The 109,333-nt window shown below is 58.8% G+C and overlaps 2 protein-coding genes across 8 annotated transcripts; one reads left to right on the top strand and one right to left on the bottom strand.

The window, feature by feature from the left end:
- Window positions 1–25,054: 25,054 nt before the first annotated feature.
- Window positions 25,055–87,618, top strand: SNX17 (sorting nexin 17). Of its 3 annotated transcripts, none has more exons than XM_075916276.2 (15): window positions 25,055–25,213; window positions 53,194–53,268; window positions 53,822–53,939; window positions 54,948–55,012; window positions 55,475–55,585; window positions 55,871–55,961; window positions 57,649–57,736; window positions 62,744–62,813; window positions 62,925–63,017; window positions 63,235–63,438; window positions 63,756–63,878; window positions 86,503–86,580; window positions 86,807–86,881; window positions 86,946–86,987; window positions 87,096–87,618. In XM_075916276.2, the coding sequence occupies exons 1-15, from the start codon at window positions 25,154–25,156 to the stop codon at window positions 87,213–87,215; spliced, it is 1,413 nt and encodes a 470-aa protein (XP_075772391.2). In that variant the 5' UTR covers window positions 25,055–25,153; the 3' UTR covers window positions 87,216–87,618. The 3 variants fall into 3 exon arrangements, with proteins under 3 accessions (XP_075772391.2, XP_075772393.2, XP_075772394.2); XM_075916278.2 differs by having other exon boundaries at window positions 63,235–63,360; XM_075916279.2 differs by lacking the exon at window positions 55,475–55,585.
- A 295-nt stretch (window positions 87,619–87,913) lies between these two features.
- Window positions 87,914–108,826, bottom strand: ZNF513 (zinc finger protein 513). Of its 5 annotated transcripts, none has more exons than XM_075916269.2 (5): window positions 108,616–108,826; window positions 104,238–104,315; window positions 104,018–104,149; window positions 89,277–89,825; window positions 87,914–88,995 (listed from the first exon to the last, which is right to left on the bottom strand). In XM_075916269.2, exons 1-5 carry the CDS (start codon window positions 108,653–108,655, stop codon window positions 88,271–88,273), a joined length of 1,524 nt encoding a protein of 507 aa, XP_075772384.2. In that variant the 5' UTR covers window positions 108,656–108,826; the 3' UTR covers window positions 87,914–88,270. The 5 variants fall into 5 exon arrangements, with proteins under 5 accessions (XP_075772384.2, XP_075772385.2, XP_075772388.2 ...); XM_075916270.2 differs by having other exon boundaries at window positions 104,238–104,319; window positions 108,616–108,825; XM_075916273.2 differs by lacking the exon at window positions 104,238–104,315 and having other exon boundaries at window positions 108,616–108,823.
- Window positions 108,827–109,333: the final 507 nt, after the last annotated feature.

Below are 109,333 nucleotides of genomic sequence, written 5' to 3' on the forward strand. Positions count from 1 at the left end.
TTCATACATTAGAACGTCAGTGTTCTTGCGCAAGAACTCGTGGCCAGTGTAGACAGGCAGCAAGTTTTTGTGCAAAAGCGGCTGCTTTTGTGCAAGATCGCACCAATGTAGACACAGCCCTAGTCATTTTTGTTGCCCTTTTCTGAATCTTTTCCACTGCCAATATATCTTTTTTGAGATGAGGCAACCACATCTGTACGCAGTATTCAAAGTGTGGGCATGCCATGGTTTTATATAGAAGTAATAAGCTATTCTCTGTCCTATTCTCTATCCCCTTTTTAATGACTCCAAACATTCTATTTGCTTTTTTCACTGCCGCTGCCCTGAGTGGATGTTTTCAGAGAACTATCCACAATGACTCCAAGATCTCTCTCTTGGAGCTAAATTGGACCCTATCATTTTGTATATTTAGTTGGGATTATTTTTCCCAATGTGCATTACTTTACATTTAGCAACATTAACTTTCATTTGCAATTTATTGACTAGTCACTTAGTTTTGTGTGATCTTTTTGAAGCTCTTCACAGACTGCTTTGGTTTTACTATCTTGAGCAGTTTAGTATCATCTGCAAATTTTGCCACCTCCCTGCTTACCCCCTTTTCTAGATCTTTTATAAATAGGTTGATTAGGATTGGTCCCAGTATGGACACTTGAATAACACCACTAGTTATCTCTCTCCATTCTGAAAAGTGACCATTTATTCCTACCCTTTGTTTCCTGTCTTTTAACAAGTTATCAGTTCATGAAAGGACCTTCCCTCTTATCCCATGACAACTTACTTTACTTAAGAGCCTTTGGTGAGGGACCTTGTCAAAGGCTTTCTGGAAATCTAAGTACACTATAGCCACTGGATCCCCCTTGTCCACATGTTTGTTGACCCCCTTATAGAACTCTAGTAGATTAGTAAGGCATGATTTCCCTTTACAGAAACCATGTTGACTTTCCCCCAACAAATTATGTTTATCTATGTGTTTGACAATTTTATTCTTTACTATAGTTGCAACTAATTTGCACTGTACTGATTTGAGACTTACCGGTCTGTAATTGCCTGGGTCACCTCTCGAGCTCTTTTTTAAATATTGATGTTTTAAAATATTTTTTAACATTAGCTATCTTCCAGTCATTAGGTACAGAGGCTGATTTGAATGATAGGTTACAAATCACAGTTAATATTTCTGCAATTTCCCATTTGAGTTCTTTCAGAACTCTTGGGTGGATGCCATCTGATCTCATTGACTTGTTACTGTTAAGTTTATCAATCTGTTCCAAAACCTCGTCTAATGACACCTCAATCCAGGATAATTCCTCAGATTTGTCTCCTAAAAAGAATGACTCAGGTTTGGGAATCTCCCCAATATTCTCAGCTGTGAAGACTGAAGCAAAGAATTCATTTAGTTTCTCCACAACGGCTTTATCCTCTTTGAGTGCTCCTTTAGTATCTCCATCATTCACTGGTCCCACTGGTTGTTTAGCCAGCTTCCTGCTTCTGATGTACTTAAAAACATTTTCCTGTTACTTTTTGAGTTTTTGGCTAGCTGTTCTTCAAACTCCTTTTGGGCTTTTCTTATTATATTTTCTTATTATATTTTTACACTTTCTGACAGAATTTATGCTCCTTTTTATTTTCCACACTAGGATTTAATTCCACTTTTTAAATGATGCCTTTTTACCTGTGTGACAGTGTAAACATGCACAAACAGGTACCCCTCTGGTTGTCTGCCCCAGTCCATGTCTCCGTGTTCCCCCACCACACCCGACATCCTCTTGCATCCAAGTTCCATCTAGCTTTGGGCCTTTGGGCCCCCGCTTGCCCTGGCGTTGCCTGCTCCGCCTGGCATTCGCCTCTCCTGCACCGCAGGGATAGGGGGGGTCTCATAGACTCCAGCCCAGGGCCCTAAGAATGTGGGCTCCTTTGCAGTCCGGTCCAGCTGGCGGGGCATCCTCCCATAACGCACTAGCCCACGGGCTCCTTCTGCCTGCCCTGGGCTACTTCCTCTCTCCGCGACCAGCATCACCACCAACACCTTTCCTCACCTCCTTGCCTTGGGACCCCTCCACCGTGGGTCCCACTCGGGGAGTCTCTGCCTCCGTTGCTCCTCCACATTGCCGCAGGTTTAAATCCCCCGGCCGGCTTCCTGCTCTGGGGCTCCGCTCCCTTCTTCCGGTCTCCCTTCCGGGTTGATGGCATCTCCTGCAACCTGATGTCACCCCGCCCCCACGGTGCTGCGGCCCCCTGGGTGTGCACAGGGACGTGCCGGTGTGGCGGCAAGTGAGCAGCTGCCGCACCACCGGTATTCTGCTCCCAGCGCAGCCAGAAAAGCGGCATTCGGCGGGGCTAGAGTGTGGGGCATTTCTGCCCCGTCACATACCTCCTCCTTTAAGTTCCCTTTTACCCCTTGTTCCGGGTCCTCCTCTTGGGTGTCCACTCTTGAGAAGAAGTCCGCGTTCCCGTGAGATGCTCCAGCCCAATGAACTACTTTGAAAGAGCAGGGCTGTAAAGAGAGATACCATCTCATGATACGTGTGTTTGAGTCTTTCATGTTCAGTAGCCACCACAACAGGGCATGGTCTGTCACGACCGTAAATCAATTACCCCACAGGTAATACTGGAGCATCTCTATAGCCCATTTTACTGTCAAAGCTTCTTCGAGTACCAGAGTTCCTGCAGGAACAGCTTCCGACATATATATCACTGGGTGCTTCGCGCCCCCTTGCTCCTGTGAGAGGACGACCCTTCGCCCATCTTCTGATGCATCCATTTGTACGATGAACGGTCTCTCGAAATCCGGCTGGGCTAATACCGGAGCACCGGTTAATTGGCTTTTGAGCATTTGGCAGGCGTGCTCGCACGCCTTCGACCATATCGCCTTGTGAGGTCGTGCTTTTTGCGTCAAATCCATCGGGGGGCTGCAAGGGATGCAAAGAGGAGGACGAATTGGCGATAATAGCTGGCCAACCCCAAGAACTGCTGGAGTGTGGTGGGGGTAATCTCACAGGACTCCTACCTTATCAATTAGCGGTCTCACATGCCCTCTCCCAAGGGTGTTCCCCAGATATGTAACTTCATGTTCCCCGAAGCGGCAGTTGTTGGGGTTTGCCGTAAGTCCCGCCTCCTGTAGCGCCTTCAGGACGGCCCTGACTCTTTGCAAATGTTCTCTCCATGACCTGCTGTAGATGATTATGTCGTCAATATACACAGCTGCAACTATCCAGACATATGTTGGGAAACTAACACAGCGGGGCACAGGCTATCCGATAAGTTTCTGGACTGCATTGGAGACAACTTTCTGTTTCAGAAGGTTGAAAAAGCTACCAGAGGAGAAGCTGTTCTGGATTTGGTTTTAACAAATAGGGAGGAACTAGTTGAGAACTTGAAAGTGGAAGACAGTATAGGGGACAGTATCATGAAATAACAGAGTTCATGATCTTAAGGAAAGGTAGAAGGGAGACCAGCACAATTGAGGTAATGGATTTCAGAAAGGCAGATTTTGATAAGCTCAGAGAACTTGTAGGTAAGGTCCCATGGGAAGCAAGACTGAAGGGAAAAACAACTGAGGAGAGTTGGAAGTATTTCAAAGGGACGTTGTTAAGGGCCCAAAAGCAAACAATTCCGCTGTGTAGGAAAGACAGAAAATATGGCAAAAGACCAGCTTGGCTTAACAAGGAGATCTTGTATGATCTCAAAATAAAAAAGGAGTCATATAAAAAATGGAAACTAGGACAAATAACAAAGGATGAATATAGGCAAGCAACACGGGAATGCAGGGGCAAGATTAGAAAGGCAAAGGCACAAAATGAGATCAAACTAACTACAGGCATAAAGGGAAACAAGAAGACCTTTTATAAATACATTAAAAGCAAGAGGAAGACCAAGGACCACTGCTTAGTGAGGAGGGAGAAGCAGTAACAGGAAACTTGGAAATGGCGGAGATGCTCAATGACTTCTTTGTTTCGGGCTTCACCGAGAAGTCTGGAGGTGTGCCTAACGTAGTGAATACAAGCAGAGAGAGGGTAAGTTTAGAAGATAGGATACACAAAGAACAAGTTAAAAATCACTTAGGAAAGTTAGATGTCAGCAAGTCACCAGGTCCTGATGAAATGCATCCCAGGATACTCAAGGAGCTGATAGAGGAGGTATCTGAGCCTTTAGCTATGATCTTTGAAAAATCATGGCAGACAGGGGAGATTCCAGAAGACTGGAAAAGGGCAAATATTGTGCCCATCTATAAAAAGGGGAATAAGAACAACCCAGGAAACTACAGACCGGTCAGTTTAATGTCTGTCCCAGGGAAGATAATGGAGCAGGTAATTAAGGAAATCCTATGCAAACACTTGGAAGGTAATAAAGTGATAGGGAATAGCCAGCATGGGTTTGTGAAGAACAAGTCATGCCAAACTAATCTGATAGCTTTCTTTGATAGGATAACGAGCCTTGTGGATAAGGGAGAAGCGGTGGATGTCATATACCTAGACTTTAGTAAGGCATTTGATACGGTCTCGCATGATATTCTTATTGATAAACTAGGCAAATATAACCTAGATAGGGCCATGATAAGGTGGGTGCATAATTGGCTGGATAACTGTAGTCAGAGAGTTGTTGTTAACGGTTCTAAATCCTGCTGGAAAGGACTTATATGACTCCTTTTTTATTTTGAGATCATGCAAGATCTCCTTGTTAAGCCAAGCTGGTCTTTTGCCATATTTTCTATCTTTCCTACACAGCGGAATTGTTTGCTTTTGGGCCCTTAACAACGTCCCTTTGAAATACTTCCAACTCTCCTCAGTTGTTTTTCCCTTCAGTCTTGCTTCCCATGGGACCTTACCTACAAGTTCTCTGAGCTTATCAAAATCTGCCTTCCTGAAATCCATTACCTCAATTGTGCTGGTCTCCCTTCTACCTTTCCTTAAGATCATGAACTCTATTATTTCGTGATCACTGTCCCCTATACTGTCTTCCACTTTCAAGTTCTCAACTAGTTCCTCCCTATTTGTTAAAACCAAATCCAGAACAGCTTCTCCTCTGGTAGCTTTTTCAACCTTCTGAAACAGAAAGTTGTCTCCAATGCAGTCCAGAAACTTATTGGATAGCCTGTGCCTCGCTGTGTTAGTTTCCCAACGTATGTCTGGATAGTTGAAGTCCCCCATCACTACCAAATCTTGGGCTTTGGATAGTTTTGTTAATTGTTTAGTTTGGAAAAAAGAAGATTAAGGGGGAACATGATAGCGGTTTTCAAATATCTAAAAGGGTGTCACAAGGAGGAAGGAGAAAATTTGTTCCTCTTGGTTTCTGAGGACAGGACAAGGAGTAATGGGCTTAAAGTGCAGCAGGGGAGGTTTAGATTGGACATTAGGAAAAAATTCCTAACTGTCAGGGTGGTCAAATATTGGAATAAATTGCCAAGGGAGGTGGTGGAATCTCCCTCTCTGGAGATATTTAAGAACAGGTTAGATAGACATCTGTCAGGGATGGTGTAGATGGAGCTTGGTCCTGCCTTGAGGGCAGGGGGCTGGACTCGATGACCTCTTGAGGTCCCTTCCAGTCCTATTATTCTATGATTCTATGATACTGTTGGTGTTCTTGTAATATTCTATCCATCAGCCGTTGGAACGTAGCAGCGGCACCGTGTAAGCCGAAAGGCATGCGCACGAATTGGTACAACCCAAAAGGGGTAGAGAAGGCTGTGTTCTCCCTCAGCATCGTGGTGAGTGGAATCTGCCAATACCCCTTACTCAGATCAGTTGTAGACAGGTACTGTGCTCGTCCGAGTCGGTCTAGCAGCTCATCTACTCGGGGCATGGGGTATGCGTCAAAACGGGATATACTAGTCACCTTCTTGAAGTCAATACAAAATCTAGTTGAGCTGTCGTGTTTTGGGACCAAAACAATGGGGCTTCTCCAGTCGCTATGCGACTCCTCAATGACCCCGCACCGAAGCATCTTTTGTACCTCCTCGCTCACCGTATCCCACATTTTCCTGGGCAGGGAGCGGAACAACAAACGCTGAGGGAGGAGGGGTTTAGGGAGACCTGGGCCCTTCCTCTCCACCGGGTCCCAAACCGGGGCCCTAAGGGTGGGGTTTGTTCGCCACTACCTGGCTGATGGGGATCCAGCCCAAAGCTCGCCAGCCCACAGGCGCCAAAAGCGCTCTGTCCTGGACTGCCTCCTAACCCCCTCTGTCTGCCCCCGTACACAGGGAAGTTCCCCGTGTCTTACCACTGCTCTGTCTTCTGGCTCCGGCCTGGCAGGGTCGCTGCCTCCCGGGCTCCCTGGAAGCCCCGTCGGTTGGGTCGTAGGGGAGTCTCCTTGCCTGCCCCGGCGAGGGTTCAGCTCTGCACTCTCCCACCGGCTCTCTCCTGTGCCCAGTTTAAATGGCCTGCCGCTGGACGTCACGGGGTGTTGCTTCTTTCCGCGATGCCTATTGTATCAATATCCTCCTTTAAAAGTAGGCATGCCAGTTCACCCATCACCTCATTGCAGGAGGAGTAACAGTTAATCCAAACTGTTCGGATTAACTTCTCACTGCCGCGTTGTTGTCATGGGCAGTCAGTTCAAACTAAGGGGAGTTAAAAATAGCACTCGCCCAGGAACATGCAAATGAAGCCTGGGATATTTAAATCCTGGGCTTCATTTGCAAGTTTGAATGCTTACATTAGCCATTCTAGTTCGAACTAGGGGACTTGTGTAGAATACCCTACCAGAGTTTAAAGAGAAGCTAGATAATTTCCTGGAGGTTAGGTCCATAAAAGGCTATTAGCCAGGGGATAAAATGGTGTCCTTGGCCTCTGTTTGTCAGAGGCTGGAGAGGGATGGCAGGAGACAAATCGCTTGATCATTGTCTTCGGTCCACCCTCTCTGGGGCACCTGGTGCTGGCCACTGTCGGCAGACAGGATACTGGGCTAGATGGACCTTTGGTCTGACCCAGTACGGCCATTCGTATGTTCTTGTCAAAAAGTGGGGTACAGAGGGAAGGATTGTACAGGGGCAATGCAGGGCTCCAGCAGGCAGCCATAGCCTTGTGGGGGAGCAGGCAGGGTTCAGGCTAAGGATGTTACGTACTAGAAGACTAGTCGACTATCTGACAAGCAAATAGTCGACTAGTCACGTCCCCCCAGCCACCCGCTTGCTGCCTCTATCAGATAGAGCGGTGTTTCCCAATTGTATTTAGCCATGGAACCCTTTTCAGCTTTTCAGAAAAAAAAAAAAAAAAAAAGAGGGGAACCCACCAATGCATGAAAATCCCATTTCTTCTCCAAGACCCCATCCCTTTGAGGCCCCATCCTCTCTGTTCCCCGTCTCTATCACTTGCTATCCCCAGCCTGTATACACTCTCACTGGGTTAAGACAGGAGGTGCGGGCTCTGGGGTGGGAATTAGGGATTTGGGGGTGCGAAGGGGTGAGAAGTGCAAGCTCCGGGAGGGAATTTGGATGCAGGAGAAGGGGGTGCTGGCTCGGGGAGGGGGCTCCAGGCTGGGGAGTGTTGGGCTCAGGTGGAAGGTTGGGGTGCTGAGCAAGTCACAGGCGTGTGGATGTGAGGGTGCAGGAGTTTGGGTTGGCTATGTGAGGGGCTCAGGACAAGGAGGCTGTGAGTATGATGGGCTCAGGACACAGTTTTGCCATGTGTGGATGGTGCAGGAGTGTTGTGGCAGAAGCCTGAGGATGTGGGGATGCAGGAGGCTCAGGACCAGGTTTCAGTGTATGATAAGCTCAGATTTGGGGTCAGGTGGAGCAGGAGTACTATTGTTGTACTTAAAAGAAGTTCTCGGGATCTTTTTCAGGGGGATAAGGCAACATGCCACATTTATTGAACACACATAGTATAATCAATACTTACATGCATATGACACATCACATTCATGCACTCACACACACACACAAGCACACTCCATCTTGTTGTTAGCAAAAGTTGCTCCCCCTAACGGCACTGGCCAGGTGAGTTAGATGGGGGAGGGGTGGAGCCGGGCTTCTGCCGATCCGGATCGATGCTCCCATGTTGACAAGACGAAAACCCAGGGTCCCTCTGCAAGATGCCTCCTATTTATCCCTCTCATGCAGCCAATTAGTCATCACCTCGCCTTTCCTAATGCTGCTTCAGAGAGAGTTCTTCCAAGGGCAGCACTTGCTGCTGGACTCCCAAGGCATCTGTCTGTCCAGTCTTCTTAATGAGCCCAATTTACAGGTATTGTCTTGGGTCTGGCGCCCAGACCTTCTCCACCCTTGCGACTGCTGCTGGAGGTGCTCCCCTTTCATTCTCCATTCACACCTTGTTCATTTCAACAGGGCAACCAAGGAAAGGGGGGAGCTCAAAAGACATTTTTCCTTACAAGATCTATATATCTTAATACAAAGTTCTAGGAGAAATGTTCCAGAGATTCTATAAGAATCTTAACAAAGATATATCGAAAAGGACAAGATCTTAATACAAAGTCTAATATCACAGCGATTTCTCCACATTGTCCCCCTTTTGACCCTTCAAGAACAATTCTTGAGTGGGTCACACTTTATATAACTAATTAACGGCGATATACTGAGAAGCAATTTGAGCTTGTGGTTGTAATTCAACAAATAGTCTCTTTATCCAACAACACTTTTAAGAAACAATATTTTGCAATAAGATGGAAGCCCAAGTGAGTGACCAACCAGTATGTGTAATGTGGTTACATCAGATCCATTGCTGCACAGGGAGTTGAAAGAAATGCCTCCAGTATTGATCCCAGAAACTCCCTGCTAACAATAGCATAATTGTCAGAGGGGGAAATATTGGCAGTGTACTGCCCCTTACAGTCAGGGATGGGGTTACAATGACCTTCAACTTCCAATTATATGCAACATCCAGGTGCATTCAGCTGGCCTTACAGGCTGAAAGTTTATTTAAACATTCCAATGAACACTGATTTTTTTTGACCCAATGTTTTCACAAATCTATCCTTTTTATTTAGTAATTTAACCTTGTGCTTTATGTTTATTCCTTCACGGTTTTTTTTTTTGGATCAATAGATAAACCTTGTGCTCCATGCATAGTTTTTCTTTTAAATGAGCCTTTACCCCTTTTTCCAATTAGCAAGATTCGAATTCCTTGGCCTCTACTCTTTTGAGATACTGGTGTCTGTAAATACACTCAAAATGCATAATGCTTATTAAACCTTTCCTGCCTAATGCAGTATAATTTTTAACACAGTATACTAGCTAGGAAGATAGACAGACATTAGACAAACACAAAACATAAAACAATCTTTGTTGCAACAATACATCCATGGTGTTGTAGGGTGTTCAGCTGGTACCAGCTTGTCCTGATTTTCTGAAAGATAAAAAAAAAGAACATACTTCTACCCCTTTGGGGGTGGCACATTATTATTTACATACTTTCTCTTTTACAAATATGCTTTCATTCCTCTTTGCTTACAATTACTCCTATAGTTACATATTTTTGTTTTGTAGGCAAAACAGGTTTCAATGGTTTCTACCCCTTCTTTTGGGTGAATTACCGCACTGTGTAATCATCAAATTCAGGAGGTGTACTTCAGTTTTCTTCTTGAACAGCAGACTAGGTTAGTAAGTGTCTGCTGTGTTAAGTTCATGTATAGAGAATAGCCAAGAAGCATTTTACTGTAATTCTGGAGGATTTTCAGTGTGAGTTGTGTCTCCAATGACCATTTTTCTAAAAGCATTCCTTTAGATTACTTATATTTGAGATCAGTTTGTTAATAGCATCTTTAAATCTTTGCCTATACAGACCCCCTTCTGTATCTGTTTTCACATTTAGCATTGTGCAAACATAAATCCTTTTTCTTGCTTGTTTTTAGATCTTGAGATTTTTAGATTCTCAGTTTTAGGTTTGACTCCTTTTCCCATCTTTCTTTCTGGAGGGCTACAATTTGAACTTTCTGATCTCAGGTAGTTTGCAGATCAAACTTAGCTATTACCTGCAAAGCTTCTTTGTGCTGCCAGCTAGGGCATTTGCACCACAGAACACTTTCTGGCTTGCTTTTAGATTCAAAGCTGTCTGTAGCTTTGTCTTAAAAAGGGACACTAACTTTTGCCAGAGATTTACAGTTTGAGTCTTTACTTTTAAGTCCTGCTCTCTCACACAGCAACCTGAAAATGAAAGTACAACCTGTTGTGACTCCTGGAGCCTTCACAGGATTTTGATTTGTTTGCAGTTTTTACCCCTTCTACCATATACATGGCATGTCACAGGAAAATGTGCAATCTTTGTTTATAACATTACTTAGCCATATTACACTTTGTATAGGGTGTAACTCTTTCTTTTATGCTCACAGGCTACATCTACACTGGCATGATTTTCCGAAAATGCTTTTAACGGAAAAGTTTTCCGTTAAAAGCATTTTCGGAAAAGCACGTCTAGGTTGGCAGGACGCTTTTCTGCAAAAGCACTTTTTGCGGAAAAGCGTCCGTGGCCAATCTAGATGCGGTTTTCTGCAAAAAAGCCCCAATCGCCATTTTCGCAATTGGGGCTTTTTTGCGGAAAACAGTACTGTGCTGTTTACAGTGGCCCTCTTGCGCAAATGATTTGCGCAAGAGGGCTTTTGCCCGAACAGGAGCAACACAGTATTTCTGCAAGAACACTGGTACATGAGATCGTCAGTGTTCTTGCGGCAATTCAAATGGCCAGTGTAGACAGCTGGCAAGTTTTTCCGCAAAATCATCTGATTTTGCAGAAAAACTTGCCAGTCTAGACACAGCCAGAGTTTTCCTGTACTTTCATTGAACAACTTGGACTGAAATGGTCTTACTGAAAATAAACCGAAACAAATTTGTTTTAAGCCTACAAAACAATTCACTAACCTACAAAACAAGATTACTGGACCTTGAAAACCTCACTTATTTACACTATATATATATTTACACACCGCTACACATTCATTCTCTCTGAACCTTTCCTACACTATTTCTATATAGCTGTACAACAATTACATTCCCTTTTATTCATTGGGGTAGTTAAGTTCCAATAGAAACCCTCTTAAAGTTCTTTTAGCAGTATCTATAATCAAATGTATGGATTTGAGTCAAATTTGCCTGGATTATTTACAGACATTCTTTTGGAAAAGGGCCCATTTTTCCTTCAGAATGGCTGCAAAGAAACCACAATTTTTTCCTGTACCATTTTAGCATTTTCACAACTGCTCAATTCCTTCCATTCTCTGTAGAGTTAAATTCTCTGTGGGTTTTTTTTTTTCTTAAAACACTTTCTTATCTCTTACAATGAAAACTGGCCTTGTTTCAGATATTACTCTTGTAAATTTTGTTTTAAGGATTTAGATTTCCAGTACCTGTACTTACTGCTTTTTCTCAGTTCTACCACAAGGCCTTCAATCTATCTTTTACCTGCCTGCTTGTCTGGGCCTGATCCTGTTTTTTTTGCTAAATGGAAAGTGGCTCCTTTCCACAGACTCAGGCTTTGTCTCATTACCAGTTTAGCAAGGAGGGTGGCCTTGTTCACTAAGGCCGTGTCCAGACTCAGGGGTTTTTTCGGGAAAAGTAGCCTTTTCCCGAAAAAACTTCCCCTGCGTCCAGACTCAAGCCGCGTTCTTTCGAAATTATTTCGAAAGAACGCGGCTTTTCTTTCGATGGCGGTAAACCTCATTTCACGAGGAAGAATGCCTTCTTTCGAAAGCTCCTCTTTCGAAAGAAGGCGTTCTTCAATGTAAAGAGGCCGTCTTCGAAAGAGAGCATCCAGACTCGCTGGGTGCTCTCTTTCGAAAAAGCGGATTTCTCTTTCGAAAGATCCGCCTGCAGTCTAGACGCGATCTTTTGAAAGAGGCTCTTTCGAAAGATGCTTTCGAAAGAGCCTCTTTCGAAAGAAGCCTGCAGTCTAGACATAGCCTAAGCCCCACACCTCCTGGTTCTTTTCTTAAGCATCTTCCTGAAAAATCTGGGAGTTGCTTTAACTCTCAGTACCCATCCTTAAGGGAATCTAGCTGTGTCTGGATACTGAGGTGCATGCGTTTCTACCTCTCCACTCTGCAGCGGAGGCTTTTACATTTTGCAGTTTCATATTTGCATTCTTATATTCAGTCAATTTGAGAAACACCTCATTACAGGTTTTCCATAGAAGCCAAACTGCAGCTGCTTCCTTTCTCATTGGAGTTGAGGGTTTATATATCCATAAGTAGTTAGCCAATTTGTCTTCTAGGTCTGAAATTGTATGGACATCAGCTAACACTTGATCAGACCAAGGGCTATGTCCGAATTTTTGCAAGATTTGTTCAAAAGGGGTAACATCTTTACAAATGCCAATTTCTCAGTCTCCTTTCTGGGAGCCTTCTTAAAAGCCTGCATGGCTACGTCTAGACTGGCATGATTTTCCAAAAATGCTTTTAACGGAAAAGTTTTCCGTTAAAAGCATTTTGGCTACGTCTACATTGGCCCCTTTTCCGAAAGGGGCATGCTAATTTGACAGGTCGTAATAGGGAAATCCGCGGGGGGTTTAAATATCCCCCGCGGCATTTAAATAAAAATGTCCGCCGCTTTTTTCCGGCTTGTAGAAAAGCCGGAAAAGAGCGTCTACACTGGCCCCGATCCTCCGGAAAAAAGCCCTTTTCCGGAGATCTCTTATTCCTACTTTGAAGTAGGAATAAGAGATCTCCGGAAAAGGGCTTTTTTCCGGAGGATCGGGCCGGATCGGGGCCAGTGTAGACGCTCTTTTCCGGCTTTTCTACAAGCCGGAAAAAAGCGGCGGACATTTTTATTTAAATGCCGCGGGGGATATTTAAATCCCCCGCGGATTTCCCTATTACGACCTGTCAAATTAGCATGCCCCTTTCGGAAAAGGGGCCAGTGTAGACGAGCCCTTTCGGAAAAGCACGTCTAGATTGGCAGGATGCTTTTCTGCAAAAGCACTTTTTGTGGAAAAGCGTCCGTGGCCAATCTAGACGCGGTTTTCTGCAAAAAAGTCCCGATCGCCATTTTCGCGATCGGGGCTTTTTTGCGGAAAACAGTACTGTGCTGTCTACACTGGCCCTTTTGCGCAAAAGTCTTTCGGAAAAAGACTTTTGCCCAAGCAGCATAGTATTTCCGCAAAAGCACTGATGATTTTACATGAGATCGTCAGCGCTTTTCTGGAAATTCAAGCGGCCAGTGTAGACAGCTGGCAAGTTTTTCCGCAAAAGCAGATGATTTTGCGGAAAAACTTGCCAGTCTAGACACAGCCTCTCTGTTCTCTGGCTGGCGGAGTCTGTTCTTGCTGCAGGATTTGGGGGAATCCTGACTTGCCGTCACAGCACCCCTCCCACAGCGCAGCCCTGGCCAGCACCCAGGAGGAAGGGGCCGGGCAGTGCGGTGCCACAGAACAGGCGAGCGGGGCAGAGAGGGGACGTGACATCGCACTGGAGACAAGGGGCGGGTGGCAGCGAGGGAGTTGTTAGAAAATCATCCAGGCTGGATCGACACATTGTCATTGCGGGAGAACCCACAACCCCCAGTACATTGTTTCTGGGGTTAATTCCTATTCTCACCGCTACAACCCTAGGTCTCATTTCCACTCTGAATTTGTCTGGCCCCTGGCCCATTAGACCTTTTTCTGCTGGGTCACTGGGGTCAGGTCGCTGAAGGCAGGGGCACCGGAGCGGTGCAGGGGTTCAGAACTAGCGCTAAACAAAAGCAGCTTAAGCAGGGCCCAGAGGAGCTCGAAGGAGCCTCCTATTCTCTTTTTAGTATGTGTTGTAGGGAACCCCAAAATATCCATCTTATGACCCCAGTGGGATTTGGTAGGGGGCAGGGGGAGGGTTGCACTGTGTGCAATGGGGGGAACTGGGGATGGGGAACTGGGGGCAATGCAAGGGGCAGAGCTGGAGCGGGGTGCAGAGAGAGGGGATGCAGTGAGGGGAACTGGGGGCAATAGAAGGGAGGGAAGCTGGGGCGTGGGGCAGGGAGTGGGGTGCAGTGAGGGGAGCTGGAGGTGGGGGACATAGGGAGATGCAAGGTAGGGGAGCTGGAGCAGAGTGCGGGGTGCAGTGAGGGGAGCTTGGGGTAACGCAAGGGGGAGCTGGAGCAGGGTGCAGGGAGAGGGGATGCGGTGGGGGAGCTGGGAGGGGTGCAACGGGAGGGGTGCAGTGAGGAGCTGGGCGGGTGCAGAGGGAGGGGTGCGGTGGCGGAGCTGGGGCGGGTGCAACGGGAGGGGTGCGGTGAGGAGCTGGGCGGGTGCAGCGGGAGGGGTGCAGTGGGGAGCTGGGGCGGGTACAGGGGTGCGGTGGGGAACTGGGGCGGGTGCAATGGGAGGGGTGCGGTGGGGAACTAGGGCGGGAGCAATGGGAGGGGTGCGGCGGGGAGATGGGCGGGTGCAATGGGAGGGGTGCGGTGGGGAGCTGGGGCGGGTGCAATGGGAGGGGTGCGGCGGGGAACTGGGACGGGTGCAGGGCGAGGGGTGCGCTGGGGAGCTGGGCGGGTGCAATGGGAGGGGTGCGGTGGGGAGCTGGGCGGGTGCAGCGGGAGGGGTGCGGTGGGGAGCTGGGGCGGGTGCAGCGGGAGGGGTGCGGTGGGGAGCTGGGGCGGGTGCAGGGCGAGGGGTGCGCTGGGGAGCTGGGCGGGTGCAACGGGAGGGGTGCGGTGGGGAGCTGGGGCGGGTGCAACGGGAGGGGTGCGGTGGGGAGCTGGGGCGGGTGCAATGGGAGGGGTGCGGCGGGGAGCTGGGCGGGTGCAACGGGAGGGGTGCGGTGGGGAGCTGGGGCTGGTGCAGCGGGAGGGGTGCGGTGGGGAGCTGGGGCTGGTGCAGCGGGAGGGGTGCGGTGGAGAGCTGGGGTGGGTGCAGGGGAAGGGGTGCGCTGGGGAGCTGGGCGGGTACAGGGGGAGTGGTACGGTGAGGAGCTGGGCGGGTGCAATGGGAGGGGTGCTGTGAGGAGCTGGGCGGGTCCACGGGGAGGGGTGCGCTGGGGAGCTGGGGCGGGTGCAATGGGAGGGGTGCGGTGGGGAGCTGGGTGGGTGCAATGGGAGGGGTGCGCTGGGGAGCTGGGCGGGTGCAGCGGGAGGGGTGCGCTGGGGAGCTGGGCGGGTGCAATGGGAGGGGTGCGCTGGGGAGCTGGGCGGGTGCAGGGCGAGGGGTGCGCTGGGGAGCTGGGCGGGTGCAGCGGGAGGGATGCTCTGGGGAGCTGGGCGGGTGCAATGGGAGGGGTGCGCTGGGGAGCTGGGGCGGGTGCAGGGCGAAGGGTGCGCTGGGGAGCTGGGGCGGGTGCAGCGGGAGGGGTGCGCTGGGGAGCTGGGCGGGTGCAGCGGGAGGGGTGCGCTGGGGAGCTGGGCGGGTGCAGCGGGAGGGGTGCGCTGAGGAGCTGGGGCCGGTGCAATGCGAGGGGTGCGCTGGGGAGCTGGGCGGGTGCAGCGGGAGGGGTGCGCTGTGGAGCTGGGCGAGTGCAATGGGAGGGGTGCGCTGGGGAGCTGGGCGGGTGCAGGGCGAGGGGTGCGCTAGGGAGCTGGGGCGGGTGCAGGGCGAAGGGTGCGCTGGGGAGCTGGGGCGGGTGCAGCGGGAGGGGTGCGCTGGGGAGCTGGGCGGGTGCAGCGGGAGGGGCGCGCTGGGGAGCTGGGCGGGTGCAGGGCGAGGGGTGCGCTAGGGAGCTGGGGCGGGTGCAGGGCGTGGGGTGCGCTCGGGAGCTGCGGCGGGTGCAATGGGAGGGGTGCGCTGGGGAGCTGGGCGGGTGCAATGGGAGGGGTGCGCTGGGGAGCTGGGCGGGTGCAGGGCGAGGGGTGCGCTGGGGAGCTGGGGCGGGTGCAGGGCAAGGGGTGCGCTCGGGAGCTGGGGCGGGTGCAATGGGAGGGGTGCGCTCGGGAGCTGGGGCGGGTGCAGCGGGAGGGGTGCGCTGGGGAGCTGGGCGGGTGCAGCGGGAGGGGTGCGCTGGGGAGCTGGGCGGGTGCTGCGGGAGGGGTGCGCTGGGGAGCTGGGCGGGTGCAGCGGGAAGGGTGCGCTGGGGATCTCGGGCGGGTGCAGCGGGAGGGGTGCGCTGGGGAGCTGGGCGGGTGCAATGGGAGGAGTGCGCTGGGGAGCTGGGCGGGTGCAGCGGGAGGGGCGCGCTGGGGAGCTGGGCGGGTGCAGGGCGAGGGGTGCTCTGGGGAGCTGGGGCGGGTGCAATGGGAGGGGTGCGGGGAGCTGGGCGGGTGCAGCGGGAGGGGTGCGCTGGGGAGCTGGGCGGGTGCAATGGGAGGGGTGCGCTGGGGAGCTGGGCGGGTGCAGCGGGAGGGGTGCGCTGGGGAGCTGGGCAGGTGCAGGGGGAGGGGTGCGCTAGGGAGCTGGGTGGGTACAGCGGGAGGGGTGCGCTGGGCAGCTGGGCGGGTGCAAGGGGTGGGGTGCGCTGGGGAGCTGGGCAGGTGCAATGGGAGGGGTGCGCTGGGGAGCTGGGCGGGTGCAGGGCGAGGGGTGCGCTGGGGAGCTGGGCGGGTGCAATGGGAGGGGTGCGCTGGGGAGCTGGGCGGGTGCAGCGGGAGGGGTGCGCTGTGGAGCTGGGTGGGTGCAATGGGAGGGGTGCGCTGGGGAGCTGGGGCGGGTGCAGCGGGAGGGGTGCGCTGGGGAGCTGGGCGGGTGCAGCGGGACGGGTGCGCTGGGGAGCTGGGGCGGGTGCAGGGCGAAGGGTGCGCTGGGGAGCTGGGGCGGGTGCAGCGGCAGGGGTGCGCTGGGGAGCTGGGCGGGTGCAGCGGGAGGGGTGCGCTGGGGAGCTGGGCGGGTGCAGGGCGAGGGGTGCGCTGAGGAGCTGGGGCGGGTGCAGCGGGAGGGGTGCGCTGGGGAGCTGGGCGGGTGCAGGGCGAGGGGTGCGCTGGGGAGCTGGGGCGGGTGCAGCGGGAGGGTTGCGCTGAGGAGCTGGGGCCGGTGCAATGCGAGGGGTGCGCTGGGGAGCTGGGGCGGGTGCAATGCGAGGGGTGCGCTGGGGAGCTGGGGCGGGAGCAATGCGAGGGGTGCGCTGGGGAGCTGGGCGGGTGCAGCGGGAGGGGTGCGCTGGGGAGCTGGGGCGGGAGCAATGCGAGGGGTGCGCTGGGGAGCTGGGGCGGGTGCAGCGGGAGGGGTGCGCTGGGGAGCTGGGGCGGGAGCAATGCGAGGGGTGCGCTGGGGAGCTGGGCGGGTGCAGCGGTAGGGGTGCGCTGGGGAGCTGGGGCGGGTGCAGGGCGAAGGGTGTGCTGGGGAGCTGGGCGGGTGCAGCGGGAGGGGTGCGCTGGGGAGCTGGGCGGGTGCAGCGGGAGGGGTGCGCTGGGGACCTGGGCCCGGTGCAATGCGAGGGGTGCGCTGGGGAGCTGGGCGGGTGCAGAGCGAGGGGTGCGCTGGGGAGCTGGGCGGGTGCAGCAGGAGGGGTGCGCTGGGGAGCTGGGCGGGTGCAGCAGGAGGGATGCGCTGGGGAGCTGGGCGGGTGCAATGGGAGGGGTGCGCTGGGGAGCTGGGCGGGTGCAGCGGGAGGGGTGCGCTGGGGAGCTGGGCGGGTGAAGCGGGAGGGGTGCGCTGGGGAGCTGGGCGGGTGCAATGGGAGGGGTGCGCTGGGGAGCTGGGCGGGTGCAATGCGAGGGGTGCGCTGGGGCGCTGGGCGGGTGCAGCGGGAGGGGTGCGCTGGGGAGCTGGGCGGGTGCAGCGGGAGGGGTGCGCTGGGGAGATGGGCGGGTGCAATGGGAGGAGTGCGCTGGGGAGCTGGGCGGGTGCAGGGCGAGGGGTGCGCTGGGGAGCTGGGCGGGTGCAGCGGGAGGGGTGCGCTGGGGAGCTGGGCGGGTGCAGCGGGACGGGTGCGCTGGGGAGCTGGGCAGGTGCAGCGGGAGGGGTGCGCTGGGGAGCTGGGCGGGTGCAATGGGAGGGGTGCGCTGGGGAGCTGGGGCGGGTGCAATGCGAGGGGTGCGCTGGGGAGCTGGGCGGGTGCAATGGGAGGGGTGCGCTGGGGAGCTGGGCGGGTGCAGCGGGAGGGGTGCGCTGGGGAGCTGGGCGGGTGCAAGGCGAGGGGTGCGCTGGGGAGCTGGGCGGGTGCAATGGGAGGGGTGCGCTGGGGAGCTGGGCGGGTGCAGCGGGAGGGGTGCGCTGGGGAGCTGGGCGGGTGCAATGGGTGGGGTGCGCTGGGGAGCTGGGCGGGTGCTATGGGAGGGGTGCGCTGGGGAGCTGGGCGGGTGCAGCGGGAGGGGTGCGCTGGGGAGCTGGGCAGGTGCAGCGGGAGGGGTGCGCTGGGGAGCTGGGCGGGTACAGCGGGAGGGGTGCGCTGGGCAGCTGGGCGGGTGGGGTGGGGTGCGCTGGGGAGCTGGGCGGGTGCAATGGCAGGGGTGCGCTGGGGAGCTGGGCGGGTGCAGGGCGAGGGGTGCGCTGGGGAGCTGGGCGGGTGCAATGGGAGGGGTGCGTTGGGGAGCTGGGCGGGTGCAGCGGGAGGGGTGCGCTGTGGAGCTGGGTGGGTGCAATGGGAGGGGTGCGCTGGGGAGCTGGGGCGGGTGCAGCAGGAGGGGTGCGCTGGGGAGCTGGGCGGGTGCAGCGGGACGGGTGCGCTGGGGAGCTGGGGTGGGTGCAGCGGCAGGGGTGCGCTGGGGAGCTGGGGCGGGTGCAGCGGCAGGGGTGCGCTGGGGAGCTGGGGCGGGTGCAGCGGGACGGGTGCGCTGGGGAGCTGGGGCGGGTGCAGGGCGAAGGGTGCGCTGGGGAGCTGGGGCGGGTGCAGCGGCAGGGGTGCGCTGGGGAGCTGGGGCGGGTGCAGCGGGACGGGTGCGCTGGGGAGCTGGGGCGGGTGCAGCGGGACGGGTGCGCTGGGGAGCTGGGGCGGGTGCAGGGCGAAGGGTGCGCTGGGGAGCTGGGGCGGGTGCAGCGACAGGGGTGCGCTGGGGAGCTGGGCGGGTGCAGCGGGAGGGGTGCGCTGGGGAGCTGGGCGGGTGCAGCGGGAGGGTTGCGCTGAGGAGCTGGGGCCGGTGCAATGCGAGGGGTGCGCTGGGGAGCTGGGGCGGGTGCAATGCGAGGGGTGCGCTGGGGAGCTGGGGCGGGAGCAATGCGAGGGGTGCGCTGGGGAGCTGGGCGGGTGCAGCGGGAGGGGTGCGCTGGGGAGCTGGGGCGGGAGCAATGCGAGGGTTGCGCTGGGGAGCTGGGGCGGGTGCAGCGGGAGGGGTGCGCTGGGGAGCTGGGGCGGGAGCAATGCGAGGGGTGCGCTGGGGAGCTGGGCGGGTGCAGCGGTAGGGGTGCGCTGGGGAGCTGGGGCGGGTGCAGGGCGAAGGGTGTGCTGGGGAGCTGGGCGGGTGCAGCGGGAGGGGTGCGCTGGGGAGCTGGGCGGGTGCAGCGGGAGGGGTGCGCTGGGGAGCTGGGCCCGGTGCAATGCGAGGGGTGCACTGGGGAGCTGGGCGGGTGCAGAGCGAGGGGTGCGCTGGGGAGCTGGGCGGGTGCAGCGGGAGGGGTGCGCTGGGGAGCTGGGCGGGTGCAGCGGGAGGGGTGCGCTGGGGAGCTGGGGCGGGAGCAATGCGAGGGGTGCGCTGGGGAGCTGGGCGGGTGCAATGGGAGGGGTGCGCTGGGGAGCTGGGCGGGTGCAGCGGGGGGGTGCGCTGGGGAGCTGGGCGGGTGAAGCGGGAGGGGTGCGCTGGGGAGCTGGGCGGGTGCAATGGGAGGGGTGCGCTGGGGAGCTGGGCGGGTGCAATGCGAGGGGTGCGCTGGGGCGCTGGGCGGGTGCAGCGGGAGGGGTGCGCTGGGGAGCTGGGCGGGTGCAGCGGGAGGGGTGCGCTGGGGAGATGGGCGGGTGCAGCGGGAGGGGTGCGCTGGGGAGCTGGGCGGGTGCAGGGCGAGGGGTGCGCTGGGGAGCTGGGCGGGTGCAGCGGGAGGGGTGCGCTGGGGAGCTGGGCGGGTGCAGCGGGAGGGGGGGGGGAGCTGGGGCGGGTTCAATGCGAGGGGTGCGCTGGGGAGCTGGGCGGGTGCAGCGGGAGGGGTGCGCTGGGGAGCTGGGCGGGTGCAAGGCGAGGGGTGCGCTGGGGAGCTGGGCGGGTGCAATGGGAGGGATGCGCTGGGGAGCTGGGCGGGTGCAGAGCGAGGGGTGCGCTGGGGAGCTGGGCGGGTGCAATGGGTGGGGTGCGCTGGGGAGCTGAGCGGGTGCTATGGGAGGGGTGCGCTGGGGAGCTGGGCGGGTGCAGAGCGAGGGGTGCGCTGGGGAGATGGGCGGGTGCAATGGGAGGGGTGCGCTGGGGAGCTGGGCGGGTGCAGGGCGAGGGGTGCGCTGGGGAGATTGGCGGGTGCAATGGGTGGGGTGCGCTGGGGAGCTGGGCGGGTGCTATGGGAGGGGTGCGCTGGGGAGCTGGGCGGGTGCAGGGCGAGGGGTGCGCTGGGGAGCTGGGCGGGTGCAATGGGAGGGGTGCGCTGGGGAGCTGGGCGGGTGCAGAGCGAGGGGTGCGCTGGGGAGATGGGCGGGTGCAATGGGAGGGGTGCGCTGGGGAGCTGGGCGGGTGCAGGGCGAGGGGTGCGCTGGGGAGATTGGCGGGTGCAATGGGTGGGGTGCGCTGGGGAGCTGGGCGGGTGCTATGGGAGGGGTGCGCTGGGGAGCTGGGCGGGTGCAGGGCGAGGGGTGCGCTGGGGAGCTGGGCGGGTGCAATGGGAGGGGTGCGCTGGGGAGCTGGGCGGGTGCAGGGCGAGGGGTGCGCTGGGGAGATGGGCGGGTGCAATGGGTGGGGTGCGCTGGGGAGCTGGGCGGGTGCTATGGGAGGGGTGCGCTGGGGAGCTGGGCGGGTGCAGAGCGAGGGGTGCGCTGGGGAGATGGGCGGGTGCAATGGGAGGGGTGCGCTGGGGAGCTGGGCGGGTGCAGGGCGAGGGGTGCGCTGGGGAGATGGGCGGGTGCAATGGGTGGGGTGAGCTGGGGAGCTGGGCGGGTGCTATGGGAGGGGTGCGCTGGGGAGCTGGGCGGGTGCAGCGGGAGGCGTGCGCTGGGGAGCTGAGCGGGTGCAGCGGGAGGGGTGCGCCGGGGAGCTGGGCGGGTGCAGCGGGAGGGGTGCGCTGGGGAGCTGGGCGGGTGCAGAGCGAGGGGTGCGCTGGGGAGATGGGCGGGTGCAATGGGAGGGGTGCGCTGGGGAGCTGGGCGGGTGCAGGGCGAGGGGTGCGCTGGGGAGATGGGCGGGTGCAATGGGTGGGGTGCGCTGGGGAGATGGGCGGGTGCAATGGGAGGGGTGCGCTGGGGAGCTGGGCGGGTGTAATGGGAGGGGTGCGCTGGGGAGCTGGGCGGGTGCAGGGCGAGGGGTGCGCTGGGGAGCTGGGCGGGTGCTATGGGAGGGGTGCGCTAGGGAGCTGGGCGGGTGCAGCGGGAGGGGTGCGCTGGGGAGCTGGGCGGGTGCAGAGCGAGGGGTGCGCTGGGGAGCTGAGCGGGTGCAATGGGTGGGGTGCGCTGGGGAGCTGGGCGGGTGCTATGGGAGGGGTGCGCCGGGGAGCTGGGCGGGTGCAGCGGGAGGGGTGCGCTGGGGAGCTGGGCGGGTGCAGCGGGAGGGGTGCGCTGGGGAGCTGGGCGGGTGCAGAGCGAGGGGTGCTCTGGGGAGATGGGCGGGTGCAATGGGAGGGGTGTGCTGGGGAGCTGGGCGGGTGCAGCGGGAGGGGTGCGCTGGGGAGCTGGGCGGGTGCAGAGCGAGGGGTGCGCTGGGGAGCTGGGCGGGTGCAGAGCGAGGGGTGCGCTGGGGAGCTGGGCGGGTGCAAGGCGAGGGGTGCGCTGGGGAGCTGGGCGGGTGCAATGGGAGGGGTGCGCTGGGGAGCTGGGCGGGTGCAGAGCGAGGGGTGCGCTGGGGAGATGGGCGGGTGCAATGGGTGGGGTGCGCTGGGGAGCTGGGCGGGTGCAGAGCGAGGGGTGCGCTGGGGAGATGGGCGGGTGCAATGGGTGGGGTGCGCTGGGGAGCTGGGCGGGTGCAGAGCGAGGGGTGCGCTGGGGAGCTGGGCGGGTGCAGCGGGAGGGGTGCGCTGGGGAGCTGGGCGGGTGCAGAGCGAGGGGTGCGCTGGGGAGCTGGGCGGGTGCAGAGCGAGGGGTGCTCTGGGGAGATGGGCGGGTGCAATGGGTGGGGTGCGCTGGGGAGATGGGCGGGTGCAATGGGTGGGGTGCGCTGGGGAGATGGGCGGGTGCAATGGGAGGGGTGTGCTGGGGAGCTGGGCGGGTGCAGCGGGAGGGGTGCGCTGGGGAGCTGGGCGGGTGCAGAGCGAGGGGTGCGCTGGGGAGCTGGGCGGGTGCAGAGCGAGGGGTGCGCTGGGGAGCTGGGCGGGTGCAATGCGACGGGTGCGCTGGGGAGCTGGGCGGGTGCAATGCTACGGGTGCGCTGGGGAGCTGAGCGGGTGCAGCGGGAGGGGTGCGCCGGGGAGCTGGGCGGGTGCAGAGCGAGGGGTGCTCTGGGGAGATGGGCGGGTGCAATGGGTGGGGTGCGCTGGGGAGCTGGGCGGGTGCAGAGCGAGGGGTGCGCTGGGGAGCTGGGCGGGTGCAATGCGACGGGTGCGCTGGGGAGCTGGGCGGGTGCAGCGGGAGGGGTGCGCTGGGGAGCTGGGCGGGTGCAATGGGTGGGGTGCTCTGGGGAGATGGGCGGGTGCAGAGCGAGGGGTGCGCTGGGGAGCTGGGCGGGTGCAGAGCGAGGGGTGCGCTGGGGAGCTGGGCGGGTGCAGAGCGAGGGGTGCGCTGGCGAGATGGGCGGGTGCAGAGCGAGGGGTGCGCTGGGGAGATGGGCGGGTGCAATGGGTGGGGTGCGCTGGGGAGCTGGGCGGGTGCAGAGCGAGGGGTGCGCTGGGGAGCTGGGCGGGTGCAGAGCGAGGGGTGCGCTGGGGAGCTGGGCGGGTGCAGCGGGAGGGGTGCGCCGGGGAGCTGGGCGGGTGCAATGGGAGGGGTGCGCTGGGGAGCTGGGCGGGTGCAGCGGGAGGGGTGCGCTGGGGAGATGGGCGGGTGCAATGGGAGGGGTGCGCTGGGGAGCTGGGCGGGTGCAGGGCGAGGGGTGCGCTGGGGAGCTGGGCGGGTGCAGCGGGAGGGGTGCGCTGGGGAGCTGGGCGGGTGCAGAGCGAGGGGTGCGCTGGGGAGATGGGCGGGTGCAATGGGTGGGGTGCGCTGGGGAGCTGGGCGGGTGCAGAGCGAGGGGTGCGCCGGGGAGCTGGGCGGGTGCAGCGGGAGGGGTGCGCCGGGGAGCTGGGGCGGGTGCAGCGGGAGGGGTGCTCTGGGGAGCTGGGCGGGTGCAGAGCGAGGGGTGCTCTGGGGAGATGGGCGGGTGCAATGGGTGGGGTGCGCTGGGGAGCTGGGCGGGTGCAGAGCGAGGGGTGCGCTGGGGAGCTGGGGCGGGTGCAGCGGGAGGGGTGCGCCGGGGAGCTGGGGCGGGTGCAGCGGGAGGGGTGCGCCGGGGAGCTGGGGCGGGTGCAGCGGGAGGGGTGCTCTGGGGAGCTGGGCGGGTGCAGAGCGAGGGGTGCTCTGGGGAGATGGGCGGGTGCAATGGGTGGGGTGCGCTGGGGAGCTGGGCGGGTGCAGAGCGAGGGGTGCGCTGGGGAGCTGGGCGGTGCAGAGCGAGGGGTGCGCTGGGGAGCTGGGCGGGTGCAATGCGACGGGTGCGCTGGGGAGCTGGGCGGGTGCAGCGGGAGGGGTGCGCTGGGGAGCTGGGCGGGTGCAGAGCGAGGGGTGCGCCGGGGAGCTGGGGCGGGTGCAGCGGGAGGGGTGCGCTGGGGAGCTGGGCGGGTGCAGAGCGAGGGGTGCGCTGGGGAGCTGGGCGGGTGCTATGAGAGGGGTGCGCTGGGGAGCTGGGCGGGTGCAGAGCGAGGGGTGCGCTGGGGAGCTGGGCGGGTGCAATGCGACGGGTGCGCTGGGGAGCTGGGCGGGTGCAGAGCGAGGGGTGCGCTGGGGAGCTGGGCGGGTGCTATGGGAGGGGTGCGCTGGGGAGCTGGGCGGGTGCAGAGCGAGGGGTGCGCTGGGGAGCTGGGGCGGGTGCAATGCGAGGGGTGCGCTGGGGAGCTGGGCTGGTGCAGGGCGAGGGGTGCGCTGGGGAGATGGGCGGGTGCAGCGGGAGGGGTGCGCTGGGGAGCTGGGCGGGTGCAGAGCGAGGGGTGCGCTGGGGAGCTGGGCGGGTGCAGAGCGAGGGGTGCGCTGGGGAGATGGGCGGGTGCAATGGGAGGGGTGCGCTGGGGAGCTGGGCGGGTGCAATGCGACGGGTGCGCTGGGGAGCTGAGCGGGTGCAGCGGGAGGGGTGCGCCGGGGAGCTGGGGCGGGTGCAGCGGGAGGGGTGCGCTGGGGAGCTGGGCGGGTGCAGAGCGAGGGGTGCGCTGGGGAGCTGAGCGGGTGCAGCGGGAGGGGTGCGCTGGGGAGCTGGGCGGGTGCAGCGGGAGGGGTGCGCCGGGGAGCTGGGCGGGTGCAGCGGGAGGGGTGCGCTGGGGAGCTGGGGCGGGTGCAATGGGAGGGGTGCGCTGGGGAGCTGGGCGGGTGCAGCGGGAGGGGTGCGCCGGGGAGCTGGGGCGGGTGCAGCGGGAGGGGTGCGCTGGGGAGCTGGGCGGGTGCAATGGGAGGGGTGCGCTGGGGAGCTGGGCGGGTGCAGAGCGAGGGGTGCGCCGGGGAGCTGGGGCGGGTGCAGAGCGAGGGGTGCGCTGGGGAGCTGGGCGGGTGCAGCGGGAGGGGTGCGCTGGGGAGCTGGGTGGGTGCAATGCGAGGGGTGCGCTGGGGAGCTGGGCGGGTGCAGGGCGAGGGGTGCGCTGGGGAGCTGAGCGGGTGCAGCGGGAGGGGTGCGCCGGGGAGCTGGGGCGGGTGCAGCGGGAGGGGTGCGCTGGGTTTGCCTGGTGTCCGGCTCCGCACTGGACGGTCCAGGCTGTGAGCTCTCTGCTCGGGGGACCCTGGGGAGACCAGGACGGGGGGGGCTCTCCTGCCCGAGACGCTTTGCGGATTTGAGGTCCGTGCCAGCTGCCCCGGGTATTTTGTTGGACCGGGTGCGGTGGGGGGCTGGAGTGATGCTGGGCAGGGGAGCTGGGGCCAGGTGCAGAGGGTGGGGGGAGCTGAGGGCACCGCCCTGTAGATGCAGCCTTCAAGGGCCGTACCACTGCCCCGGCCGGAGAGGGGCGCAAACCCCTGTGGCTCAGGGCGAAAGCGGCTCCCCTTCCGCGGCTCGGTTGGTACGTTCCGGGGCCGAACCAGCCGGTGGAGGCGGGTAGGCCCCGCCCACGGCTCCTGGGCCGTACCATCCTGCGGCCCGAGGGCCCCGCTGGGCGGCGCGGTGGTGCGGTCCGACATGGCGGCGGTGCGGGGGCGCTAGCGGCGGGGCGCGATGCACTTCTCCATCCCCGAGACCGAGAGCCGCGGCGCGGAGGGCGGCGCCGCCTACGTGGTGAGGGGCCCGCCCCGGGGGGGCGCGGGGTCTGTCCCCCTGGGGGGCGGGGGCTATTGGGGGGGTCTGTCCCCCTGGGGGGCGGGGGGGGGTCTGTGGGGGGGCGGGGGGCCATTGGGGGGTCTGTCCCCCCGGGGGGGCGGGGGGCCATTGGGGGGTCTGTCCCCCCGGGGGGGCGCGGGGTCTGTCCCCCTGGGGGGCGGGGGCTATTGGGGGGGGTCTGTCCCCCTGGGGCGCGGGACCATGGGGGGGTCTGTCCCCCTGGGGGGCGGGGGGCCATTGGGGGGTCTGTCCCCCTGGGGGGCGGGGGCTATTGGGGGGGTCTGTCCCCCCGGGGGGGCGCGGGGTCTGTCCCCCCGGGGGGGCGGGGGCCATTGGGGGGTCTGTCCCCCTGAGAGGCGTTGGGGGGGGTCTGTCCCCCTGGGCGGTGCGGGGCCATTGGGGGGGGTCTGTCCCCCTGGGGGGCGGGGGCTATTGGGGGGGTCTGTCCCCCCGGGGGGGCGGGGGGCCATTGGGGGGTCTGTCCCCCCGGGGGGGCGCGGGGTCTGTCCCCCTGGGGGGCGGGGGCTATTGGGGGGGTCTGTCCCCCCGGGGGGGCGCGGGACCATTGGGTGGGGGTCTGTCCCCCCGGGGGGGCGCGGGACCATTGGGGGGGTCTGTCCCCCCGGGGGGGCGGGGGCCATTGGGGGGTCTGTCCCCCCGGGGGGCGCGGGGCCATTGGGGGGTCTGTCCCCCCGGGGGGGGCGCGGGACCATTGGGGGGGTCTGTCTCCCTGAGAGGCGTTGGGGGGGTCTGTCTCACTGGGGCTGTTGGGGGGGGTTGTCTCCCTGGGGGGTACGGGAGAATGGGGGGGTCTGTCCCCCAGGGGGGCGTGGGGCCATTGGGGGGGGTCTGTCCCCCTGGGAGGCGTTGGGGGGGTTTGTCCCCCTGGGCGGTGCGGGGCCATTGGGGGGGGTCTGTCCCCCTGGAGGGGGGGGGTCTGTCTCACTGGGGGTCATGGGGGGGGTCTGTCCCTCTGGGGGGCGTGGGGCCATTGGGGGCGTCTGTCTCACTGGGGGGCATTGGGGGGTCTGTCCACTTGAGAGGCGTTGGGGGGGGGGGGGTCTGTCCCCCTCGGGGGTGTTGGGGGGGGGGTCTGTCTCACTGGGGGGCGTTGGGGAGGTCTGTCCCCCTGGAGGGCGTGGGGGCATTGGGTGGATCTGTCTCCCTGGGGGTCATGGGGGGGTCTGTCCCCCTAGGGCGCACAGGGGCATTGGGGGGGGTTCTGTCTCACTGGGGGCATTGGGGGGTTTGTCTCCACGGGGGTATGGGGGGGGTCTGTCCCCCTCGGGGGTGTTGGGGGGGGGGGTCTGTCTCACTGGGGGGCGTTGGGGAGGTCTGTCCCCCTGGAGGGCGTGGGGGCATTGGGTGGGTCTGTCTCCCTGGGGGACATTGGGGGGGTCTGTCTCCCTGGGGGGCACGGGGGTATGGGAGGGTCTGTCATGCTGGGGTGCTAGGGGGCTTGTCTCCCTGGGAGGCATTGGGGGAGGTCTGTCTCTCTGGGGTGCTGGAGTATTGGGGCTCTGTCTCCCTGGGGGACACTGGGGGTTTGTCTCGCTAGGAGTGCTGGCGCACACAGGGGGTCTGTCTCACTGAAGTGCTGGGGGACATTGGGAGTCTGTCTCGCTGGGGGGTAAGGATGTAATAATGAAGTCGATATACCAATAAGCAAAAGCTTGTAGGTTAATGCCATAGACTACACGCACTTCCTCCCCCGCCCCCAGCAAATTCTTTAGCAGGCTGTCCAGCATCCTGGCTCACTGGGTCCGGGACCTACCCCCGCTGCGGCTCTACACTCAGAGTGTAGTAGGAGCCGGGTGGGCAGGCAGCCCGGATCAGTTCTGGCTCGCGCCGGGTCCGGGAACTCAGACACCCTCCCCAGACAGAGGCAGCAGCACAGGGCGACAGGCAGTCAGTCCGTGAGGGGAACTTGTTTTTAAACTGGCTCCCCTCGCAGACCAGCTCCCACCTGCAATCCTGAAGCAGAGGCAGCACCGTGGACTGGAAAGGGGCTCCTCTAGCGTGAACTAGCTGCTGGCCTCGCTCCTGGAGACTATAGAATAGTCGACTAGCTGATAAGAATTAATGTGGTTACTTGACTGATCAATTAACTGATATTTAACATCCCTACTGGGAGATACTGGAAGGGATTTGTGGTACTGGGGGTCCTATCTCACTTGGGGTGCTGGGGAGTCTGTCAGCTGGTGGCTCTGGGGGCTGTATCCTGGCCCTGGCAGTGGGGTCTGATCTCGGGCATGGGTGTGGTGCAGAATGCTATGGGGCTGAGGGGCTGCTGATATCTGTGCAGGGCCGGCCCTGTGCAGGATGGTTGTGGCTGTGCCCATTTGGCTGCCTGTTGAGTCCCAGCTAGCCAGGGTTGTGGTGGGGCTCTCAGTGTGCACCCTGCACCCCCATTACCGCCATACAGGCACACTGCTACCCCTTCCCGGAAGGGGCTGGATTGTGCTCTCCCCAAACCCCTGGAGCAGATGAGGTGCTGTGCTGGCTGCTACCCAGTGTCACTTGCACATTCTGACTTAGAAGTGGTCACCATGACCCTCAGATGTTGGGGGACCACAACATGGCCACTAAGAAATCTCTCCAGGGAGCCTGAGCCAACGAACAGCCCTGCAAGCAGGCAGATGCTTGTTCACATGGCTAAATGTACATCTAGGGGTAGCCCTTCCAGAACAAACCCTTTTTCTCTGGAGGTGGGTTACAGGGGAGAGATTGTGTGAGGATTGTGTGTTGTGATCCTTCCCTCTGGGGCACCAGGTACTGGCCAATGTCGGCAGACAGCACACTGGGCTAGGTAGACCTTTGGTCTGACCCAGTCTGGCCATTCTTATGTTCAAGGGAGTAGTGATTCTGGAAAGAATTTGGGGTGGCCGAAAGTGCTTCTGTGGATACTTAGATGCTTAAACGGGAATCTCAAGTAGGAGTCAAGTGGTTTTTACCTGTGTTTTTGGAACTATTGTGATGGCTGTTGGAGTATCCTGTGCAGTTCTGATGAACACAACTTAAGAAGGATGTTGGTGATAAATTGGAGAGGGGCTTAGCAAGGAGGCACAAGAATTAATATGGGATTAGAAGATATTCCTTGTAGTGACCAAAACTGTCTAGTCCTTAAGACAGTTTGGGATGGCCACCCCAGACCCTGCCGTGGCTGCAACTGTGCTCAGGATAGGGTTGTGTGATGTTAGTCCACAGAGCCAAGGGCAGCCTGAGGGATTAACTGGGGGGGCCTGGCACAGTCTCCCCCTTCCCCCACCGTTCTCACTGCAGTAGCAGAAAGTGGAGCAACACAGGCTCAGGGTATGAGAGCATAGAAGGCTAGGGCCAAGTTTCTCTGCTTCCAGCCACTACGGTGAGTGAAGGGGTCCATCCCCGGGTGCTGCCCCATGCCAGGCCCCCCCAGTAATCCACTGGCTTGCGTTGCTCGGTGGAAGGGGCTTCGGGAAAGGGGTGCAATGGGTGGGAGAGAGGGGGTGGAGCAGGGGCAGGAAGAGGCAGAGGTGGGACTTGGGGCAGTAAGGAGGTTGCCCTGGGCCCCACGCCCTCCTAGGACAGCCTTGATATAGGGATGTAATAGTATAGTCGATTAACCGATAAGCAAATTAATGCTATAGACTACACACATTTTCCCCCCACCTCTTGCCAGTACATTTTTTAGCAGGCTGGCCAGCAGCCCAGCTCAGCCCTGGCTTGCACTGAGTCCTGGATCTACTCCCGCTGCGGCTCTGCATTTAAAGTGTATTAAGAGTCACGCGGGCAGGCGGCCCAGCTCAGTTCTGGCTTGTGCCAGGTCCGGGAACTCAGACCCCTCTCTCCTTGCAGGGGCTGCCCAGGGACTATAGAATAGTTGACTAACCAATAAGAATTCATGAGATTAAATACATTTATAAATACATTAAAAGCAAGAGGAAGACCAAGGACAGGGTAGGCCCACTGCTTAGTGAGGAGGGAGAAGCAGTAACAGGAAACTTGGAAATGGCGGAGATGCTCAATGACTTCTTTGTTTCGGTCTTCACCGAGAAGTCTGGAGGTGTGCCTAACTTAGTGAATACAAGCAGAGAGAGGGTAGGTTTAGAAGATAGGATTCACAAAGAACAAGTTAAAAGTCACTTAGGAAAGTTAGATGTCAGCAAGTCACCAGGTCCTGATGAAATGCATCCCAGGATACTCAAGGAGCTGATAGAGGAGGTATCTGAGCCTTTAGCTATGATCTTTGAAAAATCATGGCAGACAGGGGAGATTCCAGAAGACTGGAAAAGGGCAAATATTGTGCCCATCTATAAAAAGGGGAATAAGAACAACCCAGGAAACTATAGACCGGTCAGTTTAACGTCTATCCCAGGGAAGATAATGGAGCAGGTAATTAAGGAAATCCTATGCAAACACTTGGAAGGTAATAAAGTGATAGGGAATAGCCAGCATGGGTTTGTGAAGAACAAGTCATGCCAAACTAATCTGATAGCTTTCTTTGATAAGATAACGAGCCTTGTGGATAAGGGAGAAGCGGTGGATGTCATATACCTAGACTTTAGTAAGGCATTTGATACGGTCTCGCATGATATTCTTATTGATAAACTAGGCAAATATAACTTAGATAGGGCCACGATAAGGTGGGTGCATAATTGGCTGGATAACCGTAGTCAGAGAGTTGTTGTTAACGGTTCTAAATCCTGCTGGAAAGGGATAACAAGTGGAGTTCCTCAAGGGTCTGTTTTGGGACCCGTACTGTTCAATATCTTCATCAATGATGTAGATATTGGGATAGAGAGTACGCTTATTAAGTTTGCGGATGATACCAAACTGGGTGGGGTTGCTCCTTCTTTGGAGGATAGGGACATAATTCAAAATGACCTTAGCAAGTTAGAGAAATGGTCAGAGGTAAACAGGATGAGGTTTAATAAAGAGAAATGCAAAGTGCTCCACTTAGGAAGGAACAATCAGTTCCATACATACAAGATGGGAAGCGACTGTCTAGGAAGGAGCATGGCGGAAAGGGATCTAGGGGTCATAGTGGACCACAAGTTGAATATGAGTCAACAGTGTGATGCTGTTGCCAAAAAAGCAAATATGATTCTAGGTTGTATCAACAGGTGTGTTGTAAGCAAAACTCGTGAAGTCATTCTGCCGCTCTACTCTGCACTAGTTAGGCCTCAGCTGGAGTACTGTGTCCAGTTCTGGGCGCCACATTTCAAGAAAGATGTGGAGAAATTGGAAAGGGTACAGAGAAGAGCGACAAGAATGATTAAAGGTCTAGAGAACATGACCTATGAAGCCAGGCTTCATGAACTGGGCTTGTTTAGTTTGGAAAAAAGAAGATTAAGGGGGGACATGATAGCGGTTTTCAAATATCTAAAAGGATGTCACAAGGAGGAAGGAGAAAATTTGTTCCTCTTGGTTTCTGAGGTCAGGACAAGGAGTAATGGGCTTAAAGTGCAGCAGGGGAGGTTTAGATTGGACATTAGGAAAAAATTCCTAACTGTCAGGGTGGTCAAATATTGGAATAAATTGCCAAGGGAGGTGGTGGAATCTCCCTCTCTGGAGATATTTAAGAACAGGTTAGATAGACATCTGTCAGGGATGGTGTAGGTGGAGCTTGGTCCTGCCTTGAGGGCGGGGGGCTGGACTCGATGACCTCTTGAGGTCCCTTCCAGTCCTATTATTCTATGATTCTATGATAATCAACTGTTCAGTTAACCAATATTTAACATCCCTACCTTGATAGTGACAAACTCAAGTATCAGAGGGGTAGCCGTGTTAGTATGAATCTGCAAAAGCAGCGAGGAGTCCTGTGGCACCTTAGAGACTAACTGAAGTGTAGGAGCATAAGCTTTCGTGGGCAAAGACCCACTTCGTCAGATGCATGTACCTGACAAAGTGGGTCTTTGCCCACGAAAGCTTAAACTCAAGGAGCTCATCTGTTAACTTGACTAAAAGAAGGTAACCGGTGACTTGATCCCTGTCGTAAGTACCTACAGGGAAATGCAGGTGTATAACGGCCTCTTTAGGCTAGCTGAGGAAGGGCTAATATGATTCTGTGGTTGGAAGTTGAAACCAGACAATCAGACTGGAAATAAGGTGGAAATGTTTAATGGTGAGAGGAATTAACCCCAAGGGCTATGATGGGTTCTCCCCCACTGGCTGCTTTTGGAAAAGAACTGCTCTAGGAACTAGTTCGGGGAAGTTCTCTGACTGTGTTATGCAGGAGCTCAGACTACAGTCCTGGACATGTAGGATTGGAAGGGACCTTGATAGGTCATGTGGCCTCATCCCCTGCACTTGGGGCAGGACTAAGTATTGTCTTGACCAGTGATGCTCAGTGGTCCAGGAGCCAAACTAGCAGTCAGCATTCCCCAAAAGGGCCACAGGTGAGTGAAAACACACACACATGCTTTTCCTATCATACTTGTTAACTATAAATATATAGGTGATTGTATATTTATACTAGAATAGTTACCTGCCATTGCCATGGTCCTTCCAGGCGGAGGGCAACGGGGTGGAGGGTGCAAGAGGCAGGGCAGAGCATTGGGGATGTGGAGGGATGGCAGGGCAGAAGGCTGGGGGCATGTGAGAGTGAAGGTTGGGGGTCCTATCTGACAGGGCCCATCTCTCCCCCCCCAGCTTTTCCCGTCCAGCAGAGGCCATCTCTCCCCCATCCTAGTGCTGTAGCCAAGGTCCGGGGGGGCGGGGCTTGGAGCAGAGGGGCTACTTAGCTGGTCTGGTGGCAGGTAAGAAGGTGAGCCCTAGTTTGCCACTCCCCCCCTTGGTGATGTGGCTGCCCCCAGTGATCACTCTGCAGTAAAGCTTTCCCCTGTGCTCGCTGCCCCCTCTGCAGTATTGCATCCTTTCAAACAGCAGTCCCCTCTTTTCCATGTTCTGGAAAACAGTCCCATTCCTAACATATCCCATTTTCCTGGCAAAACCAAATCCTAACTTTTAAGGTAGGGTAAGGGGAGGCTGCATTCCAAATTTGGAAGCCCTAGCTTTTACCATTTAGGAGGAGTTCTTGAACAGACAGAAGCATTCTAAAATGTGTGTGTGTGTGTGTGTGTGTGTGTGTGTGTGTGTGTGTGTGTATTAGGGATGCTAAAGGGTTTTTTTTGTAAATGTGTAACCTTTGAAATTTTCCGTGGTTACACGTTTACATGCGGGGAAGGGAAAGACAGCTCCAAGGAAGCTGGTATTTGTGGGGAGCTGGCTTTTAAGCAGGCTCTCCACGAGCACCTCCTCCTGGGGAACCACCTGCCCCCTGTGCTGCTGCCTCTGATACAGAGGCAGCACATGGGGAGTGGGGGAGCTTGCATGTAACTGTGAAGGTTAACCAATAAGCCCAGGCATCAGTTACCTGTTTAACCATGTACACTGTCATATCCCTAATTATATAGAGTGAGTTAAACAGTGTGATGGGGAAATATTTGTGTGTGTGTGTGTGTGTGTGTGTACAGTAATTTCTCATTTAACACTATAGATGCGTTTCTGAAAATGTTCGTGCTAAGAGAAAATGTGCTATGTGGGGTCAATTTTCCCATTTAAAAAAAAATAGAAAAGGTGGGGGTTGCGTCTCAGGTGGCAGTGGCGGCAAAGTCAGTTTTTTGTTGGTGCTCAGTCATCAACATCAACACAAGATATCTAGCAACACAAGTCGCCATGGTTTGTTAAAACACAAAGATAAACACGTGAGTGAGAGGAGGAGCACTGTGACTATGTGTATTCATCTGCTCGTGTGTATTACCACTGTTTTCACCAACTTATAGCGCCTCACGAAGTAGTCCGCCACTTGATTATTTTCGTGTTATTTCGGGGACAGTCGTGTTGTTGGAAAAACGTGTTCTCAAAAAAAAATTGTGCTATTGTGAAAACATGTTAAGTGGGCACATGTTAAAGAGTAATTACTGTATTATAAAAATGCACACATGCTCAGCAAAATGATCAAGTATTATTATTATATTAACTACAGTTGATTGATAACTTAGTAAAAGTATCCTGATTGGTTATTGACTTAGGTTAATAATTAAATCAGTGTTTTATTATGGTGGGCTGACCTAATTAGCAAAGCTTTTGATATTATTATTATTATTATTTAAATATTTTTATCCCGCTCCTCTATTTAAAATATTTGCGGCGGCTTCCAAATTTTTTTTAAACACAATACAAATATATATAAAAATTTAAAATATGAGACCCCAGAGGGACATAAAACCCGCTAAAAACATTTTAAGAAGGATAAGGGATCTTTCGGAAAAGGCTTTATTTTCTGAAAGATCCGCGTCTAGACTGGCGCTTTTTTCCAGCAAAGATCCGAGCCGGAAAAAAGCGGCAGCCATTTTTACGCTAATGAAGCGGGGGGGATTTAAATCCCCCCTTCATTTGCAATTGCGATATGTCTAATTTGCATCCCTTTTACGAAAAAGGGATGCAGTCTAGACACAGCCATAGAGAAGAGGAACACACACATACAGACTCAAACATTAATAAAAGCACGAGTAAAAAGGGTGGCTTTAGCCTGATGCCGAAACAATGCTAGTGTTGGCACCATGCGAATATTCTGAGGAAGAGAATTCCATAGCCTGGGAGCAAAAGCTGAGAAGGCCCTGTTCCACGGTGATGTTAATCTTATCTCTGCAAGTAGGGGAAACACGAAGTAAAGCCTCCGCAGCTGACCTCAATGCCCAGGCAGGTTCATATGGGAGAAGACGGTCCTTCAGATACCCCGGACCCAACCCGTTTAAGGCTTTAAAGGTCATAACTAAAACCTTAAATTTTGCCCGGAAACATACTGGAAGCCAGTGCAGCTGCCGAAGCACTGGCATAATGTGCTCTGTATTAACGAGTATTAGTTAAGACTCAAGCAGCCGCACTCTGAACCAGTTGAAGTTTCCGAAGGCTCTTTAGAGGCAGCCCCACATAAAGTGCATTACAGTAATCCAGTAGGGATGTAACAAGAGCATGGTTCACGGTGGCCAAGTCATGCTTGTTCAGGAAGAGTCGCAGCTGGTGGATCAGACAAAGTTGCCCAAAGGCACTCCTGGCCACTGAAGGAATCTGGTTTTCAAATGTTAAAAAAGGGTCCAGGAGGACTCCCAAGCTGCATATCTGTTCTTTCAGGGGGAGAGTAACCCCGTTGAGAACAGGTGCCAGGGCACATTCCTGAAGAGATGGCCTCCCTCAGTATTCTTGCCAGTAAATTAAGGAAGTCTGGATTGGATAAATGGACTGTAAGGTGGCTGGAAAGCTGGCTAGACTTTTGGGCCCAAAGGGTAGCGAACAACAGCTCGATGTCTAGCTGGAAGTTGGTATTAAGTGGAGTGCCCCAAGGGTCAGTTCTGGGGCTAGTTTTCTTCAACAGCTTATAATGACCTGGATGAGGGGATGGATTGCACTCTCAGCAAGTTTGCAGATGACATAAGAACGGCCGTACTGGGTCAGACCAAAGGTCCATCTAGCCCAGTATCCTGTCTGCCGACAGTGGCCAGCACCAGGTGCCCCAGAGAGGGTGGACCGAAGACAATGATCAAGCGATTTGTCTCCTGCCATCCCTCTCCAGCCTCTGACAGACAGACAGGCCAAGGACACCATTTTATCCCCTGGCTAATAGCCTTTTATGGACCTAACCTTCATGAAATTATCTAGCTTCTCTTTAAACTCTATTATAGTCCTAGCCTTCACAGCCTCCTCTGGCAAGGAGTTCCACAGGTTGACAACACGCTGTGTGAAGAAGAACTTTCTTTTATTTGTTTTAAACCTGCTCCCCATTAATTTCATTTGGTGACCTCTAGTTCTTCTATTTAGGGAACTAATAAATAACTTTTCTTTATCGGCCCTCTCCACACCACTCATGATTTTATAGACCTCTATCATATCCCCCCTCAGTCTCCTCTTTTCTAAACTGAAAAGTCCCAGTCGCTTTAACCTCTCCTCATATGGGACCCATTCCAAACCCCTAATCATTTTAGTTGCCCTTTTCTGAACCCTTTCCAAGGTCAAAATATCTTTTTTGAGGTGAGAAGACCACATCTGTACACAGTATTCAAGATGTGGGCATACCATAGTTTTATACAGGGGCAGTAAGATATTCTGTTTTATTTTCTATCCTTTTCTTAATAATTCCTAACATCCTATTTGCCTTTTTGACTGCCGCTGCACACTGTGTGGAAGTTTTCAGAAAACTATCCACGATAACGCCAAGATCCCTTTCCTGATTTGTTATAGCCAAATTAGCCCCCTTCATACTGTACGTATAGTTGGGGTTATTTTTCCCGATGTGCATTACTTTACACTTATCCACATTAAACTTCTTTTGCCATTTTGTTGCCCAATCACTCAGTTTGGTGAGATCTTTTTGAAGTTCTTCACAGTCTGCTTCTGTCTTGACTATCCTAAACAGTTTAGTATTATCCACAAACTTTACCACCTCACTACTTACCCTTTTCTCTAGATCATTTATGATTAAGTTGAACGGGATTGTTCCCAGGACTGACCCTTGGGGGACACCACTAGTTACCCCTCTCCATTCTGAAAATTTACCATTTATTCCTGCCCTTTGTTTCCTGTCTTTTAACCAGTTCTCAATCCAAGAAAGGACCTTCCCTCTTATCCCATGGCCATGTAATTTACACAAGAGCCTTTGGTGAGGGACCTTGTCAAAGGCTTTCTGAAAATCCAAGTATACTATATCTACTGGATCCCCCTTGTCTGCATGTTTGTTAACCCCTTCAAAGAACTCTAGTAGATTAGTAAGACAGGATTTCCCTTTACAGAAACCATGTTGACTTTGTCCAGCAAATTATGTTCTTCTACATGCGTCACAATTTTATTCTTTACTATTGTTTCGACTAATTTGCCCGGTACTGAAGTTAGACTTACCGGTCTGTAATTGCCAGGATCGCCTCTAGAGCCCTTTTTGAATATTGGTGTCACATTGGCTACCTTCCAGTCATTAGGTACGGAAGCCGATTTAAAGGATAGGTTACAAACCACAGGTAATAGTTCAGCAATTTCCCATTTGAGTTCTTTTAGAACCCTTGGATGAATGCCATCCGGTCCCGGAGATTTGTTAACATTAAGTTTTTCTATTTGTTCCAAAACCTGCTCTAATGACACTTCAATCCGGGACAGCTCCTCAGATTCATCACCCACAAAGGACGGTGCAGATTTGGGAATCTCCCAATTTGGGTGGGCAATAATTTTTTGCCGGAGGCCACTTCAGAAATTTTTGCAGTGGCTCTGGGCCGCTCCGGAAGGGGTGTGTCCAGGGCACTTCCGTGCTTCCCTACCCACAGACCATGATTGGTCTGGGGGTGGGAGAGCGCATGAAGTCTTTGCCCCACCCCCAGAGGTTCCCCCTTGGTGCCCATGCCCCTGGTGGGAGGAGACTTCGCGTGCTCCACCTTTTGCCCCCAGGCCAGTCAGCGCTTGGGGGCGGGGGAACGCGCAAAGTCTCCCGTCTTCCAGGAGCGTGTGGCACTTCTAAGTGCTACATACTCCTGGCAGGGCGGAGGAAACTTTGTGCGCTTCCCCCCGCCCCCAGGCTCTAATTGGCAGGGCTTCCGCAGGCTGGATCAAAGTGCTTGGTGGGCCGGATCCAGCCCGTGGAGGCCCTTTTGCCCGCTCTGCATGTGCGCTGTGAGCCGCAGTCGGTTGTTGAAATGGAAGTGTTGGCTTGGCAGCCCTGAGGCTTCTGTTGCCTCTGAAGTGTGGCAGTCCTGGCTGCAAAATGTTGCTTCCACATTGCTCCGGCCACTGTGGTAACTGGGGCAGGGGCACGAGCGATTTAAAATCCCATTTCGTTGATTAACTGATTAAAATGGGTGAGCGCTCCCCTCCCCCCCGCGGGAGAGAGCTGCTCCAGCCCCACTGGTCAACCTTCACATTCCTGATGGGCACATGTTCTGGAGAGCCGAGCTGATACCCTTGTCCTGCAAGCACCCGCAGAACTGCGTCTTGGCTGGTAGCACCATGCTGCATCTGATACTCTCTCCACTCGAAACCATTGCCCCTCCCCATGTGTGAGGATCCCAGGGGCTCCTGTGGGCACTCCCCGTACCTCCTCTGGAGAAGAGATGTCATAGATTCCTAGGCCAAGACTGGAAAACTCAGATGAGGAGCTACTGGGTCCCAGAGCAGGGTTCCTCAGTTGGGACTTGGGAGCCTGTCTGCACACCCTTGTTCCCTTGAAAATCTTGGCCAGGACCCTTCTGACATCTAGTGTGAGCTGCATGGCCCAGCCTTCCCCAGCAGTGTGTGGTCGAACAGGAACCCATGGTTCGAACACTTCCAGCTCCAGACCCCAAGTCCCAGGGACCCCTCTGTAAAAGTGGAGCCTGAATCGTTCTGTCTTTCGCTTCTAGCGACTGGAGAGCGTTCTGCCTTTGCCTGCTCTCTGCTTTCAGAGCCCTTCTCGGCACGGAGATGTTTAGGGACTGAGCCGATCACCCTTACCGCTCTCTTTTAGGGATGTTAAAATGGTTACGTGGTTCAACTTAGGACCTGGCCCCACTACAGCTGTGGGTCTTGCCACTTGTTCCCACCGTGGCCATGGGGTCCTGCTGTCTGGCCAACAGCCCTGTTGGTGGTACTCTAGCTCAGCGTGGCAAGGGCCAGTTAACCGGCAAGTGTACTGGTAAGCCTCATGCTTACTGCTTAACATCCATGTTCTCCCGACTAAGCTAGAGACAGCTCTTTCCATCTCTTGCTGTGCGGTGGGGTCCCCAGCCTTCGCCAGTCTAGTTCTCTTCAGTGTTCCAGCATCCTAGAAAAGCGCGTGAAGCCCAGAGCTGTGTACGATGGTGCAGTCTTACCAATACGTGTCAGATATGCCAGCTCCTTGAAATTCTCCCCTCTCTGCATTTCCCTGTATGGCAGGGAGGTCCCAGTGCTGTGTGATCAAAGCACAGGCAAATGTTTTCTAGCTCCTCTGACACCCCACACAGGCTGAACTGTGACCAATAGCGTCCCTCCCAGAGCGCCAGCCGCCTCTCCCTCCCTCCGCTGCACCCTTCCTACCCTCACTGGCTTGCAGAATCTATCAGGTCAGGGTGGGATCTTCCGTGGCCTGTTGTGAACAGTGCAAGCTTTTCGCTGGTCCTTTCGGGACTCTTCTCTGGGGGACAAGGATCGCTGTGCCCTGGGAAGCGGATGTGCTGTCGTCCTGGGAGAAGGTGAGGAGTCCTGCAATGGGGAATAGTTGGCTTGGTTGTTCCTGCGCCCTTTCCTTTGGGCACTGAGCGCACTAGCTTGGTGAGGGCTTGCCCTTCCCTAAGCCGAGGAAGGCAGGCTTACAGTAACAGCAGCAAGGTGGCAGGGCTAGTTGGGTAGGTGACCTGTGCATGAGCCCCTGCTACCCCAGAGTGTTGGGGCTTTCTGGTTGTAGGCACTGCCCTCGGAAAGGCAACCTGGATGGAGTCCCCATACGGGTGAGGTGGCAAGGGCCATGCTCTCACTAGGAATGGCGTCTGGCTGGCATCTGTGCGCTCTCTCCCTAAGGGCCAGTGAGTGGCAGTGGGGGGCGTACTATGGCAGTCCACCCAGCTGTCCTACTGACAGCATGCACATTGTGGGGAGAACTTGGGCAGCCCCAGCGTTGGGCAGTCCTGTCAGGAGCAAGGGAGCGGCCAGCAGGCCTTGGGTCTGGGATGTTGGGGAGCAATGGGGGGTCTCAGGAAGGGTCCTGTGTGGAGATGGCCATTAGCATGCGCCCTGCCCAGCAGCTCTGCATTGCTGCGGTGTGTTCCTGACCCGGGGGCAGCGAAGGGCTGTGCTGAGGCCTGGCCCCAGTTAGTTCTTCTTTGATTGGACTCCACTGGGTTTCTCCCCGTTCGGAAAGGGGCTGAGTCCTCCCAGAAATCCCTCCATGCCCCATCCCTCCCTGGACTGCTGTGCTGGCTCAGCCCTGGCTGTGTTCTGGGAGGGCAGTGCCCCTAAGAGGTTGGCTGGGGTGCCAGAGTTGCCCCACCCGTAGCTTCTAGCGTGGCCCAGCGAAGCAAATCTGCTGGCTTGCTGCAGGCGCTGGGCATAGGGCAGCATGAAGCCAGTCCTTGTGCTGAGCTCCCATTGGGGGCTCCGGTCCCCAGGCTCCCTGCTACTGCTCCGGCTGGCGTGCTCTGCAGGATGCTGCTTCCGCTGCTGTGAGGAGCCGTGTGGGACACTCCAGCCCCGGAGGGGCTGGTTCCCAGGTGATGTCTAGGCAGGGAACCCTGGGCCGCTGCTCCCCACAGCTCCCATTGGCCAGGAATGGCGGCCTGCGGGAGCTGTGGGTGGCCGTACCTGCAGAGGTGCCAGTGAATAAGGTGCCTGGCGGCCGGCCAGAGGCTAACCCTGGTGAGCCTTGCCGCCCACCCCTGCTCTGCCTCACCCAGTGGCTTCCTTGCTGCCTGGAGGAAGGAATTTGTGCTGCCTGGCTCGGAGGGGCTGGAGCGCACAGCCTGGCTCAGGAGCTGGCCAGCCATTCCCCAGCTTCCTGTTTTGTTCAGCTGGAGTGTGAACACCCTTCCAGCTGGGCTGCTGATTGGAGGAGCAGGCCCCGGGGGCAGACTGAGGCAAGGCTTTGGCAGCTTCCTGGGCGTCGCATGCCCGACTGAGGGTTCGCCTTCTGCTGCGGGTCGTGCCCTGCTTGCTCTAGACACAGCGTCTCTGCTGGCGGGGGAGGGAGCTCTTGGAGAGAAATTGGCAGGTGTTCTGCTGCCTCCACCTGGCCCTGGTGTTTCCTGCTGTTTAGTGGGGCCGGAGGGGTGTGGCTGCGAGCCGAGCTTTGGGCTGTGCAGTCACACAGGGGCCTGTCTCAGGAGGGGTCACTTGGGCCCCTCCCAGCAGAGCCCGGCTATCTGGCCCAGACTCCACACAGCTACTCGGGGCTGGCTTTGGGGGGGTCGCCGCCTCCTGCCTGCGGGGTCAGCACTGCAGGGCTGCATGCTCTGCTCCCGCCAGCCGGCGCTGCCGAGTGACTGTGCTGGGGTGGAGCAGTCTAGGGTGCGCCACAGACCTGCCTGTGGGGTCAGCACTGCAGGGCTGCATGCTCTGCTCCCGCCAGCCGGCGCTGCCGAGTGACTGTGCTGGGGTGGAGCAGTCTAGGGTGCGCCACAGACCTGCCTGTGGGGTCAGCACTGCAGGGCTGCATGCTCTGCTCCCGCCAGCCGGCGCTGCCGAGTGACTGTGCTGGGGTGGAGCAGTCTAGGGTGCGGCACAGACCTGCCTGTGGGGTCAGCACTGCAGGGCTGCATGCTCTGCTCCCGCCAGCCGGCGCTGCCGAGTGACTGTGCTGGGGTGGAGCAGTCTAGGGTGCGCCACAGACCTGCCTGCGGGGTCAGCACTGCAGGGCTGCATGCTCTGCTCCCGCCAGCCGGCGCTGCCGAGTGACTGTGCTGGGGTGGAGCAGTCTAGGGTGCGCCACAGACCTGCCTGTGGGGTCAGCACTGCAGGGCTGCATGCTCTGCTCCCGCCAGCCGGCGCTGCCGAGTGACTGTGCTGGGGTGGAGCAGTCTAGGGTGCGCCACAGACCTGCCTGTGGGGTCAGCACTGCAGGGCTGCATGCTCTGCTCCCGCCAGCCGGCGCTGCCGAGTGACTGTGCTGGGGTGGAGCAGTCTAGGGTGTGGCACAGACCTGCCTGTGGGGTCAGCACTGCAGGGCTGCATGCTCTGCTCCCGCCAGCCGGCGCTGCCGAGTGACTGTGCTGGGGTGGAGCAGTCTAGGGTGTGGCACAGACCTGCCTGTGGGGTCAGCACTGCAGGGCTGCATGCTCTGCTCCCGCCAGCCGGCGCTGCCGAGTGACTGTGCTGGGGTGGAGCAGTCTAGGGTGTGGCACAGACCTGCCTGTGGGGTCAGCACTGCAGGGCTGCATGCTCTGCTCCCGCCAGCCGGCGCTGCCGAGTGACTGTGCTGGGGTGGAGCAGTCTAGGGTGCGCCACAGACCTGCCTGTGGGGTCAGCACTGCAGGGCTGCATGCTCTGCTCCCGCCAGCCGGCGCTGCCGAGTGACTGTGCTGGGGTGGAGCAGTCTAGGGTGTGGCACAGACCTGCCTGTGGGGTCAGCACTGCAGGGCTGCATGCTCTGCTCCCGCCAGCCGGCGCTGCCGAGTGACTGTGCTGGGGTGGAGCAGTCTAGGGTGCGGCACAGACCTGCCTGTGGGGTCAGCACTGCAGGGCTGCATGCTCTGCTCCCGCCAGCCGGCGCTGCCGAGTGACTGTGCTGGGGTGGAGCAGTCTAGGGTGTGGCACAGACCTGCCTGTGGGGTCAGCACTGCAGGGCTGCATGCTCTGCTCCCGCCAGCCGGCGCTGCCGAGTGACTGTGCTGGGGTGGAGCAGTCTAGGGTGCGGCACAGACCTGCCTGCGGGGTCAGCACTGCAGGGCTGCATGCTCTGCTCCCGCCAGCCGGCGCTTCCGAGTGACTGTGCTGGGGTGGAGCAGTCTAGGGTGCGCCACAGACCTGCCTGTGGGGTCAGCACTGCAGGGCTGCATGCTCTGCTCTCGCCAGCCGGCGCTGCCGAGTGACTGTGCTGGGGTGGAGCAGTCTAGGGTGCGCCACAGACCTGCCTGTGGGGTCAGCACTGCAGGGCTGCATGCTCTGCTCCCGCCAGCCGGCGCTGCCGAGTGACTGTGCTGGGGTGGAGCAGTCTAGGGTGCGGCACAGACCTGCTTCTCCGTGGCTGTTGGGTCGCCCGTTCCTTTTGTACCAGTGTACCTTTTCTCCCTCCCTGGTGTTACTGCCGTGCTGCATGGGGAGAGAGCAGCCCCGTCCCCGCTGCTCCTGCCTCCGGCCAGAACACTCCTGGCGCCCTGGAATGGGGACACGGTGCCAAAGTAGGGATGTGAATTGCGCTTTTAAAAGCTAACTGGTTAAACTCTAAGGCTACGTCTACACTGGCCCCTTTTCCGGAAGGGGCATGTAAATTTCACCAGTCGTCGTCAGGAGCAAGGGAGCGGCCAGCAGGTCTTGGGTCTGGGATGTTGGGGAGCAATGGGGGGTCTCAGGAAGGGTCCTGTGTGGAGATGGCCATTAGCATGCGCCCTACTTCAAAGTAGGAATAAGACCCTCCGGAAAAGGGCACTTTTTCCGGAGGATCGGGGCCAGTGTAGACGCTCTTTTCCGGCTTTTTTAAAAGCCGGAAAAAAGCGGCGGACATTTTTATTTAAATGCCGCGGGGGATATTTAAATCCCCCGCGGATTTCCCTACGACGACTGGTGAAATTTACATGCCCCTTCCGGAAAAGGGGCCAGTGTAGACGTAGCCCTCCAGTGTGCCACAGCAGGCTGGCTAAACTGGACCAGTCCCCACACACACATCCGCAGTGTGCCACAGCCCGCTGGCTAAACTGGACCAGTCCCCTCCTTCCCCCACACCTGCAGTGTGCCACGGCAGGCTGGCTAAACTGGACCCTCCCTCTCCCCTCCCCCCCCCCGCAGTGTGCCACAGCAGGCTGGCTAAACTGGACCAGCTCCCCCTATTTTCCCCCCTCCCTCAGTGTGCCACAGCCTACTGGCTAAACTGGACCTGTCCCCCCCCCCCCCCCCCCCCCCCCCCCCCCCCCCCCCCCCCCCCCCCTTGGAAGGGGGCGCTGCCGAAAGCTCACAGCCTCTGGGAGCCCATCACCTCTGGGTCACACTAGGGATGTTAAGGACTAGTCGACTATCCGATAAGCAAATGCTTATCGCATAGTCACTTGACTAGTTGATTTTCCCCCCCCCATCCTCCCCTTGTGGCCTCTATCAGAGGCAGCAAAGGTGGAGAGGGGGAGGGAAGAAGGGGTACTTAAAAGCGGTAGCGCTGCACAGCTGAGCCCTGGATCTGCTGTGCGGCACTGGCTCGTGTGGAGCCTGGGGTCACCTGGGGACTCCCCAACTGATCCTGGGCTCCAGCGTGGCATTTTCGTGGAACCCAGGATCAGCTGGGAAATCCCTTGGTTTTGGCCCCAGGCTCTGTGTGGCACTTAAAATCGGCAGTGTGGCACGGAGCCTGGGGTCAGTGAGAGTCCCCCGCTGACCCTGGGCTCCATGCTGCGCTGTCGATTTGAAATGCACAAGAGCCACCACTGGGGACGCTTGTACATTTTAAAGCTGAGTTCCGCATTCCTCCTTTGAAATGTACAAGAGCCCCAGCCCCAGCCCCAGCACGGGCTCTTGCACATTTCAATGGAGGAATGCAGAGGAAATTCCATCGACTATTCGAGGAGTCAGTTAACCCTTACTTAGTATCCTTAGGCCCCACTGGCTCCCCAGGGACCGTATGAGGAATCTGTCCCTTTCTCTGAGCGCTCCGTGGGGTTGGCCCAAGCTCTCCATGTGAAAGCTGGCACTGTCGCTCTCAGATGAGCAGGGCTATGTCTACACTGGCAGTATCTTGTGCAAGAACATCTTGCGCACAGGGTCTTGTGCAAGAAAACGTCCACACTGCCGTGTGCGAGCTGAGCTTTTGCGCAAGAGCGCCCATGGCAGTGTGGACATTCTCTTGCGCAAGAAAGCTCTGATGGCCATTTTATCCATAGAGCTTTCTTGCGCAAGAAATCTCTGCGGAGCAACCACGCTGCTCTCTTGCGCAAGAGGGCTTACGCCTGTTAAAAGAGCATAGCTCTTGCTCAAGAAGCCCTCTCTTACCACGCCGTACATTTCCTTGACAAGAGCAGGCGGGCAGTGTGGACACTGCGGATTCTTGCGCAAGAACGGCCATACTTGCGTAAGAAGCCGCAAGTGTAGACATAGCCCAGGAGGCCAGGGTCTCCCCGCCCTGAAATGTGGGGCCTTGGCCTAGCCTGGGAGCAATCTCTGGGAGGAGCCAGGCGGGATCCTGTCTTCCTCTAGGGTGAGCCATGCGGCTTCATCACCTCCTTAGGCTGAGCTGCTGGGCCTTTGGTTCCCCTGCTGCACTCAGTGAGTCCTGCTGAGACAGCACCTGTGGGAGCGGCGTCTATGGGGCCATGGTAGGCAGACAGGCGAGTGCGTTAGTGGCCTGGCTCGTGGCACAGGAAGTCATCGATTAGCACAAAGAAAGTTACTGCAGAGTCTATTCTGGTCAACAGAAATCTTTTACCCTCTGATCCCACCTGTCCCAGAGCGTGTGCGCCCGACGCCTCCAGCAGCCAAACCTCCCCCCGCTCCAGCGCTTCCCCAGCCTGGCTTCTTGCTGAGCACGCTAGGTGCTAGGTATCAAAATCCTGGTGACTGGGTTTGCCATTCGAATGCTCCGTTAGTAGGGCCAAGCCCGTGGCACCTTGGAGCCATACATCCCTGAGTCTCTGGGCCTCTGCAGCGAGTGAACAACCTTCCCAGCCCTCGCTAATGCCACAGAACACAGGGGAAACTGAGGCACACATCCAATCCATATTGCAGAAGTTCCTACTTTGTCACAGAGGTGGAGCACTGGGCAGGGCACCTGCAGAGTTGCTGGTGTCACGTCAGCCCCCCAACTCACCCATGCTGGCCCCTTCTCCCATTCCCCTTAGCCATGGTGCCGTGGAGTGAGTGTCTGCTGTAGCCCAGGCCTGGTCTGTGGAGTGCTGCATGGCTGGGACAGGGCGGAGGCTCTCCTTGGCTGTTTGCAGTCTGGGTGCAGTGTGCCTTTGCCCCACAATGGCTGCTAGCCCTCGTGCTGGGGGCAGAAGGGTGCCCTCCCTCCTCCCTATGCTCCCCGTGTCTGCTGCTATCCTGAGAGTCCCCTGCCACTGCTGAGAGGATGGTACTTCTCCCGGGGCTGGCAGCAAGGGCTCTACACAGCCAGGCTGCGAGCCTGGCTGGGGAATCGCCCTCACCTTCAGATTGCCTGCCTTGTGGTGGGCTCGCTGTGCCTTGGGGGTGACTGGAGCTGTGACTAGGGAAAGCGGCCCTGGGGTCTCACGGCTCCACACCACTGCACCATTCCCTGTTGTCACCTTCCCCTGGGCCCCGTGCTCGTGCTGGAACTGGGTCTGGCTGGGCTGTGAGCCAAGGCAGCCTCTGGCATGCTGCCCTCCCTGCGCATCCCTCAGCTCCTCATTGGCATTCCAGGCAGGGCTGCCCCTGCCTCTGCACGGCACAGCTCCTTGCTGCCTTGAGGCACTGCCCTTGGCACTGGCAGAGCCAGTTCCTCTGGCTTCTGGAGCGTGCCAGTGTGGTAGAGGCCTGGCAGGAAGTGAGTGGTCCCTGGCCCTGCCCTCCTTGGGCAACTGCCAACCCCCAGCGCCCTGCTATCCCATCCTGGGCATGCTCCCCCAGGTCTGCCAAGGAGAGGGTCCTGGGTGCCACTCACGGCAAAGGGACTACAAGCCTGTCCTGTGAGCGTGGGAAAGGCTTTGGCACCTCAGGGCCAGCTGGAGATGGACCCGTGCGGGAGTTCCCTGCCAGGCGGGGGTGGAGCCCGGCTGGAGATGGACCCGTGCGGGAGTTCCCTGCCAGGCGGGGGTGGAGCCCGGCTGGAGATGGACCCGTGCGGGAGTTCCCTGCCAGGCGGGGGTGGAGCCCGGCTGGAGATGGACCCGTGCGGGAGTTCCCTGCCAGGCGGGGGTGGAGCCCGGCTGGAGATGGACCCGTGCGGGAGTTCCCTGCCAGGCGGGGGTGGAGCCCGGCTGGAGATGGACCCGTGCGGGAGTTCCCTGCCTGGCGGGGGTGGAGCCCGGCTGGAGATGGACCCGTGTGGGAGTTCCCTGCCAGGCGGGGGTGGAGCCCGGCTGGAGATGGACCCGTGCGGGAGTTCCCTGTCAGGCGGGGGTGGAGGCCGGCTGGAGATGGACCCGTGTGGGAGTTCCCTGCCAGGCGGGGGTGGAGCCCGGCTGGAGATGGACCTGTGCGGGAGTTCCCTGCCTGGCGGGGGTGGAGCCCGGCTGGAGATGGACCTGTGCGGGAGTTCCCTGCCTGGCGGGGGTGGAGCCCGGCTGGAGATGGACCCGTGCGGGAGTTCCCTGCCAGGCGGGGGTGGAGGCCGGCTGGAGATGGACCCGTGTGGGAGTTCCCTGCCAGGCGGGGGTGGAGCCCGGCTGGAGATGGACCTGTGCGGGAGTTCCCTGCCTGGCGGGGGTGGAGCCCGGCTGGAGATGGACCCGTGCGGGAGTTCCCTGCCAGGCGGGGGTGGAGCCCGGCTGGAGATGGACCCGTGCGGGAGTTCCCTGCCAGGCGGGGGTGGAGCCCGGCTGGAGATGGACCCGTGCGGGAGTTCCCTGCCTGGCGGGGGTGGAGCCCGGCTGGAGATGGACCCGTGTGGGAGTTCCCTGCCAGGCGGGGGTGGAGCCCGGCTGGAGATGGACCCGTGCGGGAGTTCCCTGCCAGGCGGGGGTGGAGCCCGGCTGGAGATGGACCCGTGCGGGAGTTCCCTGCCAGGCGGGGGTGGAGCCCGGCTGGAGATGGATCCGTGCGGGAGTTCCCTGCCAGGCGGGGGTGGAGCCCGGCTGGAGATGGACCCGTGCGGGAGTTCCCTGTCAGGCGGGGGTGGAGCCCGGCTGGAGATGGACCTGTGCGGGAGTTCCCTGCCAGGCGGGGGTGGAGCCCGGCTGGAGATGGACCCGTGCGGGAGTTCCCTGCCAGGCGGGGGTGGAGCCCGGCTGGAGATGGACCTGTGCGGGAGTTCCCTGCCAGGCGGGGGTGGAGCCCGGCTGGAGATGGACCCGTGCGGGAGTTCCCTGCCTGGCGGGGGTGGAGCCCGGCTGGAGATGGACCTGTGCGGGAGTTCCCTGCCAGGCGGGGGTGGAGCCCGGCTGGAGATGGACCCGTGTGGGAGTTCCCTGTCAGGCGGGGGTGGAGCCCGGCTGGAGATGGACCCGTGTGGGAGTTCCCTGCCAGGCGGGGGTGGAGCCCGGCTGGAGATGGACCCGTGCGGGAGTTCCCTGCCAGGCGGGGGTGGAGCCCGGCTGGAGATGGACCCGTGCGGGAGTTCCCTGCCAGGCGGGGGTGGAGCCCGGCTGGAGATGGACCCGTGCGGGAGTTCCCTGCCAGGCGGGGGTGGAGCCCGGCTGGAGATGGACCCGTGTGGGAGTTCCCTGCCAGGCGGGGGTGGAGCCTGGCTGGAGATGGGGGTGGAGCCCGTGTGGGAGTTCCCTGCCAGGCGGGGGTGGAGCCCATGTGGGAGTTCCCTGCCAGGCGGGGGTGGAGCCCATGTGGGAGTTCCCTGCCTGGCGGGGGTGGAGCCTGGCTGGAGATGGACCCGTGCGGGAGTTCCCTGCCAGGCGGGGGTGGAGCCCGGCTGGAGATGGACCCGTGCGGGAGTTCCCTGCCTGGCGGGGGTGGAGCCCGGCTGGAGATGGACCCGTGCGGGAGTTCCCTGTCAGGCGGGGGTGGAGCCCGGCTGGAGATGGACCCGTGTGGGAGTTCCCTGCCAGGCGGGGGTGGAGCCCGGCTGGAGATGGACCCGTGTGGGAGTTCCCTGCCAGGCGGGGGTGGAGCCCGGCTGGAGATGGACCCGTGTGGGAGTTCCCTGCCTGGCGGGGGTGGAGCCCGGCTGGAGATGGACCCGTGTGGGAGTTCCCTGCCAGGCGGGGGTGGAGCCCGGCTGGAGATGGACCCGTGCGGGAGTTCCCTGCCAGGCGGGGGTGGAGCCCGGCTGGAGATGGACCCGTGCGGGAGTTCCCTGCCAGGCGGGGGTGGAGCCTGGCTGGAGATGGACGTGGAGCCCGTGTGGGAGTTCCCTGCCAGGCGGGGGTGGAGCCCATGTGGGAGTTCCCTGCCTGGCGGGGGTGGAGCCTGGCTGGAGATGGACCCGTGTGGGAGTTCCCTGCCAGGCGGGGGTGGAGCCCGTGCGGGAGTTCCCTGCCAGGCGGGGGTGGAGCCCGTGTGGGAGTTCCCTGCCAGGCGGGGGTGGAGCCCGGCTGGAGATGGACCCGTGTGGGAGTTCCCTGCCAGGCGGGGGTGGAGCCCGTGTGGGAGTTCCCTGCCTGGCGGGGGTGGAGGCCGGCTGGAGATGGACCCGTGCGGGAGTTCCCTGCCTGGCGGGGGTGGAGCCCGGCTGGAGATGGACCCGTGTGGGAGTTCCCTGCCTGGCGGGGGTGGAGCCCGGCTGGAGATGGACCCGTGTGGGAGTTCCCTGCCAGGCGGGGGTGGAGCCCATGTGGGAGTTCCCTGCCTGGCGGGGGTGGAGCCCGGCTGGAGATGGACCCGTGCGGGAGTTCCCTGCCTGGCGGGGGTGGAGCCCGGCTGGAGATGGACCCATGTGGGAGTTCCCTGCCTGGCGGGGGTGGAGCCCGGCTGGAGATGGACCCATGTGGGAGTTCCCTGCCAGGCGGGGGTGGAGCCCGGCTGGAGATGGACCCGTGTGGGAGTTCCCTGCCAGGCGGGGGTGGAGCCCGGCTGGAGATGGACCCGTGTGGGAGTTCCCTGCCTGGTGGGGGTGGAGCCCGGCTGGAGATGGACCCGTGCTAGACCGATCAGCCCTGGCAAGGTCCTTGGACTCGAGTCAGATCACCTGTCAGGCTTCCTGTCTGCAGCCCAGAGTGGGCGGGACTTCCTGCCGGCCCCAGGCTGCACCAGAGTGCCACATTCGTCCTTTGCAATGTACAAGAGCCCCCAGTGGGCTCACGCTGGTGCTCTGGTACATTTCAGAGGAATGCGGAAGTGCCTATCGACTAGTTGAGCAGTGGATGGAAATTCCATCGACTTCTCAACTGGTCAGTTAACTGCAATTTAACATTCTTCGTCTTGGAGGATTCTGCATACCTGGCCATTTTAAAATCCAGATTGGCTGCTTTTTTATTGGCTCTGCCCTGGCACCCTTCCTTAAAGCCCCTTCGGAGGCACCTCCTGGCAGACTTCCCTTCTGTTTGCCCTGCTGAAATCTAGGCACTCATACTAGCACTCTTCCGGGCTGTCTTTGGCATGGCACAAGTTGTCAGCAGCATTTGTGAGCTAGAGGTAGGAACATGGGACGGGAAGGGGCCTCCTGCGGGCAGGGCATAGAACATAAACAGGAGCAGTGGTCCGGCTAGCCCTGCATCCTGTGAAGAGTCAGTAGCCAATGCCAGGTGTTTCAGAGGGAGTGACCAGAAGTGGGCAGTTTCTCAGGTGATCCAGCTCTTGCTGTCTAGTCCCAGTTTCTGGCAGTCAGAGGTAGGGGACACCCAAAGCACAGCATTGTGTCCTGACTGTCTTGGCCAATGGCCATTGAACTAGCACTCTCTGGTTTCAGCTCAGCACTACACAGCATCTCCTGGAAGTGAGTTCCACAGCTCCATTGTGCTCTCTTCTGTTCGCTTCCTTGGGAGCAGCTGGACAGGACACTGGGCTGGAGGGATCTTTGGTCTGACCCGGTGTGGTCATTCTGTGGTGTGTGAAGAACTACTTCCTTACATTTCTTTCGCACCTGCCACCAGAGCCATCCCTTCGGAGTGGCCGCCCTGAACCCTGCTCTTTGGGGTCCTCGTGGTGATTGGCTGGCATGGTGTCATATCCACAGGGCTTGCTGCTTTATTGGCAGCGGGGTTAGCGCCTGGCCCAGTCACCTGCGCTTTGGTGAAGTGAGTCCCCTGCCCTGGCTGGAGCCCTAAGCCACTGTGGCACTATTGCCAAGAGTAGGCCAGATCCGTCCCGCGAGCATGGCCGCTGATACAGAGCGGGCACCCCTAACCCATGGGAGCTGACTTGTCCTGGGCCCCACATTCTCCTAGGGATGGTCCTGCCGGCTAATGTAATTGAGTGAAACTGGTTCATGTGTTAAGCGAATGGGTAAATTACATTTCCTAGTCACGAGTGTGGAGACCTCTGTCGTATCCCCAAGGTCATCTCTCCTCCTATGGCGTCACTTCCATACTCCCAATCGGTTTTGTTGCCTTTGTGGTTTTTCCATTCTAAAATATCCTTTTTTGAAAGGAGTAGACCAGAACTGCCCACTGTGTTCAAGGCATGGGTGTGCCATGGATTTATCGGGTAGCAGTATGATATGGGAGTGCATGGCTTGCGAGGAGGCTGGGTGCAAGGTCTGGGAGGCATTATGGATGCAGGAGCAGGGGTGCAGAGGTTTGGGTTACATGAGGGGTAGGGAGGGGCTGTGGTGCCAGAGGCAGGCTCTGGCCAGGAGGCCCTTGGCTGGCTCCCAGGCAGCAGCCCAGCTAGTTCCTCAGCCAGGGTCCCTGCCTTCCCTTCCCTTCCAGTGCTGGCTGCAGAGGCCATGGGTGGCTGACTCTGAACTGAGCGAGCTTGGGCAGGGGAGGGGTACTTTGCGTGTTGCCTGGCCTGCAAACAGGCAGCTCCCATTGGTCAATAGAAGTGGCAAGAATTTGCTGGGGATGGGGTGCAGTATGTAAAATCTCTCCCCTCCCTCCTCTGGGGCTTGCAGCGTCAAGAGAGCTCTTCTGAGTGCAAAGGAGGGGCGAGGAAGGGCAGGCAGAGAGCCTGGCAGAGGCTCCGGTGGCTTGGTGGGCTGGATTTGTCCTGCAGGCCATATTTTTCCCACGTGGTCTCTGAGGGCCATGAATACATGCATGAGCCACTTGTCCATAAGGTGGCCTGCTGCATTCAGTGCCTGTGTTCCTTGTTTGCCTGCTGGGGAGTTTGCGCCAGCTTTTGCCCTGAGATGGGGAGCAGGGGAATTAGCCTAAGATTAGAGAATGATTCTTAGGTGTATCAGGCTCTCCTAGAGCTGGAAGAGACCTCAGGAGGTCATCAAGTCCAGCCCCCTGCCCAAGGCAGGACCAATCCCAACTAAATCAACCCAGCCAAGGCTTTGTCAAGCCGAGACTTAAACACCTCTAGGGATGGAGATTCCACCCCCTCCCTAGGTATCCCATCCCAGTGCTTCACTGCCCTCCTAGGGAAATAGTTTTTCCTAATCTCCGACCTAGACCACCCACCGCCCCCGCAACTGAGAGCTTTGCTCCTTGTTCTGCCATCTGTCACCACTAAGAACAGCCTCTCTCCATCCTCGTTGGAACCCAGCTGGCAGGGAGTTAGAGGCGGCTATCAAATCCCCCCTCACTCTTCTCTTCTGCAGACTGAGCAAACCCAAATCCCTCTTAGTCTTTCCTCATAGCTCATGTGCTCCAGCCCCCTAATCTTTTTGGTTGTCCACTTCTGGGCTTCCTGCAATGTGTCCACATCCTTTCTGTAGTGGGGGGCCCAGAACTGGACACAGTTCTCCAGATGTGGCCTCACCAAAGCCGAATAAAGGGGAATAATCACTTCTCTAGATCTGCTGGCAGTGCTCCTCCTAATGCACCCCATTTGCCTTCAAGGGCACACTGGTGACTCATCTCCAGCTTCTCATCTACTGCAGTCCCCAGGTCCTTTTCTGCAGAACTGCTACTTGGCCACCAGCCTGTACCAATGCTTGGGATTCTTCCATCCCAAGGGCAGGACTCTGCACTTGTCCTTGTTGAACCTCCGCAGATTCCTTTTGGCCCAATCCTCTCAGTCTACTCTGTCCAGGTCACTCTGGACCCTATCCCTGCCCTCTAGCGTATCTACCTCTCCCCTTAGCTTAGTGTCATCTGCAAACTTGCTGAAGGTGCAACCCATCCCCTAATTCAGGTCATTAATAAAGACGTTGAACAAAACTGGTCCTCGAACCGATCCTTGGGAGTGCAATCCTTGTGGCACTCCGCTAGAAACCGACCGCCAACCTGACACTGAGCCATTAATCGCTACCTGTTGGGCCCGACAGCCTAGCCATCTTACCGCCCATGGATCCAGACTTCCTTAACTTGCTGGCAAGAGCATTGTGGGAGACCGTATCATGCTTCCTCCCTAAACTGCCAGGTTTCCTGGTGCTGCTCCTTCCCTGATGGGGCGCCTCAGGGCTCTCTGTGGAAGTGATCCAGGCCTGTGGGTTTGTCAGTTGCATGCTGGGGGCGCTGAATGAAGTCAGCCTGGGCTCTAGTGCAGTGTCTCTCCCCTCAGCAAGGGTGCAATAAAGTTCTCTCCCTCACTGGCCTCTGCCTCTACTCCTGCTGCTCCCAAGATCATAGAATCATAGACTCATAGGACTGGAAGGGACCTCGAGAGGTCATCGAGTCCAGCCCCCCGCCCTCAAGGCAGGACAAAGCTCCGTCTACACCATCCCTGACAGATGTCTATCTAACCTGTTCTTAAATATCTCCAGAGAGGGAGATTCCACCACCTCCCTTGGCAATTTATTCCAATATTTGACCACCCTGACAGTTAGGAATTTTTTCCTAATGTCCAATCTAAACCTCCCCTGCTGCACTTTAAGCCCATTACTCCTTGTCCTGTCCTCAGAAACCAAGAGGAACAAATTTTCTCCTTCCTCCTTGTGATACCCTTTTAGATATTTGAAAACCGCTATCATGTCCCCCCTTAATCTTCTTTTTTCCAAACTAAACAAGCCCAGTTCATGAAGCCTGGCTTCATAGGTCATGTTCTCTAGACCTTTAATCATTCTTGTCGCTCTTCTCTGTACCCTTTCCAGTTTCTCCACATCTTTCTTGAAATGTGGCGCCCAGAACTGGACACAGTACTCCGGCTGAGGCCTATCTAGTGTAGAGTAGAGCGGCAGAATGACTTCACGAGTTTTGTTTACAACACACCTGTTGATACAACCTAGAATCATATTTGCTTTTTTTGCAACAGCATCACACTGTTGACTCATTCAACTAGTGGTCCACTATGACCCCTAGATCCCTTTCTGCCATGCTCCTTCCTAGACAGTCGCTTCCCATCTTGTATGTATGGAACTGATTGTTCCTTCCTAAGTGCAGCACTTTGCACATCCCAGGCTCTCGCCCGGCCTGGTTGCAGCAGAGCCAGCCCTGGCTCCTGGAGGCTGCTGGTGGGCTTCCTAAAGCCACTGCCCCTGCAGCAGCAGCCAGGCTGAGCAGGAGCTCCTGCCACATGGCAAAACCCAGGTGGGCCGGAACTTGGAATAGGCCTTCTGAGCTCACTTCTTGCCCTGGGGCCTGAGCTGTGGCAGGGGCTAAGCAAGGCAGGGTGAGGGCAGTGCCCAGGCCAGGGCGTGGGTGAGTGCTTACCTGCCCCTGCTTAGCAAGCTCTGGGCCCTCTTCTCTGCCCCTCTGACTCTGGGCCTTTCCCTGCAGGCCTATAACATCCACGTGAACGGCGTGCTGCACTGCCGTGTGCGCTACAGCCAGCTGCTGGGCCTGCACGAACAGGTGGGTCGCTCCCTCCCCGGCCAGGAACAGACCCTCCCACTGCAGCACTTGGGGCTTCTCCCCAGTCATGGTGCCCAGCGTCTCCGGCCCTGCTTCCCATGTGAGCGAGAGGGGCAGAGTCTGGCCCATGGGGGAAAGCTGAGCTGAGTTGGTGCTCAGGTGCTGTGCAGGGTCCCGTGCCAGCCCCCCAGCTGGAGCCTGGAGATAGGGCTGTTGGAGTCCATGGGGCTGCTCTGGGCAGGACGAGCTGAGAGCATGTTGTGTCCGTGCGAAGCCAGCCCAGCGCCCGGGATGGAGCTCATACTGCTCCCCAGAGGGATACTATATGGAGAGAGACTGGCAGGGACCTCACGCGGCCATTGAGTCCAGCCCCCTGCCCTCGCACCATTGCACGGCACTTCCTTGGCTGAGGCAGTGTGGTCAGGCGCCGCCTCACCCTCGCAGGAGGGACACTGTACCCTGCAGAGGGCGTGGAAGGTTGGGCCTGGGGGGACCCATGGGCGGGTCTGTTTGGGCTTTCTCCCGTGTCTCAAGCTCTGCGCTCTCCTGCCAGCTACGGAAAGAATATGGGGCCAATGTGGTGCCGGCGTTTCCGCCCAAGAAGCTCTTCACCCTCACCCCGGCAGAGGTGGAGCAGCGGCGGGAGCAGCTGGAGAAGTACATGCAGGCAGGTAAGTGGGGGTGCGGAGAGCCCTTGGGCAGCTGGCAGCAGCTGGCGTGGCCCATGCCCTGGGGCTGCTCCCTCGCCCCCCACAGGCCCCGGGGTGCATGGCTGGTAGCCCCGCTGCTCAGTGGCGGCTGCAGTCCCTGCCTGCGAACACCAGGCCCAGAGATGGGCAGGCCTGACCCCTTCAGCTCTGGCTTGAGCCCTGCTGGGTTTGGGGCATTTCTCCAAGTGTGGGCTTGAGAGGGGCCTGTCCCAGAAACCCAGGGGGCAGACGGAGGAGGCTGGGGCTTTCCCAGGTACCCGGCTTGGGACAGCTCACAACAGCTGGGGCTGGGCAGCCTGCCCCAGGCTCTCCCTAGGGGCAGCTCCTGCTGCACCCACCCCCAGGTCAGCAGAGGCGGCTGAGCAGTGCAGCAGGTGCCTCCACCTCCTGTGCACATCCATGTGTGCCAGCATCCACAGGCCAGGGTCAGTCCCTGGGGAGAGACCATCACTGGGCTAGACACCCACCCAGGGTGAGCCACACAGCTCCTGGGGGCTGGGAAGTGGGGTACCATGGGAGAATGGGGGGGTCCCTGAGGTCTTGGGAGTACTGTCTAGGTGTGTGGGGTACCATGGGAGAGTTAGGGGGTTCCCTGAGGGGTTGAGGGTGCTGTCTCGGGGGTGGGGTACCATGGGAGAATGGGGGATTCCCTGAGAGCATGGGAGTACTGTCTGGGTGTGTGGGATACCAGGGGGTAAATGGTGGGGGTTCCCTGGGGGGTGTGGGAGTACTGTCTGGAGGGGCGGGGTACCATGGGGCAATGGGGGGTTTCCTGAAGGTTAGAGGATGGCAGGTGACACCTGAGGGCTGGATGTATGGGGTACCATGTGGGAATGGGGGGTTCCCTAGGGGTGTGGGAGTACTGTCTGAGTGTGTGGGGTACCATGGGGAAATGGGGAGGGGGGTGGCCTGGGGCTTCCAGGGGGTTCCAGTGATGCTGCCTGACTCCGTGCTTGGTCCCACCTCTAGTGCGGCAGGACCCAGTGCTGGGGGGCAGTGAAACCTTCAACAGCTTCTTGCGGAAAGCCCAGCAGGTGAGCTGGGAGTGGGCAGGGTGGGGCTGGGGGACAGGGCTACGTCCTGGCTTGAGAACTGCTCGGGGTGCCCCTTAGAGACTGGCCAGACCCCAAGCTCTCACTCTTCTTCTGCCTCAGCACCCCCAGCCTCTGGGCCACCCGGGGCCACCAGGGTCCCTGCCCGGCGCACGGCACAGATGTCCATAGGGGAGCGCAGAGACATGGGGGCTTGAGGAGCTCCCCAGTCCATCCTGGGGAGCCCAGCACCCCGTGTTCGGCCTTCCTCAGTCAGTTCCCAGCTGAGAGTCCTGGGGCTCGCCCACCTCCCGTTTAGCCTCAAGCCCTGTCGCTGGGGCTCTGGGCCTCTCCCGCGGTAGGCTCCATGCTGCCTCTGGCCATCCCCAGCCCACCCCGGTGCAAACAGAGCCCCCCTTCTCGGGGCGGGGCACAGAGGCCCCTCACCTTCTCCCCGTGTCCCAGGAGACGCAGCAAGTCCCCACCGAGGAGGTGCCACTGGAGGTGCTGCTCTCCAACGGCCAGAAGGTCGTGGTCACCATCCTGACCTCAGACCAGACGGAGGATGTCCTGGAGGTAGGTGTGGCCGGCCTGCCATGGGGGGCCTGAGGCAGGGGCACAGAGGGGGGAAGGGCGTGAGCCAGGCCCTAACAGCAGTCATGCTCTGGCGGTGCCCCCCGGCCTCCAGGGTCACTTGCCTTTGTCGTCTGGCCTCTGCCTTCCAGCTGCAGGGGGCTGTGCCCTGCCCCAGGCTGCGCCAGCTCCAGAGGGCTTTGCGTGCGGCTGGGGAAGGCAATCCAGGGTGCCCAGGCTTGCTCTCTGCAGGGGAGGGGGAAAGGTGACTTTCTGCTTGCTTTCCAGGCTGTCGCCTCCAAGCTGGATCTGCCCGAGGACTTAGTTGGCTACTTCAGCCTCTTCCTGGCAAGAGAAGCCAAGGACGGAGCCTTTTCCTGTGAGTAACCTCCCAGCATCCGCCGCCCTCCCGTACTGGGGGCCATCCATGGGGCAGGGAGGGGAGAATCGTGTGAGGGGACAGCCTGTGCAAGGGAAGGGGGGGACCATGTGTGGTGTAAGAAGGGGACAGTTCGTGCAAGGGGTGGGGAGGGGACAGCCTGTGTGAAAGGTGGGGGGGGCATGCGAGAGGCGGGGAGGGGACAGCCCGTGCGAGAGGGGGAGGGGACAGCCCGTGCGAGGGGGGCATGCGAGAGGCGGGGAGGGGACAGCCCGTGCGAGAGAGGGGGAGGAGACAGCTCGTACCAAAGGGGGGGGCATGCGAGAGGCGGGGAGGGGACAGCCCGTGCGAGAGGGGGGAGGGGACAGCCTGTGTGAGGGGGGGGCCAGACAAGAGGCAGGGAGGGGACAGCCAGTGCGAGAGGCAGGGAGGGAACAGCCCGTGCAAGGGGTGGGGAGGGGACAGCCTGTGTGAAAGGTGGGGGGGGCATGCGAGAGGCGGGGAGGGGACAGCCCGTGCGAGAGGGGGAGGGGACAGCCCGTGCGAGGGGGGGGGGCATGCGAGGGGGGGGGGAGGGGACAGCCCATGCGAGAGGGGGGGAGGGGACAGCCCGTGCGGGGGGGGCATGCGAGAGGCGGGGAGGGGACAGCCCGTGCGAGAGGGGGAGGGGACAGCCCGTGCGAGGGGAGGGCATGCGAGGGGGGGGAGGGGACAGCCCGTGCGGGGGGGGGAGGGGACAGCCCGTGCGGGGGGGGCATGCGAGAGGCGGGGAGGGGACAGCCCGTGCGAGAGGGGGAGGGGACAGCCCGTGCGAGGGGGGGCATGCGAGAGGCGGGGAGGGGACAGCCCGTGCGGGGGGGGCATGCGAGAGGCGGGGAGGGGACAGTCCGTGCGAGAGGGGGGGACAGCCCATGCGAGGGGGGGGAGGGGACAGCCCGTGCGGGGGGGGCATGCGAGAGGCGGGGAGGGGACAGCCCATGCGAGGGGGAGGAGGGGACAGCCCGTGCGGGGGGGGGAGGGGACAGCCCGTGCGGGGGGGGGGGGACAGCCCGTGCGGGGGGGGCATGCGGGGGAGGGGAGGGGACAGCCCGTGCGAGGGGGGAGCATGCGGGGGCGGGGAGGGGACAGCCCGTGCGGGGGGGGCATGCGAGAGGCGGGGAGGGGACAGCCCGTGCGGGGGGGGGGAGGGGACAGCCCGTGCGGGGGGGGCAGAGAGGCGGGGAGGGGACAGCCCATGCGAGGGGGAGGAGGGGACAGCCCATGCGAGAGGGGGGGAGGGGACAGCCCGTGCGGGGGGGGGAGGGGACAGCCCGTGCGGGGGGGGCATGCGAGAGGCGGGGAGGGGACAGCCCATGCGAGGGGGAGGAGGGGGCGGAGGGGGAGGGGACAGCCCGTGCGGGGGGGGGGGGCATGCGAGAGGCGGGGAGGGGACAGTCCGTGCGAGAGGGGGGGACAGCCCATGCGAGGGGGGGGAGGGGACAGCCCGTGCGGGGGGGGCATGCGAGAGGCGGGGAGGGGACAGCCCGTGCGGGGGGGGGCATGCGAGAGGCGGGGAGGGGACAGCCCGTGCGGGGGGGGCATGCGAGAGGTGGGGAGGGGACAGCCCGTGCGAGAGGGGGGGACAGCCTGTGGGAGGGGAGGAGCACAGCTGAGGCTGCAGGCTCTGAATACTGGGTTTCCTTGGCAGTCATGAGGAAGCTGCAGGAGTTTGAGTTGCCATACGTGTCTGTCACCAGCCTCCGCAACCCCGAGTACAAGATCATCCTGCGCAAGAGGTGAGTGGCTCAGCCGGCCAGTGTCAGCCGATTGTCCCTGGGGAGTGAGGGCCTCTCAGCTCCAGAGACCTGGCACTCTTCCTGCCCTCTTCTGGGCAGTGCCTGGCCATGTGCTCTCCAGGTGGAGTCACTGACTTGGCCTCAGACTCCTGCAGAGTCCTCTTCTCAGGAGTGTATCGGCAGGATGCCCTTGCTTAGCCTGGCCAGCCTAGCGCGTTAGGCCATGCCAGTGGGAGCTTTTCTCTCCCTCGGACACCTGGGTTCTCTTGCTGGGACTGCACTGTGCTCACTTCCTGTTGCTCCCAGAGCTGCTAACGGCCACCTCCGAAGCAGTCTGGGCTCTCTGCCCCCCTTGTCTTCCCGTCTCCACTTGTGCTGATTGCAGCCAGTGCTCATTAAACAGCCTGTCCCACCAGGCAGCATGGCCGCGCACCGAGCCTCGTTCTCTGTCACGCTGGGGTGCACGGAGCAGAGCAGTCAGGCGCAGGAGCTCTGCCGCGCACCGAGCCTCGTTCCCTGTCACGCTGGGGCGCACGGAGCGGAGCAGCCAGGCTCAGGAGCTCTGCCGCGCACCGAGCCTCGTTCTCTGTCACGCTGGGGTGCACGGAGCAGAGCAGTCAGGCGCAGGAGCTCTGCCGTGCACCGTGCCTCGTTCCCTGTCACGCTGGGGCGCATGGAGCAGCCAGGCTCAGGAGCTCTGCCGTGCACCGTGCCTCGTTCCCTGTCACGCTGGGGCCCACGGAGTAGAGCAGCTAGGCTCAGGAGCTCTGCCACACACCGTGCCTCGTTCCCTGTTACGCTGGGGCGCATGGAGCAGAGCAGCCAGGCTCAGGAGCGCTGCCGCGCACCGTGCCTCGTTCCCTGTCACGCTGGGGCCCACGGAGTAGAGCAGCCAGGCGCAGGAGCTCTGCCGTGCACCGTGCCTCGTTCCCTGTCACGCTGGGGCGCACGGAGCAGAGCAGTCAGGCTCAGGAGCTCTGCCACACACCGTGCCTCGTTCCCTGTTACGCTGGGGCCCACGGAGTGGAGCAGCCAGGCTCAGGAGCTCTGCCACGCACCTTGCCTCGTTCCCTGTCACGCTGGGGCCCACGGAGTGGAGCAGCCAGGCTCAGGAGCTCTGCCGCGCACCGTGCCTCGTTCCTTGTCACGCTGGGGCCCACGGAGCAGAGCAGTCAGGCGCAGGAGCTCTGCTGTGCACCGTGCCTCGTTCCCTGTTACGCTGGGGAGCACAGAGTGGAGCAGCCAGGCGCAGCAGCTCTGTCGCGCACCGAGCCTCGTTCCCTGTCTCGCTGGGGCCCACGGAGTGGAGCAGCCAGGCGCAGGAGCTCTGTCGCGCACCGAGCCTCGTTCCCTGTCACGCTGGGGCGCACGGAGCAGAGCAGCCAGGCGCAGGAGCTCTGCCGCGCACCGAGCCTCGTTCCCTGTCACGCTGGGGCCCACGGAGCGGAGCAGCCAGGCGCAGAAGCTCTGCCGCGCACCGTGCCTCGTTCCCTGTTACGCTGGGGCCCACGGAGCGGAGCAGCCAGGCGCAGGAGCTCTGCCGCGCACCGAGCCTCGTTCCCTGTCACGCTGGGGCCCACGGAGCGGAGCAGCCAGGCGCAGGAACTCTGCTGCGCACCGTGCCTCGTGCCCTGTCATGCTGGGGCGCACGGAGCAGAGCAGCCAGGCGCAGGAGCTCTGCCGCGCACCGTGCCTCGTTCCCTGTCACGCTGAGGCCCACGGAGCGGAGCAGCCAGGCGCAGGAACTCTGCTGCGCACCGAGCCTCGTTCCCTGTCACCCTGGGGCCCACGGAGCGGAGCAGCCAGGCGCAGGAACTCTGCTGCGCACCGAGCCTCGTTCCCTGTCACGCTGGGGCCCACGGAGCGGAGCAGCCAGGCTCAGGAGCTCTGCCGTGCACCGTGCCTCATTCCCTGTCACGCTGGGGCCCACGGAGCGGAGCAGCCAGGCTCAGGAGCTCTGCCGTGCACCGTGCCTCGTTCCCTGTCACGCTGGGGACCACGGAGCGGAGCAGCCAGGCGCAGGAACTCTGCCGTGCACCGTGCCTCGTTCCCTGTCACGCTGGGGCCCACGGAGCGGAGCAGCCAGGCGCAGAAGCTCTGCCGTGCACCGAGCCTCGTTCCCTGTCACGCTGGGGCGCACAGAACGGAGCAGCCAGGCGCAGGAGCTCTGCTGCGCACCGAGCCTCGTTCCCTGTCACGCTGGGGCCTACGGAGCGGAGCAGCCAGGCGCAGGAACTCTGCCGTGCACCGTGCCTCGTTCCCTGTCACCCTGGGGCCCACGGAGCGGAGCAGCCAGGCGCAGGAGCTCTGTCGCGCACCGAGCCTCGTTCCCTGTCACGCTGGGGCCCACGGAGCGGAGCAGCCAGGCTCAGGAGCTCTGCCGTGCACCGTGCCTCGTTCCCTGTCACGCTGGGGCCTACGGAGCAGAGCAGCCAGGCGCAGGAGCTCTGCTGCGCACCGTGCCTCGTTCCCTGTTACGCTGGGGCCCACGGAGCGGAGCAGCCAGGCTCAGGAGCTCTGCCGCGCACCGAGCCTCGTTCTCTGTCACGCTGGGGTGCACGGAGCAGAGCAGTCAGGCGCAGGAGCTCTGCCGTGCACCGTGCCTCGTTCCCTGTCACGCTGGGGCCCACGGAGCGGAGCAGCCAGGCGCAGGAGCTCTGCCGCGCACCGTGCCTCGTTCCCTGTCACGCTGGGGCCCACTGAGCGGAGCAGCCAGGCGCAGGAGCTCTGCCGTGCACCGTGCCTCGTTCCCTGTCACGCTGGGGCCCACTGAGCGGAGCAGCCAGGCTCAGGAGCTCTGCCGCGCACCAAGCCGTGTTCCCTGTCACGCTGGGGCCCACGGAGCGGAGCAGCCAGGCTCAGGAGCTCTGCCGCGCACCGAGCCTCGTTCTCTGTCACGCTGGGGTGCACGGAGCAGAGCAGTCAGGCGCAGGAGCTCTGCCGCGCACCAAGCCGTGTTCCCTGTCACGCTGGGGCCCACGGAGCGGAGCAGCCAGGCTCAGGAGCTCTGCCGCGCACCGAGCCTCGTTCTCTGTCACGCTGGGGTGCACGGAGCAGAGCAGTCAGGCGCAGGAGCTCTGCCGTGCACCGTGCCTCGTTCCCTGTCACGCTGGGGCCCACGGAGCGGAGCAGCCAGGCTCAGGAGCTCTGCCGTGCACCGTGCCTCGTTCCCTGTCACGCTGGGGCCCACGGAGCGGAGCAGCCAGGCTCAGGAGCTCTGCTGCGCACCGAGCCTCGTTCCCTGTCACGCTGGGGCCCACGGAGCAGAGCAGCCAGGCGCAGGAGCTCTGCCGTGCACCGTGCCTCGTTCCCTGTCACGCTGGGGCCCACGGAGCGGAGCAGCCAGGCTCAGGAGCTCTGCCGCGCACCGAGCCTCGTTCCCTGTCACGCTGGGGCCCACGGAGCGGAGCAGCCAGGCTCAGGAACTCTGCTGCGCACCGAGCCTCGTTCCCTGTCACCCTGGGGCCCACGGAGCGGAGCAGCCAGGCGCAGGAACTCTGCTGCGCACCGAGCCTCGTTCCCTGTCACGCTGGGGCCCACGGAGCGGAGCAGCCAGGCGCAGGAGCTCTGCCGTGCACCGAGCCTCATTCCCTGTCACCCTGGGGCCCACGGAGTGGAGCAGCCAGGCTCAGGAGCTCTGCTGCGCACCGAGCCTCGTTCCCTGTCACCCTGGGGCCCACGGAGCGGAGCAGCCAGGCTCAGGAGCTCTGCTGCGCACCGTGCCTCGTTCCCTGTTACGCTGGGGCCCACAGAGCAGAGCAGCCAGGCTCAGGAGCTCTGCCACGCACCGTGCCTCGTTCCCTGTTACGCTGGGGCCCACGGAGCGGAGCAGCCAGGCGCAGGAACTCTGCCACGCACCGAGCCTCATTCCCTGTCACCCTGGGGCCCACGGAGCGGAGCAGCCAGGCTCAGGAGCTCTGCTGCGCACCGAGCCTCGTTCCCTGTCACCCTGGGGCCCACGGAGCGGAGCAGCCAGGCTCAGGAGCTCTGCTGCGCACCGTGCCTCGTTCCCTGTTACGCTGGGGCCCACAGAGCGGAGCAGCCAGGCGCAGGAGCTCTGCCACGTACCGTGCCTCGTTCCCTGTTACGCTGGGGCCCACGGAGCGGAGCAGCCAGGCGCAGGAGCTCTGCCACGTACCGTGCCTCGTTCCCTGTTACGCTGGGGCCCACGGAGCGGAGCAGCCAGGCGCAGGAGCTCTGCCGCGCACCGTGCCTCGTTCCCAGGAACAGGCAGCCGCCAGCTGTTGCGAGGCAGTGTGAAGCACCCCGAGCCTGAGGGAAGGAGTTCTACTGCCCTAGCCAGCTACGCTAACATGCAGTTCAGCTGGTGCCAGGGCTCTCTCCTGTTGGCTTAGAGCATCTTCACCAGAAGCCCCGTACGTTTGAGGGGTCCGCAGGGTAAACTGAGGAACATGCATAGGCCATAATAAATCACCAGTACTGTCCTTTGTCCCACATTGCTTGGCCATGCCCACCATGGCCCTTTGCTGTAGCCCAGCACCGTGAACACCTGGCCTAGCTCTGGAAATGTGGGCTGCGGGGCAGCCAGGAGCACCCCGGAGCCTGACAAAAGAGATCAACAGATGGGGGACAGCACTTGGCCCACAGGGGTTACTACAGCTGGGCCGGGCTCTGGCTGCCCAGAACGGACTCTGCTGGAACCTTCACGTGTCTGGGCCATAGGCCAGGCCACGGACACACCCACCTGTCTGCCTGCACTGGCTGGGTGCCCGTGTGTGGGGGGGGTGCTCTCCTCAAGATGGTACAAGTCTCCCCCAGGGACTGTCCCAGCTGGATTTGCTGCATGGAGCTCCTATCTGGCAGGCCCGAGGGCCAGTGGGGGGGGAGGGGGTGAAGCTGTGTGGCTTACCTAGGGGAAGGGTGAGACCCAGGGGCCAGGGGGCTGTGACCATGTTGGGAACCCAGGGAAAGCTGTGATTGGGCTGGGGTTGCTCCACAGAGCTGGGCATGGAACCCTCCCCTCTGACGTCCTGCTGTCTCTCCTAGCTACTGGGATTCTGCCTATGATGACGATGTGATGGAGCAGCGGGTGGGGCTGAACTTGCTGTATGCACAGGTGAGTGTATCCACCTGGGGCCAGGCCAACACAGCTGCTCTGCAGGATGCACAGAGCCAGCCAGGCCCTTGGACCCTTGGCTGGCCCCTCACAGCCTCTGCTCTTTTGCAGACGGTGTCGGACATAGAACGCGGCTGGATCCTCGTCACCAAGGAGCAGCACCGGCAGCTCAAATCCCTGCAGGAGAAGGTCTCCAAGAAGGAGGTGGGTGAGCACGGACAGCTGGGTTCATGCTGCGCCAGGGATCTCGGGTAGGTTCTGATGGGGGACACCAGGCCAGCTCAGGGGCTGCAGCCATTGGGCCCCCTGCGGGCAGAGGACTTAGGGGATGTTTCTACCCCCCGGCCGTTCTCTATCAGGGAGCAGAGGAGCCAGGCTGGGTGGAGCCTGGCACTGAACCTGTGCCCGGCTCTCCCTGTAGTTCATCCGCCTGGCGCAGACCCTGAAGTACTACGGGTATCTCAAGTTCGAGCCTTGCATCACCGACTTCCCCGAGAAGGGCTGCCAGGTCGTTGTGAGTGCCGGCAACAATGAGCTCAACTTCCAGGTGCGGCTGCCCAGTGATCAGATCAAAGAGGGCAGCTTCAAGGTGACACGCATGCGATGCTGGCGGGTCACGTCCTCGGTGAGTGCGCCTTGCCTGCTGCAGCCCAGCTCACGCTCACCCACTGTGCCAGCCAGCCCTGCAGTGCCCATGGGGACTGCTGGAGATTGCATGAGCTTCCACCTTGCCTCAGGGTGTCTGAGTGCCTGGTACCGGGGGCGAGGGAGCCTGGGGCAGGGATGGGGTCTCTAGCTGTGCAGAAAGGCACATTGGTCTGGGCAGCCACCTGTCCCATCACTCAATGGACAGAAGGGCTCTGTAGGAGCTGGGGAGGGGCTTGGTGCCCTGCTGGCAGCCTGGGCAGGGGCAGTCCCTGGGGTCACCCTTCTCTTCTTCAGGTTCCCACAAGCAGCGGGCCCCTGGGGAGCAGCCCGGGGAAAGCAGAGGTGAAGCTGGAGCTGGCCTTCGAGTACCTGATGAGCAAGGATCGGCTGCAGTGGGTAACCATCACCAGTCCCCAGGTAGGGCCACCTGCCAGCATGATGGGAGAGGGGGTGCCCTCCAAGAATTAGATACGGGGTCAAGGACTGTACTCTTCCATGATCCTAATGGAGGAGGTGCGGGGTCTCAGTTCGGACTCCATCCCCTAGCAGTTAACCGTAACCAGCAAACCAGGAACATCCCTAGCTGGGAGCAGGAGGACGTGGGGAGTCTGGGGGGGAGTTGTGATCTGCGGCAAGGGGTGCAGAGTCTAGCAGGGGGTTTGGGAGCAGACATGGATTCTAACCTGGCAGGGGGGGCGGGTTCTGGCCCAGTAGGGGAATGGGATGAGGTGCAGGGGGGTTGGGTTCTGACCCGGCAGGGGGAATAGGATGAGGTGCAGGGGGGTTGGGTTCTGACCCGGTAGGGGAATAGGATGAGGTGCAGGGGGGTTGGGTTCTGACCAGGCAGGGGGAATAGGATGAGGTGCAGGGGGGTTGGGTTCTGACCCGGTAGGGGGAATAGGATGAGGTGCAGGGGGTTGGGTTCTGACCCGGTAGGGGAATAGGATGAGGTGCAGGCGGTTGGGTTCTGACCCGGTAGGGGAATAGGATGAGGTGCAGGGGGGTTGGGTTCTGACGCGGTAGGGGAATAGGATGAGGTGCAGGGGGGTTGGGTTCTGACCCGGTAGGGGGAATAGGATGAGGTGCAGGGGGTTGGGTTCTGACCCGGTAGGGGAATAGGATGAGGTGCAGGCGGTTGGGTTCTGACCCGGTAGGGGAATAGGATGAGGTGCAGGGGGGTTGGGTTCTGACCAGGCAGGGGGAATAGGATGAGGTGCAGGGGGGTTGGGTTCTGACCCGGTAGGGGGAATAGGATGAGGTGCAGGGGGTTGGGTTCTGACCCGGTAGGGGAATAGGATGAGGTGCAGGCGGTTGGGTTCTGACCCGGTAGGGGAATAGGATGAGGTGCAGGGGGGTTGGGTTCTGACCAGGCAGGGGGAATAGGATGAGGTGCAGGGGGGTTGGGTTCTGACCCGGTAGGGGGAATAGGATGAGGTGCAGGGGGTTGGGTTCTGACCCGGTAGGGGAATAGGATGAGGTGCAGTGGGGTTGGGTTCTGAACCGGTAGCCGAATAGGATGAGGTGCAGGGGGGTTGGGTTCTGACCTGTTAGGGGAATAGGATGAGGTGCAGGGGGGTTGGGTTCTGACCTGTTAGGGGAATAGGATGAGGTGCAGGGGGGTTGGGTTCTGACCTGTTAGGGGAATAGGATGAGGTGCAGGGGGGTTGGGTTCTGACCCGGCAGGGGGCATAGGATGAGGTGCAGGGGGGTTGGGTTCTGACCCGGCAGGGGAAATAGAATGAGGTGCAGGGGGGTTGGTTTCTGACCCGGTAGGGGGAATAGGATGAGGTGCAGGGGGGTTGGGTTCTGACCAGGCAGGGAGAATAGGAGGAGGAGCAGGGGGTTGGGTTGTGACCCGGTAGGGGGAATAGGATGAGGGGTAGGGGGGTTGGTTTCTGACTCAGTCGGGGAATAGGATGAGGTGTAGGGGAGTTGGGTTCTGACCCGGTAGGGGAATAGGATGAGGTGCAGGCAGTTGGGTTCTGACCCGTTAGGGGAATAGGATGAGGTGTAGGGGGGTTGGTTTCTGACTCGGTCGGGGAATAGGATGAGGTGCAGGCGGTTGGGTTCTGACCCGGTAGGGGAATAGGATGAGGTGCAGGGGGGATGGGTTCTGACCCGGTAGGGGGAATAGGATGAGGTGTAGGGGGGTTGGTTTCTGACTCGGTCGGGGAATAGGATGAGGTGCAGGCGGTTGGGTTCTGACCCGGTAGGGGGAATAGGATGAGGTGCAGGGGGGTTGGGTTCTGACCCGGTAGGGGAATAGGATGAGGTGCAGGCGGTTGGGTTCTGACCCGTTAGGGGAATAGGATGAGGTGCAGGGGGGTTGGGTTCTGACCCGGTAGGGGGAACAGGATGAGGTGTAGGGGGGTTGGTTCCTGACCCGGTAGGGGAATAGGATGAGGTGCAGGGGGATTGGGTTCTGACCCGTTAGGGGAATAGGATGAGGTGCAGGCGGTTGGGTTCTGACCCGTTAGGGGAATAGGATGAGGTGTAGGGGGGTTGGGTTCTGACCTGGTAGGGGGAATAGGATGAGGTGCAGGGGGGTTGGGTTCTGATCCGGTAGGGGGAATAGGATGAGGTGTAGGGGGGTTGGTTTCTGACTCGGTCGGGGAATAGGATGAGGTGCAGGCGGTTGGGTTCTGACCCGGTAGGGGGAATAGGATGAGGTGCAGGGGGGTTGGGTTCTGACCCGGTAGGGGAATAGGATGAGGTGTAGGGGGGTTGGTTTCTGACTCAGTGGGGGAATAGGATGAGGTGTAGGGGGGTTGGTTTCTGACCCGGTAGGGGAATAGGTTGAGGTGCAGGGGGGTTGGGTTCTGACCCGGTAGGGGAATAGGATGAGGTGCAGGGGGTTGGGTTCTGAACCGGTAGCGGAATAGGATGAGGTGCAGGGGGGTTGGGTTCTGACCTGTTAGGGGAATAGGATGAGGTGCAGGGGGGTTGGGTTCTGACCCGGCAAGGGGAATAGGATGAGGTGCAGGGGGGTTGGGTTCTGACCCGGCAGGGGAAATAGGATGAGGTGCAGGGGGTTGGGTTCTGACCCGGTAGGGGAATAGGATGAGGTGCAGGCGGTTGGGTTCTGACCCGGTAGGGGAATAGGGTGAGGTGCAGGGGGGTTGGGTTCTGACCCGGCAGGGGGAATAGGATGAGGTGCAGGGGGGTTGGTTTCTGACCCGGTAGGGGAATAGGTTGAGGTGCAGGGGGGTTGGGTTCTGACCCGGTAGGGGAATAGGATGAGGTGCAGGGGGTTGGGTTCTGAACCGGTAGCGGAATAGGATGAGGTGCAGGGGGGTTGGGTTCTGACCTGTTAGGGGAATAGGATGAGGTGCAGGGGGGTTGGGTTCTGACCCGGCAAGGGGAATAGGATGAGGTGCAGGGGGGTTGGGTTCTGACCCGGCAGGGGAAATAGGATGAGGTGCAGGGGGTTGGGTTCTGACCCGGTAGGGGAATAGGATGAGGTGTAGGGGGGTTGGGTTCTGACCCGGCAGGGGAAATAGGATGAGGTGCAGGGGGGTTGGGTTCTGACTCGCTCAGGGAATAGGATGAGGTGCAGGGGGGTTGGGTTCTGACCCGGTAGGGGGAATAGGATGAGGTGCAGGGGGGTTTGGTTCTGACCCGTTAGGGGAATAGGATGAGGTGTAGGGGGGTTGGGTTCTGACCCGGTAGGGGGAATAGGATGAGGTGCAGGGGGGTTTGGTTCTGACCGGGTAGGGGGAATAGGATGAGGTGTAGGGGGGTTGGTTTCTGACCAGGCAGGCAGAATAGGAGGAGCAGCAGGGGGATTGGGTTCTGACCCGGTAGGGGGAATAGGAGGAGGTGCAGGGGGGTTGGGTTCTGACCCGGTAGGGGGAATAGGAGGAGGTGTAGGGGGGTTGGGTTCTGACCAGGCAGGGGAAATAGGATGAGGTGCAGGCGGTTGGGTTCTGACCCGGTAGGGGAATAGGATGAGGTGTAGGGGGGTTGGGTTCTGACCCGGTAGGGGAATAGGATGAGGTGCAGGGGGGTTGGGTTCTGACCCGGTAGGGGAATAGGATGAGGTGCAGGCGGTTGGGTTCTGACCCAGTAGGGGAATAGGATGAGGTGCAGGGGGGTTGGGTTCTGACCCAGTAGGGGAATAGGATGAGGTGCAGGGGGGTTGGGTTCTGACCAGGCAGGGGGAATAGGATGAGGTGCAGGGGGGTTGGGTTCTGACCAGGCAGGGGAAATAGGATGAGGTGCAGGCGGTTGGGTTCTGACCCGGTAGGGGAATAGGATGAGGTGTAGGGGGGTTGGGTTCTGACCCGGTAGGGGAATAGGATGAGGTGCAGGGGGGTTGGGTTCTGACCCGGTAGGGGAATAGGATGAGGTGCAGGGGGGTTGGGTTCTGACCCGGTAGGGGGAATAGGATGAGGTGCAGGGGGGTTTGGTTCTGACCCGGTAGGGGAATAGGATGAGGTGTAGGGGGGTTGGGTTCTGACCCGGTAGGGGAATAGGATGAGGTGCAGGGGGGTTGGGTTCTGACCCGGTAGGGGAATAGGATGAGGTGCAGGGGGGTTGGGTTCTGACCCGGTAGGGGGAATAGGATGAGGTGCAGGGGGGTTGGGTTCTGACCCGGTAGGGGGAATAGGATGAGGTGCAGGGGGGTTTGGTTCTGACCCGGTAGGGGAATAGGATGAGGTGCAGGGGGGTTGGGTTCTGACCCGGTAGGGGAATAGGATGAGGTGCAGGGGGGTTGGGTTCTGACCCGGTAGGGGGAATAGGAGGAGGTGTAGGGGGGTTGGGTTCTGACCAGGCAGGGGAAATAGGATGAGGTGCAGGCGGTTGGGTTCTGACCCGGTAGGGGAATAGGATGAGGTGTAGGGGGGTTGGGTTCTGACCCGGTAGGGGAATAGGATGAGGTGCAGGGGGGTTGGGTTCTGACCCGGTAGGGGAATAGGATGAGGTGCAGGCGGTTGGGTTCTGACCGAGTAGGGGAATAGGATGAGGTGTAGGGGGGTTGGGTTCTGACCCGGTAGGGGAATAGGATGAGGTGCAGGGGGGTTGGGTTCTGACCCGGTAGGGAAATAGGATGAGGTGCAGGCGGTTGGGTTCTGACCCAGTAGGGGAATAGGATGAGGTGCAGGGGGGTTGGGTTCTGACCCAGTAGGGGAATAGGATGAGGTGCAGGGGGGTTGGGTTCTGACCAGGCAGGGGGAATAGGATGAGGTGCAGGGGGGTTGGGTTCTGACCAGGCAGGGGAAATAGGATGAGGTGCAGGCGGTTGGGTTCTGACCCGGTAGGGGAATAGGATGAGGTGTAGGGGGGTTGGGTTCTGACCCGGTAGGGGAATAGGATGAGGTGCAGGCGGTTGGGTTCTGACCCGGTAGGGGGAATAGGATGAGGTGCAGGGGGGTTGGGTTCTGACCAGGCAGGGAGAATAGGAGGAGCAGCAGGGGGATTGGGTTCTGACCCGGTAGGGGGAATAGGAGGAGGTGTAGGAGGATTGGGTTCTGACCCGGTAGGGGGAATAGGAGGAGGTGTAGGGGGGTTGGGTTCTGACTAGGCAGGGGAAATAGGATGAGGTGTAGGTGGGTTGGGTTTTGACCCGGTAGGGGAATAGGATGAGGTGCAGGCGGTTGGGTTCTGACCCAGTAGGGGAATAGGATGAGGTGCAGGGGGGTTGGGTTCTGACCCGGTAGGGGAATAGGATGAGGTGCAGGGGGGTTGGGTTCTGACCAGGCAGGGGGAATAGGATGAGGTGCAGGGGGGTTGGGTTCTGACCCGGTAGGGGAATAGGATGAGGTGCAGGGGGGTTGGGTTCTGACCAGGCAGGGGGAATAGGATGAGGTGCAGGGGGGTTGGGTTCTGACCCGGTAGGGGAATAGGGTGAGGTGCAGGGGGTTGGGTTCTGACCAGGCAGGGGAAATAGGATGAGGTGCAGGCGGTTGTGTTCTGACCCGGTAGGGGAATAGGGTGAGGTGCACGGGGGTTGGGTTCTGACCCGGTAGGGGAATAGGATGAGGTGCAGGCGGTTGGGTTCTGACCCAGTAGGGGAATAGGATGAGGTGCAGGGGGGTTGGGTTCTGACCCGGTAGGGGAATAGGATGAGGTGCAGGCGGTTGGGTTCTGACCCAGTAGGGGAATAGGATGAGGTGCAGGGGGTTGGGTTCTGACCCGGTAGGGGAATAGGATGAGGTGTAGGGGGGTTGGGTTCTGACCCGGCAGGGGAAATAGGATGAGGTGCAGGGGGGTTGGGTTCTGACTCGCTCAGGGAATAGGATGAGGTGCAGGGGGGTTGGGTTCTGACCCGGTAGGGGGAATAGGATGAGGTGCAGGGGGGTTTGGTTCTGACCCGTTAGGGGAATAGGATGAGGTGTAGGGGGGTTGGGTTCTGACCCGGCAGGGGAAATAGGATGAGGTGCAGGGGGGTTGGGTTCTGACTCGCTCAGGGAATAGGATGAGGTGCAGGGGGGTTGGGTTCTGACCCGGTAGGGGGAATAGGATGAGGTGCAGGGGGGTTTGGTTCTGACCCGTTAGGGGAATAGGATGAGGTGTAGGGGGGTTGGGTTCTGACCCGGTAGGGGGAATAGGATGAGGTGCAGGGGGGTTTGGTTCTGACCGGGTAGGGGGAATAGGATGAGGTGTAGGGGGGTTGGTTTCTGACCAGGCAGGCAGAATAGGAGGAGCAGCAGGGGGATTGGGTTCTGACCCAGTAGGGGAATAGGATGAGGTGCAGGGGGGTTGGGTTCTGACCAGGCAGGGGGAATAGGATGAGGTGCAGGGGGGTTGGGTTCTGACCAGGCAGGGGAAATAGGATGAGGTGCAGGCGGTTGGGTTCTGACCCGGTAGGGGAATAGGATGAGGTGTAGGGGGGTTGGGTTCTGACCCGGTAGGGGAATAGGATGAGGTGCAGGGGGGTTGGGTTCTGACCAGGCAGGGGAAATAGGATGAGGTGCAGGCGGTTGGGTTCTGACCCGGTAGGGGAATAGGATGAGGTGTAGGGGGGTTGGGTTCTGACCCGGTAGGGGAATAGGATGAGGTGCAGGGGGGTTGGGTTCTGACCCGGTAGGGGAATAGGATGAGGTGCAGGCGGTTGGGTTCTGACCCAGTAGGGGAATAGGATGAGGTGCAGGGGGGTTGGGTTCTGACCCAGTAGGGGAATAGGATGAGGTGCAGGGGGGTTGGGTTCTGACCCGGCAGGGGGAATAGGATGAGGTGCAGGGGGGTTGGGTTCTGACCAGGCAGGGGAAATAGGATGAGGTGCAGGCGGTTGGGTTCTGACCCGGTAGGGGAATAGGATGAGGTGTAGGGGGGTTGGGTTCTGACCCGGTAGGGGAATAGGATGAGGTGCAGGGGGGTTGGGTTCTGACCCGGTAGGGGAATAGGATGAGGTGCAGGGGGGTTGGGTTCTGACCCGGTAGGGGGAATAGGATGAGGTGCAGGGGGGTTTGGTTCTGACCCGGTAGGGGAATAGGATGAGGTGTAGGGGGGTTGGGTTCTGACCCGGTAGGGGAATAGGATGAGGTGCAGGGGGGTTGGGTTCTGACCCGGTAGGGGAATAGGATGAGGTGCAGGGGGGTTGGGTTCTGACCCGGTAGGGGGAATAGGATGAGGTGCAGGGGGGTTGGGTTCTGACCCGGTAGGGGGAATAGGATGAGGTGCAGGGGGGTTTGGTTCTGACCCGGTAGGGGAATAGGATGAGGTGCAGGGGGGTTGGGTTCTGACCCGGTAGGGGAATAGGATGAGGTGCAGGGGGGTTGGGTTCTGACCCGGTAGGGGGAATAGGAGGAGGTGTAGGGGGGTTGGGTTCTGACCAGGCAGGGGAAATAGGATGAGGTGCAGGCGGTTGGGTTCTGACCCGGTAGGGGAATAGGATGAGGTGTAGGGGGGTTGGGTTCTGACCCGGTAGGGGAATAGGATGAGGTGCAGGGGGGTTGGGTTCTGACCCGGTAGGGGAATAGGATGAGGTGCAGGCGGTTGGGTTCTGACCGAGTAGGGGAATAGGATGAGGTGTAGGGGGGTTGGGTTCTGACCCGGTAGGGGAATAGGATGAGGTGCAGGGGGGTTGGGTTCTGACCCGGTAGGGAAATAGGATGAGGTGCAGGCGGTTGGGTTCTGACCCAGTAGGGGAATAGGATGAGGTGCAGGGGGGGTTGGGTTCTGACCCAGTAGGGGAATAGGATGAGGTGCAGGGGGGTTGGGTTCTGACCAGGCAGGGGGAATAGGATGAGGTGCAGGGGGGTTGGGTTCTGACCAGGCAGGGGAAATAGGATGAGGTGCAGGCGGTTGGGTTCTGACCCGGTAGGGGAATAGGATGAGGTGTAGGGGGGTTGGGTTCTGACCCGGTAGGGGAATAGGAAGAGGTGCAGGCGGTTGGGTTCTGACCCGGTAGGGGGAATAGGATGAGGTGCAGGGGGGTTGGGTTCTGACCAGGCAGGGAGAATAGGAGGAGCAGCAGGGGGATTGGGTTCTGACCCGGTAGGGGGAATAGGAGGAGGTGTAGGAGGATTGGGTTCTGACCCGGTAGGGGGAATAGGAGGAGGTGTAGGGGGGTTGGGTTCTGACTAGGCAGGGGAAATAGGATGAGGTGTAGGTGGGTTGGGTTTTGACCCGGTAGGGGAATAGGATGAGGTGCAGGCGGTTGGGTTCTGACCCAGTAGGGGAATAGGATGAGGTGCAGGGGGGTTGGGTTCTGACCCGGTAGGGGAATAGGATGAGGTGCAGGGGGGTTGGGTTCTGACCAGGCAGGGGGAATAGGATGAGGTGCAGGGGGGTTGGGTTCTGACCCGGTAGGGGAATAGGATGAGGTGCAGGGGGGTTGGGTTCTGACCAGGCAGGGGGAATAGGATGAGGTGCAGGGGGGTTGGGTTCTGACCCGGTAGGGGAATAGGGTGAGGTGCAGGGGGTTGGGTTCTGACCAGGCAGGGGAAATAGGATGAGGTGCAGGCGGTTGTGTTCTGACCCGGTAGGGGAATAGGGTGAGGTGCACGGGGGTTGGGTTCTGACCCGGTAGGGGAATAGGATGAGGTGCAGGCGGTTGGGTTCTGACCCAGTAGGGGAATAGGATGAGGTGCAGGGGGGTTGGGTTCTGACCCGGTAGGGGAATAGGATGAGGTGCAGGCGGTTGGGTTCTGACCAGGCAGGGGGAATAGGATGAGGTGCAGGGGGGTTGGGTTCTGACCCGGTAGGGGAATAGGGTGAGGTGCAGGGGGTTGGGTTCTGACCAGGCAGGGGAAATAGGATGAGGTGCAGGCGGTTGGGTTCTGACCCGGTAGGGGAATAGGATGAGGTGCAGGGGGGTTGGGTTCTGACCCGGTAGGGGAATAGGATGAGGTGCAGGGGGGTTGGGTTCTGACCCGGTAGGGGAATAGGATGAGGTGCAGGCGGTTGGGTTCTGACCCAGTAGGGGAATAGGATGAGGTGCAGGGGGGTTGGGTTCTGACCCGGTAGGGGAATAGGATGAGGTGCAGGGGGGTTGGGTTCTGACCAGGCAGGGGGAATAGGATGAGGTGCAGGCGGTTGGGTTCTGACCCGGTAGGGGAATAGGATGAGGTGTAGGGGGGTTGGGTTCTGACCCGGTAGGGGAATAGGATGAGGTGTAGGGGGGTTGGGTTCTGACCCGGTAGGGGAATAGGATGAGGTGCAGGGGGGTTGGGTTCTGACCCGGTAGGGGGAATAGGATGAGGTGTAGGGGGGTTGGTTTCTGACTCGGTCGGGGAATCGGATGAGGTGTAGGTGGGTTGGGTTTTGACCCGGTAGGGGAATAGGATGAGGTGCAGGCGGTTGGGTTCTGACCCAGTAGGGGAATAGGATGAGGTGCAGGGGGGTTGGGTTCTGACCCGGTAGGGGAATAGGATGAGGTGCAGGGGGGTTGGGTTCTGACCAGGCAGGGGGAATAGGATGAGGTGCAGGGGGGTTGGGTTCTGACCCGGTAGGGGGAATAGGATGAGGTGTAGGGGGGTTGGTTTCTGACTCGGTCGGGGAATAGGATGAGGTGCAGGCGGTTGGGTTCTGACCCGGTAGGGGGAATAGGATGAGGTGTAGGGGGGTTGGTTTCTGACCCGGTAGGGGAATAGGATGAGGTGCAGGGGGGTTGGGTTCTGACCCGGTAGGGGAATAGGATGAGGTGCAGGGGGTTGGGTTCTGAACCGGCAGCGGAATAGGATGAGGTGCAGGGGGGTTGGGTTCTGACCTGTTAGGGGAATAGGATGAGGTGCAGGGGGGTTGGGTTCTGACCCGGCAGGGGGAATAGGATGAGGTGCAGGGGGGTTGGGTTCTGACCCGGCAGGGGAAATAGGATGAGGTGCAGGGGGTTGGGTTCTGACCCGGTAGGGGAATAGGATGAGGTGCAGGGGGGTTGGGTTCTGACCCAGTCAGGGAATAGGATGAGGTGCAGGGGGGTTGGGTTCTGACCCGGTAGGGGGAATAGGATGAGGTGCAGGGGGGTTTGGTTCTGACCCGTTAGGGGAATAGGATGAGGTGTAGGGGGGTTGGGTTCTGACCCGGTAGGGGGAATAGGATGAGGTGCAGGGGGGTTTGGTTCTGACCGGGTAGGGGGAATAGGATGAGGTGTAGGGGGGTTGGTTTCTGACCCGGTAGGGGGAATAGGATGAGGTGCAGGGGGGTTTGGTTCTGACCGGGTAGGGGGAATAGGATGAGGTGCAGGCGGTTGGGTTCTGACCCGGAAGGGGGAATAGGATGAGTTGCAGGGGGGTTGGGTTCTGACCCGGTAGGGGAATAGGATGAGGTGCAGGCGGTTGGGTTCTGACCCGGAAGGGGGAATAGGCTGAGGTGCAGGGGGGTTGGGTTCTGAACCGGCAGCGGAATAGGATGAGGTGCAGGGGGGTTGGGTTCTGACCTGTTAGGGGAATAGGATGAGGTGCAGGGGGTTGGGTTCTGAACCGGCAGCGGAATAGGATGAGGTGCAGGGGGGTTGGGTTCTGACCTGTTAGGGGAATAGGATGAGGTGCAGGGGGGTTGGGTTCTGACCCGGCAGGGGGAATAGGATGAGGTGCAGGGGCGTTGGGTTCTGACCCGGCAGGGGAAATAGGATGAGGTGCAGGGGGTTGGGTTCTGACCCGGTAGGGGAATAGGATGAGGTGCAGGGGGGTTGGGTTCTGACCCGGTAGGGAATAGGATGAGGTGCAGGGGGGTTGGGTTCTGACCCGGTAGGGGGAATAGGATGAGGTGCAGGGGGGTTTGGTTCTGACCCGTTAGGGGAATAGGATGAGGTGTAGGGGGGTTGGGTTCTGACCCGGTAGGGGGAATAGGATGAGGTGCAGGGGGGTTTGGTTCTGACCCGTTAGGGGAATAGGATGAGGTGTAGGGGGGTTGGGTTCTGACCCGGTAGGGGGAATAGGATGAGGTGCAGGGGGGTTTGGTTCTGACCGGGTAGGGGGAATAGGATGAGGTGCAGGCGGTTGGGTTCTGACCCGGAAGGGGGAATAGGATGAGTTGCAGGGGGGTTGGGTTCTGACCCGGTAGGGGAATAGGATGAGGTGCAGGGGGGTTGGGTTCTGACCCGGCAGGGGAAATAGGATGAGGTGCAGGGGGTTGGGTTCTGACCCGGTAGGGGAATAGGATGAGGTGTAGGGGGGTTGGGTTCTGACCCGGCAGGGGAAATAGGATGAGGTGCAGGGGGGTTGGGTTCTGACCCGGTAGGGGAATAGGATGAGGTGCAGGGGGGTTGGGTTCTGACCCGGTAGGGGGAATAGGATGAGGTGCAGGGGGGTTTGGTTCTGACCCGTTAGGGGAATAGGATGAGGTGTAGGGGGGTTGGGTTCTGACCCGGTAGGGGGAATAGGATGAGGTGCAGGGGGGTTTGGTTCTGACCGGGTAGGGGGAATAGGATGAGGTGTAGGGGGGTTGGTTTCTGACCAGGCAGGCAGAATAGGAGGAGCAGCAGGGGGATTGGGTTCTGACCCGGTAGGGGGAATAGGAGGAGGTGCAGGGGGGTTGGGTTCTGACCCGGTAGGGGGAATAGGAGGAGGTGTAGGGGGGTTGGGTTCTGACCAGGCAGGGGAAATAGGATGAGGTGCAGGCGGTTGGGTTCTGACCCGGTAGGGGAATAGGATGAGGTGTAGGGGGGTTGGGTTCTGACCCGGTAGGGGAATAGGATGAGGTGCAGGGGGGTTGGGTTCTGACCCGGTAGGGGAATAGGATGAGGTGCAGGCGGTTGGGTTCTGACCCAGTAGGGGAATAGGATGAGGTGCAGGGGGGTTGGGTTCTGACCCAGTAGGGGAATAGGATGAGGTGCAGGGGGGTTGGGTTCTGACCAGGCAGGGGGAATAGGATGAGGTGCAGGGGGGTTGGGTTCTGACCAGGCAGGGGGAATAGGATGAGGTGCAGGGGGGTTGGGTTCTGACCCGGTAGGGGAATAGGATGAGGTGTAGGGGGGTTGGGTTCTGACCCGGTAGGGGAATAGGATGAGGTGCAGGGGGGTTGGGTTCTGACCCGGAAGGGGGAATAGGATGAGTTGCAGGGGGGTTGGGTTCTGACCCGGTAGGGGAATAGGATGAGGTGCAGGCGGTTGGGTTCTGACCCGGAAGGGGGAATAGGCTGAGGTGCAGGGGGGTTGGGTTCTGACCCGGTAGGGGGAATAGGATGAGGTGTAGGTGGGTTGGGTTTTGACCCGGTAGGGGAATAGGATGAGGTGCAGGCGGTTGGGTTCTGACCCAGTAGGGGAATAGGATGAGGTGCAGGGGGGTTGGGTTCTGACCCGGTAGGGGAATAGGATGAGGTGCAGGGGGGTTGGGTTCTGACCAGGCAGGGGGAATAGGATGAGGTGCAGGGGGGTTGGTTTCTGACTCGGTCGGGGAATCGGAGGAGGTGTAGGGGGATTGGGTTCTGACCCGGTAGGGGGAATAGGATGAGGTGCAGGGGGGTTGGGTTCTGACCAGGCAGGGGGAATAGGATGAGGTGCAGGGGGGTTGGGTTCTGACCCGGTAGGGGAATAGGATGAGGTGCAGGGGGGTTGGGTTCTGACCAGGCAGGGGGAATAGGATGAGGTGCAGGGGGGTTGGGTTCTGACCCGGTAGGGGGAATAGGATGAGGTGTAGGGGGGTTGGTTTCTGACTCGGTCGGGGAATAGGATGAGGTGCAGGCGGTTGGGTTCTGACCCGGTAGGGGGAATAGGATGAGGTGCAGGGGGGTTGGGTTCTGACCCGGTAGGGGAATAGGATGAGGTGTAGGGGGGTTGGTTTCTGACTCAGTGGGGGAATAGGATGAGGTGCAGGGGGGTTGGTTTCTGACCCGGTAGGGGAATAGGATGAGGTGCAGGGGGGTTGGGTTCTGACCAGGCAGGGGGAATAGGATGAGGTGCAGGGGGGTTGGTTTTTGACTCGGTCGGGGAATCGGAGGAGGTGTAGGGGGATTGGGTTCTGACCCGGTAGGGGGAATAGGATGAGGTGCAGGGGGGTTGGGTTCTGACCAGGCAGGGGGAATAGGATGAGGTGCAGGGGGGTTGGGTTCTGACCCGGTAGGGGAATAGGATGAGGTGCAGGGGGGTTGGGTTCTGACCAGGCAGGGGGAATAGGATGAGGTGCAGGGGGGTTGGGTTCTGACCCGGTAGGGGGAATAGGATGAGGTGTAGGGGGGTTGGTTTCTGACTCGGTCGGGGAATAGGATGAGGTGCAGGCGGTTGGGTTCTGACCCGGTAGGGGGAATAGGATGAGGTGCAGGGGGGTTGGGTTCTGACCCGGTAGGGGAATAGGATGAGGTGTAGGGGGGTTGGTTTCTGACTCGGTGGGGGAATAGGATGAGGTGTAGGGGGGTTGGTTTCTGACCCGGTAGGGGAATAGGATGAGGTGCAGGGGGGTTGGGTTCTGACCCGGTAGGGGAATAGGATGAGGTGCAGGGGGTTGGGTTCTGAACCGGCAGCGGAATAGGATGAGGTGCAGGGGGGTTGGGTTCTGACCTGTTAGGGGAATAGGATGAGGTGCAGGGGGGTTGGGTTCTGACCCGGCAGGGGGAATAGGATGAGGTGCAGGGGGGTTGGGTTCTGACCCGGCAGGGGAAATAGGATGAGGTGCAGGGGGTTGGGTTCTGACCCGGTAGGGGAATAGGATGAGGTGCAGGGGGGTTGGGTTCTGACTCGGTCAGGGAATAGGATGAGGTGCAGGGGGGTTGGGTTCTGACCCGGTAGGGGAATAGGATGAGGTGCAGGGGGGTTGGGTTCTGACCAGGCAGGGGGAATAGGATGAGGTGCAGGGGGGTTGGTTTTTGACTCGGTCGGGGAATCGGAGGAGGTGTAGGGGGATTGGGTTCTGACCCGGTAGGGGGAATAGGATGAGGTGCAGGGGGGTTGGGTTCTGACCAGGCAGGGGGAATAGGATGAGGTGCAGGGGGGTTGGGTTCTGACCCGGTAGGGGAATAGGATGAGGTGCAGGGGGGTTGGGTTCTGACCAGGCAGGGGGAATAGGATGAGGTGCAGGGGGGTTGGGTTCTGATCCGGTAGGGGAATAGGATGAGGTGTAGGGGGGTTGGTTTCTGACTCGGTCGGGGAATAGGATGAGGTGCAGGCGGTTGGGTTCTGACCCGGTAGGGGGAATAGGATGAGGTGCAGGGGGGTTGGGTTCTGACCCGGTAGGGGAATAGGATGAGGTGCAGGGGGGTTGGGTTCTGACCAGGCAGGGGGAATAGGATGAGGTGCAGGGGGGTTGGGTTCTGATCCGGTAGGGGGAATAGGATGAGGTGTAGGGGGGTTGGTTTCTGACTCGGTCGGGGAATAGGATGAGGTGCAGGCGGTTGGGTTCTGACCCGGTAGGGGGAATAGGATGAGGTGCAGGGGGGTTGGGTTCTGACCCGGTAGGGGAATAGGATGAGGTGTAGGGGGGTTGGTTTCTGACTCGGTGGGGGAATAGGATGAGGTGTAGGGGGGTTGGTTTCTGACCCGGTAGGGGAATAGGATGAGGTGCAGGGGGGTTGGGTTCTGACCCGGTAGGGGAATAGGATGAGGTGCAGGGGGTTGGGTTCTGAACCGGCAGCGGAATAGGATGAGGTGCAGGGGGGTTGGGTTCTGACCTGTTAGGGGAATAGGATGAGGTGCAGGGGGGTTGGGTTCTGACCCGGCAGGGGGAATAGGATGAGGTGCAGGGGGGTTGGGTTCTGACCCGGCAGGGGAAATAGGATGAGGTGCAGGGGGTTGGGTTCTGACCCGGTAGGGGAATAGGATGAGGTGCAGGGGGGTTGGGTTCTGACTCGGCAGGGGAATAGGATGAGGTGCAGGGGGGTTGGGTTCTGACCCGGTAGGGGGAATAGGATGAGGTGCAGGGGGGTTTGGTTCTGACCCGTTAGGGGAATAGGATGAGGTGTAGGGGGGTTGGGTTCTGACCCGGTAGGGGGAATAGGATGAGGTGCAGGGGGGTTTGGTTCTGACCGGGTAGGGGGAATAGGATGAGGTGTAGGGGGGTTGGTTTCTGACTCGGTCGGGGAATAGGATGAGGTGCAGGCGGTTGGGTTCTGACCCGGAAGGGGGAATAGGATGAGTTGCAGGGGGGTTGGGTTCTGACCCGGTAGGGGAATAGGATGAGGTGCAGGCGGTTGGGTTCTGACCCGGAAGGGGGAATAGGCTGAGGTGCAGGGGGGTTGGGTTCTGACCCGGTAGGGGGAATAGGATGAGGTGTAGGTGGGTTGGGTTTTGACCCGGTAGGGGAATAGGATGAGGTGCAGGCGGTTGGGTTCTGACCCGGTAGGGGAATAGGATGAGGTGCAGGGGGGTTGGGTTCTGACCCGGTAGGGGAATAGGATGAGGTGCAGGGGGGTTGGGTTCTGACCAGGCAGGGGGAATAGGATGAGGTGTAGGGGGGTTGGTTTCTGACTCGGTCGGGGAATAGGATGAGGTGCAGGCGGTTGGGTTCTGACCCAGAAGGGGGAATAGGATGAGTTGCAGGGGGGTTGGGTTCTGACCCGGTAGGGGAATAGGATGAGGTGCAGGCGGTTGGGTTCTGACCCGGAAGGGGGAATAGGCTGAGGTGCAGGGGGGTTGGGTTCTGACCCGGTAGGGGGAATAGGATGAGGTGTAGGTGGGTTGGGTTTTGACCCGGTAGGGGAATAGGATGAGGTGCAGGCGGTTGGGTTCTGACCCAGTAGGGGAATAGGATGAGGTGCAGGGGGGTTGGGTTCTGACCCGGTAGGGGAATAGGATGAGGTGCAGGGGGGTTGGGTTCTGACCAGGCAGGGGGAATAGGATGAGGTGCAGGGGGGTTGGTTTTTGACTCGGTCGGGGAATCGGAGGAGGGTGTAGGGGGATTGGGTTCTGACCCGGTAGGGGGAATAGGATGAGGTGCAGGGGGGTTGGGTTCTGACCAGGCAGGGGGAATAGGATGAGGTGCAGGGGGGTTGGGTTCTGACCCGGTAGGGGAATAGGATGAGGTGCAGGGGGGTTGGGTTCTGACCAGGCAGGGGGAATAGGATGAGGTGCAGGGGGGTTGGGTTCTGACCCGGTAGGGGAATAGGGTGAGGTGCAGGGGGTTGGGTTCTGACCAGGCAGGGGAAATAGGATGAGGTGCAGGCGGTTGTGTTCTGACCCGGTAGGGGAATAGGGTGAGGTGCACGGGGGTTGGGTTCTGACCCGGTAGGGGAATAGGATGAGGTGCAGGCGGTTGGGTTCTGACCCAGTAGGGGAATAGGATGAGGTGCAGGGGGGTTGGGTTCTGACCCGGTAGGGGAATAGGATGAGGTGCAGGCGGTTGGGTTCTGACCAGGCAGGGGGAATAGGATGAGGTGCAGGGGGGTTGGGTTCTGACCCGGTAGGGGAATAGGGTGAGGTGCAGGGGGTTGGGTTCTGACCAGGCAGGGGAAATAGGATGAGGTGCAGGCGGTTGGGTTCTGACCCGGTAGGGGAATAGGATGAGGTGCAGGGGGGTTGGGTTCTGACCCGGTAGGGGAATAGGATGAGGTGCAGGGGGGTTGGGTTCTGACCCGGTAGGGGAATAGGATGAGGTGCAGGCGGTTGGGTTCTGACCCAGTAGGGGAATAGGATGAGGTGCAGGGGGGTTGGGTTCTGACCCGGTAGGGGAATAGGATGAGGTGCAGGGGGGTTGGGTTCTGACCAGGCAGGGGGAATAGGATGAGGTGCAGGGGGGTTGGGTTCTGACCAGGCAGGGGGAATAGGATGAGGTGCAGGCGGTTGGGTTCTGACCCGGTAGGGGAATAGGATGAGGTGTAGGGGGGTTGGGTTCTGACCCGGTAGGGGAATAGGATGAGGTGCACGGGGTTGGGTTCTGACCCGGTAGGGGAATAGGATGAGGTGCAGGGGGGTTGGGTTCTGACCAGGCAGGGGGAATAGGATGAGGTGCAGGGGGGTTGGGTTCTGACCAGGCAGGGGGAATAGGATGAGGTGCAGGCGGTTGGGTTCTGACCCGGTAGGGGAATAGGATGAGGTGTAGGGGGGTTGGGTTCTGACCCGGTAGGGGAATAGGATGAGGTGCAGGGGGTTGGGTTCTGACCCGGTAGGGGGAATAGGATGAGGTGTAGGGGGGTTGGTTTCTGACTCGGTCGGGGAATCGGATGAGGTGCAGGCGGTTGGGTTCTGACCAGGCAGGGGGAATAGGATGAGGTGCAGGGGGGTTGGGTTCTGACCAGGCAGGGGAAATAGGAGGAGCAGCAGGGGGATTCGGTTCTGACCCGGTAGGGGGAATAGGAGGAGGTGTAGGAGGATTGGGTTCTGACCCGGTAGGGGAATAGGATGAGGTGTAGGGGGCTTGGGTTCTGACTAGGCAGGGGAAATAGGATGAGGTGTAGGTGGGTTGGGTTTTGATCCGGTAGGGGAATAGGATGAGGTGCAGGCGGTTGGGTTCTGACCCAGTAGGGGAATAGGATGAGGTGCAGGCGGTTGGGTTCTGACCCGGTAGGGGGAATAGGATGAGGTGCAGGCAGTTGGGTTCTGACCCGTTAGGGGGAATAGGATGAGGTGCAGGGGGGTTGGGTTCTGACCAGGCAGGGAGAATAGGAGGAGCAGCAGGGGGATTGGGTTCTGACCCGGTAGGGGGAATAGGAGGAGGTGTAGGAGGATTGGGTTCTGACCCGGTAGGGGGAATAGGAGGAGGTGTAGGGGGGTTGGGTTCTGACTAGGCAGGGGAAATAGGATGAGGTGTAGGTGGGTTGGGTTTTGACCCGGTAGGGGAATAGGATGAGGTGCAGGCGGTTGGGTTCTGACCCAGTAGGGGAATAGGATGAGGTGCAGGGGGGTTGGGTTCTGACCCGGTAGGGGAATAGGATGAGGTGCAGGGGGGTTGGGTTCTGACCAGGCAGGGGGAATAGGATGAGGTGCAGGGGGGTTGGGTTCTGACCCGGTAGGGGAATAGGGTGAGGTGCAGGGGGTTGGGTTCTGACCAGGCAGGGGAAATAGGATGAGGTGCAGGGGGGTTGGGTTCTGACCCGGTAGGGGAATAGGGTGAGGTGCAGGGGGTTGGGTTCTGACCAGGCAGGGGGAATAGGATGAGGTGCAGGGGGGTTGGGTTCTGACCCGGTAGGGGAATAGGGTGAGGTGCAGGGGGTTGGGTTCTGACCAGGCAGGGGAAATAGGATGAGGTGCAGGGGGGTTGGGTTCTGACCCGGTAGGGGAATAGGGTGAGGTGCAGGGGGTTGGGTTCTGACCAGGCAGGGGGAATAGGATGAGGTGCAGGCGGTTATGTTCTGACCCGGTAGGGGAATAGGATGAGGTGCAGGGGGATTGGGTTCTGACCCGGTAGGGGAATAGGGTGAGGTGCAGGGGGGTTGGGTTCTGACCCGGTAGGGGAATAGGATGAGGTGCAGGCGGTTGGGTTCTGACCCAGTAGGGGAATAGGATGAGGTGCAGGGGGGTTGGGTTCTGACCAGGCAGGGGGAATAGGATGAGGTGCAGGGGGGTTGGGTTCTGACCCGGTAGGGGAATAGGGTGAGGTGCAGGGGGTTGGGTTCTGACCAGGCAGGGGAAATAGGATGAGGTGCAGGCGGTTGGGTTCTGACCCGGTAGGGGGAATAGGATGAGGTGCAGGGGGATTGGGTTCTGACCCGGTAGGGGGAATAGGAGGAGGTGTAGGGGGATTGGGTTCTGACCCGGTAGGGGGAATAGGAGGAGGTGTAGGGGGGTTGGGTTCTGACCAGGCAGGGGAAATAGGATGAGGTGCAGGCGGTTGGGTTCTGACCCGGTAGGGGAATAGGATGAGGTGCAGGGGGGTTGGGTTCTGACCCGGTAGGGGAATAGGATGAGGTGCAGGGGGGTTGGGTTCTGACCCGGTAGGGGAATAGGATGAGGTGCAGGCGGTTGGGTTCTGACCCAGTAGGGGAATAGGATGAGGTGCAGGGGGGTTGGGTTCTGACCCGGTAGGGGAATAGGATGAGGTGCAGGGGGGTTGGGTTCTGACCAGGCAGGGGGAATAGGATGAGGTGCAGGGGGGTTGGGTTCTGACCAGGCAGGGGAAATAGGATGAGGTGCAGGCGGTTGGGTTCTGACCCGGTAGGGGAATAGGATGAGGTGTAGGGGGGTTGGGTTCTGACCCGGTAGGGGAATAGGATGAGGTGCAGGGGGGTTGGGTTCTGACTCGGTCGGGGAATCGGATGAGGTGCAGGCGGTTGGGTTCTGACCCGGTAGGGGGAATAGGATGAGGTGTAGGGGGGTTGGTTTCTGACTCGGTCGGGGAATCGGATGAGGTGCAGGCGGTTGGGTTCTGACCCGGTAGGGGGAATAGGAGGAGGTGTAGGGGGGTTGGGTTCTGACTAGGCAGGGGAAATAGGATGAGGTGTAGGGGGATTGGGTTCTGACCCGGTAGGGGAATAGGATGAGGTGTAGGTGGGTTGGGTTTTGACCCGGTAGGGGAATAGGATGAGGTGCAGGCGGTTGGGTTCTGACCCAGTAGGGGAATAGGATGAGGTTCAGGGGGGTTGGGTTCTGACCCGGCTGGGGGAATAGGATGAGGTGCAGGGGGGTTGGGTTCTGACCCGGTAGGGGAATAGGATGAGGTTCAGGGGGGTTGGGTTCTGACCAGGCAGGGGGAATAGGAGGAGGTGCAGGGGGGTTGGTTTTTGACTCGGTCGGGGAATCGGAGGAGGTGTAGGGGGATTGGGTTCTGACCCGGTAGGGGGAATAGGAGGAGGTGTAGGGGGGTTGGGTTCTGACCAGGCAGGGTAAATAGGATGAGGTGCAGGTGGGTTGGGTTTTGACCCGGTAGGGGAATAGGATGAGGTGCAGGGGGATTGGGTTCTGACCCGGTAGGGGAATAGGATGAGGTGCAGGGGGGTTGGGTTCTGACCCGGTAGGGGAATAGGATGAGGTGCAGGGGGATTGGGTTCTGACCCGGTAGGGGAATAGGATGAGGTGCAGGGGGATTGGGTTCTGACCCGGTAGGGGAATAGGGTGAGGTGCAGGGGGGTTGGGTTCTGACCCGGTAGGGGAATAGGATGAGGTGCAGGCGGTTGGGTTCTGACCCAGTAGGGGAATAGGATGAGGTGCAGGGGGGTTGGGTTCTGACCCGGTAGGGGAATAGGATGAGGTGCAGGCGGTTGGGTTCTGACCAGGCAGGGGGAATAGGATGAGGTGCAGGGGGGTTGGGTTCTGACCCGGTAGGGGAATAGGGTGAGGTGCAGGGGGTTGGGTTCTGACCAGGCAGGGGGAATAGGATGAGGTGCAGGCGGTTGGGTTCTGACCCGGTAGGGGAATAGGATGAGGTGCAGGGGGGTTGGGTTCTGACCCGGTAGGGGAATAGGATGAGGTGCAGGGGGGTTGGGTTCTGACCAGGCAGGGGGAATAGGATGAGGTGCAGGCGGTTGGGTTCTGACCCGGTAGGGGAATAGGGTGAGGTGCAGGGGGGTTGGGTTCTGACCAGGCAGGGGGAATAGGATGAGGTGCAGGCGGTTGGGTTCTGACCCGGTAGGGGAATAGGATGAGGTGCAGGGGGGTTGGGTTCTGACCCGGTAGGGGAATAGGATGAGGTGCAGGGGGGTTGGGTTCTGACCAGGCAGGGGGAATAGGGTGAGGTGCAGGGGGGTTGGGTTCTGACCAGGCAGGGGAAATAGGATGAGGTGCAGGGGGTTGGGTTCTGACCCGGTAGGGGAATAGGATGAGGTGCAGGCGGTTGGGTTCTGACCCGGTAGGGGAATAGGAGGAGGTGCAGGGGGGTTGGGTTCTGACCCGGTAGGGGAATAGGATGAGGTGCAGGCGGTTGGGTTCTGACCAGGCAGGGGGAATAGGATGAGGTGCAGGGGGGTTGGGTTCTGACCCGGTAGGAGAATAGGGTGAGGTGCAGGGGGGTTGGGTTCTGACCCGGTAGGGGAATAGGATGAGGTGCAGGGGGGTTGGGTTCTGACCCGGTAGGGGAATAGGGTGAGGTGCAGGGGGTTGGGTTCTGACCCGGTAGGGGAATAGGATGAGGTGCAGGCGGTTGGGTTCTGACCCGGTAGGGGAATAGGATGAGGTGCATGGGGGTTGGGTTCTGACCCGGTAGGGGAATAGGATGAGGTGCAGGCGGTTGGGTTCTGACCAGGCAGGGGGAATAGGATGAGGTGCGGGGGGGTTGGGTTCTGACCCGGCAGGGGGAATAGGATGAGGTGCAGGGGGGTTGGGTTCTGACCCGGTAGGGGAATAGGATGAGGTGCAGGGGGGTTGGGTTCTGACCAGGCAGGGGGAATAGGATGAGGTGCAGGGGGGTTGGGTTCTGACCAGGCAGGGGGAATAGGATGAGGTGCAGGGGGGTTGGGTTCTGACCCGGTAGGAGAATAGGGTGAGGTGCAGGGGGGTTGGGTTCTGACCCGGTAGGGGAATAGGATGAGGTGCAGGGGGGTTGGGTTCTGACCCGGTAGGGGAATAGGGTGAGGTGCAGGGGGTTGGGTTCTGACCCGGTAGGGGAATAGGATGAGGTGCAGGCGGTTGGGTTCTGACCCGGTAGGGGAATAGGATGAGGTGCAGGGGGTTGGGTTCTGACCCGGTAGGGGAATAGGATGAGGTGCAGGCGGTTGGGTTCTGACCAGGCAGGGGGAATAGGATGAGGTGCGGGGGGGTTGGGTTCTGACCCGGCAGGGGGAATAGGATGAGGTGCAGGGGGGTTGGGTTCTGACCCGGTAGGGGAATAGGATGAGGTGCAGGGGGGTTGGGTTCTGACCAGGCAGGGGGAATAGGATGAGGTGCAGGGGGGTTGGGTTCTGACCAGGCAGGGGGAATAGGATGAGGTGCAGGGGGGTTGGGTTCTGACCCGGTAGGAGAATAGGGTGAGGTGCAGGGGGGTTGGGTTCTGACCCGGTAGGGGAATAGGATGAGGTGCAGGGGGGTTGGGTTCTGACCCGGTAGGGGAATAGGATGAGGTGCAGGGGGGTTGGGTTCTGACCAGGCAGGGGGAATAGGATGAGGTGCAGGGGGGTTGGGTTCTGACCAGGCAGGGGGAATAGGATGAGGTGCAGGGGGGTTGGGTTCTGACCCGGTAGGAGAATAGGGTGAGGTGCAGGGGGGTTGGGTTCTGACCCAGTAGGGGAATAGGATGAGGTGCAGGGGGGTTGGGTTCTGACCAGGCAGGGGGAATAGGATGAGGTGCAGGCGGTTGGGTTCTGACCCGGTAGGGGAATAGGATGAGGTGCAGGGGGTTGGCTTCTGACCTTGGGCAGGGGTACGTATGGTAGGTTTTGACCTGGGGAGGCAGTTGGGGAGCAGAAGCTCTGGCTGGGAGGTGCTTACCAGGTGGCTCCCAGCCAGCAGCCCAGTGGGATCCCCAGGCAGCTTGCCACACCCCGCATGCTGCCGTGCGTCTGTACTGCACTCCCTGAGGGAGGTAGAGGACTGCATGCTGCACTCACCGCTCAGGCAGCTCCCGTTGGTAAGGTTCTGGTCAATGGGAGCTGCATGGAGTGTGCTGGGAGCAGGTGCAGTGTGTGAAGCACCCCTCCTCCAATGGGGTGCCCAGCAGCAAGACACACCCCCTGACACGAGCAGGGAGCTGCTGGAGGGTTCTGCTGCCCCACATGCCATTGGCAGCCCAGAGGCTGGTGGGGGGGCCGAATCTGGCTCTGGGCCCTGTGTCTTAGGCTGCTCCTGGAGCTCTGTGGCTGGCTGCAGGAAGGGGTGGTGCCCTGGGGGGCAGGCTCTGACAGGGATTGTTTCTCCCCCCTCGCCCAGGCCATCATGCTGAGCATCTGCCTGCAGTCCATGGTGGATGAGCTGATGGTGAAGAAGTCTGGAGGCAGCATCCGCAAGGTGAGGGGGCAGCTGGGAAGGAGGATGAACTTGTTTCTTTTGCACTCATGCTGCCTCAACCTTCCTTGGGGCATGACTGGGGCTGGGTCTCCTCCCACCCCCAGGCTCTCCAGCTGGAGCAGAAACGGCCAGGGCCTGTCTGCCCCCTGCGGGTCCAGGGCCTGTATAGCTCCCCGGTTGGGTGAGAACCAGCTGTCCTCGCTCACTGCCCTCTGCTTTCCCCCAGCTGTTCCGCAGGCGAGCGAATGGGGCCCTGCGGCGCTCTGACAGCCAGCAAGCTGTGAAATCCCCCCCGCTGCTGGTAAGTGCAGCCCCCCTCCCCCCCCAGTGCTGCGTGCCTGCTCTGACCCCGTCCCTCTCCGCAGGACTCACCCGATGGCAGCCGGGAGCCTGTGCTCAAGCTCTCAGTGAGTAGTGTCACCTGGGCTGGGGGGCCTGCGGGAGAAGGGTCTCACCTGCTCTCCCTCCCTGCGGCAGGGCAGGGCAAGGGTCTCACCTGCTCTCTCTCCCTGCAGAGCAAGCTCACCTCCGTCAGCCTGCGGGGGATCAGCCACGCTGGCTCTGCTGGCGAACTGGGTGCCAACGACTTCCACGGCAACTACGCTTTCGAGGGCATCGGGGATGAGGACCTGTAACCTGCTCACCCTCCCCTGCCACCCCGTGCGGCTCTGGGGAGCATCTAATGTGCCTCTGCCTGGTTACCAGCTGCTTGCCCTGCCCCCCGTCTGCCAGCGGGGGGAGCCACCTCCCTGAGGGCAGCCCCCCACCGAAGGAGCCCTTTCCCAGGGGAAGCAATGCTCCTGTGCGGGGTGAGCCAGGGTGCATGCAGCCCCCTGTGGCAGGCTTAGCTGGGGAGGTGGAGGCTTGGGGCTGTTCCCATGGCGACAGACACCTCCCTAGCTTCCCCCATGCCAAATGCACATCCAGAAGCGGCGGCAGGCTGGTGCCGCCTGCCCCTTGCCTAGGCTTGTACCCACTGCACTGCTTCCCGCGGGGCCATGACCATTTCCAGTGATTAAAGTGACTCATGATTGGTAATGGGTGTGTGGCTGGGGGCCTGGGCGGCAGGGTGCAGAAGCCCTGAGCTGCTGTAACTGCAGCAGGGCACCAGGTACCACCCTGCACATGCCCCTCTTCCTTTTGCCAGGCCTGTGAGCAACCTGGGGCCCACTCTCCAGCTGAGTCCTGACTGCCCAAGCCATAGCAAGGGGCTGTGAGCAGGTGTGGCTATGGCCTGAGCCCAGCTGTTCTGGTGGGGCATATGAGGGCTCCTAGACTAGGCCTGGTGGAGCAGTCCCTCCCCCACCCCCATGTAGTGAGGTATTCTCTCCAGTGACAGTTCAATGCTTTTATGCACAATATAAATTACAGAGCCTTGAGGGGCATGTCAGCCACAGGCCAGGCCCCCACGAGGAGGAGGGAAGAGACTGGGCCTAGGGGCGGTTCATGTGGCAGGCTGAGCTGTGCCCAACCGCCTAAACCCCATTGCCGAGCTGGGGCTGGCCCACGGACCAGCTATGTATGACTGGGGTAAGGGCTAGTCCCTTCCCCAGAACAGCAGCTCTCAGCTGTCCTTGGAGTAGTAGCCAGGCCTAGCTTAGCCTGAGCCCCAGCTGAAGGAAGGAGCCCCCCTCAGGGCCATGACGGGCACAGCTGGGGCAGTCAGCCCAAGGGGCACTCTCCCCCAGCCCTAAGACAGAGAGGCCCCCGGGGGAGGCAGGGCCAGCCGGGCCATGGCACTCGGGGGCCCATGGATCTTCTGGTGGCGCTTGTAGTTGTCCCAGTGCCCGGTGGTGTAGGGGCAGTGGCGGCAGCGGAAGGGCTTCTCGCCAGTGTGACGCAGCATGTGGCGCTTGAGGTTCATGCTCTGGTTGCAGCGGTAGCTGCACAGGCCGCAGCGGAAGGGCTTGTCGCCCGAGTGGATGCGGCCGTGGCGCTTCAGGTTGGCCAGGTTGCCGCAGGCATAGTCACAGAGCTGGCACTTGTAGGGCCGCTCCCCTGTGTGCACACGCTGGTGCCGCTTGAGGTTGTCCAGGTGGGCGGAGGCGTAGGGACAGAGGGGGCAGGCAAAGGGCTTCTCGCCACTGTGCGTCTTCATGTGGCGGGCCAGGTGGTTGGGGTAGTGCGTGGCAAAGGGGCACAGGCTGCAGGAGAAGCCCTTGGCGTCGCTCTCGGGGGGGCTGGCGCTAGGCTCAGCACTCAGCACTGCCAGGTTGCAGCGGCTGCAGATCTGCTCAGCCAGGCTCTCGTCTTGCGCCAAGCCGTCGTCCAGCACCAGCCCGCATGTGCGGCAGGTAAAGGGGAAGAGCAGCTCGGGCAACGCGTCCACCTCGTCGCCCCGCAGCCGGGCACAGCCAGGCAGGAGGGGGTTGCCTGCCCCATTGACGTGCAGGCTCAGCTCCGGCAGCAGGGGCTCTGCAGGACAGGGCAAAGAGTGCAGCTGTGAGGGGCGGGGGCACCCCCACCCCACCCCCACACAATCTCCCTGCCACTGGCCCCTTGCCCACCATTGCTTTGGCAGCACCGCCCATGGCAGAGCTGCTGGACCATGTTGGGCATGGGCTGGGCTCTCAGGGTAGGGAAGCATCTGAGGATCTGGCCAGCAACAGCTCCCTCCCACCCCGGGCACCCAGCTCTCCCTGAGCCTGGGAGGTGGGTGCCCTGCCCTCACTGGCCCAGCCAGGCTGCCCCCTTACCTGGTGCCTGCTCCGCCGGCCGGTGGCTCAGCATGTGGCGCTTGAGGTTGCGGCTCTGGTTGCAGCGATAGGCGCAGGCCTGGCACTGGAAGGGTTTGTCCTGGCTGTGGACACGCTCATGGCGCCGCAGGTTGCCCAGGCTGCTGCAAGCAAAGCTGCAGTCCTGGCAGCGGTAGGGCCGCTCGCCTGTGTGGGTGCGCTTGTGCCGCGTCAGGTTCACCAGCTGGGCCGAGGCATAGTCGCAGTGTGGGCACTTGAAAGGCTTCTCCCCATTGTGGGTCTTCATGTGGCGCTTGAGGTGGCTAGAGTAGTGGGAGGCAAAGGGGCAGAGCTGGCACGAGTAGACCACCCGCTGGCCCCGGCTCTCAGCTCCTGCACACTGCGGGCAGCTCTGCCCCTGCAGGCCACACTGCTTGCAAGGCGGGGGTGGGGGGCCAGGCTCCCTCCCCTCCTCAGGGTCGCTCTCCACACTCAACTGCCGGTAGCTGGAGTAGTCGTCGTCGCTCAGCGAGTAGGCCGGGAGGGCGATCTTCCCCACCAAGGAGTCCACTGCAAATGCCACAGGGAGAGGGGAGCAATCAGCCCAGAGCCACACAGGCCCTAACACACACCCAGCAGCCTCCTCCCCCCAGCTGGGCATGAGAATGGCCACGCCGGATCCGCCCCGAGGGCCAGCCAGCTCCGCATCCTGTCTGATGGTGGCCGGTGCCAGACGCTGCCAAGACAACGATGAGAACAAGGTGACCAGCACATGGTCCACCCGCCCCATTGTCCAGTCCTAGCCCGTGCACGTGGTTGGCTAATAGGCATTCATAGACCTGTCCTCCGGGACGTCCTCCAGTGCTGCTCAAACCCTTGGCCATCAGGCCATCCCTGGCATGGTTGACTGTGCCTTGTGTGAAGAATTTTGTTTCCTTGGCAACCTGCTGCCTATGAATTTCATTGGGTGACCCCTGGTTCTCATGTCAGGAGTAAGTATCACTTCGATTTCTCCACCACAGGCACGAGCCTCTAGTCTCCTGGTGTCATCCCTCTACCCCGTCTCTTGGCCAAGCTGAGAGCCCCACGCATGTCGTCTCGCCTCACCTGGAAGCTGCTGCATCCCTCCTCAGTTGTTTCTTTTCTATACATTTGCTGTTCTGTGGTGGGCCTTGCCCCCCGCTGCAGGTTACACGCTGGGTCCCCAGCACAGGCAGCTGTGCCCTGACAGGAGGGGAACTCCATCGCAAGTGCACACCACAGGCAAGCACCTGCACTGTCAGAACCACCCTGCAATGTCCCACTGGGACAAGGCAATCAGGAGGATTGCTGATGTGCCCCACGCTGCCCTGGAGCAGGAGACAGCCCTCGAGATCCTGAAAGGGGCTACAGCAGCCCAGACACACACAGCAGCTGTGTCTAGAGCGGCAAGTTTTCTGTCTACACTGGCAGCTTGAATTTCTGCAAGAACACTGACTTCAGTGCTTCTTGCGGAAATACTGTGCTGCTCCCATTCGGGCAAAAGGGCCAGTGTAGACAGCTCAGATTTGTTTTGCACAAAAAAGCCCTGATTGTGAAAATGGCGATCGGGGCTTTTTTGCACAAAAGTGCGTCTAGATTGGCCACAGACGCTTTTCCGCAAAAAGTGCTTTTGCAGAAAAGCGTCCGTGCCAATCTAGACCCTCTTTTCCACAAATGCTTTTAACGGAAAAGCTTTTCCATTAAAAGCATTGGCAGAAAATCATGCCAGTCTAGACGTAGCCAGTGGGTGAGGTTGATGAGCTATGCAGCAGTGACAGCAGAGCCCAGCTGCCTTCTCCCTGCCTGCCACTGGCTTCTTGAACCCTCCCCAGCCTGCCTCTGTGGCTCCCTACACAAGGCCTTGCTGCTTGTTCCAGAAAATGGATGACACACCAGGGCGTTCCCCTGCCAGGCTGGCCTCCCTGTCACAGCTGCAGAGATTTGTCTGTTCTTCCAGTCTTCAACTCCCTTGTGCCCACGCCCATCCCCTGCCAGGAAAAGCAATCTGAAACTAATTTAAAAATGGACTCTTAACCCACGGGCTTCTCCAGCTACCACCCCCTCTCTGTTCTCCCCTTCATCTGCAAGGTCGCTGAGCACACAGAGCTGGGGAGGAAGCAGTACCAGTGACATAGGGAAGGGTAGGGGAGAGGTCCTGGAGACTGCTAGGGAAGACATTAAAGTCCAGGACTTCCATGGGCACATTCTCTGAGATGCTTCCAGTACCACACGCAGGGCCAGTCAGAAGTGCAGGGTTGAGAGGCATGGATGAGATGATGGTGCACAGAAGAGGTCTCTAGATTTATTAGGAACTGGGGAACCTGTACAGGCAGGATGGGCTCCACCTAAACTGAAATGGAGCCAGACTGCTGGCACGTCAAATTAAAAGGTTGTAGAGGTTTTTCTAAACTAAGGGCTGGGGGAAGGCCGATAGGTGTGGAGAAGCACATGGCTTGGCCCACAACAGCCCATCGCAGAGGCTCTATGAACAGGCATTCTCTGTGTCCTAGTAAAGGGGAAGGATCGATGTTAATAAAGCAGAGGTGGAAACCGAACAGAAACCATCCAACAAAAGAAGAGTCCCGCTGAATGAGCTCACATGAAAGATGACAATTGTCAGTATTTAGTTGCCTAAGTGTGTACAGATGCAAGAAGTCAAAAGATGGGTGAACTCAAGTGCTTGCTATTACAGGAGGCTATGAGAGATTAGGAAACAGACACGTGGTAGAACAATGAGAACCAATGGGGCAGGGGAATACTTGCATATTTTGAATGGCAGGACAGGTTGTGTTTGTGGGGGCGTAGCACTATATCGGAAAGAAAGCTCAAATATAACAAAAAATCTTAAAATGACAAATGGTATGAATCTCTAGGGATAGAAATGCCATGCGTGAATCATTAGAGTCTAGCAATAGAGCTGTATTACTGACCACCCGACCAGAGTGATTGTGAAATGCTCAGGGAGATTAGAGAGGCTATAAAAAAACCTCAGTAAGAGGGGACTGCAGCGATTCCATATGGACTAGGAACAGGTCACTTCAGGCTGGGACACAAAGCTAACACTTCTAGACACCGTTTCTTGGAGCAGCAAGTCCTGGAACCAAAGGGAGGAAAGGGAATTTTCGACTTAATGCAGACCAGCCCTAACAGTAAGTCACCAAGTAACTCTAGTTCAGGGTATGTACACCAGGTAACTGAAGAGACTGTCATGTAGGTCGATGTACGGTGGTGTTTACACACGCTACGTTGATGGGAGATGCTCTTCCTGTGTCAACGCTACTGCCTGTTGTGGAGATGCAGGACTGACCGAATGCTCTGCCAGCAACTTCGCATGCCTGCACCACGCCAGCCACATTGACACCACTGCACTGAGCGCAGCAGGGCCAAACTGGCTGGCAGTGTAGACACTACCTTAGTACTACATAGCGCACAGGAACTAGTCAAGAGGTGACCATAGTGACCACAACGTAACTAACAGGCTTGTAGGGCAGAAATACCAAAGAAGTCCACCCCACTAACATTTAACTTCAAAAAGGGGAACTACACACACAAGGAAGCTAGTTAAGTGAAAAATCAAAGGAGCAGTTACAAGAGTGAAATGCCCGCAAGCTGCATGGAAACTTTTTACTACCACCATCGTATACCCCAAATTAAAAACACACAACGAAACAGTAAAGCAGCCAGCAGTACACCCACCACAGTGGAACAACAGAATAAAAGAATGAGTCAGAGACAAAAACACCCTTTAAATATTGCAAGTCAAATCTTACTGAGGAAAACAGAAAAACTCTGGCAAGTCACCTGAACAGACACTTACGAAGACCAAACAAGAATCTGAAGAGCAACTAGCAAAGGAAAACAAGAATGTTTTGAAGCCTGTCAGAAGCAGGAGGCTGCTAACAGAGCATTCAAAGACAAGATCATTGTGGGCATTCGACCTAAATTCTTTGCATCAGCTGTCACTTGAGATCAGGAGGGAGATCCTTGCAGCTGAGAGGGGTTTTTAGGTGACAGATCTGAGGAACTGTCCTGGATTGAGGTGTCGGTGCAGAAGGTTTTAGAACAACTTGATCAAACAGACTGGAATAAAATCGCTGGAACCAGATGGTACTACCGATGGGCTCTGAAGGAACTCAAATACGAAACTGAAGAACTAAGAGGGGTACATCTCCTCTCACTGAAATCTGGGAGGATAATGACTGGGAGGATAATTAATATGATGCCAATTTTTAAAAAGGCTCCAGAGGAGATCCTGGCAATTACAGGTCAGTAGGCTTGGCGTCAATAGCAGGCAGATTGGTGGAATGTACAGAAAAGATGAGAATGATCAGACACATAGTGGAATGCAGCATGTTGGGAAAGTCAACATGGTTTCTGCAAAAGGCAATCCTGCCATATCAATCTACTGGAATGCTTTCAGGGGATCAACAAAAGCACATGGACAAGAGGGATCCAATTGATGTCGTATACTTGGACTTTCAAAAAGCCTGTGACATGGTCCCTCACCAAAGGCTTTCAAACAAAGTAAACAGTCATGGGGTAAGATGAGGAGTTATTATGGCTGGCCTTGTGATTCTATAATTCTACGATAAGAGGGAAGGTTCCATCATGAATCAGTAACTAGTTATAAAACAAGAAAAAAAGGGTCAGTTTTGAGAGCGGGGAGAGCTAAATAATAGGGTGTCAGGGATCTGTACTGGGCCAGCGCTACTCAACATATTAATAAAAGATACAAAATTACCCTAAAAAATGTGTTAGTCTTTCAGGTGCCACCAAACTCCTTAAAATTACTCCAGATAGTTAAGTCCAAAACAGACTGCAAGTTTCAGTGGGATCATCTTACAAAACTGGGTGACGGTGCAACCAAATGGGAAATGAAATTCAGTGTTGAGAAATACAAAGTAACGCCCATTGGAAAATCTCAAGTCTACATACAAAATGATGAGGTTAAAATTAGCTGTCGTCACTTAATCTTAGAGCACCGTGCACATTTCTCTGTGCATAGCAGCACTCAAAGAGGCTCACAGTGGCAGGAACCAAAAGGACGGATAGTAGGACAATAAATATCACAATGTCACATGTCAAAGCCATAGAACAGCCACGTGTGAACACTGCCTGCTTAGCCCCACAGCCCAACGGGGACATCAGCTGGCGGCTTCTCCACAGAGCTGTGAGCACCGGCGTGTACCCGGTGCGATTCACCCATTTCAGGTGCCTGCCCTTTCTGCAACGGGAGGGAAAGCCTGGCACACGCCTACCTGCCCCTTTTCTGGCTGCTCCTGAACCACTTGCTGAGGTTCTGGCTGCACTTCTCCCCACACCTGTTCATTTAGATGTAGATATTGGGATAGAGAGTACGCTTATTAAGTTTGCAGATGATACCAAACTGGGTGGGGTTGCAACTTCTTTGGAGGATAGGGACATAATTCAAAATGACCTTAGCAAGTTAGAGAAATGGTCAGACGTAAACAGGATGAGGTTTAATAAAGAGAAATGCAAAGTGCTCCACTTAGGAAGGAACAATCAGTTCCATACATACAAGATGGGAAGCGACTGTCTAGGAAGGAGCATGGCGGAAAGGGATCTAGGGGTCATAGTGGACCACAAGTTGAATATGAGCCAACAGTGTGATGCTGTTGCAAAAAAAGCAAATATGATTCTAGGTTGTATCAACAGGTGTGTTGTAAGCAAAACTCGTGAAGTCATTCTGCCGCTCTACTCTGCACTAGTTAGGCCTCAGCTGGAGTACTGTGTCCAGTTCTGGGCGCCACATTTCAAGAAAGATGTGGAGAAATTGGAAAGGGTACAGAGAAGAGCGACAAGAATGATTAAAGGTTTAGAGAACAAGACCTATGAAGCCAGGCTTCATGAACTGGGCTTGTTTAGTTTGGAAAAAAGAAGATTAAGGGGGGACATGATAGCGGTTTTCAAATTTCTAAAAGGGTGTCACAAGGAGGAAGGAGAAAATTTGTTCCTCTTGGTTTCTGAGGACAGGACAAGGAGTAATGGGCTTAAAGTGCAGCAGGGGAGGTTTAGATTGGACATTAGGAAAAAATTCCTAACTGTCAGGGTGGTCAAATATTGGAATAAATTGCCAAGGGAGGTGGTGGAATCTCCCTCTCTGGAGATATTTAAGAACAGGTTAGATAGACATCTGTCAGGGATGGTGTAGACGGAGCTTGATCCTGCCTTGAGGGCGGGGGGCTGGACTCGATGACCTCTCGAGGTCCCTTCCAGTCCTATTATTCTATGATTCTATGATTTACACACACCCCAGCCACGGCGCCAAGGAGTCACGAGACCCTGTCCACCTCCTCCTGACCCTGGCGAAAGCTGTGGTCTAGAACACCAGAGGGAGGATGCCGAATGGGGGGTGCTCCACGACACAACTGTAGGGCCTACTTCCATTCGTCCCTGGTCTCGCATCCAGGCAGAGTTCTGGGCAGTGTCCACTGGCTCCGTGCACAGCTCTGAGGCACTGTCTGGTGTCCCCATCTGGTTCCCTTGTTTTAAACCTTTGCCCAGCACCCCAGCCCTGCTTTTCATCATTTGTCCCCCATGATCTGTTGAGTCCTGGGTCCAGTGGATCCTCCCACAAAGCTGGCGGAGGGCTCTAGTAGTGGGCGCCCCCCTTGGATTCAAATAGTGCCTGCAGTTCTGGTTGCCTCATCTCCAAAATTATTGGAAATGGAAAAAAGAGAAAAATGTAGCAAAGATGATGAAAGGGTTGGCGCAGCTGCCAATGAGGAAAGGTTAGAAAACTGATTGTTCAGCTTAGACTAAGGGTATCAGTGCAAGAGGCAGATAAAATATGAATTGTATGGAGAAAGCAAACATAGAAACGTGTTATGCAAACGGGTATAAGATATAAGGCCAGGATTCACAAGTTAATAAGGATCAGGTTTAAAACAAACATTAAGGAAGGATTTCTTCGTACAACACACAGTCAACCTGTGGAACTCCTTGCCAGGGGATGCTATGAAGACCAAAAGCATAACTGGGCCCATAAAAGAATGATAAGTTCAAGCAGAATAGGTCCATCAACAGCCATTAGCCAAGATGGTGGCTCCATTCCTGACATGTTCTGGGTATCTTGGGGAATTCTGCGCCACTGCACAGGTGCAATTTTCATGGCTCCTATTACTTCCTCCTTCACCCACAGAAACAGGTTCTGCAGGGAGGTGCTGCAATCACACCTTCTGCCCACCACAGGTTGCTACTGTGCCAGAAGAGAGGGCAGCTGGCTCTGGCTGGAGCAGTGAGTAATGTCTGCCTTCTGAGAGTCCTGCCCATGAAACCAGGTGAGGAGACAGACACAGCAGAGCATGTGGGGCTGCTAGAAGTCATAGACCGATTCAGAAGGGCTAGTGGTGAGGACAGACTGGTACAGGGGCACAGGTGAGTGGGGTGATAGCATCGAGCTAGGAGCTGAATGGGAGCAAGGATGCAGGAACACGTGGGGACAGAGATCCAGGAACAGATGGGGGCAGGAGAAAGAGTTTGCAGGGACGTATGGGCAAGGGCAGAGGTGCCTGACTTGAATGAGAGGTGTTAAGGAATCAGCCAGGATCTGCATGGGGTAGGCTCCCCATCTCATAAGTAACCCCCCCATCGCCAAAAATCCTATTCCATGTCTCCCATCCACACCCAATAATACTCCAAGATTCACTGCCAGACTCCTCCCTCAGCTCCTTGTTACCCCTAGCCTCCCCACCCCCAAAGTCACTGCACTGCTTCTGAAACAAAAAGGAAATGTGCCTATTACAGTTTAAATTAATTATTCTTGAAAGTTCTGTATTAATATGCTTAGTAAGGAACTGCCAGAAACCATTTCCTGAATCTCTTCAGTTGTCTGTATTGTCACAGACATATTGCTTGCAGATATTCTGAAATAAATAACCAAAGTAAATGCTACTGGCATACCACCTGATTTGACAAATAAATATGCAGAACTTTGCAATATTGTATGCAGAGTGTGGAATATTTTGGCAGGGGATTCCTCTGGCAGTAGGGTCCCTAAACCTCCAACTTGGGACTGAATGCCAGAGGATAGGTAATTTGATAATTGCTCCAAAGGGAATGAGCAGAACAAGGCTTCTGGCCCTGGCCATGCTTGGGTGATGGTTATTGGCAGGGCTCTGTCCGGCAATCTGCACATGCACAGATTGTTCTTGCCACGGGCAAGTCGATTGTATTATTTGTCGAGCCCTGGTTATTGGGTTAGATGTACATAGTGTCCTTAGATTTCCAGAAAGCCTTTGACAAGGTCCCTCACCAAAGGCTCTTAAGTAAAGTAAGTTGTCATGGGATAAGAGGGAAGGTCCTCTCCTGGACTGAGAACTGGTTAAAAGACAGGAAAAAAGGGTGGGAAAAAATGGTAAGTTTTCAGAGAGGAGAGAGGTAACTACTGGGGTCACCCAAGGTTCTGTCCTAGGACCAACCCTATTCAATTAATTTATAAACGATCTGGAGAAAGAGGGTAAACAGTGTGGTGGCAAAATCTGCAGATGATACCAAACAATAGTTAAGACCAAAGCAGACTGTGAAGAGCTTAAAAAAGATCTCACCAAACTAATTTATTGGTCATCAAAATGGCAAAATGTAATGTTGATAAATGTAAAGTAATGCACATTGGAAAAAATAATCCCAACTATACACACAATATAATGGGGACTAATTTAGCTACAGCTATTCAAGAGAGATCTTGGAGTCATTGTGGATAGTTCTCTGAAAACATACACTCAGTGTACAGCGGCAATCAAAAAAGCAAATAGACTGTTAGGAATCATTAAAAAAGGGATAGAGACTAAGAGAGAAAGCATCTTATTGCCTCTATATAAATTCATGGCACGCCCAGATCTTGAATACTGTGTACAGATGTAGTCGCCTCATCTCAAAAAAGATATATTGGCATTAGAAAAAGTTCAGAAAAGGGCAACAAAAATGATGAGGGGATTGGAATGGGTCCCATATGAAGAGCAATTAAAAAGACTGGGTAGGACTTTTCATCTTAGAAAAGAGGAGACTATGGCTATGTCTACATAGCTAATGTAACACCAATATTTTAAAAACGTTCTAGAGGCAATCCCAGCAATTACAGACCAGTAAGTCTAATGTCAGTAATTAGCTGAAACAATAGTAAAGAACAACATTTTCAGACACATAGAAGAACATAATTTGTTGGGCAAGAGTCAGCATGGTTTCTGTAAGGGGAAATCATGCCTTACTAATCTGTTAGAGTTCTTTGAAGGGGTTAAAAAACATGTGAACAAGGGGGATCCAGTGGATGTAGTGTACTTAGATTTCCAGAAAGCCTTTGACAAGGTCCCTCACCAAAGGCTCTTAAGTAAATCAAGTTGTCATGGGATAAGAGGGAAGGTCCTTTCATGGACTGAGAACTGGTTAAAAAACAGGAAACAAAGGGTAGGAATAAATGGTAAATTTTCAGAATGGAGAGGGGTAACTAGTGGTGTCCCCCAAGGGTCAGTCCTAGGACCAATCCTTTTCAACTTATTCATAAATGATCTGGAGAAAGGGGTAAACGGTGAGGTGGCAAAATTTGCAGACAATACTAAATTGCTCAAAGTAATTAAGACCAAAGCAGACTGTGAAGAACTTCAAAAAGATCTCTCCAAACTAAGTGACTGGGCAACAAAATGGCAAATGAAATGTAATGTGGATAAATGTAAAATAATGCACATTGGAAAAAATAACCCCAGCTATACATATAATTTGATGGCGGCTAATTTAACTACAACTAATCAGGAAAGAGATCTTGGAGTCATTGTGGATCATTCTGTGAAGATGTCCACGCATTGTGCAGCGGCAGTCAAAAAAGCAAACAATGTTAGCAATCATTTAAAAAGGAATAGAGAATAAGATGGAGAATATCTCATTGCCCTTATATGAATCCATGGTATGCCCACATCTGGAATACTGCGTACAGATGTGGTCTCCTGATCTCAAAAAAGATATACTGGCATTAGAGAAGGTTCAGAGAAGGGCAACTAAAATGATTGGGGGTTTGGAACGGGTCCCATAAGAAGAGAGATTGAAGAGACAGGGATAAAGCTTATGCTCCTACACTTCAGTTAGTCTATAAGGTGCCACAGGACTCCTTGTCGCTTTTGCAGATTCAGACTAACACGGCTACCCCTCTGATCCTTGAAGAGACAGGACTTTTCAACTTGGAAAAGAGGAGACTAAGGGGGGGATATGATGTAAGGATTAGAAGACTAATGGAGGTCTATAAAATCATGAGTGGTGTGGAGAAAGTGAATAAAGAAAAGTGATTTACTTGTTCCCATAATATAAGAACTAGGGGCCACCAAATGAAACTAATGGGCAGCAAGTTTAAAACAAATAAAAGGAAGTTCTTCTTCACACAGCGCATAGTCAATCTGTGGAACTCCTTGCCTGAGGAGGTTGTGAAGGCTAGGACTATAACAGGGTTTAAGAGAGAACTAGATAAATTCATGGAGGTTAGGTCCATAAATGGCTATTAGCCAGGATGGGTAAGGAATGGTGTACCTGGCCTCTGTTTGTCAGAGGGTGGAGATGGATGGCAGGAGGGAGATCGCTTGATCATTACCTGTTTGATTCACTCGCTCTGGGGCACCTGGCATTGGCCACCGTGGGCAGACAGGACGCTGGGCTGGATGGACCTTTGGTCTGATCCAGTACGGCCATTCTTATGCGTGGTTCTTCCAGGGTACTTTCAGTATCCCCGAAAAACCCTGCTGCATCCAGGGAACACTTTTTTCCCCCACAGAAGAGCAAACATGCTCTTTCGGGGAGCCCTGTATTCTGTGTTTCATGAGGAATAAGGGCTCCTCAGAAAGAGGAGGCTTTTCCGCTATTTGACCCCATCTCAATAGGGCCAAATGGCAGAAAAGCCTCTTGCGGGGGGGGGGGGGGGGGGGGGGAAGCTATAGAAAATGCGAAGTGCATTTTGTGTAGTTTTTTCCGCAAAAACATTGCAGTCTAGACCTAGCCTATGGAGGGATATGCTAGAGGTCTATAAAATCATGACTGGTGTGGAAAAAGTGAATAAGGAAAAGTTATTTACTTATTCCCACAATATAAGAACTAGGGGTCACCAAATGTAATTAATAGGCAGCAGGTTTAAAAAACAAAAGGAAGCTTTTTGTCACTCAGCAAACAGCCTGTGGAACTCCTCGCCAGAGGATTTGGTGAAGACTAGAACTTTAACAGGGTTCAAAAAAGAGCTAGATAGATTAATGGAAGTTAAGACCATCAATGGCTATTAGCAGGGCTCAATGATCACGGCGAAAACCACTCACTAGCCCTGCACTGCGCATACGCGAACTGCCGGTGAATAGGGTGATCGGCTGAAATCTACTCACCACGGACAAGTAGATAAGCGGCTCTGTCGAGCCCTGGCTATTGGCCAGGATGGGTAGGAATGGTGCCCCTGGCCTCTGTCTGGGAATGAATGACAGGAGAGGGATCACTTGAGGATTACTGGTTGTGATCCATCCCTCTGGGGTACCTGGCATTGGCCACTGTCGGCAGACGGGACACTGGGCTAGATGGACCTTTGGTCTGATCCAGTACGGCCGCTCCCATGTTCTTATCACTCGGACCTTGTGTTCACTTCCTACACCAGCAGTCTGGAGTTCCTCTCCTCAGTTCCATCCTAGGCCCTCTCTGACCCTTGCTCTCCACAGAAACTGCTCTTGCTGAAATCTCTGATGACCTATTCCTTGCCAGTACTGTATCTTCCCTTCTCGAGAGCTGCCTTTGATAGTGCTGGCCGTGCTCCTCCACTCGAAGTCTTGCCTTGGTGTCCATGACTGTCCTCTCCTCCTACACCTCTGCATTTGCTCCTTTAGCATGTCCTTCGGAGGGTCCTTTTTTCTTTCTGTGGGGGTTCCATAGGGGTCTGTCCTTTGTCCCCTTCTCTTCTCCCTCCACATCTTATCTCCGAGTAATCTCATCTGCAAACACAAATTCAGCTTCCATCTCCATGCTGATGACTCAGATCTACCTGTACTCCACATGTGTCTTGTTCTGCCAAACCACAACCTTGGCCTGAATTCTCTTCATGGATGTCTAGACACCAGCTGAAGTGCAATCTGGCTAAAACAGAGCTGCTTCGTCTGCCCTGCTAGCTCCTCCTGTGGTCACTGAGGACCGCCCCCCCAGCCAGCATTCACTCAGGCCTGTCACCGCGATACCTTTCCCTCTGGCCTAGACAAAGGCGACCATGCCCCACCCGGACCCATTCAGAATGCTGCTGCAAAGGTCCCTGCCCTAGGCCAACGCACACTGGGCACAGATGCTGCAGGATCCCACTGCAGGATCCACTGACAGGGCCCTGGGAGGATGCCTGGGCATTCTGCTTGACTCATGGACATCACACGTTGTAACAGCTCTTAAATGAAGTAGGTGGGAGAAGGCAGGAATCCACCCATGGTGTAGGGTTTTACATCACACCAGCCCAAGAGCTGCACTCGCCAGGACTCTGTGTGGGGCAGCGGTGGGGTAGGAAGGGAAGGGAGCACTCCACTCGTGGAGGACTGAGAGAGGAAGACTTGGCAGCATCTCCTACATCAGTGTTTCTCAACCAGCGATATGAGGACCCTTAGGGGCACTCGAGAGAAGTCTGGGGGGGTACGTCAGTACAACTGAAATTTGGAGAAAACTGAATTTTTGTTTTAAGTTTTACAGCGTTTTATTATTTTTATACTTTTTACACCCAAAAATTTCATTGCCTGTCCAGCTACGATTAAGTTGTTTAAACAAATGTGTTGCAATGGGAGAAAAAAAATTGTGTGTCTGAAAACTGTACGTACTGGGGGGTCTTATAATTTGTTTTTTAAAAGGGGTACTTTGTAAAAAAGATTGAGAAACACTGTCCTACATGACTGGAGGTCACATTCCCGTGATCTTTTCTGGAATTTTGCTCCTTAGCCAGGTCCCCTCAGCTGCATATGCTTGGTCCCAGCTTTAAAATGCTCTTCCTGGACTCTGATCTGCACTAGCCCAGAAGAGCTCAGCTCTTGGGGTGGCTCAGATACATCTGGCCTGTGATGTGCCATGGGCTCGATCTATTGAAAGTACAGAGCTGGGGCTGCTGGACACCTAACTGCACGGACATGCACGTGACCGTAGTCTCCAGTTACAGAAGCAAGTGCTATTTTACCCAGGGCAGACCTGGGCCAAATCCAACCTGCCAAGCCACAGGATCCGGCCTGCAGATCACCCCCGAGGCCCGCAGCAGCTGCAGATTAAAGCGCAGTCAGTGGGCTCTCTGCTCTGCAGGGAAGGGGAGGCGTGTGATCTCCCTACCCCCAGCTCCTATTGGCTGGAAACAGGCAGTGATCCACGGAACAAGGCACACTCCTCCTCCAGCACATTCCCAGCTCTGCCACCGGACTCCACGTCACTGCAGCAGCCTCAGACCCGTTTCCCACCTCCCCCCAGTCCGGTGAACTCTGTGCCAGGCATGCGGAGTGAGGCAAGGCCCTGCAGCAGCAAGTAGCATGAGACACCACCCCAGCTATGGGCCATCACAGCCCATGTGTACAAAGGGTGCCCAGAGGACAGTAGTGATCTTATTTCTTGACTTGTGAACTCTCTCGCACGCTCTCTCTGGACTTGCCTGTGCTTTTTACAGGGAGAAACAAAGACCCTGCCAGAGGTCAGGCAGCTTGGCTCCCACGCAACTGATTTCCCAAAGAAGCGAGTAGGCCTGCTCCTGGCCCTGTCTCACTCAGGTGCCATCACAAGCCTCTGCTCTAAAGAACTTAGCAGGAATGCACTTGTGCAAGAGGAACCCAGCTCACCACCAAGGGAGGGGAACCTCCACCCCAGGTCCACATGCCGCCAGTGCCAAGGGATGGGAGCAGCCTGGCTTACATGGTACAGAACAAGGGGCCAGACACTCCCATCCACCTCTTAGCTGAGCTAAGCAGGTGTCAGCCCTGCCTCCACACAGGTCTGAAGGTTACAGCTAATCAGGTGCCTGGCAGCACCATGGCAGACACTATTCAGTATAGCCAAGGGGGGGAAGGGGGAAGAGAGGCATGTGTCCTCCCCTGCCTCTCCCACCAAGAGCCTTAGGGAACACACAGGGGCGCAGTGCTCCCCTATGGCCTCAGAGGACAGAGCTCCAGCTGCCCAAAAGTCCTAGCAGAAACTGTTGGGAAACATGGTCAGAGGCTCCTCAGTCCTGCATGGGATCGTGGTGCCTGCAGGGAGGGGCCCTGGAGCCTGAGCACAGGGCCAGCTCCACACCCCCTAACTAGGTATGTTAACCATGTTCACAGATACATGTTAACTGACAAGCCTGAGCTTTAACTCTCAGTTACATGCCCCACCCCCACTGCCTCTGATGCAGAGCCTGTGGGGGAGAGAGGGGAGTTGGGAGTCAGTGCTTGGGGGAGCTGGCTTAAGAGATAAAGCGGCAGCAGCGTGGGCTGGGGGTGGGGCAGGAGCTGGTGCGTGTGGAGGGCAGCACCAGCTCCCACCTGCCCCCTGCGCGTAAACGTTTAACTGCTAAGAATTCAGGTTACACGTTTACACAAATAAACGTCCCCGGCCCCAACCAGCCACAGCAGTTGCTGCCTGGCCTCCCAGCGCCTAGCAGAGAGAGCCAGCTGGCCAGCCACTCCTCCTGAGTGCATCCCTGCACAAGGGTCTGGCAGAGAGCAGCTCCAACCAAGGGCTTTCCCTGCAGGCCCCCACTGGAAAACGCCTGAGGACCATAGACAAACCTTCCGAGTCCTTCTCAAAGCCCATGAGCTTGTCACTGCTGTCCTCAAACTCCAGCTCCTGTCCCAGCAGCAGGTCTCTCTGAAGCACCAGGCCCCCTCCTGTTGTTTCTTCCAGAGCGTCGTCAGTGTCCGCTGCAACACACGGAGCGCCAGCCAGTTACTGCCGGGGCAAGGAAATGTGCTATCACAGGCCGTTGTGCAAGCATGGAACGGGCCTTACCACTAGCGCTGGGAGCCAGGACCGGGCTCCAACACAGCCAGACACCGGCTCCACGGAGAGTCTTCCACATGCTACCAGCTGCCTGGGAAACGCTGGGGTGAAACCCTTGGTCCCAATGTCCCTGCTCAGGCTGATCCATCAGCCTCATGGATCAGAACTCCCAAGGCATGCAGGGCAAGCCGGCAAGAGAAAAACAAGCTGGGGTCTCAGAGTGACACAAACCCAGACACTTCCCTTTTCACACCCACTTCCTGTGTGAAGGGAAAATTATTCCCTCCATGCTTCAAGAAGCAGTAGGAGCTGGGGTAGGAGCCAGGCCACTTTTCAGGGCAGAAGCACTTTAGCAAAAAGGTACAGGCAACCCCAGACCTGCCATTATCTACACACAACCTGGCAAGTTCTGGCCCTACACTTGCAGGAGACTCAGGTAACCAGACCAAACTGCTTTTTGGCAGGCAGCTGTTAATGCAGGTCAGGGTCAGCGAGCACAGCCGGGTGTCAGTGAGTGAGTGTGCTGGCTTGCATGAACACAGGACATGCAGCTGTTAATGCAGGTCAGGGTCAGTGAGCACAGCCGGGTGTCAGTGAGAGCGAGTGTGCTGGCTTGCATGAACACAGGACATGCAGCTGTTAATGCAGGTCAGGGTCAGTGAGCACAGCCGGGTGTCAGTGAGTGAGTGTGCTGGCTTGCATGAACATAGGACATGCAGCTGTTAATGCAGGTCAGGGTCAGCGAGCACAGCCGGGTGTCAGTGAGTGAGTGTGCTGGCTTGCATGAACACAGGACATGCAGCTGTTAATGCAGGTCAGGGTCAGCGAGCACAGCCGGGTGTCAGTGAGAGCGAGTGTGCTGGCTTGCATGAACACAGGACATGCAGCTGTTAATGCAGGTCAGGGTCAGCGAGCACAGCCGGGTGTCAGTGAGCGAGTGTGCTGGCTTGCATGAACACAGGACATGCAGCTGTTAATGCAGGTCAGGTTCAGTGAGCACAGCCAGGTGTTAGTGAGCGAGTGTGCTGGCTTGCATGAACACAGGACATGCAGCTGTTAATGCAGGTCAGGGGTCAGCGAGCACAGCCGGGTGTCAGTGAGAGCGAGTGTGCTGGCTTGCATGAACACAGGACATGCAGCTGTTAATGCAGGTCAGGGGTCAGCGAGCACAGCCGGGTGTTAGTGAGTGAGTGTGCTGGCTTGCATGAACACAGGACATGCAGCTGTTAATGCAGGTCAGGGGTCAGCGAGCACAGCCGGGTGTTAGTGAGCGAGTGTGCTGGCTTGCATGAACACAGGACATGCAGCTGTTAATGCAGGTCAGGGGTCAGCGAGCACAGCCAGGTGTCAGTGAGTGAGTGTGCTGGCTTGCATGAACACAGGACATGCAGCTGTTAATGCAGGTCAGGGTCAGCGAGCACAGCCGGGTGTCAGTGAGCGAGTGTGCTGGCTTGCATGAACACAGGACATGCAGCTGTTAATGCAGGTCAGGGGTCAGCGAGCACAGCTGGGTGTTAGTGAGCGAGTGTGCTGGCTTGCATGAACACAGGACATGCAGCTGTTAATGCAGGTCAGGTTCAGTGAGCACAGCCGGGTGTCAGTGAGTGAGTGTGCTGGCTTGCATGAACACAGGACATGCAGCTGTTAATGCAGGTCAGGGGTCAGCGAGCACAGCCGGGTGTTAGTGAGCGAGTGTGCTGGCTTGCATGAACACAGGACATGCAGCTGTTAATGCAGGTCAGGTTCAGTGAGCACAGCCGGGTGTCAGTGAGTGAGTGTGCTGGCTTGCATGAACACAGGACATGCAGCTGTTAATGCAGGTCAGGGTCAGCGAGCACAGCCGGGTGTCAGTGAGTGAGTGTGCTGGCTTGCATGAACACAGGACATGCAGCTGTTAATGCAGGTCAGGGGTCAGCGAGCACAGCCGGGTGTCAGTGAGAGCGAGTGTGCTGGCTTGCATGAACACAGGACAGGCAGCTGTTAATGCAGGTCAGGGGTCAGCGAGCACAGCTGGGTGTTAGTGAGCGAGTGTGCTGGCTTGCATGAACACAGGACATGCAGCTGTTAATGCAGGTCAAGGGTCAGCGAGCACAGCTGGGTGTTAGTGAGCGAGTGTGCTGGCTTGCATGAACACAGGACATGCAGCTGTTAATGCAGGTCAGGTTCAGTGAGCACAGCCGGGTGTCAGTGAGTGAGTGTGCTGGCTTGCATGAACACAGGACAGTCAGCTCCTGCCCCACCGTTCAGCAACTGGACCTGGTCCAATGTCTGTAGCCTCACCAGCTCTGCAGCCTTTACCCTCTTGCTCCCGCAGTGCCGGTAGGGAACGGAGACCTAGAGCAACTGGCCCAGGGCCATACAGGGAGTCCTTGACAGAAACAGACCGGCTCCCAGGACAGCAACTTGCCCATGTTAGATCTTGGTTCTGCTGTCTCCACACCTCTTCCATGTGGAGGTATTTGGCAAAGAAGCCTAGATCCATCCCCCTTGTACATTTTGGAGCGAAAGGAAGAACAGCTTCCCCAATGGCTATTCCCCACCTGCTAAGAGGGGAAAGACATCAGAGAGTCTGCTTCCTGAAAGGGATCACTGACATGGCCGCTCTGCCAGTGCTGAGAAGCTGCCCATCATCCCCCTCTGGATCTATCCTGGGCTCTGGCTGCAGCACGAGTTAAGGCTGCCCGTCCCACATTGCTCTAGCTCTCAGTGAGCTTGTGCCAATATCCAGAGTTGTGTGGCTGCAGCAGCACATGCCCATCACATCCAGGTGAATTCCTACTCTGGCTCAGCTGTACCTCTGCAACCGCACTGAGATCCCCACTGAGCACTGGTGCGAGGGGCAGGGGAATCCGCCCTAGCCCACTGCCCCAGGTTCACAGATGCCCAATGTGAGGCATGTGGACAGGACTGAAAGCTGAATACTAACCTGAGCTGCGCATCTGCCCCAGCCTCTCCACCCTAACACCCCCTGACTGCAGACTCTCCCCTGCACTTGTCCTGCATGAAGACCCTTGGAGCAAGGGCCTGTATGAGGGGCTGCCTCCCACCATCCTACTCTGGAGCCATAGCACCTCTGACGGAGCACTGCTGGGCTGGGATCCTATGGCTCCAGCTTCTTCCACCAGTGTGGCAGCCATGCATCCCATGATGCAGTGTGTCCACAGCTGCACCCAACCTCCCCAACTGCACCAGCAACACCGGACTTGGCTACCAGGATGTTCCAGCCGGGTCACAGACCTGCTGTCCAGGGCTGCTCCTGCACGTTATCCCCTCATCTCTGTAGGGAGGCCCTTCAATTCACTTCCTGGGACCCTAGAACAGCCACACCTGGGTCAGACCAATGGCCCCACGAGCGAGCGTCTGGCACAGGCCTTCCAGAGGGAAGGACAGGACAGGACAGGACAAGCAGCAAGTGATCCAGCCCGGCTGCTGCTGGTCACAGCTCATGCCCCTGGTTAGCAGTCACTGATGGACCGGGCCGAGCTGCGCGCTGCCCCAGGGTGACTCAGTACCCGCCACTTAGGACCCCCCCGCCTCAAAAACCCCACACTGGGGATGCCCCCTCAGTCCCTGCTGGGAGAGGCCCCCGCCTCACTCCCCAGGAAGAACAGACATTGTCTCCCCGGCTGGGAGCCCCCCCTTCCACAGTGACCCCCAGGAATGCAGCCCCGGTGACCCCCCTGCCACAGCTACCCCCGGGGGTGCAGCCCTGGAGGAACCCCCCCGCCGCCACAGCGACCCCCGGGGGTGCAGCCCCGGTGGAACCCCCCCGCCGCCACAGCGACCCCCGGGGGTGCAGCCCCGGTGGACCCCCCCTCGCCGCCACAGCGACCCCCGGGGGTGCAGCCCCGCCCCCCCTCGCCGCCACAGCGACCCCCGGGGGTGCAGCCCCGGTGGACCCCCCCTCGCCGCCACAGCGACCCCCGGGGGTGCAGCCCCGGTGGACCCCCCCTCGCCGCCACAGCGACCCCCGGGGGTGCAGCCCCGGTGGAAGCCCCCCCACCCGCCACAGCGACCCCCGGGGGTGCAGCCCCGGTGGACCCCCCCTCGCCGCCACAGCGACCCCCGGGGGTGCAGCCCCAGTGGACCCCCCCCGCCGCCACAGCGACCCCCGGGGGTGCAGCCCCGGTGACCCCCCCCGCCGCCACAGCGACCCCCGGGGGTGCAGCCCCGGTGGACCCCCCCTCGCCGCCACAGCGACCCCCGGGGGTGCAGCCCCGGTGACCCCCCCCGCCGCCACAGCGACCCCCGGGGGTGCAGCCCCGGTGACCCCCCCCGCCGCCACAGCGACCCCCGGGGGTGCAGCCCCGGTGACCCCCCCCGCCGCCACAGCGACCCCCGGGGGTGCAGCCCCGGTGACCCCCCCCAGGGGTGCAGCCCCGCCCACCTTTCACGGGCTGCGGGTGCTGCTGCTTCCGGCGGGGCATCGTGTCCGGTTCCAGCCCGGCGGTGCCCTCGCGCCGCTCATGGGCCCGCGGCTCCGGGCGGCCGGTGACTCGAGTCCCGCTTCCGCTTCCGCTTCCGCGCGCAGGGGACGCTGGGAGCTGCGGGGTCCTTCGAGGAGACGGCAGGGCGGTGACGTCATCGCGCCACGACCCAGAACAGGGACCGGGGGGGGCGGAGCCGGGGGCGGGGAGCCCGGGGGGGGGGGGGGGCGGGGGCGGGGGGGAGCCCGGGGGGGGGGGGGGGAGCGGGGGGAGCCCGGGGGGGGGGCGGAGCGGGGAGCCGGGGGGAGCGGAGCCCGGGGGGGGGGGGCGGAGCGGGGGCCGGGGGGAGCGGAGCCGGGGGGGGGCCCGGGGCCCGGGGGGGGGGGCGGAGCGGGGGGGGGGGCGGGGAGCGGGGGGAGCGGAGCCCGGGGGGGGCACGGAGCCCGAGGGGGGGGGGGCGGAGCGGGGAGCCGGGGGGAGCGGAGCCCGGGGGGGGGGGGCGGAGCGGGGAGCCGGGGGGAGCGGAGCCCGACGGGGGGGGGCGGGGGGGGCACGGAGCCCGGGGGGGGCAGGGGGGGGGGGGGGCGGAGCGGGGAGCCGGGGGGGCGGAGCGGGGAGCCGGGGGGGGGGCGGAGCCTGGGGGGGGGGCACACGGCTGACTCCAGCCAGTCCCACCCG

This window comes from Pelodiscus sinensis, chromosome 3 (assembly GCF_052426305.1).
Source record: "Pelodiscus sinensis isolate ZL-2025 chromosome 3, ASM5242630v1, whole genome shotgun sequence".
Taxonomy (NCBI): domain Eukaryota; kingdom Metazoa; phylum Chordata; order Testudines; family Trionychidae; genus Pelodiscus; species Pelodiscus sinensis.

Bases quoted from the DNA above. Each gene is read 5' to 3' on its own strand.
- ZNF513 (XM_075916269.2), bottom strand. From the start codon at position 108,655: ATGCCCCGCCGGAAGCAGCAGCACCCGCAGCCCGTGAAAG. The intron at 104,150-104,237 runs GTAAGGCCCGTT...CGTGTGTTGCAG, and splicing joins CCTGGCTCCCAGCGCTAGTG to CGGACACTGACGACGCTCTG. The intron at 89,826-104,017 runs GTTTGTCTATGG...TGGCATTTGCAG, and splicing joins CTTTGAGAAGGACTCGGAAG to TGGACTCCTTGGTGGGGAAG.
- SNX17 (XM_075916276.2), top strand. From the start codon at position 25,154: ATGCACTTCTCCATCCCCGAGACCGAGAGCCGCGGCGCGGAGGGCGGC. The intron at 55,013-55,474 runs GTGAGCTGGGAG...CCCGTGTCCCAG, and splicing joins TCTTGCGGAAAGCCCAGCAG to GAGACGCAGCAAGTCCCCAC. The intron at 55,962-57,648 runs GTGAGTAACCTC...TTTCCTTGGCAG, and splicing joins CAAGGACGGAGCCTTTTCCT to TCATGAGGAAGCTGCAGGAG.